General features: G+C 42.4%; 3 protein-coding genes and 4 pseudogenes across 3 annotated transcripts in view; 4 read left to right on the top strand and 3 right to left on the bottom strand.

Moving 5' to 3' along the window:
• Positions 1–36,219: 36,219 nt before the first annotated feature.
• LOC129541785 (neurotrophin-4-like) lies at positions 36,220–36,827 on the bottom strand (annotated as a pseudogene).
• Positions 36,828–49,863: 13,036 nt separating this feature from the next.
• LOC129540457 (heterogeneous nuclear ribonucleoprotein D-like pseudogene) lies at positions 49,864–58,609 on the top strand (annotated as a pseudogene).
• Positions 58,610–72,689: 14,080 nt separating this feature from the next.
• Positions 72,690–79,971, top strand: ITLN2 (intelectin 2). The gene is given in 9 exon segments (XM_088834969.1): positions 72,690–72,701; positions 72,976–73,039; positions 73,657–73,767; positions 74,701–74,857; positions 74,859–74,940; positions 75,266–75,424; positions 75,828–75,948; positions 76,876–76,979; positions 79,819–79,971. Coding segments are annotated over 9 exon segments (963 nt in total).
• A 1,249-nt stretch (positions 79,972–81,220) lies between these two features.
• On the bottom strand, positions 81,221–81,628 carry LOC129540456 (large ribosomal subunit protein uL13 pseudogene; annotated as a pseudogene).
• A 12,772-nt stretch (positions 81,629–94,400) lies between these two features.
• On the top strand, positions 94,401–129,105 carry LOC129541421 (intelectin-2-like). Its single transcript, XM_088834968.1, has 12 exons — positions 94,401–94,454; positions 95,119–95,173; positions 96,120–96,364; positions 96,697–98,001; positions 118,081–118,200; positions 118,752–118,815; positions 119,443–119,553; positions 120,465–120,712; positions 121,026–121,184; positions 121,587–121,707; positions 122,676–122,779; positions 128,852–129,105. The coding sequence occupies exons 5-12, from the start codon at positions 118,147–118,149 to the stop codon at positions 129,002–129,004; spliced, it is 1,014 nt and encodes a 337-aa protein (XP_088691094.1). The 5' UTR covers positions 94,401–94,454; positions 95,119–95,173; positions 96,120–96,364; positions 96,697–98,001; positions 118,081–118,146; the 3' UTR covers positions 129,005–129,105.
• A 3,267-nt stretch (positions 129,106–132,372) lies between these two features.
• On the bottom strand, positions 132,373–133,198 carry LOC129540455 (non-selective voltage-gated ion channel VDAC2 pseudogene; annotated as a pseudogene).
• Positions 133,199–143,724: 10,526 nt separating this feature from the next.
• Positions 143,725–144,179, top strand: part of LOC129540760 (intelectin-1-like) — a 6,228-nt gene continuing 5,773 nt past the window's right edge. Inside the window, exons 1-2 of the mRNA XM_055402145.2 lie at positions 143,725–143,826; positions 144,085–144,148. Of these exons, the coding sequence (XP_055258120.2) occupies positions 143,815–143,826; positions 144,085–144,148 (76 nt within the window). The 5' untranslated portion in view covers positions 143,725–143,814. The remainder of the gene's footprint in view (positions 143,827–144,084; positions 144,149–144,179) is intronic.

Below are 144,179 nucleotides of genomic sequence, written 5' to 3'. Positions count from 1 at the left end.
CTGTAGCTCGCCAAGCTCCTCTGTCCATGGAATTCTCCAGGCAAGGATGCGGTAGTGGGTTGCCATTTCCTTCTAAAGGGGATCTTCCTGACCCAGGGGTTGAACTCCTTGCATTGCAGCCAGATTCTTTACCATCTGAGCCACCAGAGAAGCCCTATTTTACCCATAAAAGTGAAAGAGTCGGACTCAGTTGTGTCCGACTCTTTGTGACCCCATGGACTACAGACCATGGAATTCTCCAGGCCAGAATACTGGAGTGGGTAGCTTATCTCTTCTCCAGTGGATCTTCCCAATCTAGGAATCTCTGCATTTCAGGTGGATTTGAGCTATCATAAAAGAAGCTAAAGCACCTAACCTCATTTGATTTTGAATATAGACTTTAACATTTCTTTGGTCCAGGTCTGTGACATCCCTGTGGAGAAAGAAACTCAGACAACAAAGTGGGAACATCTGGATTAGAATAAGGGCTAAATCCCTGGAGTCTGCAGAAAAGGAGTGAACGGAAAGCCAGGTTTTTTAAATGTTGAATTTTAAGACAGATTTTTCACCAACATTCTTTTTAAAAAATTTTTTTTATTGAAGGATAATTGTTTTACAGAATTTTGTTGATTTCTGTCAAACCTCAGCATGAATCAGCCATAGGTATACACACATCCTCTTTGACCAACGTTCTCACCTCTTGAGTTTTAAGTGCCAGCCAAATGAAAATAAGCAGAGAGATGGGGGACAGAGGATCCCAGGCCCTGAAGCGTGCATTTTGTTCTTGGCGTGTGGGCAGTAGAGGCAGTGGAGCAGGGTTCGGGACTGAGAAGACGATGAGCAGCCTCATTCACTTCCTCTGGTGTGTGGAGTCCTTCCCAGGGGGCTGGGCTCCTGGGTTTTCAGCGTTTTTCCTATCTCTGAGCCCAGCTCACAGTTTAAGCGTGGAGGTGGCTGGGAAGGAGCACATTGAAGCCTTCCTTGGGGAGGCATCATCCTATACAGGAAAGGCTGAATGCTGAGAATGAGGTCCATTTATCCTGGCCTGGAAGGAGCCTGGCAACAGCGGTGTGGCCAGAGGGATAAACAAGGGGCAGGGACAACTCCTAAGGCTCCAGGCATCTCTCACTTTTTTCCACCAATATTTTGACAACACTCCTAAGAGACTTGTGACCTAAGTCTGTTTACACACAGAACGCTTGAAGTCTACCTTGTAGTGGAAGAAAAATCATTTCCCCACTACCCTCCTAGGTTCTTCAGTTGGGGTCCTGTCATTAGATTGACAAAAGACAATTTGGGCATATACGGCATAACAAAAGAATGATAAAGTTTTAGTGAAATGACAAGACAAAAGGAAAAAGACTTTCCAGGATTGGCAAATTGTAGGGAAATAAGTATATGGGAGTGGAGAAGGCAATGGCAACCCACTCCAATACTCTTGCCTGGAAAATTCCATGGGCAAAGGAGCCTGGTAGGCTGCAGTCCATGGGGTCGCGAAGAGTTGGACACGACTGAATGACTTCACTTTTCACTTTCATACATTGGAGAAGGAAATGGCAACCCAGTCCAGTGTTCTTGCCTGGAGAATCCCAGGGATGGCCGAGCCTGGTGGGCTGCCGTCTATGGGGTCACACAGAGCCGGACACGACTGAAGCGACTTAGCAGCAACAAGTATATGGAAGAAACTAATGGGACGTGAATGTTAGGTTTGTTATATAGATTTTTTCTTGTGCTGTCTCTGGGCTAAAGGCTAGAGCTGTCTCTGGTGATTAACTTCTGTCCTTTCTGGTAAAGGTGGAGGGGCACCTTAATAAATTTATGTCCTGCTTTTAGGCAAATAGGGAAAGGGCAGAGGGCTTTTCCTGTATCCACTACTCATTCTCTTCAGTTTGAAATAAGCAATATGCCAAAGTGGCATGTTTTGGGGTGGCATATTCTGCTACCCATCAGTATTTTTGGAGGGGAGTCACTGATGTTCAGTTGCTCAGTCATGTCTCACTCTGCAACTTCGTCTACTGCAGCATATCAAGCCTCCCTGTCCTTCACTATCTCCTGGAGTTTGCTCAAACTCATGTCCATTAAATCCATAATGCCATCCAACCATCTCATCCTCTGCCCTTTTTCCTCCAGCCTTCCATCTTTCCCATCATCAGGGTCTTTTCCAATGAGTCAGCTCTTTGTATAGGTGGCCAAAGGATTGGCTTCAGCATCAATCCTTCCAACGAATATTCAAGGCTGATTTTCTTTAGGATTAGCTGGTTTGGTCTCTCTGCTGTCCAAGGGACTCTCAAGAGTCTTCTCAGCACCACAGTTCAAAAGCATCAATTCTTCAGGGCTCAGCTTTCTTTATGGTCCAACTCTCACATCCATACATGACTACTATGGAAAAACCATAGCTTTGACTATTAGAACCTTTGTCAGCAAAGTGATATCTCTGCTTTAAGTTCATGGTTGCAGTCACCATCTGGAGTGATTTTGAAGCCTGAGAAAATAAAGTCTGTCATTGTTTCCATTTTCCCCCATCTATTTGCCATGAAGTGATGGAACTGGATACCACGATCTTAGTTTTTTGAGTGTTGAGTTTTAAGCCAGCTTTTTTACTCTCTTCTTTCACCTTCATCAGGAGACTCTTCTGTTCCTCTTCACTTTCTGCCATTAGGGTGGTGTCATCTGCGTCTCCAAGAAACAGGCTGAAATTTTTAAAGATGTCCAGGCTGAAAAGGGATGTCACTGTTGGCAGAAACATCACAGATTTTTTACAAAAGTGTGAGAAAGAGGAGCATTCTTTAGAGTTTGAGATAAGCAGATTTAGGTGGAAAACAGCCTTACGTTTTCCCTCATGGAGCGTTTACACATTTAGGAATCGTAGGAGAGCTGATGCGGCTGAAGTTGTTCCCTGCTGCTGCTGCTAAGTCACGCCAGGCGTGTCCAACTCCGTGCGACCCCGTTGACGGCAGCCCACCAGGCTCTGCCATCCCTGGGGTTGCCCTTTCCTTCTCCAGAAGTTGTTCCCTAGGGAGCAGCAATCTGGTTGGAAGGCAGGAGCTAAAGCTGTAGCTGCCTAGTGCTTTACATAATAATAGTTGGCCTGGAATCCTCATTAGAGCCAGGCATTGTTCTAAAACAATTAAATGTACTACCTCATTTAATCCTCACCCCTAAAAGGAAGGTGCTCTGTCATTCATATTTGCAGATGAGGAATTGAGGCAGGAAGCAGTTAAGTGCCTCGCTCATATAGGGGTAAGGAGTGGAGCCAGAAGGCAGACCCAGATATCCAGAGCCCAAATTCTAAAGACTCACTATTCTGCCTCTACCAACGTTATAGAAATGTAATTATCTATATGAGAAAGAGCTATTGGAAAGTTTCCCTAAACCACACCAGCACTGTCACTCTACACAACTCCAGAGGCTTTTTGGAAAATTCAAGAATACGAGATGCCTTGTTGGGAGGCATGGCAGGCCAGAGGTGCCACTCTTGTGGAATTAAATGTAAGCAATGCCAGGAGGATACAACCTGGGGCTCTTGCCTGTAGCTCCCTGTGGTGCCTGCAGAATCCAGGCCTGGATCTGAGGTCAATTTCAACAAAACATTCTTATGTATGCAGGTCAAATTTCCCTATACACTGAAAACTTTTTTAGTCCTGAGACAGGGCCTTATGGTGTCACATTTAGGCCTTGATCATGTAGATGAGAGAAGGAAAAGGAGAAAAGAAGAAATAAAAAGAAAATAGAATGAGGGGAAAGAAGCTGGCTAGTGTGAGAAGCAGGGGATGACAACCTCTAGCCTTCAATGTTAGAACACAGCCTAAGGTCCAGGTAGTCTAAAGGTTGCCCTCTGCTACTGTCTGAACGTTTGAGTTCCACCCAAATTCATATGCTGAAATCCTAACCCTCAAAGGTATTAAGAGGTGAAGTCTTTAGCAGAAGCTTAAGTCATGAGGGTGGGGCCTTCACTAATGGGATTGGTGTGCTTATAAAAGAAGCTCCACAACACTCCCTGGCTCCTTCCACCATGGAGGATACCAGGAGAAGTGGCAATTTGGAAGAGAGCCCTCATCCAACCATACTGGCATCCTATTCTCAGACTTCCAGCTTCCAAAACTGAAGAAATAAATTAGCATTGTTCATAAGCTACCCAGTCAACAGTATTTTGTTATAGCGGCCTAAATGAACCAAGGGATCCTCTAATATTTTAAAGGGTCTCAGTGGGTGAAAAGACAAGATAGAAGGTATACTTGTGAAAAAAGCTGGGAAAAGGGTTAAGCCTATCAACTACAAATTGGCACTTGCCAAGGGCATTTGCCAGCAACTGAATACCAACAAGAAGGGTGGTTGCCATCTACCCATGCTATTACAGCTGCTGACCTTCAAAACTCCCTGAAGGGAATTCAGGGTGGAGAGTGAGTCTCTCTGTGTTCCAGGGAAACTGGTGGAACAGGTCTTTAGATAGGTATTTTCAGGAACTGATTTCATGATCCCAGCTCCTCCTGACTAGCAGAAAATCTAGTAAAGAAAGTACTTGACTGCTGAAATCTCCCTTCTCCAAAATCTTACATATTGACCTTCCCTCACTACTTCTTCAGTGCAGTCTCTCAGAGCTATTTGAGGTGCTGTCTCCAAGGCTGCCCCAAATAATACTTAACTTGCAACTCTCACTTTATGCATCTTTTAATTGGCTAGCCCCACGTCTGTTAAATTTTATCTGGGGCAAAATGAGGACTGCAGCCCAGGAGACAGCAACTCAGATATCTCTGAGAAGCTGTTCCAAAGAGGAAGGTGATATATGTGATTTTGGTGAAGGGGAAATACTTGCAATCAAGCACATATTTTTTTCCATAGTTTCTACTAGTCTTGTGTGAAGTGACTATATCGGAGAAGGCAATGGCAAGCCACTCCAGTACTCTTGCCTGGAAAACCCCATGGATGGAGGAGCTTGGTAGGCTGCAGTCCGTGGGGTTGCTAAGGGTCGGACACGACTGAGCGACTTCACTTTCACTTTTCACTTTCACACACTGGAGAAGGAAATGGCAACCCACTGCAGTGTTCTTGCCCGGAGAATCCCAGGGATGGGGGACCCTGGTGGGCTTCCGTCTATGGGGTCACACAGAGTCGGACACGACTGAAGTGACGCAGCAGCAGCAGCAGTCTTGTGAAGATTTTGCTAGTCATGAGGAACAATCATCACCCTGAAGGATTTTACTGTTCTTCTGGCTATGAAGAGATACAAGAATTGGGCTCATTAAATCAGCTCGTGAAATAGCTAACTATCTGAACACCTGTCCTGCCAGTTTTCTCCCAAACAAAGTGTCTCATTTCTGCTATCCACCCTGAACTCCTTTCAGGGGGTGTTGAAAGTCAGCAGTTGCAGCTGCTGTGCTGCTAATCACTTCAGTCGTGTCCGACTCTGTGCGACCCCATAAACGGCACTCCACCAGGCTCCCCCCGTCCCTGGGATTCTCCAGGCAAGAACACTGCAGTGGGTTGCCATTTCCTTCTCCAGTGCATGAAAGTGAAAAGTGAAAGTGAAGTCGCTTAGTCGTATCCGACTCTTGGCGACCCCATGGATTGGAGCCTACCAGGCTCCTCCATCCATGGGATTTTCCAGACAAGAGTACTGGAGTGGGGTGCCATTGCCTTCTCCAGCAGTTGCAGCAGTACATGATTTAATCCTTGTAGAGGTAAATGGCAAGCACCCATGGCAAGTGCCAATTTGTGGTTGACAGAAGTAGGCAAAAATACAAAGGCACAAATAGCCCTGAAGAAAAGTTACAGTACCTTTCCTGCAGCTAGACATGGTACCACCAGGTGGAGCTAGACCCTTCTGTCATGGCTATTTTTCCTAACATGATGCTATGTTAAAAGCATGATTTCCTGGATGTAGAGTTAAGTTTGAGGAATTAAAAATAGTTAACTTCCCTTATCAGATTGGCAAAATTTTAAAATCCTGTACAGGGGAGGAAAAAGAATCCACCCTTCTAAATTTTGCATCCACCCTTCTAAATTCTTGGTTAAGGAACTGTCCCTTTCTCCCCATCCGCCCCCCGCCCCCCTGTAATTTCTCTTTGAAAGGTTGACTTCTACTTGGTTTTCAGAGCATTTCCTATGTTTGTTGTTTTTATATATTTATCTATTTATCTTTGTTTGCTCCTTTTAAAAAGTAATCAACTCAGGATACTCCTTATGTCATCATAGGGGAGCAGAATTTGCCCCCCTAAAATATGTCTCTTTGGCATGCTGTGCTGTGCTTAGTCGCTCAGTCATGTCCGACCCTTTGCGACCCCATGGACTGTAGTCCACCAGGCTCCTCTGTCCATGGGGATTCTCCAGGCAAGAAGACTGGAGTGAATAGCCTGTCCCTTCTCTGGGGGATCTTCCAGTCTCAGGAATCGAACTGGGGTCTCCTGCATTACAGGCAGACTCTTTTACCAGCTGAGTTACCAGGGAAGCCCCTCTCCTTGGCATAGTCATTGTTTTAAGCTGGTTATTCTCTGAGAAACAGCAGACATGGTGAAGTGAAAGTGAAAATTGCTCAGTCGTGTCCAACTCTTTGTGACCCCATGGACTATACAGTCCATGGAATTCTCCCGGCTGGAACACTGGAGTGGGTAGCCTTTCCCTTCTCCAGCCGGGGCTCTGTAAACCAAGCAGGAATTGCCTTTTTGTAAGAAATGATTACATTTGTGAGGGAAATCTCCATTAGGTCCGTCTAGTCAAGGCTATGGTTTTTCCCGTGGTCATGTATGAATGTGAGAGTTGGACTGTGAAGAAAGCTGATCGCCGAAGAATTGATGCTTTTGAACTGTGGTGCTGGAGAAGACTCTTGAGAGTCCCTTGGACTGCAAGGAGATCCAACCAGTCCATTCTAAAGGAGATCAATCCTGGGTGTTCATTGGAAGGACTGATGCTAAAGCTGAAACTCCAATACTTTGGCCACCTCATGCGACAAGTTGACTCACTGGAAAAGACTCTGATGCTGGGAGGGATTGGGGGCAGGAGGAGAAGGGGACGACAGAGAATGAGATGGCTGGATGGCATCCCCGACTCGATGGAGGTGGGTTTGAGTGAACTCCGGGAGTTGGTGATGGACAGGGAGGCCTGGCGTGCTGTGATTCATGGGGTCGCGGAGAGTCGGATACGACTGAGTGACTGAACTGAACTGAACTGAACTGAACTGAACTTTCTCTGTACCTGTAAGAGGAAGATGACCAAATCTCTGGAAACTTACCAATAGAGAAGGCAATGACCTAAATCTGCATCACAATTAACCTTCTTTACTGCGCTTTTCCTGGTAACTTCCCATAATGCACTGCCCCCATTCTCAACATTCTCTTTTGTCTTTAGCTGAGAATGATATTTAAGGTGAAGAGTCTGGCCATTTTGTTGAGTTTCCTGAGTCAGTTACCCAGTTTTCTGGGTCTCTCCCCTGGATACATGTTATTAATTAAATTTTGCTTTTCTCGTGTTAATCTGGTTCATGTCAATTTATTTCTTAAACTAGCCAATAAAAGCTAAAAGGGGAGAGGAAAATTTCTTCCTCCTCATTACCAAAAGGGCATATGCTGGGGTGGCATATTCTGCCCCCCTTCACTTGACAATGCACTTGATCATTGAGGCTGAGGGAAACAAACACCTATTTTGCTGATGTGAATATAAAAGAGGGGCAGTTTGTTGTCGACTACAAACTGGCACTTGCCAGCAACTGAATAACAGCAACAGCAAGGCGGGCGCCTGCCACCTGCTTCTGTGGACAGAATCCTGTGCTGCTGCAGCTGTTGGCCTTCAACACTCCCTGAGGGGGTTCAGGGTGGAGAATAAGAGGCACCTTGCACTCCAGCGAAACTGGTGGAACAGGTCTGTAGGTAGATATTTTCAGGAAATGATTTCATGATCTCAGTCCTTGCATCTCATTTCTAGAAAAGCACTAAATCCCTTCATGATGACATCAGCTCCTTGTGACTAGTAGAAAACCTTTTGTAAGATAAGTGCTTGATTGCTTTGAACTCTCCCTTCCCCCAAATCATATATATTGACTTTCCTTCACTATCTCTTTGGAACCGTTTCTCAGCGATCTGAGGTGCTGTCTCCTGAGTTGCAGTCCTTATTTTGCCCCGAATCAAAATCAACTTGTAACTCCCACATTGTGCATGTTTTTTTGGTTGACATTGTCAATATCCTAATAAAACTACATACACATTTAAAATATGACCTGGCCAACACGTTATCAAACAAAACTTGTCTGCTCACCTGCCACGCAGCAAAGCCAGTCTACTGATCACACAGTGTGGCGGAGGAAAGAACAGCATTTATTGATGTTTCAGGAATCTTTTTTTTTGGGCCATATCAAGTGGCTTGCAGGATCCTAATTCCCCAACGAAGGAATCTAACCTGTGCCCTGTGCAGTGGAAGTGCAGAGTCCTAACCACTGAACCGCTAGAAAATGCCTGATGTTTCAGGAATCTTGATCATCAGCCTTCTCGTTCCAACCAGTCTGGGGTCTATGGACTTGTGGTCAGCATGAAGTCATAGCTGTCCACCTGGGTAGGGGTCTTAGTTTCTGCAAAACAACTCAAATACATTCGTTTATTTATTACTTGTGTTCCATGAGGAGAAACTAGAACTCTGTTTTATGGCTGAAATACTGTTAAGCCATCATTACTTTTCTTGCTTGACTGCTTTTCCTGTACGCTCTCACTTCCCTAATTAGTAACTGCTCCAGTCTGCTCTTTGGAACTCAGAGAAGGCTTCAGTTCAGTTCAGTTCAGTTCAGTCGCTCAGTCGTGTGCGACTCTTTGCGACCCCATGAATCACAGCACGCCAGGCTTCCCTGTCCATCACCAACTCCCGGAGTTCACTCAAACTCATGTCCATCGAGTCGGTGATGCCATCCAGCCATCTCATTCTCTGTCATCCCCATCTCCTCCCGCCCCCAATCACTCCCAGCATCAGAGTCTTTTCCAGTGAGTCAACTTAGGAGACTAAAACTTTTTTCTCCAGATAAGAAGCACGGGACATGGAGCAGCTTTTGTACCAGGGACGTCCTTGCAGGTTCCTGCTCATTTTTAATCCCCTTTTCTTTGATAGTTCTCAATTCTGACAGAACAAGGATGGGACAAGAAAGTGAAGGTGACGGGGTGACAGTTTGATCCCTGGTAGAGGAAGTAAGATCATGCATGCTGCTCATCACAATAAAAAAATCTGGAAAAAAAAAAAAAGGTTCAGTAAGCTATGGTGTATTCACACAATGAAATACCATGCAAATGTCAGCTGAAAAACACACAGTGTAGACGTTGTGAGTGGTACAGGGGATGGGAACCTGCCTGCCAATAGCAGGGGACACGGGTTGGATCCCTGGTCCAGGAAGGCTGCATGTGCTTTGGGGAAGCTAGGTCCCTGCGCCACAATTACTGGAGCCCACGTGCTCTAGACCCCTCAAACCTGAGTGCTGCAACTACACAAACCTGCATGTCTAGAGTCTGTGCTCTGCAACTAGAGAAACCACTGCAGTAAGAAGCCTGCACACCGCCACAAAGAGAAAGCGCACACGGAGCAGTGAAGACCTGGTGTAAAAAATAAATACATAGATAAATAATTAAAAAAAGAAATCGTGAGTTAAGTTTTGTTTGGGAACCTTATAGAGCACAAGAGAACATCTCAGATAGCTCTGAAGAACTTCTCTAAAGAGGTAATGGAAGAACTAGGATATATATGAACTTTTTCTTTCTCTAGGAAGAACATGTAGTCAAACATCAAAATATTACTGCTAATCACAAAGAACAGACATCTCAAGTTAAAGGTTTTAGTGCTTTCGTGTTGATGAGAAGATGCAAGAATCTGGAGTCTTTTGAAAATTTTCCTTAGATAGGGAACCTAGCTATCTCGTGCCAAAGCACAGAATGTTTCCTGTTTTTTTTTTCCCACCCTGAATATCTGAGCATCCTTTCAGTGGAAGATGGCAGTGGCTAATGGCTTGATCCTTGTAGAACTGGAATGGCAGGCAACATTTTTTTCTTTACACAATTACTAAAAACAGAGAAAGATTTCTATAAATTAATTTGAATATATAGTTTTATATATTTATGATATATCTAAGATATGTTTTAAGAAAATTCTTCAAAGACTGAATTTTTTAAAATTTGAAAATTATTATTTTTTTACTTTGGCTACACTAGGTCTTCGCCGTGGTGTGTGGGCTCTCCAGCTGGGGCTCACAGGCCCAGCTGCCCCTGACTTATGGGTTCATAGTTCCCTGACCAAGGATTGAATTCATGTCTCCTGCATTGGAAGGCGCATTCTTAACCCCTGAACCACCAGGGAAGTCCCCGGGATATGTTTTTTAAATGAATAAAAAGCAAGGTTTCTTTTTTGGTAAAAAGTGATGAGAAATAAGACAGCATATTATATTTATTTTTGCAGAAACAAACAGAAAGAAAAATAGTTAATGAAATTGTTTATCATTAAAACAATTGGTGGGAAAGACAAGGGTGAAAGAGAAGGATGATGGAGTGTGGCTCTGAGCATACCACTTTCTATTGTTTTGAATTTGGGGATCATAATTATGTTTTGCATATTTTAAAAAGTCAACAAGAAAAAAAATTGAATTTCAAGGGAGAACTTGCCAAAGAGACTGCCATAATAGTACATAGGAATTGGGAGTTGATCATGCTTGAGCTATGACAGTATTGAAATAGTGCTAAAAAGACACATAGAAAAGACAGCATGTCAGGGTTGCACATTTTAGGAGAAGATACTTACACGGCCTGTTGAATGTGCTAGGTGAGAAGCAAACTTAAAAACCACTAGGTGATTGATTCCATGATGTCTGGCTCTAGGTGAGTGATCACACCATTGTGGTTATCTGGGTCATGAAGATCTTTTTTGTACAGTTCTTCTGTGTATTCTTGCCACCTCTTCTTAGTATCTTCTGCTTCTGTTAGGTCCATACCATTTCTGTCCTTTATTGTGCCCATCTTTGCATGACTTGTTCCCTTGGTATCTCTAATTTTCTTGAAGAGATCTCCAGTCTTTCCCATTCTGTTGTTTTCCTCTATTTCTTTGCTTTGATCGCTGAGGAAAGCTTTCTTGTCTCTCCTTGCTATTGTTTGGAACTCTGCATTCAGATGGGTATATCTTTCCTTTTGTCCTTTGCCTTTCGCTTCTCTTCTTTTCTCAGGTTTTGTAAGGCCTCCTCAGTCAACCATTTTGCCTTCTTGCATTTCTTTTTCTTGGGGATGGTCTTGGTCAGTGCCTTCTGCACTACGTTACAAACTTCTGTCCATAGTTCTTCAGGCACTCTGTCTATCAGATCTAATCCCTTGAATCTGTTTGTCACTTCTACTGTATAATCATAAGGGATTGAATTTAGGTCACACCTGAATGGTGTAGTGGTTTCCTCTACTTTCTTCAATTTAAGTCTGAATTTTGCAATAAGAAGTTCATGATCTGAGCCACAGTCAGCTCCCAACCTTGTTTTTGCTGACTTTAAAGAGCTTCTCCATCCTTGGCTGCAAAGAATGTAATCAATCTGATTTCGGTGCTGACCCTCTGGTGATGTCCATGTGTGGAGTCTTCTCTTGTGTTGTTGGAAGAGGGTGTTTGCTGTGACCAGTGCGTTCTCCTGGCAAAACTCTGTTAGTCTTTGCCCTGCTTCATTCCGTACTCCAAGGCAAACTTGCCTGTTACTCCAGGCAACTCTTGACTTTCTACTTTTGCATTCCAGTCCCCTATGATGAAAAGGACATGTTTTTTGGGTGCTTGTTCTAGAAGGTCTCATAGGTCTTCATAGAACCATTCAACTTCGGCTTCTTCAGGTGGGCCTTAGAAAGCATCACTACAAACAAAGCTAGTGGAGGTGATGGAATTCCAGTTGAGCTATTTCAAATCCTAAAAGATGACTCTGTGAAAGTGCTGCACTCAATATGCCAGCAAGTTTGGAAAACTCAGCAGTGGCCACAGGACTGGAAAGAGCCAGTTTTCATCCCAATCCCAAAGAAGGGCAATGCCAAAGAATGTTCAAACTACCGCACAACTGCACTCATCTCACACGCTAGCAAAGTAATGCTCAAAATTCTCCAAGCCAGGCTTCAACAGTACGTGAACTGAGAAATTCCAGTTGTTCAAGCTGGATTTAAAGGAACCAGAGATCAAACTGTCAACATCCGTTGGATCATCAAAAAAGCAAGAGAGTTCCAGAAAAACATCTACTTCTGCTTTATCGACTATGCCAAAGCCTTTGACTGTGTGGATCAACAAACTGTGGAAAACTCTTTAAGAGATGGGAATACCAGACCACCTGACCTGCCTCCTGAGAAATCTGTATGCAGGTCAAGAGGCAGCAGTTAGAACTGGACATGAAACAACAGACTGGTTCCAAATTGGGAAAGGAGTATGTCAAGGTTGTACATTGTCACCTTGCTTATTTAACTTATATGCAGAGTACATCATGAGAAATACCGGGCTGGATGAAGCACAAGCTGAAATCAAGATTATTAGGAGAAATATCAATTATTTCAGATATGCAGATGACACCACCCTTATGACAGAAAGCACAGAAGAACTAAAAAGCCTCTTGATGAAAGCAAAAGAGGAGAGTGAAAAAGTTGACTTAAAACTCAACATTCAATGGCAACCCACTCCAGTATTGTTGCCTGGAAAAGTCTACGGACAGAGGAGCCTGGCAGTCTACAGCCCATGGGGTGGCAAAGAGTCAACACATCTGAGCAGCTGAGCACAAACAAAGGCCCACCTTAATCTGGATTGAGCTCATCTCAAAATCCACAACCACATGTACAAAGATTGTTTTTCCAAATCAGGTCCTTTTTGTGGGTTCTGGGGGTTACAACTTGGGCATGCCTTTGGGGCCTCTATTAAACCTGCTGCAGTCTGGTAAAAAACAAAACAAAGCAAAACAACTCAACATTCAGAAAACTAAGATCATGTAAGATCATGGCATCTGGTCCCATCACTTCATGGCAAATAAATGGGGAAACAAAGGAAACAGTGAGAGACTTTAATTTTTTTGGGCTCTAAATCACTGCAGATGATGACTGCAGCCATGAAATTAAAAGATGCTTGCTTCTTGGAAGAAAAGTTATCACCAACCTAGACAGCATATTAAAAAGCAGAGACATTACTTTGTCAACAAAGGTCCATCTAATCAAAGTTATGGTTTTTCCAGTGGTCATGTATGGATGTGAGAGTTGGACTATAAAGAAAGCTGAGTGCCAAAGAATTGATGCTTTTGAACTGTGGTGTTGGAGAAGACTCTTGAGAGTCCCTTGGCCTGCCAGGAGATCCAACCAGTTCATCCTAAAGGAGATCAGTTCTGAATTTTCACTGGAAGGACTGATGCTGAAGCTGAAACTCCTTTGGTCACCTGATGTGAAAAACTGACTCATTGAAAAAGACCCTGATGCTGGGAAAGATTGAGGGCAGGAGGAGAAGGGGACAACAGAGGATGAGATGGTTGGATGGCATCACTGACTTGATGGACATGAGTTTGAGTAAACTCTGAGGGTTGGTGATGGACAGGGAAGCCTAATGTGCTGCAGTCCATGGGGTCACAAAGAGTTGGACATGACTGACTGAACTGATTTGAGGTGGTTGACTAAAAGAAAAAGCCTTACCAAGACTGTGCCCCAGAATCATACCCCTGCCTCTCTTGCCAGTGGAAACCAATTATTCTTGTCTAAGTTTCAGGAGGAAGCTTCAAAGAGTAAAAAGCAAAGACCATTTAGAACCAACTAGGCCCAAATGTCTTAACTTTTCCATATGAGATATGTCTTTAGCCCATGTGTGTTTTCCCACATACGTAATTTATAGTATGTTGTGAGTTGATAATGACTTACTTATTCCTTCTTTTTTCCTTCATTCTTATATTCCTTTGGCCTCTTTAGATTTAAATTGTTTTCATGGGTCTCTTCGCATCTGTGTTCCATCTGTCCTGTATCCCCCTTTTTATTTTAAAATAAAACTTGTCCTTATGTTAAATTGGACTTTTCAAAACAAATACTTTTGTTGTTCTTATGATGGAATAATTCTTACTTTTATTCTAAGAATTGTGATGGGAAGATGAGCTAGAAATTCTTTCCAAGCCTTAGATTAAACCCTGAAGGTTAAAACTGTACAAATTCTTGGTTATGGAAAGAAATAAAAACTTAAGACTGATGATCGTTAAAGAACAACCTATTCACTAAACTAGATGCCAGGGAGTCTTTTGTGTGTGTGTGTGTGTGAAAAGACCTAGAAGTGGCCTTTATAAATAAAAATGCATTACTGTGTAGTAGCAGCAGACTTGAGGTTGTATAGACAGTGGAGTTCTCAATTGTTATGGCCCAAAATGTTTATTATACCTCAGTAGTATGGGTAGATAGATAATAATAGTCTATATTTATAAGGCATATTTTATAAAATGTTTTTGTATATACTTCTATTTAATCTTACCTAAACTCCATTTTCGGAGAAGGCGATGGCACCCCACTCCAGTACCCCAGCCTGGAAAATCCCATGGGCAGAGGAGCCTGGTAGGCTGCAGTCTATGGGGTCGCGAAGAGTCGGACACGACTGAGCAGCTTCACTTTCACTTTTCACTTTCATGCATTGGAGAAGGAAATGGCAACCCACTCCAGTGTTCTTGCCTGGAGAATCCCAGAGACGGGGGAGCCTGGTGGTCTGCCGTCTATGGGGTCGCACAGAGTCGGACACGACTGAAGCGGCTTAGCAGCAGCAACAGCAGCAGGCCCAAAATGGCAGAAGATTTGGCTTCTGTAGATCTTGAGCTTCATCATATATTCACTGTAATACATTAGTCTTTGCTAAAAGACACACCCACCAGTGCCGTGATAGTTGACAGTTTCCAATGACAACAACTGGACAAGACCATACAAGAACAAAAAGGAGAGCTGCATCAATTCCTGTTCCAAACCACACTCCTGTTCTTGGATGACTCATGAATATTTCTCTCATTGTTTCCAATTGCCTCCCTTTTAGCTAGACACTCCCTTAAATATAAGGTCTCTGCTCTAACAGTGTTGAGAAGTTGATTTGTGAACCAAGTTCCTGCTTTTCCATTCTTTGGCCATTTAATAAAGACTGTGCAGTTCCAGTCTCAGCATGGGTTTTTGTTCCCTTATTGGCTTTGAGAATCCAAGCAGGAGCAAGGACCTCTCTGGCTGAGGCAACGAGTCTTGGCAAGGGGTCTCAATTTGGTATTATCTGAACACAGAAAACTAGAAAGTAAGGAACATCAACTGAAAAAACAATACAATATCCTTATAAATCTGATGTGCTTTATTCAAGGGAAACTGCTTCATGGATAGGGGAATACAGTGCTTCACACTAGGGTCTGGTCAAGGAGAGAGTCTCTGTCACCTGGCACTTCTGGGCAGTGCTGTCTCAATCCTCTAGAACAAGTACGTGGTGGATGGACAGTGATAGTGACTAATGGTCCCAATTCATAACTTGCATCAGCAATCAGCCAAAATCAAACACTCTTCTAGATACCTTGGGGAAAATTGCCACAAACTGTCAGTCACCTAGGTGTAGGGTGACATGCTGAGGGGGAGGCTTGGGGAAGCAACACTCTTAGGAAGAGACAAACAGCATGTTTGTTACAAACAACACTGTAATGCTGCCTGAATCCCTGATGCTAATTAGGGAGAAATTGTGAAAGACTTTGAAGTGGACAAACACTGAGCCTCCCTTCAGTGGAGTACCAAGATTTGTCTAAACCAGAGGACCCTCCTTGGGATTTTCTGGTTCTATAGGGGTTTGCATTCTTTATCATCTTTGACTATTTTGCAACTGTGTAGGGAAAAGTTGGGCTTCCCTGGTGACTGAGATGGTAAAGAATATCTACCTGCAATGTGGGAGACCTAGGTTTGATCCCTGGGTTGGGAAGAACCCCTGGAGGAGGGCATGGCAACCCACTCCAGTAATCTTGCCTGGAGAATCCCCACGCAGAGGAGCCTGGCAGGCAATAGTCCATGGGGTCACAAAGAGTCAGACACAACTGAGTGACTAAGCACACAGGGAAAAGTTAATTCATAGAAGCCTGATGGTGATGCAAGCAATCCCTGTTCAGAGAAATGCAAATGAGTTTTGTTTGGTGGGGACTGATTTCTACTCTAGAAAGTAAGCAGTTGATTCCAGAAATTGCATTTTTTGCTCCACAAAATTAATTGAGCTAATTAATTGTTAACATTTGTTCATTTTGAATTTCCTATGGGAGTTATGACTTTACCTTAATAAAATTTCAAGTGCTTAATGGGAGCTGGCAGTTTGTGACAGTGGATATAAATTTGGTGTGACTGAAGTTTATGCAATCTGGAGGTCTCTTTAAGAAAATAATACATTGGGAGAGGACCTGAAGCTCAGATTTCTTCATTTCTTTAACATTACAGTGAATCTACCTCTAACCATTGTTAAAAGATAATTTTTGCAAGGAGGTAAAACCATGAATTTCATACAGATATAATAATAATGTTAGGTAAAAGATTTATTTACTCATATGGTAGAATTAGGCAAATATTATAACCAATTCAAATAAGAATAGAAAAAACACAAATGCTGAAATAAACGGCAAATGGTGACAAAGTTGATTTTTTGGGAAAGGAAGGAAAATTATGAAATTTACATAAATTACAGAATTCACACTTCTACTTGTTAGGTAGCTAGTCAGACATGAGTGGGTCCCACCTCATTCTAGAAGGGTCGTGTCTCCCTCCCCTATGTGGACCCTGGTAATCAGAGCACACCCAGAGATTCTTGCTCTAAGTTTCAAACAAGGCAAAACTCCAGCACAGGTTGGCATAGGAGAACCAAGACCTAAAAGGGGACTCAGTGACTTGGGTTCATTATGCCATATTTGTAGTAAATTAGGATTTTGGGCCCCCTCTCCCCCATCATGGGTTTCACTCGGGGGCTCATGGGTAAGTGCCTGTGCCTGAGGACAACAGTTATATAATCTAAAGCTGTCAATCAGCTTGTCAGGCAAATTGAATCAGGAGGGAGGGGGACAGGGCACAACCTTTGAAAGAATGCACAACCTGAGGACACAACATAAACTGATTAGAATCAGATGGGTCCAAGATGGCAGACACATCACCCTGACCTTGATGCTCAGTATATACTCATTATAACACATCAGCAAGCTAAATGACACGCTCAGAGGCACTGTGACAGTTCCAAGACCCACCATCAAAGACCAAAAAGTGGGTGGTGGCCCAGTTCCTGGAAATCTCCACCCCTTCCCCAAAACAGTTGAAATAATCCTCCCACTCATTAGCCTATACAATGACTGAGCTCATAAGAGCTAAGAGCGATAGTCACTCAGTTGTGTCCGACTCTTTGCGACCCCATGCACTATACAGTCCATGGAATTCTCCACGCCATAATACTGGAGTGGATAGCCTTTGCCTTCTCCAGGGGATCTTCCCAACCCAGGGATTGAACCCAGGTCTCCCACATTGCAGGTGGATTCTTTACCAGCTGAGCCAAGCCATAAAAGGTAACCACACCACATTTTGAGGCTGCACTCACCCTCTAGGACAGCCCACACACTTGTCTGTGGAGTGTATATCTCCCAAGGCCACTCCTGATTTCTGAGATGGCCCACATTCTGTCCGTGGAGTGTGTTTCTCCCTAAATAAATCCACTTCTTACCTATCACTTTGTCTCTCAGTAAATTCTTTCTGCGATGAGAAATCAAGAACTTGAGCTTCGTTAGGTCCTGAAACTAGGTGTGTGACCTCAGTTGAAAGACCATAGGTTTTGGCTGTGTTCAAATACCAATCTGGGTATTGGCTGAGTCCAGCACATGGGTTCAAGTCCCAATCTGAGGTGAATGGTTTCAGTTAGTGACTACAAAGGGACAGTGATAAGGCAACAAAATGTTTTAAGTTACATCTTGGTCCTTAAGAGGCATGTGGGATTCCTTCCACAAGCCCACAGGGAGGAAGCTCTGCTGATGTTATTGGTGGGGTCAAGTCTGTACGCTTATGTGCATCCAACAGTAGGTCCAGGGCAGAATTGTTAATCTCTATAGTCTTGACTGAGGTTTTTCTCCTACATTCTTGCATTCTTGTTCATTTCCTCTCTATTTCTTCCTTTCTTCTGTTAACCCGAGAAGACTTACGTAACCACCAAATTGTACTTTTTATTGCTTTTACTATACCTCTCTCTGACTTACAAGTGCTGACCCTTCATTCCCAGTTTATAACTAGACCAATTCCAGCTCATTAATACCATTGGGATATCTGCTGTGCTATTTCTTTGCAACAACTTTTTGGGCACTTACACCTGGTTGGGAGAGTATCTTGGAAAAGATAGCATCTAATATCATAAGTGCAAATCTTGACCAAATTGCACAGTGGATATTGACTTAACAGTGAAATTTTGGATAGAATGGGAGTTAGAGACATCATCTCAGGTTGGGGTCTGAAATGGGTCAAGTTGCATCAGTCTCAACCAATATCCCTCTGGGCCATATCCTCAGGGATTGGGAAAGATTGAGACTACAGGGATTTAATAAGAAAAAAAAACAACACACCACCACCTTATTAGGTTATGTAATCATGTTTGGCCATGATACAAATTAAGAAGCCAAGGAAAGTGGATACTAAAGGAAGAAGCCAAAAAAAAAAAAAAAAAAGTGGCCACTAAATGGTTCCCTTAGTTGTGATACTATATTGCAGTTAGATTTATATTGTAGAAAGATATTTGAATGGAGTGGGCTTCCACACTTCTAATTTTCATGGCCTTGTATTTAAATTTAAATGAGACCCCAAAAGGATTTAAGGTGTCTGTAGCTCAGAGGGATACCCACAGGCAGGAGCCCCTTCTCTGGCTGTTGCCTGAGGGGAAACACAGCTAGGGACGAAAAAATAAAGGGCCCCATCAATGTTCAGGAACCTCTTTGTACCCTGGGTTACCCAAGGGGCCCATCCTTAGCCCAGCTAGCACTCGCAGTTGGTGTAAGTTACCAACAAAGTGCCCTTACAGTTTTGCCCTGATGAAAATCAAAGGACAATAAGAGTCCATGTACCTTTTTCAATGCCTGATCTAATTATGGCGGAGGACAAGTTGGGAAGGTTTTCTGAGGATCCTGAAATTTTTTACAAAGGGATTTACCCAACTAGTGAGATCTTTTGATCTCACCTGAGGGGACTTATAGATCTTCTTGACTACTATCCCACTGCTGCACCCCTGAGGGAAAGCAGCGTATAATACTGGTGGCCAGAGCCCATGTGGACTAACTGGCAGCCCAAGCCCAACAGGACTATGCCAGGCTCTGAGTGGGGAATGATGTTGTCCTTGAGGGAAACCTGCAATGGAATGCCAGCTTAATTCAATTGATAGAGATAGATGAGACCCTATGATTAACTGTTTAATAGAGGGCATGAAGGAACTGACAGTAAAATCTGTTAATTATGATAAGGTGAAAGAGGTTGACCAGGGCCAGGATGAAAATCCTGTAGTGTTCTAAAAGAGATTCAGTTCAGTTCAGTTGCTCAGTCATGTCCGACTCTTTGTGACTCCATGAATCACAGCACCCCAGGCCTCCCTGTCCATCACCAACTCCCGGAGTTCACTCAAACTCATGTCCATTGAGTTGGTGATGCCATCCATCCATCTCATTCTCTGTCGTCCCCTTCTCCTCCCGCCCCCAGTCCCTCCCAGCATCAGAGTCTTTTCCAGTGAGTCAACTCGTCGCATGAGGTGGCCAAAGTATTGCAGTTTCAGCTTTAGCATCAGTCCTTCCAATGAACACCCAGGATTGATCTCCTTTAGAATGGACTGGTTGGATCTCCTTGCAGTCCAAGGGACTCTCAAGAGTCTTCTCCAGCACCACAGTTCAAAAGCATCAATTCTTCGGCGATCAGCTTTCTTCACAGACCAACTCTCACATCCATACATGACCTCAGGAAAAACCATAGCCTTGACTAGACGGACCTTGGTTGGCAAAGTAATGTCTCTGCTTTTTAATATGCTATCTAGGTTGGTCATAACTTTCCTTCCAAGGAGTAAGCGTCTTTTAATTTCATGGCTGCAATCAGCATCTGCAGTGATTTTTGGAGCCCAGAAAAATAAAGTCTGACACTGCTTCCACTGTTTCCCTATCTATTTCCCATGAAGTGATGGGACCAGATGCCATGATCTTCATTTTCTGAATGTTGAGCTTCAAGCCAACCTTTTCACTCTCCTCTTTCACTTTCATCAAGAGGCTTTTGAGTTCCTCTTCACTTTCTGCCATAAGGGTGGTGTCATCTGCATATCTGAGGTTATTAATATTTCTCCCTGCAGTCTTGATTCCAGCTTGTGCTTCTTCCAGCCCAGCGTTCCTCATGATGTACTCTGCATATAAGTTAAATAAGCAGGGTGACAATATACAACCTTGACATACTCCTTTTCCTATTTGGAACCAGTCTGTTGTTCCATGTCCAGTTCTAACTGTAGCTTCCTGACCTGCATACAGGTTTCTCAAGAGGCAGGTCAGATGGTCTGGGATTCCCATCTCTTTCAGAATTTTCCACAGTTTATTGTGATCCACACAGTCAAAAGCTTTGGCATAGTCACTGAAGCAGAAATAGATGCTCTTCTGGAACTCTCTTGCTTTCTCCATGATCCAGCGGATGTTGGCAATTTGATCTCTGGTGCCTCTGCCTTTTCTAAAACCTGCTTGAACATCTGGGAATTCACGGTTCACATATTGCTGAAGCCTGGCTTGGAGAATTTTGAGCATGACTTTCCTAGATGATAGAATAGTGTTAATTCAAATATTGAAGTCTCCAAAAACAGTAAAACAGTTTAGGACCTTTTTGAGGGTAACTGGAGATTGCTGGGTTGGATTCCTGGTTATGGACTAGATGCAAAACTGTTACATGAGGTCCTAAAACAAAATGCAGAAACTGGACCATTAAACTGGGGAGATACAGAACAGCTCTTCCAAATTCTAAAAAGAAAATTATTAGACCCCCTTGCTCTGAGGTTGTCTAATTTAGAAAAAACATTTTTTTTCTTTGGTACTGAAGGAGAAGGTATGGCCCTTGGTGTGTTAACTCAATGTTTAGGACCTACATACAAGCATGTTGCACATCTATTTAAGAATTTGGACCTCTAATGAGGAAAGCTATCTTACAAAATAGAATGGGCTTGGACATTATCAAGGCGGGGGTGGGGGGATGGGGAGTGGTGAGGGTAAACTGTGCTATCATTAAGACAGAATATTGTGTTTTTATTCCAGATAATTCTGTTAGTGTATCTCAATTACTGAGTCACATGCACAAACAGATAGAAGCTCTAAATGACCCTCTCCTAGATTTGGAAAGTATTTTGGGAAAATGGTTTGGGTCTGAGATGATGGCTGAAATTTTGGACAGGCTCCTGTGTTCATTTGTGTGGTCATGCGTGTCTATCAGTGTTATAGATGATGGTATCGCCAAAAATTAATTCATGAAAGAGCCATATTTAATTGACTGAAAAGAAATTAGGCACTTACATAATACTCAGAAATACAAAATAATCTGGCCAGAATGAATTTCAGGTTCATGTTAGCTGGAAAATATTTAGAACAAAAATAATATCTGGTATCGAAGGTGGCTTAAGCTTGTTGGTTTGATTAATATAGACATTCTAAAAATTATATAAAGTTTCTAAAATTGGGATATGTCCAGGTATAATGTTCTAGTTATCTTAAAATGTTGTATGTCACAACAGCAATCAGGATTCTTTATCGTAATCAGATGTTTAACTCCATGTTTAAAGTCTTTTGTCATTTATAGATATTTTTATACTCTGGTGCTTAGAAAAAGTGCTTGATTATCAAGGAGATTCATAAAGAAAGCTGTGAAGCATATACAACAGTTCCATATCAAGATGATGGTTATGGGGAGTGTTCCAGCTTATATTGACTTAAAACAACAAGCTGTCCTGTCCCTGAGGTTGTGAGATCAGGCATCCAGAGATATTTACTACCTGACAGGCAGGGTCAGTGCCCCTACTCAGCCTTGAAGCAGTTACAGAAGGTGGACCAGTGCCTTTTTCCTTCCCATAAGAATATGGGACTAAAATCTGAGCAAGAAATGACACAAGGAGGGAGGGGTGCAGGGTTCTACATTTGAAAGAATGGCTTAACCTGAAGACACAACATAAATGGATAAATCTTCCCGACCCAGGGATCAAACCCCTGTCTCCTACATCTCCTGCATTGGCAGACATATTCTTTACTACTGAACCACCTGGGAAGCCTTCGTTGTAACATATCAGCAAGCTAATGACACACCCAGAGGAACCATGACAGTTCCAAGGTCAGCTAACACAGACCAAAGAGTGGATGGTGACCCAATTCCTGGAGATTGCACCGTCCCCAAAATAGTTGAAATAATCCTCCCACTCATTAGCCTGTGAAATTTTTGTTGCTGTTCAGTCACTAAGTTGTGATTGACTCCTTGTTACCCCACGGACTGTAGCACACAGGTTCTTCTGTCCTCCGCCATCTCCCAGAGTTTGCTCAGATTCATGTCCAGTGAGATGGTGATGCTATCTAATCATCTCATCCTCTGCCTCCCCCTTCTCCTTTTGCCATCAATCTTTCCCAACGTTAAGGTCTTTTCCAATGGGTCGGCTCTTCACATTGAAACCATTCACCTCAGATTGAGACTTGCATTCATGTGTCAGGACTTGAACCCTGGAATAAACCTGTTTGGGACTTGAACCCATGTGGTTGGGCCTCAAACGTGGCCAAAATCCATGATCCTCCAACTGAGATCACACACCTGGTTTTAGGATCTAGTGAAACTCAAGTTCTTGATGTCTCATTGCAGAAAGAATTCAGAGAGAAACAAAGTGATAGGTAAGAAGTGTTGTTTTTTTTTTTTTTAAGAGAGAAACACACTCCACAGAGTGTGGGCCATCTCAGAAGGCAAGGGCAGCCTTGGGAGATACACACTCCACAGGCAAGAGTGTGAGCCCTCACAGAAGGGGAGTGCAGCCTCAAAGTGTGTGGTTAGCTTTTATAGGCTGGGTAATTTCATTCATTGAAAGAATTCTTGTTGAAGCTAAAGCTCCGATACTTTGGCCACATGATGCTGAAACAGGAGAGAAGCAGACAGGACACGGTCTTAGAAAGAGTGACATAGCCTGAGGACACAACATAAACTGCTGCTGCTGCTGCTGAGTCACTTCAGTCGTGTCCGACTCTGTGAGACGGAAGCCCACCAGGCTCCCCGTCCCTGGGATTCTCCAGGCAAGAACACTGGAGTAGGTTGCCATTTCCTTCTCCAATACAACATAAACTGGTTAGAGTCAAATGGGTCCAAGATGGCAGACAAGTCAGCTTCAACTAGACCTCGATCCTCAGTATATGCTCATTGTAACACATCAACAAGCTAAATGACCCATCCAGAGGCACCATGACAGTTCCAAGGCCCACCATCAAAGACCAAACAGTGGGCGGTGGCCCAATTCCTAGAAATCTCCACCCCTTTTCCAAAATGGTTGGAATAATCTTTCCACTCATTAGCCTATGAAATTACCCAGCCCATTAAAGTTAACCACTCCACATTTTGAGGCCACACTCACTCTTTGGGACAGCCCACATTCTTGTCTGTGGAGTGTGTTTCTTTCTAAGAAAATTAACTTCTTACCTATCACTTTGTCTCTCACTGAATTCTTCCTGCAATAAGACTTCAAGAATAAGAGCCTCTTTAGGTCCTGAAACCAGGTTTGTGGTCTCAGTTGGAAGAGAGTGGGTTTCAGCTGGGATCGAGTCCTGGCAATATGGGTTTGAGTCCAAGCCCAATTTTGGCCAGGTTTGAGTACTGGCCATGTTGGTTTGAGTCCCAACCTAGGTTTTAGCTGAGTCTTGGCACATGGGTTCAAGTCTCAATCAGGGGTGAATGGTTTCAAAATGATGCAGGACACAGGGAACAGTAACGACTCTAAAAAACCCAACACTACCTCCTTGCAGGGCTGCTTCTGGCTTCCTTATAGCCCACTCTCATCCTTTCTTGGGAGTGTATTTTTGCTGTGCTTGGTAAAACTCTTGCTACTTAAAACTTCTCTATGCTGCTCGACTGAATTCTTTCCCTTCAGAGGGCAAGAATCAAGGAAATCACCATATTAATAGGGTTTCCCTGGTGGTTCATCTGGTAAAGAATCCACCTGCAATGTGGGATACCTGGGTTTGATCTCTGGGTTGGGAAGATCCCCTGGAGAAAGGAAAGGCTACCCACTCCAGTATTCTGGCCTGGAGAATTCCATGAACTATACAGTGGCAAAGAGTCAGACACGATTGAACATATTAATTACCTCCAACTTAAAATTCCTCAGTGTACAGAGGGTACCATTACAGAACACAAGTTCATGTGCCTGATGCACAGTGAGATAAAACAAACCAGAAGGTTGGAGTTAGGGACAGAGGAAGATTCATTGTGGGGCCATGCAAGGAGAATGATGCCTCGTGCTCAAAAACCCCAAACTCCTTTAGGATTTCCAGGGAAACGTTTTTATAGGCAAAATTTGGGGTGAGAACTGCAGGGTGTGTGGCTTTCTTCTGATTGGTTTGTGGTGAGGTAACAGGGTGGTACTCCAGGAATCTTGCACTTCAGCATGAGGTTACCATCCTCCACTTGAGTGGCCCTTACTTTCTGCAGAAGAACTTAAAGACATTGCTGTGCTTGTCTCCTGAGGAGGAACTGGAACTTTGCCCCAGGGCTACATGTTTATTCCTTGACTGTTCCTGAAACCAGTCCTGTGGGGACCCCAGGATGGAGATTTTCTGTCCCCCATTTCTTGTAGGCAAGACTCCAGCCTCTGTGACCTTCCCTGAGTTCCAAATGGTGACTTGGAATGGTTGCTAATCAAGGGAGGATCAGCAAAGAAACCACTTGAGGCAGAGATGAAAGGAATCAGAGAAGCTCACCACCTGACCACCTGAGACAAGATTAAAGGAGGGCACACCCTGCACACACCCTAATCTTGTCAGACCTTACCTCCTCCCACCCCCCCCCCACCCCCCCGCACTGGTATAAAAACACTCATCAGGTTCTCTGGGGCTGAGACACATAGGTTTTCAAGGCAGAAGCCTGGTGTGTCTCCCTTTGCCTGGCAAAGCAAGAAGGCTATTCGTTTCTACTTCTGTCTCCAGGATATGATTCAGCACTGGAGTATAGGGAAGTCGAGTTTTTGGTAACATTCCCCTTTTGTTTCTGTATTCTCTCCCTTTCCTGATTACCAACCATTTGAATCAGCCCTTTGGGACTTAGGGAAGGTCTAGGAGGCTGGATGAAGCCTGTTTCCTACAAATATGAAATGGGGAGACACAGAAAGGATATGTACTCAGAAGAGCCCCCTAGGATTCTGTTCCCTTCACTAGAATCTGCTAACCTGGAGAGATGCAGACACACATTTGATGCCCACTCCTTGCTATGGGGACCTGTGAGTGATGCAGTCCTAAGTTGATCCCCCAAGGATAAGTGTCTGCATGTAAAGTCCCTGAGGGTGGATTCAGGGAATTCTTCAGACTCCTCCAGGGCCACCTCTTGTGGAGCCAACCTAGGGCTCAGGTAGAAGACTATGTCCCTTAACTTGTGTCAGCTTAAGAAAATGCACAACTTGAGTGCTGTGAGTTAAAATGAGGACTGCAGCCCAGGAGTCAGCACTTCACTTCAGATAGCTCTGAGAAACTGGTTCAAAGAAGCAGGGGGGAAGGTCATTATATGTATGTAATTTTGGTGAAGGGGGAATACATGCAATCAAGCACATACTTCTCTAGAAGGTTTCTGCTAGTCTCCTGAAGCTTTTGCTAGTCATGAGGAATAGTCATAGCCATAAAGAACTTTAGTGATTTTCTAGATATGAGGAGATACAAGAATTGGGCACATGAAACCAGCTCTTAAAAATATCTAAATATATGAAGACCTCTCCTGCCAGTTCCCCCACTCCACCCCTCCCCTCAGCAAAAAGGGCCTCATTTCTGCTCTCCACCTTAAACTCCTTTCAGTGGGTGTTGCAAGTTAGCAGCAGCTGCACATGATTTAATCCTTGTAGAGGGAGATGGCAAGTGCTGATTTGTAGTTTACACTTGCTTCCAAAGAGTAAGCCAGTCACCCAATCCCCAGTTGGAGATAAATGAATATCAAACTTTGGCAGGTAGTTGAGCCCTGCATTGCTGTGGATAAGGCAAAGGGGGCCATCTAGTGGCTGTCTCTCCCTTGGTTTTGTTATTCTTGGGGTGCCAATGATAATAATCTTGGAGGAAACTATTGAGCAGGTTATGTGGATCCTTGGAAAGTTCCTGACTTTGTGGGAATAGAGAAATCTGGCCCCAGGTGTTTTCAAATGAGGACAGGAACTGTGCACTGGCTGTAGGAAGGGACTGCAAAGGCAGTGGGCTGCACACTGGGGTGTTCAGCATCTCTTTGGGACTCCCAGAAAAGATGGAGCTAGGGGGCTGAGTGCAAGCGCATAACTGTTACTCCTCCAGTAACCTCCATGGAGTTGCAAAGAGTGGGACAGGACTTAGAGACTAAACAACAACAAAGCAGTCATCTAGCTTTCCAACAAGATGGAACTTGATTTCCTCCAGTGTTTGACCCTTGACCCCACCCTCAGCCCCACCTCCCATTTGTGGAGAGCAAATCCCAGCCAGACTGGTTTTGAACTTCTGTGATGGGGTTGAGCTGGAATGTCTGGGAGAGGCAAGGGTAAGACTTTAACAGCTGAGTTTACTAAATTTGCATTACAAAGAGTCAGGATGCACTATGGGTGCAAAGCAGTATTCTGTGGCTTGTGAGTGGGATGGGAGAAAGGGAATTGGAAAAGAGTTGTTGTTGTTCAGTTCCTCAGTCATGTCCAACTCTTTGCAACCCCATGGGCTGCTGCATGCCAGGCTTCCTTGTCCTTCACCGTCTCCCAGAGCTTGCTCAAACTCATGTCCATTGAGTTGATGATGCCATCTGTCTTGTCCTCTGTTGTCCCCTCCTCTTCTTGCTTTCTATCTTTCCCAGCATCAGGTCTTTTCCTTAGTTACTAAGTTACTAAGTGAGATCAAGGATTTATCCCTTTTCAGTGTCCTTTGGGGGGCCATGTAAATTATTTTATATTGAAGGGGAGCAGAATTTCTCACCCCAAAACATACCTCTTCAGCCTGAGGGTTATTTCAATGTAAAGGTAATCAAAACTAACAGATTCTGGGAAGCTCTTTATCTCTCCCTTAACTGCTTAAATTTACATTGGGAAGGGGGCCTGTACCAGGAAGAGAGCTATTACCCCAGATACCTAAAGAAATTTATTCACCTTTTGTTTTCCAAACATCTCTGCCTTCCTGTGAATAGTTTTCTTCTCCTTTGTCTGCTTAAAGAAAAACCACACATGTTGAAATTGTGAATTTAAATTTTGTTACTAAATGCAAATTTGTGAGCCCAATGCACAGTGAGGCTGATCTTGGGTGGCCTCAGCCTGCTATGGCTTGGAGCAGGGCTTGGGTTCCCAGCCAGAAACTGAGGCTGTGTTTCAGCAGTATGAGCACCAAATCCTCACCACTAGACCAGTGGTCAGTGACAAAGGCCTGGCTCTTTGGGTTTGCAGAAGATGATTCCCACAAAGATAGAAAATAGGGACACAAATAAAGTATTTATTAAGAGGAAAAAAGAGTACTGCGTGTGTGGGTAGACAAATGGGTTAACTCAGAGAGAGCGCGTCTGAATGCTGAGTTGCACCCTTGGGGCAGTTTGAATTACTTTTACGGGGCATTTCCTCTGAGTTTCCTTTGGCCAATCATTTTGATTTGTCTGGCTCACTATTCATATTTGGTTTATCTCAGGATCTCTCATGTGTATGTACACATCTCTTAGCCAAGATGAATAGGTGTATGGGTAGAGAATATCCTTTGACATAACTCCCTCTTTGACCTCAAAGGAGTCTTTTCTGCACATGTGTGGTTGGGGAGGTCTCCTGACTCCAAGAACGAGAAATATATGTCCTGGATAGGGCCCAGCCTCCTCCCTTAATTGTCCTGCTGCTTTTGTTTTGGAGCTTCAGCAAATAGGGAATGAATCTCCAATTGCTCTACCATATTGGGGGTGCATCTACCTCCTGCATCACACCCTCTGAGAAACATATGTTATGCCCTGAGTCCGGTCCCCCTTAACTGGTAGAATAAGACACTCGCAGCAATGCAAAAGCAAGAATGGGGTTTATTTCTAGCTCGAGCTAGGACTCATGCCTCCTCCAGCGCAGTGGAGTGGGACAAGAGCCCCGAGCCCAGGTCACAGCGGTTTTTATAGTCTCAGGTTACATAAGCACCTATTTCTGTTCAAAAGATCAAGCTGGCAGAAGCTCATTGGCCAGTTCATGCATGCGCGGAAGCTCACTGGCCAGTTTATATGTGCGCGGGGGTTTTTCTGGGGGATTTCCCTTTTTACTCTGATTGGCCCAACTTTTGGCGCCAGCGGGACTTTTCTAGGGAGGAGTTTCTTAATTTTGGCGCCGGCGGGATCTTCTTAGGGAGGAGTTTCTGTGGACTTAGCCTCCACCCTCTCTCCAGGAAATCAAAACTTAGGCCTAAGCAAGGTCTCAGGCCTATCCTGGCTACTCAGATGTTAGGGCTCCTAACACATAAACCCCCAAAAATCTTTAATGGGAAGATGACAGGCAAAGATCTATCTTCTGTAACTTCTACATCGCCTCATTGACCCTACCTAGCTGGAGGCATGGAGCTCTCACCCTGTCTCATTAAAGAGGTCCCAGGGTGACTTCAGCTACTTTTGCAGGATCTGCTGTGGGGAGTGGCTGGAGTCCCTGCATCACCATTGTCTTGTAGACCAGTGGTCAGTGACAAGGTCCTAGACTTTTGGCTTTGCAGAAGGGAATTCCCACAGAGGTGGTGTTTATTAGGAGGAAAAAGAGTACGGTGCCTGTGGATGGATGCATGGGCAGGCTCAGAGAGAGAGCTGCCCCCTGGTGGTAGTTTGAATCACTTTCATGGGGCATTTCTTTCCAGTTTACTTTGACCAATCATCTTGCTTTGTCTGGTAAAGATGCCGTATTTGGCATAGCTCAGGGTCATCCTGTGTGTGTGCACATCTTTTAGACCAGATGGATTCTAGTAAAGAGGCTTATGGGTAGTTGACATCACTTTCTTTGAGGTTATCCCCCTCCCTTTTCAACCTCCAAGGAGCCTTTCAGTGCACGTGTAGTCGTGGAGGTCTCCTTAGCTTTAGAATGAGGAATATGTGGTCTTCCATCTCTTATCTGTACAGGGCCCAGCCTCCTCCATCATCCTGTTTCTATAGAGTTTCTGGTATTATGGAATTTCTGTCCACAAGGGAGAAACTGTTGAGCCTGGGCCCATGTATCTCCTCCCTCTAGGACAAATGAACAAAAATGAGTTTAGAGCACAGATAGGTTTATTGGAGGTGTCAACTTGAGAAAAAGCACAATATGAGAGTCATGAGTCAAGTTTTATTCGGGGCAAAACGAGGACTGCAGCCTGGGAGATGGCATCTCAGATGCCTCTGAGAAACTACTCCCAGGCTGTAGGAGGCAAAAACAGTATATATGTAATTTTGGTAAAGGGGAAATCAATCAAGCACATGCTTCCCAGAAGGTTTCTACTAGTCTTGTGAAGCTTCTGCTAGTCATCAGGAAGAGTTGTCACCATGGATTCTAATACTTTTCCTGAGAGGAGACACAAAAATTAGGCTCAAAAAATGGACTCCTGGGGCTTCCCTGGTGGCTCAGTGGTAGAGTCCACCTGCCAATGCAGGAGACATGGGTTTGATCCCTCGTCTGGGAAGATCCCACATACCACGGAGCAACTAAGTCTGTGCACTGTAACCATTGAGCCTGTGCTCTAGAGTCTGGGAACTGCTACTACTGAGCCCATGTGTTGCAACTACCAAAGCCCAAGAGCCCTGGAGTCCGTGCTCTGCAACAGGAGAGGCTGCTACCAAGAGAAGCTATCACACCACAGCTAGAGAGTAGCTCACTTGCTGCCACTAGAGAAAAACCTGGGTATCAACCAGCACAACCAAAAAAAAAAAAAAAGCCTCCTGAAAATATCTAACTATCTGAAGCTCTGTCTTATCATTTTTTCCCGCCAAGCACAGAGTGCCTCATTTTGTTACTGAATCCAGGCTCACTCTGCTCGCCACATGACAGGCCAGTTAGCTGAGAGATAAGATGGTGAGGCAAGAAATATGACTTTCTTCAGAAAGCCAGCTAATTGGGACGACAGACTAATGTCTAGAAATAACCATCTTAACACGGTCTGGATGCCATTTTCTTTTATAGAACGAGAGAGAGATGGGATGAGGAAGTAAAATAAAAAGGGCCATCAGTCTTGCAAATCATCTCTGGGAATGGCCAGTATTGGGAAAGGGATGTGTTAATACCTTCTTTCTTGCAGCCATTAACAGGTGGGCAGAGCCCGGTTATATTTCTGTGTGCTGAGCAAAGGCATTTTAACAGTCCAGCACAGGGGTGGGGTCCTTTTAGGAAGGCCATTATGTATGATTATAATAACAAAAACAAAACAGAACAAAAAAGTAAAGGTTAAAGTCAAAGAAAGAGATCCAGCATGGAGTCAAGGCTCTTCCTGCAACAATTTCTGCTCTCTCTACCCTGAACTCCTTTCAGAGGGTGTTGAAAATCAACAGGTGTAGCAGCATATGATTTAATCCTTGTAGAGGTAGATGGCAAGCACCCAATCAACTGCCAATTTGTAGTTGACAGAGGGTTGAGCAAGAACAAGGGGCTTGTGTTCAAAAACTCCAAACTCCCTGAAGGGTTTTGGCAAAGCATTTTTAAAGGCAAGGGGAGGAAGAGGTGTCCCAGGGTATGTGATCAGCTCCTGCACAATTCTCTGATTGGTTGATGGTGATCAGTCCTTGGGCACTAGAAGCAAGCTACTGCTCATAATCATCAAGTATTAATAGTTAATTTCATCCATTCGGTGGCAGTTTTATCAGCTGAAAAACTTAGGAACTATGCATTAGATACCATTATCCAGATACTTCGGAGAGGAGAAAAAACAGAATTATTTGGGAACTGAAAAGGTCCCATATGGTCCGGCTAGGTTACATAACCAGGGGCTTACTTAGGACTTTTGAAATTGTACAACTCATATTAGAACTTGAACCCACTGTCTTTTAACTGAGATCACACACCTGGTCTCAGGATTCAGTGAGCTCAGGTCCTTTATGTCTTGTTTCAGAAAAAAGTCTAATGAGAGACAAAGTGATAGGTAAAGAGTGGATTTATTTAGAGAGATACATATTCCATAGACAGGATGGGTTATGTCTCAAAAAGCAAGAACAACTTTAGTAGAAACACACTTCACTGACATACTGTGGGCTATCTTAGAAGGTAAGAGGCCCCCAAATATGTAGAGGTTAGTTTTTATGGGTCGGGTAATTTCATAGACTAATGGGTGGGAGGATTATTTCAACTATTTTAGAGAAGGGGCGGAGATTTCCAGGAATTAGGCCACTGCTCACTGATTTTTGATGGTTGATCTTGAAACTGTCATGGTATTGGTGGGTGTATCACTTAGTATGCTGATGTGCATACTCTGAGGCTCAAGGTCTAGTGGAAGTTGATGTATCTTCCACCTTGACTTATTTTGTTCTAATCAGTTTATGTCTTATCCTTGGGCTATGCCATTCTTTTAAAGACTCCACCCTGACCCTTCCCTCCTGTTTCAGAAAGGTAATTTGGATAGAGGATTGGTAGACTGAGTATTGGTAAAGGAGGAGACAGGCAAGTAGTAGCTAAATCGTGGAACTCATATTGGGACTTGAACACACAGTCTTTTGTTGAGTTTGTACACCTCACTTCAGGACTTAATGAAGCTCAGAACTTAGAAGTGGTAGAGGAGGAACCAGTATACATACAACTTTTTTTTTGGTCTAGGGAATACATGCAGTCAAGCATACACACATCTTTCATCTGTTGGTGTTTTTATTTCCATAAAGAGCATAAAGATATTGTTATGTGTATCCCTTGAGGTGGAACCTGCCCCTGCCCCAAGGCTACACTGTTGATTGTTGGCTGTTCCTCCCTTGTTTCTACATCCTCTCCTTCCCAGATTAGCAAGTGTTTGAGTCTGTCCTTTGGAACTCAGGGAAGCTCATGGAGACTGGAGTCTGTTCCTTATGAAGAATCGGGGACACGGAAAGTCTTCCAAGACCAGGAACCTCGCAGGGTCTTGCTCAGTTTCATAAAGAGCTGTTAGGCCAAAGCACAGAGATCCTCACTCTGTTTTTCGCCTTGTTGGTGGCAACTGTAGAGGGTTAGGAAATGTAGAACTGGGTGGTGAACACTGCTGCTTCTGTCCTTCCTCGTTCACACTTTCGTTCTCTAGATCTCCACCCCTTTCTTTAGCTCAGGATATTATATAAGCTTCAGTTACCTGGCTGCCTTTGATTCTTCATATCTTCACTCCTGGAGGTAAAAAATTTTGTTTTTTTTTACTCTGTTACTCTGTTTTATACAGTTTAATTATTAGACCAGTCAAAGAACATAGAACTGAGACAGGAAGGGGGCAGGGCACAAGCTTTAAAAGAATGACATAGCCTGAGAACAGGACTTAAACTGATTAGAACCAACTGGGTATAAGATGGCAGATGAGTCATCTTCCAGTAGATCTTGAGCCTCAGTATGGGCTTACTGTAGCACAGCAACATGCTAAATGACACCTCCACATGTGCTGTGACCATGAAGGTCAAAAAGTGGGCGGTGGCTCACTTCCTGAAAATCCCCACCCCTACCCAAAAGATCTGGAATACTTTTCCCACTCATTAGCCTGTGAAATTACCCACCCTTATAAAAACTGACAGTCCCATATTTAGGACTATTCAGTTCAGTTCAGTCGCTCAGTCGTGTCCGACTCTTTGCGACCCCATGAATCACGGCACGCCAGGTGTCCATCACCTGTTTGAGTTCACTCAAACTCATGTCCATTGAGTCGGTGATGCCATCCAGCCATCTCATTTTCTGTCGTCCCCGTCTCCTCCCGCCCCAATCCCCCCCAGCATCAGACTCTTTCCCAGTGAGTCAACTCGTCGCATGAGGTGGCCAAAGTGTTGGTGTTTCAGCTTTAGCATCAGTCCTTCCGATGAACACCCATGATTGATCTCCTTTAGAATGGACTGGTTGGATCTCCTTGCAGTCCAAGGGACTCTCAATAGTCTTCTCCTGCACCACAGTTCAAAAGCATCAATTCTTCAGCGATCAGCTTTCTTCACAGTCCAACTCTCACATCCATACATGACCATGGGAAAAACCATAGCCTTAACTAGACGGACCTTGATTGGCAAAGTAATGTCTCTGCTTTTTAATATGCTATTGAATCCATACAACTCATATTAAGACTTGAACTCATTAGGATTAGATTAGCATACCCTGGTGCCCTTTTTGCCTCTCTTGCCTTCTGAGATGGCCCTCACTCTCTCAACGAAGTGTATTTCCTCCCTAAATAAACCTTTTTTACTTTACTATTTCTTGCTCTTGAATTCTTGGTTTCATGAAACCGAGAACACACCCTTGGTGGCTGTCACAGGAACTGGGATGTGACCATCCTCCTGTGCCCCATTCTCCTGCAATAGAAGGGGAGGCTGGGAAATTTTCTCTGCCTTTACATTGCTTATTTGAATTGTGATTTTTCTAAGCACCATCCTTCTAGGGGCTTTAATTTTACCAGCTTTGAAACTTTTATTTCTGCAAATTGTAACAAATATTGCTAACACTACCATTATAGGCAGAACTGTGTCTGCCTGCCCCTACCTGCCCATCCAGTTCATAAACCAAAGTTCGAACCCAGTTTAGAACTTGACATCTAAGTTGTCAATCAAACATAAACATGGTTTATGTTTATATTTGCGCATAAGGCCTTTAAAGAAGTGGTTATAAAACTGAGCAGGACCCTATCAGAACCTCCCCTGGTACAAATCTTTTCCATGTCCTTAGTTTCTATTATGTAGGAAAGAAGCTTCAGCCTCGAGACCTTCCCTGATTATCAAAGGGTAAATTCAAACAGTTGTTAATCAAAATAGTGAGGCAATGAGGAATGAAAAGAGGAACTGATCTTTGGTAGCCTCAACCTGAAGCAGCTTGAAGTGGGCCTTTGGTTTCCCGGCCAGAGACTGAGGTGGGTTACGGCAGTGAACACACCAAATCCTACCCACTAGACCAGTGTTCAGTGACAGGGCCCTTGCTCTTTGGCTGTGTGGAAAAGAATTCCCACAAAGGCAGAAATTAGTGAAGCAAGTAAAGTATTTACTAGGTGGAAAAAGAGTTCATATGTGTGGATAGACACAGGGGTGAGCTCAGAGAGAAAGTCCCCGAGTCTTGCCCTTGTGGTAGTTTAAATCACTTTTGTGGAGCATCACTCTGGTTTTTCTTAGGCCTATCATTTTGATTTGCCTGGCTCAGAGTCCACATTTGGTATATCTCAGGATACTCCCATATGTGTGCATGCATCTCTTCGCCAAGATGGATTCTACTGCCAGAGGCCTATGGGTAGCCTGGAGTCAGTTGGCATCACTCCCCTTTTGACCTCCAAGGACATGCATGGTCAGGGAGATCTCCTGACTTCGAAAATGAGAAGTATGTGGTCTGGGCAAGGCCTAGCCTCTTCTCTGAAATGCCCTGCTATTCTCATCTTGGAGTTTCAGCCCACAGAGAATGAATCTCCTATCACCTTACCCAGGGGTGGACCTATCTATCTCCTGCCTCAGATTGGTCAAGAAAGTATAGTGCAGTGATAAAAGACCCTGGTTTCTACTCAGGTGAGATATACAACAATATTTTTGAGTTCTTCTGTGGGAACTAAAGTCCCCACCCAGGTGGAGGATGATAACTTCAGACTGAATACAAGATTCCTGGAACACTGCCTTGCTACCTCCCTACCAACCAATCAGGAGAAAGTCTGCACACAGTGGAAGATAACAAAAACTCTGACCCCACTTTCCAAATGATTAACTGAGATAAGCTTCCCCTCTTTTCCTTTAAAAACTTTCCTGGTCGAACAGAATCTATGAGTTGGTTCTTGGACAGGAGTCCACCTTCTCCTTAGGTTGCTGACCTCCTGAATAAAGCACTTTCCTTTCTAACCAGCGCTTGTCTCTCAAATACTGGCTTTCAAGTGGTGAACGGTTGAACCTGAGTTCAGTAACAATTATGATTAGATGAAGTCACTAGTTCAGTTCAGTTCAGTTCAATTGCTCAGTCGTGTCTGACTCTTTGTGAAGCAGCACACCAAGCTTCCCTGTCCATCACCAATTTCCTGAGCTTGCTCAAACTCATGTCCATCAAGTTGGTGATGCCATCTAACCATCTCATCTTCTGTCATCCCCTTCTCCTCCTGCCTTCAATCTTTCCCAGCATCAAGGTCTTTCCCAATGATTCAACTCTGCATCAGAAAGTATTGGAGTATTGGTGGCGAAAGTATTGGAGCTTCAGCTTCAGCATCAGTCCTTCCAACGAATATTCAGGACTGATTTCCTTTAGAGTTGATTGACTGAATGTCCTTGCAGTCCATGGGACTCTCAAGTCTTCTTCAGCACCGCAGTTCAAAAGCATCAGTTCTTTGGCATTCAGCTTTCTTAATAGGCCAACTCTCACATCCATACATGACTACTGGAAAAAAAATAGCTTTAACTAGACAGACCTTTGTCAGCAAAGTAACATCTCTGCTTTTTAGTATGCTGTCTAGTTTGGTCATAGCTTTTCTTCCAAGAAGCAAGCAGCTTTTAATTTTATGGCTACAGTCACATCTGCAGTGATTTTGGAGCCCCAGAAAATAAAGTCTGCCACTGTTTCCATTGTTTCCCCATCTATTTGCCATGAAGTGATAGGACAGGATGCCATGGTTTTTGTTTTTTAATGTTGAGTTTTAAGCCAGCTTTTTCACTCTTCTCTTTCACTTTCATCAAAAGGCTCTTTCTGCCATAAGGGTGGTGTCATCTGCACATCTGAGGTTATTGAGATTTCTTCTGGAAATCTTTTTTTTTTTGGCTATCATCATCATTGTTTTTACCCTCAAGTTCATCCAGAATAACCCCTATTCATTCTTCAAAACCCCATGTGGTTTTACTATTTGTCTTGCCCAGAATGAACTCTCAATGATTTTTGTGACCATTTGACAAGTTCCTAGACTGAGGCCCAGAGCAGCCAGGTCACTGCTGAGGTTTTTCAGCATCCAGCTCCTTCTTCCTCTATCTGCCCAGTTCCAGGGCATGGATCTCAGGCCTGGCCAGTCTGGCTTAGGAACATGTAGACGCAGGCGGTATCAGTTCAAATCCATTGCCAGCCAGCCCTAGGCATCAATGGTCAACTCTCACATGTAGGACTGCTTGGCCTTACACTCAGACACCCAGTGCTTCTGTCCCACATCCAGGCAGCCTCTTCCACCCCTACCAGGGCCACCTTCCTCAGTGCTGGCAGCCTTGCAGCAGGTTTCAAAGAAGTATTGGCACAGTGTACTGCCGCCAGCCGCAGGCACCTTCTCCAGCACCTCCACCTCACAGCAGTCCGGGGGTCTGTCACCAGCCGCGGACTGCATCACACATGGCCAGCTCTCCACAGCGACCGGCTGGGGCTGTCTTGCTCACCCCTCACAGACTGCGGTCAGGTGGGCTCTGGGTGGGCACCCCAAAGGCCTCGGACTCCAGCAGAAAGAGCAGAGGAGGCCCCATGAGGGTACCCCTGGACAGGGCTACACTGGGGGGACAAGAAGTCCGACTCAGGTGCTGGAAATGGGGGCAGGGGTGAAAGTGGGGGTGGGGCTCCACTGGGACACTGGGGAGGAAAAATAGGAACATGGGAAGGGAGCCTGAGGGGTGAGGGAGCATCTCGCTGAGCACATGTGAGCACCTCCTCACCTCTTAGCTCCAGGGCTGAAATAGCTCAGCTAGAACTCCATCTGTCTATGGGGTCACACAGAGTTGGACACGACTGAAGTGACTTAGCAGCAGCAGCAGCAGAACTCCATCACATCCACTAACTTTGTTCATAGTGATGCTTCCCAAGGCCCACTTGACTTCTCACTCCAGGATATCTGGCTCTAGGTGAGTGATCACACCATAATGGTTATCTGGGTCATTAAGATTTTTTTGTACAGTTCTTCTGTGTATTCTTGCCACCTCTTCTTAATATCTTCTACTTCTGTTAGGTCCATACTGTTTCTGTCCTTTATTGTGTCCATCTTTGTATGAAATGTTCCCTTGGTAGCTCTAATTTTCATGAAGAGATCTCTAGTCTCTCCCATTCTATTGTTTTACTCTATTTCTTTGTATTGATCATTAAGATGGCTTTCTTATCTCTCCTTCCTATTCTTTGGAACTCTACATTCAAATGGGTATATCTTTCTTTTTTCTCCTTTGCCTTTAGCTTGTTCAACTCATAGAGAGATAATCTGATGGTGCCCACCTGTGAATGGATGCAAAAAAGAAGAGATTAACACACATTTCCAAAGACTGACCCTTCCCAGAGACATTTTGCAAGACTGAAGACCCTTTCTACTTCACTTCTTCATTGCCTCTCCCTCTCTATTTTACCTTTCAATTTTTCAATATTTTTTTACTTTGCTGTACCAGGTCTTAGTTGTGGCAAACACGCAAACTCTTAGTTGCAGCATGTGGGATCCAGTTCCCTGACCAGGGACCAAACCTAGGCCCCTGCCATTGGGAGCACAGAGTTCTAGCCACTAGACTACCAGGGAAGTCCCTATTCTGCCTTTTGACTTTAGTTCCTCATTGCTTCTCTCCCTCTGGCTCTATAAAAGAACCTGGCATCCAGACGCTGAGAAGATGGTTACTTTGAGACATCAGTCTGCCATCTTCTTGCAGTGAGCCAACTTTCTGAGTAAAGTTGTATTCCTTGCCTCAACATCTCATCTCTTGTATTCACTGGCCTGTCATGGGTCGAGCGGAGTCTGGTTACACTTGGTAACACTTTCAGTTGGCTCCACACAGCTGAGGGCTATGTCAGGTAGGTCCACTTTAAGAATCATTCTCAGGTTAAGTGTCCCCAGAATGCTGGTTTTTCTTTTGATCAAAAAAGAAAGAGAACAGGAAATTATGAGAAGCATTTAAATTGAGGACTTGTTTTGCATCTATCAATTCATAATAAAAACAAAATAAACAAACAAACCTCAAAATACATTCTTTCACCAAGACTGAGAACTTTTGGAAGACTAAAAGGTTAATGGACTGTTGATGGTGGTAGAAATGGTTATATATGTTCCTGGATGAATTACAGCAGCATTCTTCAAGGGCTATAAAATTGTTCACACCTGAAGTTCAGTAATCCATTTCATGGGAATCTGCCTTAAGGAAGCAATTAAGCAGAAGCAAAAGGCTGTATAAATATATATACATATATGTGAAAGATGTCCATTGTAAGCATGATTTATAAGAGTAAAAACCTGGAAAGAAACCAAATTCTCAACAATAAACAAATTGTTGAGTTAAAACACAAAGGCCAATGAAACAGTATGCAGCTATTAAAAATGATAATTACAAAGCACATGTATAAACACGAAAACGTTTATGATTTTTGCACATACACATACTGAAAATACAAAATAGCATCCGTCATAATTACATCAATGTGGAAAATGTCATATAGGCAATGTTGGTAGATGGTTTGGATGAATCAAAATAATCTTAAGTAGCAAGGCTTTAAAGTGTTTTTCCTTCTAGAAATTTTATTTGAATGATATAATAGATTATAGTTTTCTCTATTAAAGAAGTGATCTGATCATGTAGAACCTTGCCAGTGGGCTCTGCCAAAGTATAATTTTAAAAAAGCTCAAAATATGATTCATATGACTATAAAGTGAATATGTGTCAGATGTTTATTTAACTCCTTATGAGGAATCTAGTGGATAGTAAAGCTGATTCAAAGAGAATTTGTGGAATAGAGATTTATATAGTAGTCAGGAGGAGCCTTCTGGAATAAGTCAACCAAGAAACAAGCTAGACACCAAAACTTTGGGGTAGTCTTCAATCATTTATGCTTTTATCAGGCAAATACTGACAAATTAATGTGTAGCTTCAGTTTAAGCCCTAATTAACTTTAAATAGTAAATCAAAGATATATACCTTAGAGCAGCACTGTCCAATAGAAGCATAATGCAACTTGCATATGTAATTTAAAATTTTCTATTAACTCTGTAAAAAAAGTAAAAAAAGAGGTGAAGTTAATTTTAATGTGTGTAGCCAAAATATTATCATTTCAATATGTAGTCAATGTAAAAAATTTATTCTCTTGCTTAGTCTTCAAAATCTACTGTGTATCTAATACTCACATAAAGCTCTGCTCAATTTGTATGCTATATATTCATTAGAATTGTTGATGTTGCATTTAGGTTTCATAAAATTTACAGTCAAAAGAGTTGTTCCAAGTCTAGTTAAAAATATACTGGGAATTCCCTGGCGACCCAGTGGTTAGGACTTGACATTTTCACTGTTTGAGGAACTGAGACCCTGCAAGGCTAGGACTTGCCTAGTGGTCCAGTGGTTTAGACTCCTTGCTTCCAAAGCAGCGGGTGTGGATTCAGTCTCTAGTCAGGGAACTAAGTTTCCACATGCTGAACAGCAAGGCCAAATAATAAAGAGTAAATAAAAAATAAACGGAAACACAGATGTTGAGAATGGGCTTACGGATACAGTGGGGAAAGGAGAGAGTGGAAAGAATGGAGAAAGCAGCATTGATGTACACACACTGTTCTGTGTGAAGCAGACAGTTGGTGAGATGACGATGCTGATGTTCAGTTGCTCAGTTGTGTCTGACTCTTTGTGACCCCATGGACTGTAGCACCCCAGGCTTCTCTGTCCTTCATCATCTCCCAGAGCTTGCTCAAACTCATGTCCATTGAATCGGTGACGCCATCCAACCATCTCGTCCTCTGCTGTCCCCTTTTCTTCCTGCCCTCATTCTTTTAACCAGCATCAGGGTCTTTTCCTGGGAGTCGTCTTTCCATCAGGTGGCCAAAATAATGGAGCTTCAGCTTCAGCCCCAATCCTTCTAATGAATATTCACCGTTGATTTCCTTTAGGATTGACTAGATTGATTTCCTTGCTGTCCAAGGGACTCTCAACAGTCTTCTCCAACAACCTCAGTTCAAAACCATCAATTCTTCAGTGCTCAGCCTTCTTTATGGTCCAACTCTCACATCCATTCATGACTTCTGGAAAAACCATAGCTTTGACTATACAGACCTTTGTTGGCAAAGTGATGTCTCTGCTTTTTAATACACTGTCTAGGTTTGTCAAAGATTTTTTTCAAAGGACGAGCATCTTTTAATTTCACCATTTCACTGCAGTCACCATCTGCAGTGATTTTGGAGCCCCAAAAAGTAAAGTTTCTCACTGTTTCCATTGTTTCCCCATCTATTTGCATGAAGTGATGGGACCTGATGCCATGATCTTAATTTTTTGAATGTTGGGTTTTACGCCAGCTTTTTCACTCTCCTCTTTCACCTTCATCAAGAGGCTCTTTAATTTCTCTTCACTTTCTGCTACAGGGGTGGTGTCATTTGCTTATCTGAGGTTATTGATATTTCTCTGGCAATCTTGATTCCAGCTTATCATTCATCCAGCCTGGCATCTCTCATGACATATTCTGCATTCAGGGTGACAATATACAGTCTTGACATACTCCTTTCCCAATTTGGAACCAGTCCATTGTTCCTTGCCCGTTTCTAACTGTTGCTTCTTGACCTGCTTATGGGTTTCGCATAAGGCAGGTAAGGTGGTCTGGTATTTCCATCTCTTGAAGAATTTTCCACAGTTTGTTGTGTTTCTCGAAGTCAAAGTCTTTAGCATAGTCAATGAAGCAGAAGTAGATGTTTTTCTAGAATTCTCTTGCTTTTTCTATGATCCAAAGGATGTTGGCAATTTGATCTCTGGATCCTCTGCCTTTTCTAAATCTAGCTTGAACATTTGGGAGTTCTTGGTTCACATATTCTTCAAGCCTTGCTTGGAGAATTTTGAGCATTACTTTGCTAGCATGTGAAATGAGGGCAATTGTGTGGTAGATGGAGCATTCTTTGGCATATATAGCTGGTGAGAAGTTGCTATGTTAACACAAGGAACCCAGCTCTGTGATGACCTAGAGGGGTGTGATGGTGGGAGGGGAGGGAAGCTCAAGAAAGAGAGAATATATGTATAATTATAGTTGATTCACGTTGTTGTATGGCAGAAACCAACACATTATAAAGCAATTTTTCTCAAATTAAAAGATTAAAAAAATAACAATACGATCCCACAAGGTGTGTGCTTAGCCAAAAACAAACAACTTCCCCAAACCCTACCTATGATACAAATAAAGACAAAGACCTCTGTTATAAAAAAGTATATATATTTAAAAGATTCCCAATAACTGTAGCTTTAACACTTAAATTAATTAAAATTAAATAAAATTAAACATTTGGTTGTGCCTGCCACATTTTACGTGGTCAGCAGGCACCTGTGGCTGTGGTTAGGGTATTGGACAGCCTAGAAGGAAAGGGTGAGATAATCCTTGGGGAAGCCTCTTGGACCATGCTTGTGTATGACCTTGAAACCACAAGCAGTCATCCTTTCACCTTATTTGTGAGTTTTGGAAAATTTTTATCAAGAGTTCTGAGGGTATATAAATTATCTTGATTTTTAAAAACAGCTTTATTGAAATATAATCCACATACCATGAATGTATAGTTAAATAAATGTATAGTTTCAGTTCAGTTCACTCGCTCAGTCGGGTCCGACTCTTTGCGACCACATGAATCACAGCACGCCAGGCCTCCCTGTCCATCACCAACTCCCGGAGTTCACTCAAACTCATGTCCGTCGAGTCGGTGATGCCATCCAGCCATCTCATCCTCTGTCGTCCCCTTCTCCTCCTACCCTCAGTCCCTCCCAGCATCAGAGTCTTTTCCAGTGAGTCAACTCTTCCCATGAGGTGGCCAAAGTATTGGAGTTTCAGCTTTAGCTTCAGTCCTTCCAATGAACATCCAGGATTGATCTCCTTTAGAATGGACTGGTTGGATCTCCTTGCAGTCCGAATGTATAGTTTAACTATACATGAATGTATAGTTAAAATGTATAGTTGAATGGTTTTTTAGTATATTCACAGAGTTGTGTCACAATCATCACAATCAAGTTTAGGACATTTTTACCACCCCCAAAGAAACCCCATACCCGTTGCAGTCACACCCCATTTCCCCAATGCCCCTCAGCCCTATGTACCACTAATTTACTTTCTCTTTCTATAGACTTGACTATTCAATATTTCACATAAATGGTTCATTTACTTTGTAGCATGTATCAATACTAATTTTTTTTTATCACCAAAAATATTCTATTTTATGAATTTACTATATGTATTTATCCACTTGCCAGTTGATGGATTTTCAGGTTATTCCTCTGGTTTTGTGTGTTGACTGAACTATGGGTATTGTCAGCCGTTATGGGGCTGCATTCAGCTGGGAATTGGGCAGGGGCTCCTTAGTTCTCCTCTATGCCTCTCTCTGCACGTTGTGTCTCGCTCTCCACGACCCCTCTCTCTCCAACAGGAGAGCTTGGGCTTCCCTATCCATGGAGAACGAGGTCCAAGAGAGGGAAAACAGGAGGTGCCACTTCTTAAGGGCTAGGCTACACCTGCATGATTTCTGCCACATTCTACTGGTTCAAAGAGGTGACAATGTCATATTTAGACAGAAGAAAAATAGGCTACATCATTAGATGGGAGGGATGATATGTGTGTAACTGATGGGTAAGGAATGTATGCAGGTTACATCTCTGGGTTCTACCTACCACACCCGCATTTATCAGTCATTTTAAAATTGGGTGGGGCCATCTGACTTGTGGACAAGGGCTTTTGGCAAAAATGACATATTTCATTTCCAGGCTAAAGCACAGAAAAACCTGCAAGATACTCCAGACGTGTTATCTCTTCTGCAACTAAGAAGGCCTCATGGTGTAATTACTGTGATTGGCTCCACAGATAATTATTTTGCTATTCCCCAGACCTGAAACTGACTTTGCATTAGCAAGCAATAAACCTGTGTTGTGATAAGCCACTTAATTTGGAAGCTGTTTGCTAGGGGAACATAACAGCTCATTCTGATGAAAACGTATTGCTTATGTCCTTACCTCACCTCTAAACCCAATACTGCTGCTGCTGCTACAGCCTTGACTTCTTGTTGCCTGCCTCATCTATTGAGCCTGCCTTTGTGCCTTTGCTTGTGACTTCTCTGGATAAACTTGTTTAACATAACTTGACTCTGGGATCTCCCACCCTTAGTGGCTGGTGTACCTGGCTTATTGGTCTTGGATTTCCCCCTTGGACCTGTTGTAGGGTCATGGCGAGCAGAGGGATCTGCCTCAAAGTTAAAAATTGAAGGTCCTTGTGACCTCAGTTAGACTTAACTGCAAAAAACTGTAGGCAAAGGGGAGCTGTTTAGAAATTTTTAATTTAAGGAGTGATTTGGGGAAAAAGACTTGAAAAATGATTTGCTCATAAAAGTAGGGTATATGGCTCTGACTTTGTGACTGATAATGAAAAAATACATATATTTGGTCTTCATCTCCATTTCTGGCACAGAGCTCTAAGACCCTTGGAGTTTCTTAAGTGATGAGAAGGATACAGATATCTTCTGTTATGCAAATGAGGTGAAATTTGAACCCTATTTAGGGATGGGGCTGGTTGCCAGGAGAACCAACCCTGTGATTAGAGGATTGGAACTTTCACTCCCACCTCTCTTGACCCTTAGGGAGGGGAGCGGAGTTGGAGGTTGAATCAACCAGTGATCAATGATTTCGTCAATAAAGTCTGTGTAATGAAGCCTCCAAAAAACCCCCAAAGGACAGGGTTCAGAGCTTCAGGGTTGGTGAACATGTGGAGATTTGAGAGTAGCATTCTCAGAGAGTGTGTAGAAGTTCTGAGCCTTTCCCCCATAACTTGCTCTATCTGGCTCTTCTTGAGTTATATCCTTTCATAATAAACTGATCATCTAGTAAGTAAAATGTTTCTCTGAGTTCTGTAAGCTGTTCTAGCAAATTAATTGAACCCAAGGAAGGAGGCAGTGGAACCTGTCATCTATAGCCAGTAGGTCAGAAGCACAGATGACAATCTGGACTTGCAACTGATGTCTGAAGTGGGCAGAGGGAGAAGTCTTGTGAGATTGAGTCCTTAACCTGTCACTAGATAGCATCAGAATTGTGTTTAATTGTAGGACACCCAGCTAATGGTGCTTGGCAGTGTGGGGAAACCCTCCTCCCCCTGCTAGAATTGGGTCCAGAATTCTTTTTTTTTTTTGGTGCAGAATTCTTAATGGCAGAGGAGTGAGGCTGAAGAAAGGGAGATCAGTTAGGGAAACGGTAGTGTAACTGTTACTGCCAAAGTCGGTAATTAAATTTACATTATATAATGTTTTATAGCTGAACTTAGATCATTTATTATTAATCATCATAATTCTATAAGATAGTCATTGTTCTCTTTTTAGCTGGAATTCCAAGGTTTGGGCATGCTGATAATTTGCAGTTACTAATAGGCAAAGCCAGTACATTCATCAGTTCATTCATGCAATCTTATTTAATTCAAATCCCTTTTCAGAATCCTTCTAGGTAGGTCACTGCTCCCAAAACTTTACATCCTGGCACACACAAACAAGGATGATATTTGCATGGCATTACTGAGGGAGATGCTCCTTAGTATTTCCAGTAGAGGACATTCTAGTGGTGGGCATTATACCTAAAGTCTTTTGCTAAGATAATAACTGAAAATAGGGAAGCCATATAAATAATATTCAAATATAATTTTAATTGAAGTGAACATTTAAGTGGTTATGAAATATGGTTTTGGCTTTTGTATCACTATAAAAAATTAACAGCCATCAGGATTTCCTGGGACACCTGTAACCTGTTTACACTCTACAAAGGTGCTAAGTTACAGGAGCTGGGAAACTCTGGGAAATGCACTTCTCTGTAAGCTGAGAACACAGGGATGAAGGAGACAGAATGTTTACCCACAAGAATTATGTCGTATAGGCAGAACCCAACAAAATGATTATTATGTTGTAGTTTAATAAATCTGATGACAGAAGTATATCTAGGATGCAACCTAACTCAGGCTAAGGGAGTGGAGGTATACTAACCATTTTTCTTTCATTTTGTTTTTCTTTTTTTAAAGAAGGAAGTGTTGGGACTCAGGGCAGGCTGCCCTCAGATATGACAAAATGGCATATTTATTATTTTGAATGGAAGATACTTAAGGAAAGGCCAATGCAAGATGAATGCCCTGACCTTTCTCTCTGTCTCCTTGAAAGTAGAAAATAAATTTCCCATGTGAAAGGCACACTCCCTGAACCTGGAAGATATAAGGATACCCTTTTTAACTGGGTTAGTGATATTGGGGCCAAGAAGTGTGTATAAACAAACTTTGTTACTTGAGTAAACTCTGTAGATTCTTCACTAGTTAAGTACCCAAAGCCTATGTTTGTCTTATCAATTCCTCACAAATTTATTGTTTGTCTAAAAAACTGCTTCATAGGTACCATTACTGGGATCCCTGTGCACACAAATTTGTTTTTTTTCCCTCTTGTTAATTTGTCTTGTGTGAATTTAATTACTAGACCAGCCAAAATAACTTGAGAAGGGTGAGGGAAAATTTCTCCCTCTCCAACAGTAGCATTTATTTGAGGCTTAACATGAACTTTTACAAATAAAATTTATATAAGCACAAATCCACATTCAGTCATAAGACAGATAACAAATGACAAGTAAAAACAAAGAAAATCAACTGGTGACTATGAAACCATGTAACTCAAATTGGGACTTGAAACAACGAGGCTGGGACTCAAATCCAGACAAAACTCACAGTCTTCCTACTGAGATCATACACCTAGCTTCAGCATTTAATGAAGCCCAGTTTCTTGATATCTCATTACAGAAAGAATTCAGTGAGAAACAAAGTGACAGGTAAGAAGTGGTTTTATTTAGAGAGAAACATACTCTACAGAGTTGTGCTATCTCAGGTGAGAGGCCCTGAAAAATGGCATGGTTAGTTTTATGGGCTGAGTAGTTTCATAAGCTAATGAGTGGGAGAGTTATTTCAACTCTTTTGAGGAAGAGGTAGGGATTTCCAGGAACTGGGCCACCACCCACCTTTGGACCTTTGATGGTTGACCTCAGAATGGTCATGGCACTGGTCAGTCAGTCAGTTCAGTCGCTTAGTCATGTCCGACTCTTTGGAATCCCATGAACTGCAGCACATCAGGCTTCCCTGTCCATCACCAATTCATGTAGCTTGCTCAAACTCATATTGATTGAGTGGGTGATGCCATCCAACCATCTCATCCTCTGTCATCCCCTTCTCCTCCTGCCTTCAATCTTTCCCAGCATCAGGGTCTTTTCCAATGAGTCAATTTTTCACATCAGGTGGCCAAAGTATTGGAGCTTCAGCTTCAGTCCTTCAAATGAATATTCAGGACTGATTTCCTTCAGGATTGACTGGTTTGATCTCCTTGCACGGGACTCTCAAGTCTTCTCCAACACCACAGTTCAAAAGCATCAGTTCTTCGGTGCTCAGCTGTCTTTATAGGCAAACTCTCATATCCATACACAACTACTGGAAAAACTGTAGCTTTGACTAGACAGACCTTTGTCCGCAAAGTAATGTCTCTGCTTTTTAATATGCTGTCTAGGTTAGTCATAGCTTTTCTTCCAAGGAGCAAGCATCTTTTGATTTTATGGCTGCAGTCACTATCTGCATTGATTTTTGAGCCCCCCCAAATAAAATCTCTCACTGTTTCCTTTGTTTCCCCATCGATATACCATGAAGTGATGAGACTAGATGCCATGATCTTCATTTTTTGAATGTTGGTTTTAAGCCAACTTTTTCACTCTCCTCTTTCACTTTTATCAAGAGACTCTTTAGTTTCTCTTCACTTTCTGCCGTAAGAGTGGTGTCATCTGTATATCTGAGGTTATTGATAATTCTCCCAGCAATCTTGATTCCAGCTTGTGCTTCATTCAGCCTGGCATTTTGCATGATGTACTCTGCATATAAGTTAAATAAGCAGGGTGACAATATACAGCCTTGATGTGCTACTTATCCAGTTTGGAACTAGTTGTTGTTCCACGTCCAGTTCTAACTGTTGCTTCCTGACCTGCATACAGATTTCTCAAGAGGCAGATCAGGTGGTCTTGTACTCCCATCTCTTGAAGAATTTTCCACAGTTTGTTGTGATCCACACAAAGGCTTTGGTATAGTCAATAAAGCAGAAGTAGATGTTATTCTGGAACTCTCTTGCTTTTTCCATGATCCAGAAGATGTTGGCAATTTGACCTCTGGTTCCTCTGCCTTTTCTAAATCCAGCTTGTACATCTGGAAGTTCATGGTTCATGTACTGTTGAAGTCTGGCTTGGAGAATTTTGAGCATTACTTTACTAGTGTGTGAGATGAGTCCAATTGTGTGGTAGTTTGAACATATTTTGGCATTGCCTTTTTTTGGGATTGGAATGAAAACTGACCTTTTCCAGTCCTACTGAGGCCACTGCTGAATTTTCCAAATTTGCTGGCATATTGAATACAGCACTTTCACAGCATCATTTTTTAGTATTTGAAATAGCTCACCTAGAATTCCATCACCTCCACTAACTTTGTGATGCTTCCCAAGGTCCATTTGACTTCTCACTCCAGGAATATCTGGCTCTAGGTGAGTGATCAAACCATCATGGTTATCTGGGTCATTAAGATCTTTTTTGTATAGTTCTTCTGTGTATTCTTGCCACCTCTTCTTAATATCTTTTACTTCTGTTAGGTTCATACCGCTTCTGTCTTTTATTGTGCCCATCTTTGAAAGACATGTTCCTTTGGTATCTCTAATTTTCTTGAAGAGATCTCTAGTCTTTCCCATTCTATTGTTTTCCTCTATTTCTTTGCGTTGATCACTGAAGAAGGCTTTCTTATGTCTCCTTGCTATTCTTTGGAACTCTGCATTCAGTGGGTATATCTTTCCTTTTGTCCTTTGTCTTTTGCTTCTCTTCTTTTCTCAGCTATTTGTAAGGCCTCCTCAGACAACCATTTTGCCTTCTTGAATTCCTTTTTCTTGGGGATGGTTTTGATCACCGCCTCATGTACAATGCTATGAACCTCCGTCCATAGTTCTTCAGGCACTCTATCAAATCTATTCCCTTGAATATATTTGTCACTTCCACTGTATAATTGTAAGGGATTTGATTTAGGTCATACCTGAATGGTCTAGTGGTTTTCCTGGTAGGTATGTCATTTAGCTTGCTGATATGTTACAATGAAGATATACTGAAGGCTCAAGGCCTAGCAGAAGTCAACTTGTCTTCCATCTTGGACCTATTTCGTTCTAATCAGCTTATGTCATGTCCTCAGGCTATGTCACTCTTTTAAAGAATGTGCTTTGCCCCCTTCCCTTTAATTCTGTTTCAATTATATACAGTGTGACATAGTTTTGTCTTGTACAGTAGAAAATCTTTTACAAAATAATCATTTGAAATCAACAGAAGACCAATCACGAATACCTTAGCACCTACTCTTGTTTTCTCCAATGCCCTCCAGTAGTATGGCTGGAAATTGTTTTGGTGATTGTCTCCTGCTTGAGATGCATTGTCATAAGTGTTCCGTTTGCCAATATCTGCATATTCTAGTCCATATCCAGACTTTCCATAGTTCTACGCAGTATCTTCATGCCACCCATAGCCACTATAGTTTTTGATCACCACTATAGGCACGAAGTAAGGTTCTGAGACTCAGTTCCTGTGTGTGGTGTATAGGCTTCCCCATGCCAACAAGCAATATTTGGATGCCAGCAGAGTGTCTGAGCATTTGACTCAATTTTGACACTACCTGCCCAGAGATAGCATCAGATTTCACAGGTAAAGTGCTCAGTCCCACAAGCTGTAGTTGTTTGGTCACTAAGTCATGTCTGACTCTGACCCCGTGGGCTGAGCAAGCCAGGCTTCCCTGTCTTTCACTATTTCCCCGGAGTTTGCTAAGATTCATGTCCTTTGAGTAGGTGATGCTATCTAGCCATCTTATCTTCTGCTGCCCTCTTCTCCTTTTGCATTCAATCTTTCCCAGCATCAGGGTGGGGAGCCACAAAGGGCAGAAACCAGGGTCAATCAGGAGGCAGAGATAGTGAGGGGAAATCTTATGCAAGAGCCCTTATTGTGGTTTCCACAGAAAGAGGTAAAGCAGGATAAGCAGGTTTGGATTGGCTAGTTTGAATAATTTCAGTGGGCTCTGTGGCGCAGGGGCTGTCTCTAGTTGTCTGGTTCCTGATCCTTGGTGATTGGGGCAGGTTGATAGTGTCTTGGAATGTGAGACCCTAATAGACAGGAGGCTGAGGGTACCAGCTCTGTATTGGTTGGTTTGCACATGACAGGAAACTTCACAGGCAAGTTGTTTGCTACCCTTGCTGCTGCTGCTGCTAAGTCACTTCAGTCGTGTCCAACTCTGTGCGACCCCATAGACGGAAGCCCACCAAGCTCCCCCATCCCTGGGATTCTCCAGGCAAGAACACTGGAGTGGGTTGCCATTTCCTTCTCCAAAGTGTGAAAGTGAAAAGTGAAAGTGAAGTCGCTCAGTCTTGTCCGACCCTTAGCGACCCGACGGACTGCAGCCTACCAGGCTCCTCTATCCATGGGATTTTCTAGGCAAGAGTACTGGAGTAGATTGCCATTGCTACCTTTAGGAATTAGCTAACCCTGACAGGGATAGTTCCTCCAGGGCAAGTAAGGACCCAAGAAGTCAAAATATTAAAAAATTCAAGGAATGGGTCCTTCTGCCATCATTGTAAATTCAGCTCCATAAAATGCACCATCATCGCTGCTGCCTGGACTCAGGTTGAACACCAGCATCCCCACCATGCAGCATGTAAATAAGTATGATGACACAGAAGAATTTGCAGAGGACTGTGAAGAAAGCTGATTACCGAAGAATCGATGCTTTTGAACTGTGGTGTTGGAGAAGACTCTTGAGAGTTCCTTGGACTGCAAGGAGATCCAACCAGTCTATTCTAAAGGAGATCAATCCTGGGTGTTCATTGGAAGGACTGATGCTAAAGCTGAAACTCCAATACTTTGGCCACCTCATGTGAAGAGTTGACTAACTGGAAAAGACTCTGATGCTGGGAGGGATTGGGGGCGGGAGGAGAAGGGGAGGACAGAGAATGAGATGGCTGGATGGCATCACCGACTCGATGGACATGAGTTTGAGTGAACTCCGGGAGTTGGTGATGGACAGGGAGGCCTGGTGTGCTGTGATTCATGGGGTCACAAAGAGTCGGACACGACTGAGCGACCGAACTGAACTGAACAAGATCAACAGTAAGGATCAGTAGGATGATAGTAAAATATTTATTGGAGCCTTGAGTTGGTATACAAGCAAGAAAGACCTGACTGAATACTTATCTCACTTGGTAAGCTGTAGACTGCATATTCAAAACAAATTCAATTACTTGAAGATCAAGAGGACCTGGATTTGTGCTTTTCAGAGATGCTGCTAGTGTTAATAAGACTTTGGAAGTGAAAGAACACTAACTAGATGCAAACTGATAGACCGCCCCCCCCCGCCAAAGTCAATGCTTTAAGAGGCAAGGAATCTCCTAAAAAGATTTTTGTGGGTAGGTTGAGCCCAGATACATCTGAAGAACAAATTAAAGAATACTTTGGAAATTTTCGAGGGGTTGAAATATCGAACTCCCCATGGATACAAAAATAAATGAAAAAAAGGGATTTGTTTTATTACATATAGAGATGAAGAGCCAGTAAAGAAATTGTTAGAAAGCACATGTAATCAAATTGGTTCTGTGATGACTAAATTAAAAAAAAAAGCACAACCCAAAGAGATGTACAAGCAGCAATAGCAACAGGAGGAAGGGGAGCTGCAGCTGGTGGACCAGGTGGTACTAGGATCATGGTGGACATCAGGGCCAGATCAAAAACCAAATATTATGATGAAAGATATGGAAGTTACAAGACTGCCTACAATATTGTCATTTATAGAAAAATACACTTGATCATTCAGGTGATAATCAGAATATATGAGAAATATGTATTTGGTCTTCATCCATAGTTCCTGTCTTTCAGTTCCCTAAACCCTTTGAGTTCACTGAGTGATAAGAGCACTGAGATAACATTTGGTCTCTTGTCCTCAGTTCCTGAAAATGCTTCAGGGAAAGCCAAAACAATCTTGAGGAAGGAAAAACAGCTAGAGGAACCAAGTTCCCTGACTTCAGACTATACTACAAAGCTATAGTCATCAAAACAGTGTGGTACTGCACAAAAATAGAAATATAGTTCAGTGGAACAAGATCAAGAGCCCAGAAAAAAACCTACGCACCCATGGTCAATTAATCTATGATGAAGGAGGCATGACTACATAATTTTGAAAAGACAGTCTCTTCAACAAATGGTGGTGGGAAAACTGGACAGCAACATGGAAAAAAATCAAATTAGATCATTCTTTAATACCATACAAAAAGTAAGCTCAAAATGGATTAAAGACCTAACGGTGAGACTGAGCACTATAAAATTCCTAGAGGAAAACATATACAGAGCACTCCTAACATAGATGGCAGCAGTATCTTTTAAAATTTATTTTCTAGAATAATGGAAATAAAAAACAAAAATAAATAAGTGGGACTTAATTAAGCCTAAAAGTTTTGGCACAGCAAAGAAAACCATAAACAAAAGACAATCCACAGACTTGGAGTAAATATTTGCAAATGATGTAACTGATGAAGGATGTCTCCAAAATATACTAACAGCTCATGAAACTTAATATCATCCAAACAAACAATCCAATCAAAAAATGGGCAGAAGACCAAAATAGACATTTCTCCAAAGAATACATACAGACGGCAAAGAGACACATGTAAAATGTTCAGCATTGCTAGTTATTCAGTTCAGTTCAGTTCAGTTCAGTTCAGTCGCTCAGTCGTGTCCGACTCTCCGCCACACCATGAATCACAGCATGCCAGGCCTCCCTGTCCATCACCAACTCCCGGAGCTCACTCAAACTCATGTCCACAGAGTCGGTGATGCCATCCAGCCATCTCATTCTCAGTCGTCCCCTTCTCCTCCCGCCCCCAAACTTTCCCAGCATCAGAGTCTTTTCCAGTGAGTCAACTCGTCGCATGAGGTGGCCAAAGTATTGCAGTTTCAGATTTAACATCAGTCCTTCCAATGAACACCCAGGATTGATCTCCCTTAGAATGGACTGGTTGGATCTCCTTGCGGTACAAGGGACTCTCAAGAGTCTTCTCCAACACCACAGTTCAAAAGCATCAGTTCTTTGGCGATCAGCTTTCTTCACAGTCCAACTCTCACATTCATACATGACCATGGGAAAAATCATAGCCTTGACTAGACGGACCTTGGTTGGCAAAGTAATGTCTCTGCTTTTTAATATACTATCTGGGTTGGTCATAACTTTCCTTCCAAGGAGTAAGCATCTTTTAATTTCATGGCTCCAATCACCATCCGCAGTGATTCTGGAGCCCAAAATATCAAAGTCTGACACTGTTTCCACCGTTTTTCCATCTATTTCCCATGAAGTGATGGGACCAGATGCCATGATCTTCGTTTTCTGAATGTTGAGTTTCAAGCCAACCTTTTCACTCTCCTCTTTCACTTTCATCAAGAGGCTTTTGAGTTCCTCTTCACTTTCTGCCATAAGGGTAGTGTCATCTGCATATCTGAGGTTATTGATATTTCTCCCAGCAATCTTGATTCCAGCTTGTGCTTCTTCCAGCCCAGCGTTCCTCATGATGTACTCTGCATATAAGTTAAATAAGCAAGGTGACAATATACAGCCTTGATGCACTCCTTTTCCTATTTGGAACCAGTCTGTTGTTCCATGTCCAGTTCTAACTATTGTTTCCTGACCTGCATACAGGTTTCTCAAGACGCAGGTCAAGTGGTCTGGTATTCCCATCTCTTTCAGGATTTCCCACAGTTTATTGTGATCCACACAGTCAAAGGCTTTGGCATACTCAGTGAAGCAGAAATAGATGCTCTTCTGGAACTCTCTTGCTTTCTCCATGATCCAGCGGATGTTGGCAATTTGATCTCTGGTGTCTCTGCCTTTTCTAAAACCTGCTTGAACATCTGGGAGTTCACGGTTCACATATTGCTGAAGCCTGGCTTGGAGAATTTTGAGCATGACTTTACTAGCGTGTGAGATGAGTGCAATTGTGCGGTAGTTTGAGCATTCTTTGGCATTGTCTTTCTTTGGGATTGGAATGAAAACTGACCTTTTCCAGTCCTGTGGCCACTGCTGAGTTTTCCAAATTTGCTGGCCTATTGAGTGCAGCACTTTCACAGCATCATCTTTCAAGATTTGAAACAGCTCAACTGGAATTCCATCACCTCCACTAGCTTTGTTCGTAGTGATGCTTTCTAAGGCCCACTTGACTTCACATTCCAAGATGTCTGGTTCTAGGTGAGTGATCACGCCATCGTGATTATCTTCATCATGAAGATCTTTTTTGTACAGTTCTTCTGTGTATTCTTGCCACCTCTTCTTAATATCTTCTGCTTCTGTTAGGTTCGCACCATTTCTGTCCTTTATCGAGCCCATCTTTGCATGAAATGTTCCCTTGGAATCTCTAATTTTCTTGAAGAGATCTCTTGTTTTTCCTATTCTGTTGTTTTCCTCTATTTCTTTGCATTGATCGCTGAGGAAAGCTTTCTTATCTCTCCTTGCTATTCTTTGGAACTCTGCATTCAGATGCTTATATCTTTCCTTTTCTCCTTTGCTTTTCTCTTCTCTTCTTTTCACAGCTATTTGTAAGGCCTCCTCAGACAGCCATTTTGCTTTTTTGCATTTCTTTTCCATGGGGATGGTCTTGGTCCCTGTCTCCTGTACAATGTCACGAACCTCCGTCCAGAGTTCATCAGGCACTCTATCTATCAGATCTAGTCCCTTAAATCTATTCCTCACTTCCACTGTATAATCATAAGGGATTTGATTTAGGTCATATCTGAATGGTCTAGTGGTTTTCCCTACTTTCTTCAATTTAAGTCTAAATTTGACAATAAGGAGTTCATGATCTGAGCCACAGTCAGCTCCTGGTCTTGTTTTTGCTAACTGTATAGAGCTTCTCCATCTTTGGCTGCAAAGAATATAATCAATCTGATTTTGGTGTCGACCATCTGGTGATGTCCATGTGTCGAGTCTTCTCTTGTGTTGTTGGAAGAGGGTGTTTGCTATGACCAGTGCGTTCTCTTGGCAAAACTCTATTAGCCTTTGCCCTGTTTCATTCCGTGCTCCAAGGCCAAATTTGCCTGTTACTCCAGGTGTTTTTTGACTTCCTCCTTTTGCATTCCAGTCCCATAGAATGAAAAGGACATCTTTTTTGGGTGTTAGTTCTAAAAGGTCTTGTAGGTCTTCATAGAACCATTCAACTTCAGCTTCTTCAGCATTACTGGTTGGGGCATAGACTTGGATTACTGTAATATTGAATGGTTTGCCTTGGAAACGAACAGAAATCATTCTGCCATTTTTAAGATTGCATCCGAGTACTGCATTTCGGACTCTTTTGTTGACCATGATGGCTACCCCGTTTCTTCTAAGGTATTCCTGCCCACAGTGGTAGATATAATGGTCATCTGAGTTAAATTCACCCATTCCAGTCCATTTTAATTCACTGATTCCTAGAATGTCGATGTTCACTCTTGCCATCTCCTGTTTGACCACTTCCAATTTGCCTTGATTCATGGACCTAACATTCCAGGTTCCTATGCAATATTGCTCTTTACAGCACCGGACCTTGCTTCTATCATCAGTCACATCCACAAATGGGTATTGGTTTTGCTTTTGATCTATCCCTTTATTCCTTCTAGAGTTACTTCTCCACTGATCTCCAGTAGCATACTGGGCACCTACCAACCTAGGGAATTCCTCATTCAGTAGCCTATCATTTTGCCCTTTGATACTGTTCAAGAAATGTCTATTAAGGGTTTTTGCCCATTTTTGAATTATATTGCTTTTCTTGTTGTTGAGTCATAAGCTTATAAAAATTAAATGTATGTTTCAACTGAATTTTTATTGCTTGTTCAGTTTAAAACATTTTAATTTTGAGAAATAGTTTTAAAAATTTGGAACACATATTTGAGACAATTTCTGAAGTCCAGTTTAGAATTTTCTTTTCTGGGACTTACCTGGTTGTCTAGCGCCTATGACTTCATGCTCGCATTGCAGGGGGTCTGGGTTTAATCCCTGGTCAATGAAGTATATCCCACATGCTGCAACTAAAAATTCCAGCATCCTGCAAAGACCCTGTGTGCCTCAACTAAGACTGGACGTAGCCATATAAATAGTTTAAAAATAAATAAAATTTCTGTTCCAGAGAGACACTGAAATATTCTATTCCAATCCTAATCTTGGTGAGAGTCCAGCATGATTAGCAAACACAAGGATCAATATGTTATTCCTGGAAAGAAGGACAGGCCAGCTGAGCAGTGGGTGGGGCTCTCCAGGTTCATCTTCTAATCTGGGCTCCCTCCTCCCTCTTCTTTCTCTGGAACCTGCAGACCGTTTAACACAACAAGTTTCATTCAGGCATGTTTTTGTTGACTGAAGGTCCTTTTGATACTGTTTGGGAAGCTGACACTTAGGTTCAGTTCAGACCAGTAGCTCAGTTGTGTCCAACACTTTGTGACCCCATGGGCTGCAACACGCCAGGCTTCCTTGTCCATCACCAACTCCCGGAGCTTGCTCAAATTCATGTCCACTCAGTCAGTAATGCCATCCAACCATCTCATCCTCTGTCGTTCCCTTCTCCTCCAGCATTCAATCTTTCCCAGCATCAGGGTTTTTTCCATTGAGTCAGTTCTTCACATCAGGTGGCCAAAGTATTGGAGTTTCAGCTTCAGCATCAGACCTTTCAATGAATATTCAGGACTGATTTCCTTTAGGATGGACTGGTTGGATCTCCTTCCAGTCCAAGGGACTCTCAAGAGTCTTCTCCAACACCACAGTTCAAAAGCATCAATTCTTCCGTGCTCAGCTTTCTTTATAGTCTAACTCTCACATCCATACATGACTACTGGAAAAACCATATCTTTGACTAGACAGACCTTTGTTGGCAAAGTAATGTCTCTGCTTTTTAATAAGCTGTCTAGGCTTTTCTTCCAAGGAGCAAGTGTCTTTTGATTTCATGTTGGGGAAATTTTCAACTATAATCTCTTCAAAAATTTTCTCATACCCTTTCTTTTTCTCTTCTTCTTCTGGGACCCCTACTACTCAGATTTTTTTGTGTTTGATATTGTCCCAGAGGTTTCTGAGACTATTCTCAGTTCTTTTCATTCTTTTTAACTTTATTTTGTTCTTCAGAAGTTATTTCCACCATTTTATCTTCCAGGTCCCTTATTCATTCTTTTGCTTCAGATATTCTACTATTGATTCCTTCTAGGGTATTTTTAATTTCAATAATTGTGTTGTTTGTCTCTGTAGGTTTATTCTTTAATTCTTTTAGGTCTTTGTGAATTGATTCTTGCATTTTCTTCATTTTGTTTTCAAGGGTTTTGGTCATCTTTGCTATCATATTCTGAATTCTTTTTCATGTAGTTTGCCTATTTCCTCTTCATTTATTTGGACTTCTGTGTTTCCAGTTTGTTCCTTCATTTGTGTAGTATTTCTCTGCCTTTTCATTTTTTTTTTAAAATTACTGTATATGAGCTCTCTTTTCCCAGGCTTCAAGGTTGAATTTTTTCTTCCTTTTGGTTTTTGCCCTCAGTTTAGTCCAGTGGTTTGTGTAAGCTTCCTATAGGGTGAGATTTGTGCTGAGGTTTTATTTTTGTTGTTGTTGTTTGTTTGTTTGTTTATCCTCTGATGGGCAAGGCTGAGTGAGGTGGTCATCCTGTCTGCTGATGATTGGGTTTGTATTTTTGTTCTGTTTGTTGTTTAGATTGCTTAGATGCGGCATCTGCACAGGGTGCTACTGGTGGTGTTCGAGTGGCTTCCTTTGTGTGAGTTCTCACTGTCTGATACTCCCTAGGGTTACTTTTCTGATTGTCTAGGGTCTTAGAGTCCGTGCTCCCACTCCAAAGTCTCAGGGCTGGATCTTTGTCCAGGAGTGATGTTCCACAAGTGGTTTATTGTGGCATTAAGTGAGATTAAAACAGATATCCAAAAATAAGAAACCAAAGATGAACCCTAGACAAATGGCAGTTACAAAATCAGGCAAGTAATAATTAAAATAATGGACTATGCACATATACATATACACCCATGGGCAAAGTCAAAAGAGTCCAACAAAAATAAAGTACAGTAGATTGATCTGGCAAACAAAGGAAATAAAAAAATCATATTTACCAGTTAAGAAGAAAACTAACTGAAGCACAAACTGGAAAACAAAATTAAAGCAAGGTGTCACATGGGGAATAAAGCAATGAAGACAAAATTAACAAATATGTTGAGAGGAAAGGAAAGAAAGAAAAGAAAGAAAGACTAGATATGCAAAGTTAAATAGAGGTAGATGAAGAAGGTTTATATATATTAAAGATTAACTGCAAGGGGAAAAGAACAGTAGGAAAGGCAAACAAAGGAATAAATGTAGAAAAAGTTTAATAGGTTTAAAAAAATTAAAAATATAAAAAGCAGAAATAAAAAAACGAAGAAGAAAGAAAAAAAAAAAAAAAAAGGAAAACTTCACAGGACTGCAAAAGCCCAACATAGAGGCAGAGGTTTATAACAACAATAAAAAGTGTGACTGAATATACATATATACCTATACACCCATAAGCAAAATCAAAACAGTCCAACAAAAATAAAGTATAGTAGATTGACCTGGATAATAAAGGAAACCAAAAAGTATATCTATCAGAACAAAACTAACTAAAGCACAAACTGGAAAACTAAACTAAAGCCAGGTGCCAATTGGGGAATAAAGCAATGAAAAAAAAACAAAAACAAAAAACTAACAAATACGTTGAGAGGAAAGGAAAGAAAGAAAGAATGGAGATACAATGTCAAATAGATGTAAATAAAGAAGATTTACATACATTAAAGATCAATTGCAAGGGGGAAAGAATAGGAGGAAAAGAAAACAAAGGGATAAATGTAGAAAAAATAATAATAGGTTTGAAAACTTAAAAATTAAAATTAAAAAAAAAGAGAGAGAAAAAAAGAAAAGCTCCACAGAGCTGCCAAAACCCAATGTAGAGGCAGAGGTCTATAACAATGATAAAAAATGTGACTGAGGGAAAAAAAAAGCTCAAAAGCTTAATAAGATTTCATAGTGCCAATAAAACCAACAACTACAACAGAGGGGGAAAAAAAGGGGAAAAAAAAGAAAAAAAATTCCAAAAGAATCTACAGAACAAGTCAAAACATAAGAATAATAAATGCTTTTGTTGAGTCACTGCTGTCAGAGTCGTTTCCCTCTCTGGGAGTCACAGTCCATCTCACTTCCCTAGGATGCCCTCCAACACTGTGCTGATCTCTGGACCTGCTGTGAGGGCAGCTCATATTGTAATCTGGTCCTACTCCTGTGTCCACAGCTATCAGAACCTCCTTTGTGGGAGCTCTCAATGACCTTTTGTATATTCCACAGGCACAGAACCTTCCTAGTCGATTGTCTGGATTTAATCGGCAGCCCCAGTGAGTGTTGAGCATGAAGATGGTGCAGCTGCTTATATTGCAGGGACCCTGGCGGTGCCAAGTGTGTGGGGACATGGACTGCCTCTGCCGTAGGAGTTATGGTCCTGTCAGAGTCTTTTTTTGAGCCTTTTGTATGCAGAGTACATCATGAGGAACGCTGGGCTAGAAGAAGCACAAGCTGGAATCAAGATTGCCAGGAGAAATATCAATAACCTCAGATATGCAGATGACACCACCCTTATGGCAGAAAGTGAAGAGGAACTCAAAAGCCTCTTGATGAAAGTGAAAGAGGAGAGTGAAAAAGTTGGCTTGAAGCTCAACATTCAGAAAACAAAGATCATGGCATCTGGTCCCATCACTTCATGGGAAATAGATGGAAAAACAGTGGACACAGTGTCAGACTTTATTTTTTTGGGCTCCAAAATCACTGCAGATGCTGATTGCAGCCATGAAATTAAAAGACGCTTACTCCTTGGAAGGAAAGTTATGACCAACCTAGATAGCATATTAAAAAGCAGAGACATTACTTTGCCAACCAAGGTCCATCTAGTCAAGGCTATGGTTTTTCCCATGGTCATGTATGGATGTGAGAGTTGGACTGTGAAGAAAGCTGATCGCTGAAGAATTGATGCTTTTGAACTGTGGTGTTGGAGAAGACTCTTGAGAGTCCCTTGTACCGCAAGGAGATCCAACCAGTCCATTCTAAGGGAGATCGATCCTGGGTGTTCATTGGAGAGACTGATGCTGAAGCTGAAACTGCAATACTTTGGCCACCTCATGGGACGAGTTGACTCACTGGAAAAGACTCTGATGCTGGGAAAGGTTGGGGGCGGGAGAAGAAGGGGACGACAGAGAATGAGATGGCTGGATGGCATCACCGACTCTGTGGACATGAGTTTGAGTGAGCTCCGGGAGTTGGTGATGGACAGGGAGGACTGGCGTGCTGTGATTCATGGGGTTGCGGAGAGTTTGACACGACCGAGCGACTGAACTGAACTGAACTGAACTGAACTGTAGCTGGTGATCAGAAGGCCTCTTTGGCCAGTCTTTCTCCAAAGCTCTGCCTGTTTAGGCACTTAGAGGGTTCCCTTGCCTGGGGCCCTTCTCTGTTGTTTGGCGCGTCAGGCACATAGAGTGGTCCCCCTGGTCTGGGTCCTACACTGTAGATTGGCACATTCGTCACTTAAAAGAGTACCCTGGGTGGTGTCCTGCTCTGTAGTTCAGTGCGTCAGACATTTGATGGGCCAGCCTCTCTATTGTTCAGCTGCTGATGCTGGCGTGTGGTGAGGGAGAGGCTATGGTGGTGACTTCACCCCCTCCGTGTGACTCAGCAGTATCACCTTGCTTCCAGTTGCCCGGATTTTCTCCACAGGCATTTCCCACCACAGTCTCCTCCCTCACATCCCCTTGATCTGTCTCTCTGCAGTCAACAGCAGCCCTCGCCCTGGGATTGCTTCACAACCCATAAACTCCTGCTCCCAGCTGCTGTGTCTTCCCAGGGGACCTGTGTCCCTCCCTGGGGTATGTATGGCTGCCTCAAGAACTGTCTGATTCTCATTCCATTTAGGCTGCCACAGATCATCTGCTTCACTCTCAGCCTTAAATGCGTCTCCTCTGACTCAGATACCCCGATGTGGGGATCGGACCCCTGCTTCAGTTCCCCCACCCGCCGAGGGCAGGTCCACTCCTACTAACACTCCTGTTTTTCCCCCTAATTCCTTCATTCTACTGAGTTTTGCGTGGTTCTATATATTGTTTTCCACTAGTCAGGTACACGTGTCCGCTCTCAGCTGGTGTTCTGTATGCACTTCTGTGTCTGAAGGTGTATTCCTGATGTTTCCATGGAGAGAGATGTACTCCACGTCCACCTACTCCTCTGCCATCATCTCCTCCATCACTTTAGCTTTTAGAAATATTTAATATTGCCAAATAGCTCTTTAAAATTAGTTCTGCTAAAATTTTGTTATATTGCCAGAGAAAAGTCTTGCAATTTGAATGTATACCACCATGATAATTTATAGTGTGGGTAGGCATTGACTTTAAAAACTTAAAGACCAACTGTTGATCCCTGGAAGCCGGGACATTTTGGGCAGTAGTGGCATCCCCAGATCCTATTGTCATGAGCCCTCTTCTCTCCTCTCAAGCCCACAAGCCATTAGACACAAAGTCATAAGACTTCCAGCAGGAATGGCCCACCTCTGCAGGTGTGGGTGACTCCTGGGAATTTTGCAATTCTCATAATACATCACAGAAATATTACTAATGAAAAAGATTTAAGACAAAAGAACATAAAATTATTTTTGCAATTTTGAGGGCCCAAGTGAAATAAGTAACCTTGGGAGGTAGAGAATTAACTCACAAGCAGAGGTCAGATTCACTGATTTGATAATAATATATTGAGATTTTACCCAGACCAAGTTATGTGATAAATTCCAGAGGAAGGCAGGTAGATTTGAAAGCAGAGGGGAGTAACACTAATGCTTTATTCTTGTCAAGATCAGGGGTTGACAAACCATTGCCCATGACCTGCTTTTTATGGCCAGTGAGCTGAGCATGGGTTTACATATTTAAAGGCTGGGAATTCTCTGGTGGTCCAGTGGTTAGGTTTTCACTATCAAGGGCCCAGGTTGGGGAACTAAGATTCTGCAAGCCATGTGGCATGGCCGGGGAAACAGAAGTGATTACCATTATTTCTAAATTATTTTCTAGGTTTAGTACAACTAAGATCAAGATTCCACAAAGTCACCATTGTTCAACTTCATTAATAATCGAAGAAATGCAGATGACAAGTTTGCTTTAAAAAAATTTTTGAAATTGACAAAAACATGATAAATTGTAGTTTCTAGTAGTGAACTCAACGCATCATTCCAATCCCAGTTTTTCCCCTTTCTTCTAATGTCAGTACAAAATGTTAAAATTCTCAGACTCCTTAGTATCTAGAGTTGCCATGATACAAGTGCGAGTGAGTAGAAGTCTAAATGTTCTTTGTTTATCCTTTATTCTTCTTTATCTCTGGAAACAGATAGGATGATTGGAGAGAGAGTAGCCATTCTGTGATCAGGAGGCTGAAAAAAAATTATGTGCAATAGAAGGTGAAGTAGGAATATCAAAGAAGTCAAGTACCCTCTTAAAGTAGTTGAGTCTCACACTAGTCCTTCATTGCCTACCCCTGGAATTTTTATTTTGTGATAAATAAATCCACTGAATTATTTAAGCTGCTGTGATAGGTTTTTCTATTATTTGAAGCCAAATATAATCCTTGACAACAGGTTCACGAAATGGACTCTTAGGAATGCCCTGGTGGTCTAGTGGTTAGGACATCATGCTTCCACTGAAGGGGGCATAGGTTCTATCCCTGGTTAAGCAACTAAGATCCCTCAAGCCACACAGTGAGGTAAAAAAGAAAAAAAAACAAACAAAAAACATTGGACTCTTTTAGGACAGATTGGTAGTTGCCAGAGGAGGAGTGGGGTGGGGGAGTGAAACAGATGAAGAGGATTAAGATGTACAAATTTCCAGTTATAAAAAAAGTAAGTCATGGGGATATAATGTACTTAGTCATAGGGATATAGTGTAGGGAATTTGTTAACTTTGTAAGGCAACAGATGGTAACTAGACTTACTGTGGTGACCATATTGCAGTGTACATAAATGTTGAATTGCTATGTTGTATACATAAAACTAATATAATATGTCAATTATGCCTCTTAAAAAAAGAGAAATAAATGGATCCTATAATTCTTTACAGGTAGAAACAAAAATTGACAGAAAGTTCCAGGTGGTCAATACATTAAAAGATGTTCATATATGTTCAGTTCAGTTCAGTTCAGTTGCTCAGTCGTGTCCGACTATTTGTGACCCCATGAATAGCAGCATGCCAGACCTCCCTGTCCATCACCAACTCCCAGAGTTCACTCAAACTCATGTCTATCAAGTCAGTGATGCCATCCAGCCATCTCATCCTCTGTTGTCCCCTCTCCTCCTGCCCCCAATCCCTCCCAGCATCAGGGTCTTTTCCAGTGAGTCAACTCTTTGCATAAGGTGGCCAAAGTATTGGAGTTTCAGCCTCAGCATCAGTCCTTCCAATGAACACTCAGAATTGATCTCCTTTAGAATGGACTGGTTGGATCTCCTTGCAGTCCAAGGGACTCTCAAGGGTCTTCTCCAGCACCACAGTTCAAAAGCATCGATTCTTTGGCGATCAGCTTTCTTCACAGTCCAACTCTCACATCCATACATGGTCACTGGAAAAACCATAGCTTCGACTAGATGGACCTTTGTTGGCAAAGTGATGTCTCTGCTTTTTAATACGCTATCCAGGTTGGTCATAACTTTCCTTCCAAGGAGTAAGCGCTTTTAATTTCATGGCTGCAATCAGAATCTGCAGTGATTTTGGAGCCCCCCCAAAGTAAAGTCTGACACTGTTTCCACTGTTTGTCCATCTATTTCCCATGAAGATGCCATGATCTTAGTTTTCTGAATGTTGAGCTTTAAGCCAACTTTTTCACTCTCCTCTTTCACTTTCATCAAGAGACTCTTTAGTTCTTCTTCACTTTCTGCCATAAGGGTGGTGTCATATGCATATCTGAAGTTATTGATATTTCTCCCAGCAATCTTGATTCCAGCTTGTGCTTCTTCCAACCCAGGGTTTCTCATGATGTACTCTGCATATAAGCTAAATAAGCAGGGTGACAAGATACAACCTTGATGCACTCCTTTTCCAATTTGGAACCAATCTGTTGTTCCATGTCCAGTTCTAACTGTTGCTTCCTGACCTGCATACAGGTTTCTCAAGAGGCAGGTCAGGTGGTCTGGTATTCCCATCTCTTTCAGAATGTTCCACAGTTTATTGTGATCCACACAGTCAAAGGCTTTGGCATAGTCAATGAAGCAGAAATAGATGTTTTTCTGGAACTCTCTTGCTTTCTCCATGATCCAGCAGATGTTGGCAATTTGATCTCTGGTTCCTCTATCTTTTCTAAAACCAGCTTGAACATCTGGAAGTTCATGTATTGCTGAAGCCTGGCTTGGAGAATTTTGAGCATGACTTTACTAGCATGTGAGATGAGTGCAATTGTGCGGTAGTTTGAGCATTCCTTGGCATTGCCTTTCTTTGGGATTGCAATGAAAACTGACCTTCTCCAATCCTGTGGCCACTGCTGAGTTTTCCAAATTTGCTGACATATTGAGTGCAGCACTTTCACAGTATCATCTTTCAGGATTTGAAATAGCTCAACTGGAATTCCATCACCTCCACTAGCTTTGTTCGTAGTGATGCTTTCTAAGGCCCACTTGACTTCACATTTCAGGATGTCTGGCTCTACGTGAGTGATCACACCATCATGACTATCTGGGTCGTGAAGATCCTTTTTGTACAGTTCTTCTGTGTTTCTTGCCACCCCTTCTTAATATCTTCTGCTTCTGTTAGGTCCATACCATTTCTGTCCTTTATCGAGCCCATCTTTGCATGAAATGTTCCCTTGGTATCTCTAATTTTCTTGAAGAGATCTCTGTCTTTTCCATTCTGTTTTTTTCCTCTATTTCTTTGCATTGATCGCTGAGGAAGGCTTTCTTATCTCTCCTTGCTATTCTTTGGAACTCTGCATTCAGATGCTTATATCTTTCCTTTTCTCCTTTGCTTTTCACTTCTCTTCTTTTCACAGCTATTTGAAAGGCCTTCTCAGACAGCCATTTTGCTTTTTTGCATTTATTTTTCTTGGGGATGGTCTTGATCCCTGTCTCCTGTACAGTGTCATGAACCTCCATCCATGGTTCATCAGTCACTCTATCTATCAGATCTAGTCCCTTAAATCTATTCCTCATTTCCACTGTGTAATCATAAGGGATTTGATTTAGGTCATATCTGAATGTTCTAGTGGTTTTCCCTACTTTCTTCAATTTAAGTCTGAATTTCAATAAGGAGTTCATGATTTGAGCCACAGTCAGCTCCTGGTCTTGCTTTTGCTGACTGTATAGAACTTCTCCATCTTTGGCTGCAAAGAATATAATCAATCTGACTTTGGTGTTGACCATCTGGTGATGTCCATGTATAGAGTCTTCTCTTGTGTTGTTGGAAGAGGGTGTTTGCTATGACCAGTGCGTTCTCTTGGCAAAACTCTGTTAACCTTTGCCGTGCTTCATTCTTTATTCCAAGGCCAAATTTGCCTGTTACTCCAAGTGTTTCTTGACTTCCTACTTTTGCATTCCAGTCCCCTATAATGAAAAGGACATCTTTTTTGGGTGTTTGTTCTAAAAGATCTTGTAGGTCTTCATAGAACCATTCAACTTCAGCTTCTTCAGCGTTACTGCTTGGGGCATAGGCTTGGATTACTGTGATATTGAATGGTTTGCCTTGGAAATGAACGGAGATCATTCTGTCGTTTTTGAGATTGCATCCAAGTACTGCATTTCGGACTCTTTTGTTGACCATGATGGCTACTCCATTTCTTCTAAGGGATTGCTGCCCAAAGTAGTAGATATAATGGTCATCTGAGTTAAATTCACCATTCCAGTCCATTTTAGTTCACTGATTCCTACAATGTCGCCCTTCACTCTTGCCATCTCCTGTTTGACCACTTCCAATTTGCCTTGATTCATGGACCTAACATTCCAGGTTCCTATGCAATATTGCTCGTTACAGCATCGAACCTTGCTTCTATCACCAGTCACATCCACAACTGGTTATTGTTTTTGCTTTGGCTCCATCCCTTCATTCTTTCTGGAATTATTTCTCCACTGTTCTCCAGTAGCATATAGGGCACCTACTCACCTGGGAAGTTCCTCTTTCAGTATCCTATCATTTTGCCTTTCCATACTGTTCATGGGGTTCTCAAGGCAAGAATAATGAAGTGGCTTGCCATTCCCTTCTCCAGTGGACCACATTCTGTCAGACCTCGCCACCATGACCCGTCCATCTTGGGTGGCACCACACGGCATGGCTCATTGAGTTAGACAAGGCTGTGGTCCATGTGATCAGATTGGCTAGTTTTCTGTGATTATATATTTAGTCCAAATCATGGTTCCTGAAATTCAACTGGCCCTTAGAAATTTATTCATATATCAGAGTTTTAATTTCTTTTAACTGAATACGAGTCATACAGACATTAATAAAGTACAGATAATAATAGTAAAGTCCTCACTTGTTGTTTTTATAAATATTAAATGAAATAGCATTACAGCCCTTAAAAGAGTGCCTGGATTGTGATAACTGCTTGATACGTGTTAACTATTATTGTATTCTTAAGAGTTTTGAAAAGTCTCCTTCAAGTCAGTTTTACTCAATTATTAAGAAGAGATTTTGGGACAATTTCGCTGAATAATCACTATACTGTGAATTGTGGTAAACTCTGAAACAGATGAAGACAATACACTCATTGAGCTGTGAGTACAGTGGGGGTGGAGAGTGAAGTCAAGGGGACGCAGGGAGAGACACACAAGTAAGCGCATTATTCAGACTCTACGAGTACACGGTTTTCCTACACAGTCTGAGAGATGAATGCATAAAAACATTATTAATTTAAGTTTTAGGACACACATGTATGAAGATGTAATTTTGTGACATCAGCAACAGAAAGGGGTGGGGGCAGAAGTATAAAGAAACAGTTGTATAATATTGAAGTTAAGCTGTTAAAATTCAAATATGGCATTATAACTTTAGCAGGTTACATGTAATCTTCATGTTGAGTGCAAATTAAATAGTATAAATATGCACAAAAGAAAATGAGAAAAAAATTGAAATGTTTCACTACAAAAAATTTAGTGACTGAACACAAAAGAAGACAGTAATGCAGGTGATGAGAAAGGAAAATCTTCTTTTTTTTCTTTTTAGTTGGAGGAGATTTGCTTTACAATGTTGTGTTGGTTTCGGCTGTACAACAACGGAGAAATGAAAACCTGTAAGGTATATAGAAAACAAAACAAAATGAAAGAAGTAAATCCCCACTTGTCAGTGATTACTTTAAATATAAAAGAATTAAATTTTCCAATAAAAAGACAGAGGTGGCAGAATGGATGTAAAAATCATGATCAGGACTTCCCTGGTGGTCTAGTGGTTAAGAATCTGCCTGCCAATGTAGGGGACATGGGTTCGATCCCTGGTACAGGAAGATACCACATTCCATGGAGCAGCTAAGCCTGTGTGCCACACCCACCGAAGCCCACACACCTAGAGCCTGTGCTCCACAAGAGAAGCCACCACAATGAGAAGCCCATACACCACAAGTAGAACGTAGCCCTTGCTCCCTGTGACTAGAGAAAACCTGTGAACAGCAGCAAAGACCCAGCACAGCCAAAAGTTAAAAAAAGTCATGGTCCAACTCTATGATGTCTCCAAAAGACTCATTTTAGATATGAAGATGCAAAGAGATTGAAAATGAATACAAGTGAAAGGCAGGAAAAAGATATTCCATGCAAATATTAATACTGATATCAGACAAAATGGATTAAAAAAAAAGTAGCAAGAGACAAAGGGCACTATACATTTATAAAGTTCAGTACAGCAAAATGATACTGCAATTATAAACATTTATGCAACTAATAACATACCATTATAATATATAAAGCAAAGATGGACATAACTGAGAGATAGATCTACAACAGGCATGAGGCCCAAAGGGAAAGAGGTCTGAAAGTTAATAACCAAACCAAAACAGCCCCTGAATTCTCCTTCCAAAGAGCAGAGGAACTTTCCTTTAACTCTCCCTCCTTTCATGAGCTTCTTGGAATGAAGAATTCCCTGTTAAGTTGGGATCCTTTCCTTGTTTTATAAAGTCCCTGGGGATTGCTGCTGGGTCTTTTAGGAGGAAAACCCAGTGGTGCCTCTGACCATATATTTTGCCCCATGGAGATGAAGACAGGTTTTCTCAGGACTAGACCAGGCTCAACACAGAATCATAACTTAGGACTTGTCACAAACTTTATTTACTTCTATGGAAAACAAGAAAAAGTTGTTACAAAATTAAAATAATATTTCCTATTAAAAATTAAAAATCAAAAATACAGCATATGTTTTCAGTATTATTTTACATGAAAGGTATTTTAACAAAACCAAAATAGAAAGGCCATAATCACAGAGTAAATGTAATTTTTTAGCTTGAATATATCTAGTTCCATAGAAAACCTATATTTTTGTTCTTATATTTTTTTATGTTGTATGCCTAACACTGTCATGACCTGCTCCAATCTTTAGATGACAATTTGTGAATCTTTGGTTTAGTACAAACCCCTCTCATGATCAAAAAGTGTGACATTATTCATACTCTGGAGACAGTGAGCTCTTCAAGAACAAATTTTTATCTCCCTTTTCCAGTGACAAACTCAATTACTTCCTTGCATATAATTTCATAATTTTAAGACAAGCTTTTATTATGTACCTGGTTTCATTGCATTTCAAATATTTATTTATCTTTTATGCAGTTCTTAAGAAAACGTTGGTTGTTTCACTTATTTGCTAAGCTAACATTTTCTATTTTGAAGACATGAAGGAAATGAATTACTGAATAAGTCCGGGTGAACTACCATAAAAAATTTCTCAGATGTATAGGAGTAAGAATTAAAAAAGTTGCAAGAATAGACCATAACTAGGCCTAAAACCTGTGTCTGCCACCAGTATGCAGTGACTAAAACACAAGCTTTCAGTACCCCAGTACACTGGATTCTGCAAGACTGAAATGCTAGTGTAGGGTAAAACCAAGATGGGGTTTTAAGTGAGCAATGGGTATGGTGACACTTTTTTAAAGGAGTGTAGTTTTAATTTGAAATTTTAATGCAAATTGTTCCTTTGGATATATAAATTAAGATGTAAAAAAAACAGATTTCATAGTCTTGAAAAACACTAAAATATGTTCAGTTCAGTTCAGTTCAGTCGCTCAGTCGTGTCCGACTCTTTGCGACCCCATGAATCACAGCACGCCAGGCCTCCCTGTCCATCACCAACTCCCGGAGTTCACTCAGACTCATGTCCATCGAGTTGGTGATGCCATCCAGCCATCTCATTCTCTGTCGTCCCCTTCTCCTCCCGCCCCCAATCCTTCTCAGCATCAGAGTTTTTTCCAGTGAGTCAACTCATCGCATGAGGTGCCCAAAGTATTGGAGTTTCAGCTTCAGCATCAGTCCTTCCAATGAACACCCAGGATTGATCTCCTTTAGAATGGACTGGTTGGATCTCCTTGCAGTCCAAGGGACTCTCAAGGGTCTTCTCCAGCACCACAATTCAAAAGCATCAATTCTTTGGCGATCAGCTTTCTTCACAGTCCAACTCTCACATCCATACATGACCACTGGAAAAACCATAGCTTTGACAAGACAGACATTTGTTGGCAAAGTATGTTATTATACCCCAAATATTGGTATTTTGGAACTTAAGAGCACAGTAATTCAGAATGTCAATACATGAATGAACATCTGGAAACATACTCAGTCTAAATGTAATTAAAAAGGTATTGCTTTATTCTCCCAAATTTTGCTGGTAAAATTTTAGAAGTTTGATATATAGTGTAGGAACAATATTTCTCAGCTCCCTCAGTTACTAGGTTGTGTTTTTGCCACTACTTACTATATTGCACATGAGATACTAAATAGTATATACTTGTTCTTGACTAAAGTGGACAGAGACAAAGATTTTGCGAGTGGTATGTATCTATATCTGTCTATCTGGAGGAGGAAATGGCAACCCACTCCAGTATTCTTACCTGGAAAATTCCATGACAGAGGAGCCCCCCAGGCTATCGTCTATGAGTCACAAAGGGTAGAACATGACTGAACGACTAACACACGCACACACACACGCGCGCACACACACACATAGTGCTTCTCTGTGTGTGTCCTGATAGAAGATGATTTATCAAGGAAATTTTTCCACACCATTTGCCTGTTGAAGACCCACAATTAGTTATTCCTTTCACTCCTGCTTGCAAAACGAACACTTTTTCTCCCAGAACCTCGCCTTTGTGATACAGAACCAAGACAGCTGACTCGCAGTGCTGACATTGCTTCCCTGAGGGCTTCCTTTAACGCCCCAGTGCAGTCTGTACATCTCACACCTCCTGAGACACCACAGGCAACACATTTAGCATTTCCCCTAAAACAGAACACAGAACGCCATCCTTCCAACCTCGAAGATTAGTTTCTTCATCAGACGTAAACATGCCACCAGGCCAGGGCCCCATATTTGCGTTATTTCCTGAGGCTGGAAAAAGGATGGTGTGGACTTGTGCCCTGCCTGGTGAAGGTTTCAGCGTGAAGGTGACCCTTTCTGCTCACATTTCTTGGCTAGAACAAGTCCCATGGTCACTTAACTTCACAGAGAAGTGGCATAGTCTTTCTTGTGCCTCCAGAAAGAAGGAACTAATCACAGTGAACAACCCAAATGGCTACCTGAGACATTCCCTGATTAAGCGGCATTAGTGGTCCTTTCCCACGGCTGCAGCAAGCAGCAGAGATGTACGGGAGGCAGGTCAGTCCACTCTCCATTTCTCCCTCCAGCCCTGCCCTCTCTGGAAACAAGTTCAGATGGTTGTGATGTCGTAGAGTGCACGGGCAAGTGTAAGTTAGTAACAATGTTCCAGGCCTTGGATTAGATAGTGGTTTGTATGGGTGTAAGGCATTTGTTTCCTCTGCACTGAACGTGCTGGATGGCTCCTTTATCTTGGACAGCAAAGAGATATGCTGCTGGAGGCCCAGGAGTGAGAGGAAGTAATGTCCTGAACACCAGCAACTGATCCCCCAGAGCAGCCCCAGCAGCAGAGGTGGCCGAAATGAGGTGTCATAGGGTCAGCGGTCAGCCAGAGTCTGGGCAGTGTACAGTGTTGAAAGAGGTTGGGCTGGCATGGGTGTGGAATGGAGATGTAGAACATTGTAAGCCGGTGTAGAACATACCCTGGGGATTATGGGCTTCAAATGTGGACAAGAAATCTCCTAATAATGGGAGGGAATGAAAGCCAGAGAGATTTCAGTTTACTATGGATGCTAGTTGAGCTGAGTGGAACTCCCAGGCTGGTGGACCATAGCAAGTTACACTGTTACACTGAAAAGAGTTAATGATAATTGCACTGTGGTTATATATGAGAATATCTCTATTAATAAAATACAAACATCTATGGGAAAGTGCCTTCCTGTATGCAACTTACCCTCAATTTGCTCAGAAAAAAAGTGTTGTGTGAGTTTGTGTATGCATATAGGGAGAGGGTATGTATGACAAAGTAAATGCAGTGAAACACAAACAGTAGGTGGATCTAGTTCAGTTCAGTCGCTCAGTTGTGTCCGACTCTTCACGACCCCATGAATCACAGCACGCCAGGCCTCCCTCTCTATCACCAACTCCCGGAGTTCACTCAAACTCATGTCCACAGAGTCGGTGATGCCATCCAGCCATCTCATTCTCTGCCGTCCCCTTCTCCTCCCACCTCCAATTCCTCCCAGCATCAGACTCTTTTCCAGTGAGTCAACTCGTTGCATGAGGTGGCCAAAGTATTGGAGTTTCAGCTTTAGCATCAGTCCTTCCAAAGAACACCCAGGATTGATCTCCTTTAGAATGGACTGGTTGGATCTCCTTGCAGTCCAAGGGACTCTCAAGAGTCTTCTCCAGCACCACGGTTCAAAAACATCAATTCTTTGGCGATCAGCTTTCTTCATAGTCCAACTCTCACATCCATACATGGCCATGGGAGAATTGATGCTTTTGAACTATGGTGTTGGAGAAGACTCTTGAGAGTCCCTTGTACCGCAAGGAGATCCAACCAGTCCATTCTAAGGGAGATCGATCCTGGGTGTTCATTGGAAGGACTGATGCTAAAGCTGAAACTGCAATACTTTGGCCACCTCATGTGACGAGTTGACTCACTGGAAAAGACTCTGATGCTGGGAAAGGTTGGGGGCGGGAGGAGAAGGGGATGACAGAGAATGAGATGGCTGGATGGCATCACCGACTCTGTGGACATGAGTTTGAGTGAACTCCGGGAGTTGGTGATGGACAGGGAGGCCTGGCATGCTGTGATTCATGGGGTCGCGGAGAGTCGGACACGACTGAGCAACTGAACTGAACTGAACTGAACTGACTAGACGGATCTTGGTTGGCAAAGTAATGTCTCTGCTTTTTAATATGCTATCTAGGTTGGTCATAACTTTCCTTCCAAGGAGTAAGCGTCTTTTAATTTCATGGCTGCAATCAGCATCTGCAGTGATTTTGGAGCCCTCAAAAATAAAGTCTGACATCGTTTCCACTGTTTCCCCATCTCTTTCCCATGAAGTGATGGGACCAGATGCCATGATCTTCGTTTTCTGAATGTTGAGTTTCAAGCCAACCTTTTCAGTCTCCTCTTTCACTTTCATCAAGAGGCCTTTGAGTTCCTCTTCACTTTCTGCCATCAGGGTGGTGTCATCTGCATATCTGAGGTTATTGATATTTCTCTCGGCAAGGTAGAAGCTATATTTTTGTTTATGAACTATTTTTGTTTTTACAATATTCTGTAAATTTTCAATTATTTCTAACCCCAAATAAGTAAAAGAATGACATGACAGTGTGACATCACATAATTAGGGGTTGGAAATAAGCCATAGTAGGACAGGAGAGTATCCATCAGCTTTTCCAGGGGATGGGAGCGTCAGGGATGGCTTCATGGAGAAGTTTCAGGGGAGACTGGAAGGATGACTACTTGACAGAGGTGTGTGAGGCCCTGGAGCATCTGACTGAGGTGGGAGCAGGACAGGCTGCAGGGAAGAACTGTGAGGTCCCGCCCATCCTGAGAGTCTGTTACGGAAGGGAACACTGTGTGAGTGTCACCTGTGTGACACAGAGTGCTGCCTCCCGCCCCTCCAGACAGTCACACATTCCTTCTCATTGCATGGGCCTGAGGCTCAGGAACCTTCAAAGGAAGAATGCTCCAGGGCGGGGCCTGCAGCCCATTAGGCTGGATGGGCAGGGCCCATCTGCTCAGCACTTTACCTACCTCAGACCTCCCTGCAGAGGCAGTAGCTCGGAGACTCCTCCTGGTAGGGTGCTCTCAGCTCCTGGCATCTGTGAGGAAGGAAGCAGAGAGCCAGTTCTCTGTGCTGAGTCTGAGACAGGATCCCAGTGTGTGGGGAGCCACGATGCCAGCTCAGGTCTGGTCTTGGTCTTAGGGATGGGGAATTTCAGAGAAAGGAGACTGTGACCCCTTAAGGATTTGTAGGGTTGGATGAGGTGGGGTCTATTCCAGGAGGTTCCAGAGTGCCCAGAATCCCATCACTTTCCATTTGAGTTTTCCTTCCTCAGAGAGTTCAAAGAGAAAGGGTGGAAGGGAGAGAAAGGGTGGAAGGGAGAGAAAGGGTGGAAGGGAGAGAAAGGGTGGAAGGGAGAGAAAGGATGAACCAGCCAATGCATCTCCTTTCTACTTAGGGGACGGGAGTCAGGTTTTACCTCCTGCTGTTCCTCTCTGTTGCCACCAGAGGGCTGAGTGAAGGTAAGTCACTCAGGAGCAGCAGTTTTCATCAGCTTGGGTGTGCAGTGGAGCAGAGAGAGTAGAACCATGTTGGATGCTGAAGTCCTAGCCTAGAAGGGGAGTCATGGAGATGCAGAGAAGCCACACTTTGCAGCCAAATAGATCTGTGGCCAGCGTATTGATTGCTGGTCTCTCTGGATGTTTGGTCTGAAACTAAGGCCTGTCCTGGGGCTCCATCTGTGCCTCTGTGTGGCTGAGGGGGCTCGGGGGAGTCATAGTGATGAAGACTGCTTTCCTCTAGCTGCTCCTGCTCCTATGGCCTTGGCCTTGGGGTTCCCCGAGGGTGCTTGGTGGTCAGGGCTGTGTCCCGGGAACATCCTTTCCTAGTCCTCATCCTCACAATTCCATTTATCACAGTAGGCATAATGAGAGTTTTCATGTTTAATTGGTTGTGGAGAAGAATGCAAGTGTTGAGTATGTACTAGATTGTGGTCAGCTAGTCTTGGCTAAGAGAATCCTGACCTCTGGGGCCTCACAGCCTAGTGATGAGCCTGTGAAGTGGGAAGGAGCTAGGAGCCAATGGCCAGGAAGGCTGGTGTGAGCGGCATGAGACTGAGAATTATCCTCACATCCTCTAGCAGGGACGCTTTCTGTTGAGAAGTTCTGGGAGGAGGAAACCTGTGGTCCTTACCTGTCTTTCCTCCCAAGAAGCTGCAAGGAAATCAAAGAAAGTTGCCATAAAGCAGGTGGTGAGTAATAACCCAACTCAGCATCCTTTCCTTTTAACCACTTTTTAGCTAAACAGATCTTGGTCATGGAGATCAGGAGGGGGTGTGGCTACCACTCCTGTCTGCTCTGACTCCAGCTTCCAGCCTAGGAGATTTCTATTGGGAATTTTGAGGCTTTTGGGTCCAACCTAGTTGTTGGAGACATGATCTGAACACAGGGAGAATGTGGTATTCCTGGTGGGTCTTAGCACGATGACTATAGCTCCAATGAGTATAACATTTTTCCTTTCTTGTAAGCTAAGAAGTTAGTTCTGCCCTAGTGTCATAAATTCTGGCAGAAAACAGCCTCCAGAGGCAGAGACAGAACTTTATTGCTCACAATTACAGAAGTAGCCAGAGCATCAGCTTTTTCCTGTGCTGGGGTTCTGGGTCACATCCCATCACAGTGATGTGAAAATGGGCAAGAGATATCTGCCCATGTAGTTTGTTTGCCAAGCGGCTCATAAATTGGGTTCATCAAGCAAATATAAGCCTTTTCGGATAAGACAGTTTATTTTCTCTGGGGCTGAGTACAAGGAAGAACTCTGCACTTAGGGAATCTGAATCTCATATAATGGGCAGCAACCATGCCTGCCCTTACCTCTGAGTTGCAGAGGCCACATCCTGATGTAGACTTGAGATGTGGTCGGGTGTGATTTCTGGCCTCTTCTGGCCAGAAGAAGTCTCTATCCCGAGGGAGATACCATCTCTGTCTCCTAGGATCGCTCTACAAAGCCTTTGGAAAGGTAGCATGGAACAAAGGCAGTCAGTGTCCACAGAGAATTGTCCTCAACAAGCAGATATGTGTGGGAGCCTTCAGGATACATTTCTGACTTCTCAGAGTCTTTCTGGTTGTGGGTCTGAGATGGACCCTGTGCTCTCAGACAGGGGGTCTCTGACTGGTTCCTTCTGCAGATGGCCTGTATCACCTCCGCACTGAGAATGGGGTCATCTACCAGACCTTCTGTGACATGACCTCTGGGGGTGGTGGCTGGACCCTGGTGGCCAGCATCCATGAGAACAACATGCATGGGAAATGCACGGTGGGCGATCTCTGGTCCAGTCAGCAGGGCTGATTACCCAGAGGGGGACGGCAACTGGGCCAATTACAACACGTTTGGGTCTGCAGAGGCGGCCACCAATGATGACTACAAGGTGGGTAGCACCCAGGTGGGAAAGGGTGGGAGCGGGGTGTGGCTGGAGCAGAGCATGTGGAAGGGAGGGTGGAAGATGGGGATGTGGAGGTGGGGCTGGAGAAGAAGAAAGATGGAAGTCCATGTCTTGAATGACAAATTCCTCTCACCAAGGTTGTTTGTGTGGTGTGGTGTCATTGTCTGCTGGAGGGAGGTGGGGGTCTGGGCACTACTGGGCACCTGTTCCCTGGAGCCCTGAGCTCTCAGCTCCACTGAGGACTGTGTGTGTCTGAATTGGCTGGTGGCACCTCCTGGGCTGGTGAAGCTGACTGTGTGTCCCTCTGCAGAACCCTGGCTACTACGACATCCAGGCCCAGGACCTGGGCATCTGGCACGTGCCCAACAAGTCCCCCCTGCAGCACTGGAGGAACAGCTCCCTGCTGAGGTACCACACCAACACTGGCTTCTTCCGCAGACTGGGGCATAATCTGTTCGGACTCTACCAGGTACATGGGGCTGCTGGCTGGGGGTGGAGGCCCTTCTTTTAGTGAACAGAAAGCCAAGTATTTGTAAAGAGGAGTTAAGTCTGCTCTGTCCATATCACTAAGTGGTGCTTCTGCTTGGCTTTCTTCTGCCTCTGGGTCACTGCAAACTAGGGTGCTGCCTCTCTGAAGAACTCTGAGCCAGGAAGTGGGAGAAGCCTGGCGGAGAAAATTATGGGTGGGTAAAGAGGGAGATAAACAAGGGTCTTGAGGCTGGTTAGGGTCCTAGCTATGAGTGCAGGTGGAAGGAATCACTGTTATTCAGTCTGATTTCTGACTATGACATCCGAGGGCATTAAATCTCCTACTTCCCCATATGGCAGCTCGCCTACCGTCCTCACACAGCCCTGTATTTTGGTCCCTGTAGAAATACCCAGTGAAGTACGGAGCAGGGAAGTGCTGGACTGACAATGGCCCAGCCATTCCTGTGGTCTACGACTTTGGCGATGCTGAGAAAACTGCGTCTTATTATTCGCCAAATGGTCAGCGTGAGTATCTCCTTCCAAAACCCAGTCATCAATCCTTCCCTCCTCTCTTGGGGAAAGTGTAAATAAAAATTAATGATTACAAACATTTATGGAACACATATCAATACAGTATGCCAAACTATTTTCTAGAAACTTGAGATGGTTTTGTGTCATTTAATCATCATGATAAACCTATGAAGTTACAATTACTGTCCTCTCCATTGTAGAGGATATAAAGCCAGACTTCATCTATTTATCAAGAAATATTTGTTTTTGTTCTTTATCATCTAAAAAGAATCTCATGCAAAGAGGTAACTTTTTTTCACATGAGGCAGGTGTAAATGTGCAGATGTGAAATACTGAGAACCTGAGCCAGGGTGTTCTTGATCAAGTGAGAACAAAAACAAATTTTTCTTGTTAAATAGATGGATAGCTATTTTTGAAAGAAGACATTTTTTCAGTATGATAAAGCCATAGAACATAAGTCTTTGGTGGGAAAATACAAGCCATCAGTTTTTACCGTTACTGTTTCAACAAGAACAGGTAATGGTAGGTAGGGCAATAAAGTCATGGTAATTGGATGGCAGGTGTGGCTTTGTAAACAGATGGCCTACTTCGATCATTGCTTATTCCTGCTGGACCTCTGGAGATCTCGCTGATCTCCCAGTGGACTCTTATTTCTCCTATGAACTTTAGCATAAAAGTGACTCTTGTGAGCCTGAGCCTTGGTCCTCTTACTCCAGATGGAGGAAGGTCTCTTTCAGCCAAGTTCAGAGCCTGGAGGTAGCAGCCACTGTTCACAGAGGTGTTGGGCTTCATCCCCGCAGCTAGGAGTGTTGGGCTGTAACCCGACCTGTTGATTTAGGGAATCCCTGGTCTGATCAATGGAGAGCTGTGTCTAGTTCCTCCTTTGAACGCTTGGCCCTTTCTCTGCTTCTTCTTTTCCAGGAGAATTTGTTGCAGGATTTGTCCAGTTCAGGGTGTTTAATAATGAGAGAGCAGCTAATGCCCTGTGTGCTGGGATGAAAGTGACTGGCTGCAACACTGAGCTTGTAAGATTTGGGATGATCCATGACGTGTGTGTGTGTGTGTGTGTGTGTACACGTGAACATATGATTGGGGTGTTGATGTGTGTTCCTTTGGCTTGTGTTTTTATTCTTTTGCTGTTATTTTGTGGACAAACTTTTAAAATCGTTAATATTATTTTAAAATTGAGATTCAATGGACATATGACATTATACTAGTTTCAAGCACATAACATAATGATTCTATATTTTTATGTGTTGTGAAATGATCATCACAGTAACTCTAGTCAATATCTACCTCTACACATAGTTGCAAATATTTTGTCTTGTGGTAACAATTTTTAATATCTACTCTCTTGGTAACTTTTTGATGAACAAAATAGTATTATTAACTATAGTCACCAGTCTGTACATTACATTCCCAGGACTTATTTTATAACTGAATGTTTGTACCTTTGACCAATATAATTAATTTACTGTATGGAAGTCCAATTTATCTATATTCTCAATGTATGATTAGTACTTTTATGCTGTGCTTAAGAAGTATTTCCTAATGTTGAGGTCCTGATGATATTCTCACATATTCAACATATAAACTTTATGTTTTTATTGTTTTTCTAGTATTAAGAACATTATAGTTTGGTTAGTGGAGACTGTCTCTGAGGGACATTCTATGGCTGGGGGCAGGAGGAAGAGGGAGTCAAAGTTCTAAGAGCAAGAATGCTCACTCAGCACATTTTCCTTCCACAGCTGAGAAATGTGACCCTGAAGTGAAGAACATCTTCACTTTCCCCTGCAGTTATCAGTTTGTCCATTTCTCAGTCCAGGTGTAATAGCTGTGTCTTCATGGAAGGGCCCCTGCTTATGATTTGGAGGATGATGCAGGTGTGGGCCCTGGGAGTAGGGTGTGGTGTGTTCCCCATACACTGGCTCCCAAGGAGCCTTATCTTGCTCATTAATGCTCATTTGCATGAACCCTTCGAGCACTGATTCGTTAAAATACATGCTAGGGAACCTAGAGAGTGCAGCTATTAGAGATGCAAAGCTGAGAGAGTCATCTTAAGGAACTCAGACTGAGTGGGAGAGAGGTATAAATGCATGATTGCAATCTTATATGGTATCGTCTGAGATAGCAGCATGAACAAGGGGCCCTGGGGACACAATACAGAAGCTTCTACCTCTACTAATGGCACACAGTTGACTCTGCAGGAAGGTGACATCTTTGCTGAATCTCAAAGGATGTGTGTAGAGTTCAACAGGCAGCAAGGGGCAGAGTAGTGTCCTTGAGCATGGGTGACTAACATGTTCAAAATCACTGGGATTTGATACGCCATGGTGTGTTGAGGGGGCAGTGAGCTGTTGTTTAATTTTGGAGCATTGTACTCACATGGGGTAGAAGCAGGAAGCTATGCTGGAAATACCTACAGGAGGCAGGGCAATCAGGGTGTTTACATTATATCCAGGGCATAGGTTTTATGCTGTAGATGATGGGACATATCAGAAGAGTTCAAACAATAGTGACCTGATCCACTTTGGTTTTGCTATGATGATGCATAGCCAGGTGAGGGACCTGGATTCAAGAGTAAGGAATTTAGAGGCAAGAAGATCATGAGGCAGGTGTAAAGGTACAGATGTGAAGTATTGAGGACCTGAGCCAGGATAGCCTTGATAAATTTGAAAGAGCAAGCATGGATGAATAGACAGTGAAATCAATAGTTCTTGGTGATTAAATGACCATGGGGGACGGGAAATGAAGGAGACTACAGACTTGAGGGTTTTGTTTTGGGTGACTGAGTGTTATCAATTAAGATGGGTGACAAGAAAAGGAATAGATTCAAGGGCAACAAGAGAGCGAATTAGTTTTGTTTTGCTGAAGTGGAGTTTTAGATCTAGCGATATGTAGGTGGAGATCTTCATCCGGCAGTTGGATATGGGGTTTCAACCCCAGAAAATGCCTGGCTGGTCATTCAGATTTAGGATGATTATGCTGGTTCTAGCAAAAGTCATGGGAGAAGACAGGCCATCATTGGGAGAGTGAGGTGTGGACAGAATTGTGAGGAATAGCATTTGGGGGATCCAGGTGACTGCAGCCACAAAATTTAAAGATGCTTGCTCTTTGGGAGAAAAGCTATGACAAAACTAGACAGCATATTTAAAAGCAGAGAAATCACTTTGCCAACAAAGTCTGCATAGTCAAAGCTATGGTTTTTCCAGTAGTCATGTATGGATGTGAGTTGGACCATAAAGAAGGCTGAGCTCTGAGAATTGATGCTTTTGAACTGTGGTGCTGGTGAAGACTTTTGAGAGTCCCTTGGACAGGAAGGAGATCAAATCAGTTAATCCTAAAGGAAATCAGTTCTGAATATTCATTGGAAGGACTGATGCTGAAGTTGAAGCTCCAATACTTTGGCCACCTGACGTGAAGAGCCAACTTATTGGACAAGATCCTGATGTTGGGAAAGATTGAAGACAAGTGGATAAGGGGCAGACAGAGAATGAGATGATTGGATGGCATCACCAACTCAATGGACATGAGTTTGAGCAAATTCAGGGAGATAGTGAAGGACAGGGAAGCCTGGCGTGCTACAGCTCATGGGGTTGCAAAGAGTCGAACATGACTTAGTGAATGAACAACATAACAATTGAAGAAAAAGAGTGAGCAAGGGGTCTGAGAACAAACATTAAGGAAGATAGAAAGGAATTCAGGAAAACATGGTTTCAGAGTCCACTGGAGGGAAAGGGTTGTGAAGGGAAGAGGTCAAGGCAAATAGAAAGAGGGCTGCAATTACAGGGGATTCGACCATTAAGAGCTCACTGGTGTGTTTATAGCCAACCCCTCACTGTGTCTTCTCTCTGCCCCCCCCAGCACTGCATTGGTGGAGGAGGATTCTTCCCAGAGGGCAATCCAGTGCAGTGTGGGGATTTCTCCTCCTTTGACTGGAATGGATACGGAGCTCACTGGGGTTACAGTTCCAGCCGGGAGATCACTGAGGCAGCTGTGCTCCTGTTCTACCGCTGAGAGCTGTGTGGTGTGAGACACGGAACCCAGCTCCTAAACCCAAACCCCCAGAAATGGAAAAATGGAATTTTAACAAGGAGGAAGGGGAATAAACTAAGTCACTTTGTGCTGTCTGTGGTTCTAAATTTCATTGAGCTCCAGAGGGATGTTTTAAAATGAGGCCTCCGATTCTGGTGATTTCTACTTTAGGCATTCTGTTTGGAACTTCAGGTCTCAGGTATCCTAGACATGTTTCCGTCTCTTTCTAGGGAAACCCTGTGGGAGACTGAGGAGCAGGGGAAAATCATTCTCCTTAATTTTCCTACCATACTGTTATTGGTTAGTCAAATCAAGTCCTCAACATAAACATCTTGAAGAGGAAAAGATGACCATTATATAAATTCAGTAGAAAAAAAAAAGAAATTGTGGTCATAACTGCGCATTTCCTCCAGTATGACAGTTGAGACAGTGTCCCTAAAATGAGTTGGTACTATTTGCAACATCTCTGTATTGGGGAGGGTTCTCACAGTATCAAGAAGTTCACTGACACCTAGCAGGATGTCCTGCAACTCAACCCCATTTTGACCCAATCAGGGACCAGCACCATTTAAATCAGTTTTGCTCAAGGGTCAACTGTGTTTGCTTTTTTTCAGTATCTTCCTTTTTTTTTTCCTGCCTCCCTAATAAATCTTTTCCTTGTACTAGCTCACGCTAGATTTCTGTCCTTCTCCTTTATCCCTTCTTTCTTACTCCTTTTTGTTACCGCTTCCCTTATTTGTCTATCCTTATGTCAGAGTGTTACATTTCCAAACTTCCAATCTGCTGGTCTGTGTGTGTAAAGCCAATCTACTGACACAGGGTTGTGGTGAAGGAAAGTGCAGCATTTACTGCAGGCACTAAGCAAGGAGTTTGGGTAGCTAATGCTCAAATCCTGGCCCCCAAATGCCCCACTGTCTTTCAGGGAAAAGTTTTTAAAGACAGGATGGGGAAGAGAATTGTTCTATGCAAGATCAGAAAGTCAGCATTCTTCTTCTTTGTTGGTGAGGTTTGGGACTCAACATCATCAGCCTTCTTGTCCAACTCATCTGGAGTCTACCTGCTTGTGGTCAACACACAGTTGACTTCTTCTATCTGTTGTGGGTTTCATTATCTGCAAATCATCTTGAAGCATAAGGCTCAGAAGAGATTTGTCATCTGGAAGGAATATGTTTGGAGTCCTGGCAAACTTTTTTTCTCTTTTTTGAAAAATAAGCAGTCATTTTTATGGGTCTTAGATTAGTAATCCACGGGTCTTGAGGACCTCTGTGCATTTGTCAGTTTTCTTCTCTATGTTCTTTTCAGCCTGCTTCTGTAGCCTCATGAACTGCTTTTTAAAAGTTTTTTCCAGTAACAGATGTTGACCTTCTTCTTTCTCTTCTCCAGTGTGGCTGAGCCAGGTAGCCTAGGTAGGCAAACTTGCATGTGGGTGTTTGCACAATCTGGCACAATCTTGAGGATGGCAGGAATCACCATCCACTTTTCTCTTGTCATAGGGTGGTGGGATCACATAAACTACCTCAAGATAGTCCAGAGTGACCTGGCCTTGCTTGGTAGTATGGGGCACCATGTTTTACAATGTCCACCAGAAGATGCAGCTAGGGGGGATGTGGTAGGGGCTGTGTGAGGAACTGGTATTCATGTGCTTGCTGAGGAAGGCCAGGCACTTCAACTTGTTTCTGTAGAAACTGCCAGAATATAAAATGGAGAAAAGACAGTCTCTTTAACAAGTGGTGCTGGGAAAACTGGTCAGCCACTTGTAAAAGAATGAAACTAGAACACTTCCTAACACCATACACCAAAATAAACTCAAAATGGATTAAAGATCTAAATGTAAGACCAGAAACTATAAAACTCCTAGAGGAGAACGTAGGCAAAACACTCTCCGACATAAATCACAGCAGGATCCTCCATGACCCACCTCCCAGAATATTGGAAATAAAAACAAAAATAAACAAATGGGACCTAATTAAAATCAAAACCTTCTGCACAGCAAAGGAAACTCTAAGCAAGGTGAGAAGACAGCCTTCAGAATGGGAGAAAATAATAGCAAATGAAGCAACTGATAAAGGATTAATCTCCAAATTATACAAGCAGCTCCTGCAGCTTAATTCCAGAAAACTAAGTGACCCAATCAAAAAATGGGCCAAAGAACTAAACAGACATTTCTCCAAAGAAGACATAAAGATGGCTAATAAACACATGAAAAAATGCTCAACATCCCTCATCATCAGAGAAATGCAAATCAAAACCACAATGAGATACCATTTCACACCAGTCAGAATGGCTGCTATCCAAAAGTCTACATGCAATAAGTGCTGGAGAGGGTGTGGAGAGAAGGGAACCCTCTTACACTGTTGGTGGGAATGCAAACTAGTACAGCCACTATGGAGAACAGTGTGGAGATTCCTCAGAAAACTGGAAATAGAACTGCCATATGATCCAGCGATCGCACTCCTGGGCATACACACCGAGGAAACCAGAATTGAAAGAGACACATGTACTCCAATGTTCATTGCAGCACTGTTTATAATAGCCAGGACATGGAAGCAACCTAGATGTCCATCTGCAGATGAATGGATAAGAAAGCTTTGGTACATATACACAATGGGGTATTTTTCAGCCATCAAAAAGAATGCATTTGAATCAGTTTTAATGAGGTGGATGAAATTGGAGCCAATTATACAGAGTGAAGTAAGCCACAAAGAAGAACATCAATACCGTATATTAACGCATATATATGGAATTTAGAAAAATGGTAACCTGAACCCTGTATAAGAGACTGCAAAAGAGACATAGGCATTTAGAACAGTCTTTGGGACTCTGTGGGAGAGGGTGAAGGTGGAATGATTGGAGAGAATGGAATTGTAGCATGTATATTATCATAAGTGACCAGTCCAGGTTCGACGCATAAATTTTCCTCTGTTCATTTCTTTGCAAAAAAAAAAAAAAAAAGAAACTGCCAGAAATATTTGTTTCCTCATAGTGCAGGAATACTACCTTCTGGTCCAGAAGCACTTGCTTGCCCAGGACGGCTGCCTGACGTCCCAGGTGATGGTCTTGTCATCACGCCTCAGGACCTTCCCCTCCACCATCTTTGGCAGCCACCTGGGAAAGAAACTTTCATTACTTAAACAGGATGATGAGCCTATAGGCATTTACTTTTTATAATTCATTAAACTGTAGATTTATGTTTTATATCCATTTCTGTATGTTTGTCAACTTTTTACAATATTTTTTTAAAATTTTATTTATTTATTTTAAATGAAGCAAAGATGAATATTTTTAGAGATAAAAAGTACAATTCACAAAGAAGATAGACAACATAAACCATTAGACACCTCAACAACAAAAAAAGTAAGGCAAAAATCAGAAGAAATACAAGGGAAAATAGAAAATATATATAGTGAGACATATTAACATTTCTCTGAGAATATTTTATCAAATGCAGAAAAAAGAAGAATAGGAGCATGTTGAATGATGTCATGAATAAATATAATAGATTTATATTTTATTAGTTTGTATTAATCACATCCTACACAAATATATTTAAAATTTTGTATCTCATGCATTGTTATTAGATGTCTATAAGACATTTAGAAAAACTGGCAAAAAGATAAACGTTACTAAATTTCAGAAAGTAGAATTCTTTCTTGAGTGTGTATTTCAGTTATACATATACATATATATTATTTTTGAAGTTATTTTCCATTTAGGTTAATATATTGACTATAGTTTCCTATGCTATACAGTAAACTTATGTTGCTTGTTACATATCTATTTTTTAAATTAGAAATCTAGCTTTCGATTCATACTAAGTCAAACAAGTGGAATCAAAATATCATAAACCTTTTAGTTATGCAAAAATTCATGTTTTCTGAAATATATGTATTATGCATATTATTTACATATATGTGTACAAAAGCTTTCCTACTATTCTTGATAAAAGCTTGAAAAAGAACTTCAAAATAAAAAAAAAAAGAAGAGATGGAGGAATTGGAAAATAAGTTAAATGAAATGGGCCCTCTGAATATGAGATAGAAACAGTGAAACAAATCAGATAAAAGTAAAAGATCCTCATACAGTCCAGTTGTTTTTAAACATGGCTGCTTGTCAGAAACATTTGGAGCTATGGCAAAAAAACAAAACAAAACCAAAAACAAGTAACACCCGGGCATTTGTGTTTCTCAAAAAATTCTAAGATAATTCTGATATGCATATGGATTTTAAAAAGTGATTACAGGTTCTTCTAGTAAATGGGAACTTTGATGATATAGAATTCTATAGTGTTTCTGTTGACCAATCATGATACAATGATATTAGGGGAGTAGTAGTTACATAATCACAATATGTAGATGTTATGTAGAATATGTAGAAAAGATGGTTATCAGTTTTCACAATCAATACCCAGACAAAAATAGAAGATAATTAAAATTGCAAGCCATAATGAGAACATGATTAACCTAACAATATAAATAATTACATACAATTTTGGGGGGAGTCAAGCAGAGTGATGTGGTAAGTAGAAGTGCATACATGTACCTGTTTTCTTCTGCTCAGCTAGTCTATGTCTTTTGGTTGGTGCATTTAACCATTTACATTTAAGGTAATTATCGATATGATTCTTTGATCATAATAGGTATGATCCTATTACCATTTTCTTAATTGTTTTGGGTATATTTTCTGCAAGTAGGGTTTTTCCTTCTTTTGTTTTCTGCCTAGAGAAGTTCCTTTAGCATTTGTTGTAAAGCTGGTTTGGTGGTGCTGAATTCTCTTAACTTTTGCTTGTCTGGAAAGCTTTTGATTTTGAAAGGTTGTTGCGGAATGACACAAAGACACCGGGATCTTGGCCTCCGAAGGAGAACTCAATCCCGGGCCAGAGACGAGGCTTGATCGCTCAGAGCTTTTGTGTAATAAAGTTTTATTAAAGTATAAAGGAGATAGAGAAAGCTTCTGACATAGACATCAGAAGGGGGCAGAAAGAGTGCCCCCCCTGCTAGTATTCAGCTGGATGTTATATAGTCACTAGCTGTCTGTTAATGAAAGAAAGGAATGTCTTAAGGCTTAGAATGGCACCACGCCCCTCACCCATAAGATGCATTTTGGGATAATTTTGACACCAGATTCTTCATCCCGGGCCATAAAATGATTACCTTGAATCTTGTAGAAGGGCAGGTTACCATACAAATAGTTTCGTTTTACATAGATTAAGGGAACAATATCTGAGTATAACATAGAGGTTTATCAAGTAGGCCCTGAACGGACTTGAAGATAGAGTCTGGGGTAAATGCGTAGTACATTAACATATCTTAAGACCAACATTTCCATAAGAAAAATGCATTGGTTAACTCAAGATTTGAAAATAGTTCACATGGAAAAGAAATGCAAAAAAGCAAAATGGCTGTCTGAGGAGGCCTTACAAATAGCTGTGAAAAGAAGAGAAGTGAAAAGCAAAGGAGAAAAGGAAAGATATAAGCATCTGAATGCAGAGTTCCAAAGAATACCAAAGAGAGATAAGAAAGCCTTCCTCAGCGATCAATGCAAAGAAATAGAGGAAAACAACAGACTAGGAAAAACAAGAGATCTCTTCAAGAAAATTAGAGATTCCAAGGGAACATTTCATGCAAAGATGGGCTCGATAAAGGACAGAAATGGTATGGACCTAACAGAAGCAGAAGATATTAAGAAGAGGTGGCAAGAATACACAGAAGAACTGTACAAAAAAGATCTTCATGACCAAGATAGTCACGATAATGTGATCACTGACCTAGAGCCAGACATCTTGGAATGTGAAGTCAAGTGGGCCTTAGAAAGCATCACTACAAACAAACCTAGTGGAGGTGATGGAATTCCAGTTGAGCTGTTTCAAATCTTGAAAGATGATGCTGTGAAAGTGCTGCACTCAATATGCCAGCAAATTTGGAAAACTCAGCAGTGGCCACAGGACTGGAAAATGTCAGTCTTCATTCCAATCCCAAAGAAAGACAATGCCAAAGAATGTTCAAGCTACCGCACAATTGCACTCATCTCACATGCTAGTAAAGTCATGCTCAAAATTCTCCAAGCCAGGCTTCAGCAATATGTAAACCGAGAACTCCCAGATGTTCAAGCAGGTTTTGGAAAAGGCAGAGGCACCAGAGATCAAATTGCCAACATCTGCTGGATCATGGAAAAAGCAAGAGAGTTCCAGAAAAACATCTATTTCTGCCTCATTGACTATGCCAAAGCCTTTGACTGTGTGGATCACAATAAACTGGGGAACATTCTGAAAGAGATGGGAATCCCAGACCACCTGACCTGCCTCTTGAGAAACCTGTATGCAGGTCAGGAAGCAACAGTCAGAACTGTACATGGAACAACAGACTGGTTCCAAATAGGAAAAGGAGTACGTCAAGGCTGTATATTGTCACCTTGCTTATTTAACTTATGTGCAGAGTACATCATGAGGAACGCTGGGCTGGAAGAAGCACAGGCTGGAATCAAGATTGCTGAGAGAAATATCAATAACCTCAGATATGCAGATGACACCACCCTTATGGCAGAAAGTGAAGAGGAACTCAAAAGCCTCTTGATGAAAGTGAAAGAGGAGAGTGAAAAGGTTGGCTTGAAGCTCAGCATTCAAAAAACAAAGATCATGGCATCTGGTCCCATCACTTCACGGGAAATAGATGGACAAACAGTAGAAACAGTGTCAGACTTTATTTTTTTGGGCTCCAAAATCACTGCAGATGCTGATTGCAGCCATGAAATTAAAAGACGCTTACTCCTTGGAAGGAAAGTTATGACCAACCTTGATAGTATATTAAAAAGCAGAGACATTACTTTGCCAACCAAGGTCCGTTTAGTCAAGGCTATGGTTTTTCCCATGGTCATGTATGAATGTGAGAGTTGGACTGTGAAGAAAGCTGATCGCCAAAGAATTGATGCTTTTGAACTGTGGTGCTGGAGAAGACTCTTGAGAGTCCCTTGGATTGCAAGGAGATCCAACCAGTCCATTCTAAGGGAGATCAACCCTGGGTGTTCATTGGAAGGACTGATGCTAAAGCTGAAACTGCAGTACTTTGGCCACCTCATGCGACGAGTTGACTCACTGGAAAAGACTCTGATGCTGGGAAAGGTTGGGGGCAGGAGGAGATGGGGATGACAGAGAAGGAGATGGCTGGATGGCACCACCGACTCTGTGGACATGAGTTTGAGTGAACTCTGGGAGTTGGTGATGGACAGGGAGGCCTGGCGTGCTGTGATTCATGGGGTCGCAGACAGTTGGACATGACTGAGCGACCGAACTGAACTGAACTGAACTGAACTTCAGGTGAAACCAGGTGACATTACGGCAACACAGTATTTTAAGAGAAACTTCCTTTTAAATTTGTATAGAGAAGAAAAAAATATCGCTAGTTTGTTTCCTCCTGCCGCTTAAGAGAGATAAAAATGTCTGACACTTGCAGGCTATTTCCTCCATTTGGAGACCCCTGGCCTTCCTGCCTGTTACCCTCTCAATTTCTCCATCAAATCTGAGGGAGAATCTTTCTTGGTAGAGTCTTGTTGGCTGTAGGTTCTTTCCTTTCATCACTTTAAATATGTCATGCTGTTCTGGCTTGTACAGTTTCTGTTGAGAATCAGTTGATAGCCTGATGGGAGTTCCTTTGTACATTATTTGTCATTTCCCCTTTGTTGCTTTTAATATTTTATCTCTGTCTTTAATTTTTGTCAGTTTGATTACTATGTGTCTTGGTGTGTTCTTCCTTGGGTTTAACCTGCCTGGGACTCTCTGGACTTCCTGGACTTGGTTGATTATTTCCTGTCCCATGTTAGTAAAATTTTCAGCTATTATCTCTTCAAATATTTTCTCAGGTCTTTTCTCTCTCTTTTCTCCTTCTGGAGCCCCTATAATGCAACTGTTGGTGTGTTTAATGTTGTCCCAGAGGTCTCTTAGGCTGTCTTCATTTCTTTTCATTCTTTTTTATGTATTCTGTTCTGTGGCAGTGATTTCCACTGTTCTATCCTCCAGGTCAGTTATCTGGTTTTCTGCCTCAGTTATTCTGCTATGGGTTCCTTCCAGTGTATTATTCATCTCTGTTTATTTGTTCTTTAGTTCTTGTAGGTCTTTGGTAAGCATTCTTGCATCTTCTCAGTCTTTGCCTCCATTCTTTTTCTGAGATCCTGAATCATATTCACTATCATTATTCTGAATTCTTTTCCTGGAAGGTTGCCTATCTCCACTTCATATAGTTGTTTTTCTGGGGGTTTATCTTGTCCCTTCATCTGGGATGTAACTTTCTGCCTTTTCATGCTGATTAACTTTCTGTAATGGGGTTTTGTTTTAGCCACTGTGGGATTGTGGTTCTTCTTGCTTCTTCTGTCTGCCCTCTGATGGAGGAGGCTAAGAGGCTTGTGTAAGCTTCCTGATGGGAGGGACTGGTGGTGGGAAAAACTGGATCTTGCTTTGGTGGGCAAACTTTATTTTCTTGGGCTCCAAAATCATTGCAGATGGTGACTGCAGCCCTGAAATTAAAAGATGCTTGCTCCTTGGAAGAAAAGCTATGACAAACCTAGACAGCATATTAAAAAGCAAAGACATTACTTTACTGAGAAAGGTCCATCTAGTCAAAGCTATGCTTTTTCAAGTAGTCATGTATGGATGTGAGAGTTGGACCATAAAGAAAACTGAGCATCAAACAATTGATGCTTTTGAACTGTGGTGTTGTAGAAGACTCTTGAGAGTCCCTTGGACTGCAAGGAGATTAAACCAGTCCACCCTAAAGGAAATCAGTCCTGAATATTCACTGGAAGGACTGATACTGATGCTGAAACTCCAATACTTTGGCCACCTGATGGCCAAAGAGAGAAATGACTCATTTGAAAAGACACTGATGCTGGGAAAGATTGAAGGCAGGAGGAGAAGGGGATGACAGAGGATGAGATGGTTGGATGGGATCACTGACTTGATGGACATGAGTTTGAGCAAACTCTGGGAGTTGGTGATGGACAGGGAAGCCTGGCATTCTGCAGTCCATGGGGTCACAAAGAGTTGAACATGACTGAGCAACTGAACTGAACTGAACTGACTGAACTGGTGGGCAGGGCCTTGCTCAGTAACGCTTTACTCCAATTATCTGCTGATAGGTGGGGTTGAGTTCTTTCACTGATAGTTTCTTGGCCTGAGGTGACCCAGTCCTGGGGTTTATGGGCTCTATGGTAGGGTTAACAGGGACTTCCAAGAGGGTTTACACCAAGGAGAACCTTCCCAGACAGCTGTTGCCAGTCCCCTTGTCTCTGCAGTGAGCCCCTGCTGACTCTCCAGTGCTAGCAGGTAGTTTTGGTTCAGTTTCCCATGGAGCCACTGCTCTGTTCCTCTGAATCTTGGTGTGCACAAAGTTTTGTTTCCCCCAGTCCTGTGGAAGTCTTATGATCAAATCCCACTGGCCTTCGAGGTCAGGTTCCTTGGGGATTCCCAGTTGCTTTGTTGGGTCCCCAGGCTGGGAAGCCTGGCATGGGGTTCTGAACCTTCACCACAGTGGGAGAACTTCTTTGGTGTTATTGTTCTCCAGTTTGTGGGTCACCCACCTGGAAAGTATGGGGTTTTATCGTGACTGTGTCCCTCCTACCATCTTGGTGCAGCTTCTTCTTTGTTTTTGTAAGTCGGGTATCTTTTTTTTTGGTAGATTCCAGTGTCCTCCTGTTGATGGTTATTCAAAAGATAGTTGTGATTTTGGCGCTTTCACAGGAGGAAATGAGCACACATTCTTCTACTCCATCATCTTGAAACAGAAGCCTACAATATTCTTTTTAACAATAGAGCATAAACAACTCACTGGGAGAAGCTAGACTGGATGCAAGTTTGAAATGGGGATGGCTTTTGGTTAACTATTCTCTCTTTACACAGATAATTCTTTTCTTTTTTTTTGGTCTACAATGCATTTTGAATTATGTTGACATGGACTGGTGATTGACGATAAATCTGAATTCACAAAAAGCAATTCTCTCTCAGAATCAATTGTTTATTTCTTCTATTACATTTTTACCAACCTTCTCTACCTTACAAACATTTCTAGCATGTTACCACACACAATCCTGCTTCAACCTCTTTCTTTTCTCCCCAGTTTAGGCTGTCCTGTACTGGAAAGATCAGTTGGCTGTAATCCCCACCTCCTAACATTTCCCTACTTTCCCCAGCCCCTCTTCAAGTCCAGTGCTCTCACATTCCTTGCTGCTTCCAGAGTTTCCCTCTTAACTTTTCTCTCTAATTCCTAACTTCTAGTGCACAGGAATTTCAGAGATGAGAGAAATTTATCTACAAGGCACAAGGGCACAAAATGGGGAAGAGAAAGGTAGAGAGGGCAAGTGCCAGGCGTTTTCACAATCCCACCGGCCTGCAGCGATGTGTCACTCTTCCTTTCAGGTACATGAGCAATGTAAGTCTAAAGGCTATCCTGGAAACCTGTTTTCAGGAGCATTTCTGGTGTTATTTATCTTAGCCCATGTCTTCCACGATAGAAACCTGAAGCAAAGATGAAAGTTCTAACAGGTGAGTTTCTAGCTACTGATTCAGAAAATAAGGGTTAGGGGAAAATGGAAGAGATGAAGAAAACATTAGGAACTATGTGATTTGTGATCACTCTGCCTATCCTTTTATAGTGATTCTGGAAGAGAAACAAAAAGGCAGTGTCCTGACCAGAAATCATCCCAGGTCCTGTGGTGCATTGTCCAGGGCAGGAGACAGTTTGGCTGACATCTGCTATTTCCATATGAGGAACAGGATCAAGGAGGGGCAGAGAAAGAGGAACGGGGATCGAGTGAAGGGGTCAGGGGATAAAGAAAGACCAGAGAAAAAGAGGAAGGGAGATTAAGGAAAGACATAACCAAGTTGAGGTGCCGGGGGAAAGGTCATTGATGAAGGAGAAAAGGAGTGAGAAGGGCTTCAAACATCCCAGTGACACCACGTGTGGCTGAAACAAGCTGTCCCCACTGAGCTCTGCTCAAACTGTAGACTCAGGAGCAAGAGAAAGGGTCATCACTGTGTTAAGCCCCTGGGTTTGAAGTGGCTTGTGGCACAGTTGATAACTGATCCAACTTCACGGTGTGGAGATTGAGCCTGGTGCTCTAGCTGATGACATGAGTATTCTTAGTAGGACTGTGGAGGAGCTTATGGTTTACAAGGACCCTTGCTGGCAGCAAGGTGGGGAAAGGATTGGAGGGGGCCAACATTGGACACAGTGAGGATTAGGAATGGTGCCTTGCAGGAGGCCATTTCAGGAGTGCAGGCCTCAGCAAGAACTTGTTCTATGGTCACCAACAATATCCCATGTCCAGATGATTAGTTTGAGGCAATCAAAATGATTCCATGATGGATTTTTAAATGGGTAATGGATATGGCGACATTTTTTTTCAGAGAAGTGTAGTTTTATTCAATTTGTATTTTAATGCAAAGTGATCTTCACGGTTTATATTATGACATATAATTCAGGTATCATACTTTGAAAAACATGAAAGTATTTTATTTTATCCCAATATTCATATTTTGGAATTTAAGCACACTGTATTTCAGAATATAAGCACGTGAGAAACCTGTACTGCCATCATACCTCCTCTCAGCCAAGCCCAGGTTGTCGGGCTGCTTGAGGCCTCATCCAGCAATGATACGCCATTTTGGAAGAAGTCACTGAATACGTATTTAGTCACATCTTCTCAATAGTTCCATGTTAGAAACAGTGTTCAGCAGAGGATAAAGCCACGTACTGATGCCAAAATAATGAACATCTGGAAGATGACTCAAACCAAATGTAATTAAAAATGCATTGTTGTATTACCCTAAATTTTGCTAGTCAAATTTTAGGGGTTTGATGCACAATGTAGGAACAATATTTCTCTGCTCCTTTCCTTGGATAGGGAGGCTATTTGTCACTGGTTATTATAATGCCAGTGAGATACCAAATAACAAATACATGCTCTTGACTGAGGTAGTTGTAGACAAAGATTTGGTAGCAGTATTTTCGTATGTGTAAGTATATGATGGTTGCTTCTCTCTGTGTGTATGTGTCCTGATTGGAGAGAATTTATCAGTGAAGTTTTTCACACTGTTTGCCTGTTGAAGGCCCAGAGTCAGTTATTCTTTTCATTCCTGCTTGCTAAGCAGACCAACTTTTTCTCCCTGAGAACTTCTCCCTTGTAATACAGAACCAAGAAGGCTGACTCACAGTGCTGACGTTGTTCCCTGAGGTCTTCCTTGAACGCTCCAGCTCACCTCCTGAGACACCACAGGCAACACTCTTAACATTTTCTTACAACAAAACTTGGATATCATTGTTCTAAGCTGCAAGACGAGTTTCCTCATCAGCTGTAATCATATCACCAGGTCAGTGTCCCACGTGTGAATTATTTCCTGATGCTGGAGAAAGGACGATATGAACTTGTGCTCTGCCTGGTAAAGGCTTCAGCCTGAAAGTAACTCTTTCTACTTCTATTTCTAAGCTAGAATAAGTCCTGTGCCCTGCTTGTCTTCACAGAGAAGAGGCACAGTCTTACATGTGCCTCCAAAAAAGAAGAGAACTAATCACAGTGAACAGCCCTAGTGACTACCTGAGGAATTTCCTGATGAAATGATATTAGTGGTCAATTCCTTTTGGTTGCACAAAACAGCAGAGATGCATGGGAGACAGGTCAGTCCTCTCTCCATCTCTCCTTCTCTCTCTCCTTCTTCCCAGCGCTAATTCAGGCAAAAAAGATGAAGGGAAGCACATGGGTAAGTGTAAGTTACTAATATCATTACCGTTCTTGGGTTGGCTAGTGGTTTCTAAGTGTGTAAGGCATTTGCTTTCTTCAGTGATGAACATGGCGAATGACTCCTATACTCTGGACAACAAAGAGAGGTGATGTTCCAGGTCTGGGACTGAGAGGGAGAAAGCAGTGCTCTGAATGTCAGCAACTGGTTCCAGAGAACAGAGCCAGGCAATAGCAATGATTCATTATTGCTATTGCAATCATAGGGTCTGTGGTCAGCCAGGGCCTGGGCAGTGAACAGTGCTGATATGACTCAGACTGGCATGACTGTAGAATGGGGATATTTTGTTTGTTAGTCCACATAAAAGATCCTCTGAGGATTATGGGCTCCAATGCAGAAAGGAACTCTCATAATAATGGGAGGGAATGAAAACCAGAGACATTTCAGTACCATAAGTATCAGCTCACTGGGACTCCTGGGCTGGTGGATCCTAGGAAAGTTCCAGTTTCAGTTTCATGAAAAAAAGTTAATGATAAGAAGTTGATGAATGCATATGGCCACATATGAGAATATCACTATTAGGAAAATACACTCCTATCTATGGGAAAGGACCTTCATGTATGTAACTTACCCTTAATTTGTTTAGAAAAAAAGTTTGTGTGAGTTTGTGTATACCTATAGAGAGAGGGCATGCATGATAAACCAAATGGGGTAACATATGAACTCTAGGTGAATTTAGTTAAAAGCTGAATGTGTACTTTTGTACTGTTCTTATTTTTTCAATGTTCTGTAAATTTTCAATTATTTCTAACCCAAAAGTAAGTAAAAGAATGATGTGACAATGCAACACATGTCATAATTAAGGAGCTGGACACAGTAGTCCTGGAGAGGGACTACTCTGGGGAGAGAGGACAGGGGACCCCCAGCCTTGCCTGGGGATGGGGGTGTCAAGGAAGGCGTCATGGAGAAATTTCAGGAGAGACTGGAAGGACGATGACCTGACAGAGGTGTGTGAGGCCCTGGAGCATCTGACTGAGGTGGGAGCAGGACAGGCTGCAGGGAAGAACCGTGAGGTCTCATCCATCCTGAGAGTCTGTTACGGAAGGGAACACTGTGTGTGCTCTGAGCCAGCAGGGCTCGCCCTCCTCATGGCGACTGTCACCTGTGTGACCAAGAGTGATGCCTCCTGCCCCTAAAGACAGTCACACATTCTTTCTCATTGTCGGGGCCAAGGCCCAGGATCTTTCAAGGGAAGACAGCTTGAGGGCGGGGCCTTTGGCCTGAAGTGGGCTGGGATGGGCAGGGCCAGCATGGTTTGCTCTCCCATTAAAGTCTCAGCACTTCACCCACCTCAGGACTCGGCAGAGCCAGTAAGTAGCTCTGAGTCTCCACCTGAGTCTCGGCTCCTGGCACCTGTGAGGAAGGAAGGAGCTCTTCGTGTTGAGTCTGAGACAAGATCTGAGTGTGTGTGGAGCCACGATGCCAGTTAAGCTCTTGGTCTCAGAGATGGAAATTTTTAGAGAAAGGAGGGATGGATGAGGTGGGGGCTATTCCAGGATGCTCCAGAATGCCCAGAATCCCGTCACTTTCCATTCGAGGTTTCCTTCCTCAAAGTCCTAAGAGCAAGGATGGAAGGAGAGAAAAAATGGACCTGCCAATGACTGTGGCTCTCCTTTCTCTTTAGGAGCCAAGGGCCAGATTGTACCTCCGGCTGTTCTCTCTGTGGCCACCAGAGGGCTGAATGCAGGTAAGTCACTCAGGAGCACCTGTTTCATCAGCTCACCCAGGTGTGCAGAGGAGCAGAAATAGAGGAGAGCTGGGCTGGATGCTGGATTCCTGGTCCAGAGGGGGAGTCATGGAGATGCAGACAAGTCACACTTTGCAGCCAACTTGAGCTGCAGCCTGAGTGCTGATAGTTTGTCTCTCCAAGGTTCCTGGGGCCCCAGTCTGTGCCTCTGTGTGGATGAGGGGGCTCAGGGGAGCTGTGGTGAAGACTGTGCTTCCTTTTAGCTATTCTGGCTCATATGGCTTTGGCCTCTGGGTTCCCAGAGTGAGCTGGTGAGGGTTGTGCCAAGGAAAGTACTTGTGTAGTACCCATTCTCACAAGTCCATTGGTCAAGGTGGGTATAGTGATATTAAAAATTTTCATTTTTAATTAGTGGAGCAGAACAATGCAAATGTAAAGCCTTTACTAGATTGGGAGTCTGTTAGTCTTAGCAGAGAGGTCCCTGACCTCTGTAGCCTCATGTCCAGTGATGAACTGGTGAAGTGGGCAGGGGCTAAGCATTGATGCCCTGGAAGGCTGACGTTGAGCGGCTCCAGACTAATAATGAGAATTATCTTTGCATCCTCTGGCAGCATCCTGTTCTCCTGAGATGTTTTGGGAGAGTAAAACTTGTGTCCCTTTGCAGTATGTCCTGTCTCGAAGCTGCAAGGAAATCAAAGAAATTTGTAGTGAAGCAGGTGGTAAGTAATAAACCAACCTCGTAACCTCTCATTTTAGTCACTTTTAAGCTGAACAGATCCCCATCATGGAGATGAAGAAGAGTGTGCCTATCTCTTCTGTCTGCTCTGACTCCAACTTCCAGCCAAGGTTATTTCCAGTGGGAATATTGAGGGTTTTCTGTCCAACCCAAGGACAGCAAACATGATCTTGTGAACACATCTTTGTGTTGCTAGTGATTCTTAAAGTGGTGGCAGGAGCAACAATGGGTCTAAGACTTTCATTTTCCCCTTCTTGTAAGCGGAAGATTTTGACAGTCAGTTTCACAGATCCTGGTAGAAAATGTGAAATTCCTGATAGTGAGACAAGAAAATTTGTTATTCACATCATAGCAGAGGTCAGAGTATCAGCTTTTTCTTGTGCTGATTTCCTGAGCCTCAATCCCAACAGAGTGACAGGAAGAGGGCCAGGAGACAGCTGCACAGGTAGTTTGTTTGCCAAGCAGGCTGACAAATTGGGCTTGTCAAGAAACAACCGCCATTTTTTCCATCAGAGAATTTATTCTCTCAAGGGCTGGGTCCAGGAGAGGAACTCTGTACTTAGGAAATCTGAATCTCATGGCAGTGACCATGCCTGCCCTTTGCTGTGAGTTGCAAAGGCCACATCCTGATGTAGACTTGAGATGTGGTCAGGCGCTGATTTCTGGATTCTGCTGGTCAGAAGGAGGCTCTATCTAGAGGGAGACACCATCTCTGTCTTCTAAGGATTTAGCTTTTGGAAAGGTAGCATGGAACAAAGGCCATCAGTATCCCTGCTCTTAGTTGACCCACAGAGAATTGTCCTCAGCAAGTGGGTATGTGTGGGAGCCTTCAGGATACATTTCTGACTTTCCAGAGTCTTTCTGGTTGGGGGTTTGAGATGGACCCTGTGTGCTCAGACAGGGTGTCTCTGGGCTGGTTTCCTTTGCAGATGGCCTGTATCACCTCTGCACTGAGAATGGTGTCATCTAACAGACCTTCTGTGACATGACCTCTGGGAGTGGTGGCTGGACCCTGGTGGCCAGCATCCATAACAACATGCGTGGGAAATGCACGTTGGGCGATCTCTGGTCCAGTAAGCAGGGCAACAGTGCTGACTACCCAGAGGGGGATGGCAACTGGGCCAATTACAACATGTTTGGGTCTGCAGAGGCGGCCACCAGCGATGACTACAAGGTGGGTGGCACTGAGCACCCAGCTGAGAAAGGGTGGGAGCGGGGTGTGACTGGAGCAGAGCATGTAGAAGGGAGGGTGGGAGATGGGGATGTGGAGGTGGGACTGGAGAATAAGAAAGACAGAAATCTGTGCTTTGAATCACCATCTCTTGGAACCAAGGCTGTTTGGGTGGTGGGGCCTCATTGTCTATTGGAGATGGGGATATCTGAGCACTGCTGGGCACCTGCCCCCCTGGAGACCTGAGCTCTCAGCTCAAATGTGGGCTGTGTGTGTGGGTCTTTGGCTGGTGGCACCTCCTGGGTCAGTAAGGCTGAGTGTGTGTCCCTCTGCAGAACCCTGGCTACTACGACATCCAGGCCCAGGACCTGGGCATCTGGCATGTGCCCAACAAATCCCCCCTGCAGCCCTGGAGGAACAGCTCCCTGCTGAGGTATCACACCAACATTGGTTTCTTCTGAAATCAGAAGCACAATCTGTTTGGACCCTCCCAGGTACATGGGGCTGCTGGGGTTGGGGCACCACCTTTGGTGGACAGAGAGCCAAGTGTTTGGGGTGGGGAGTAAGTCTGCTCCGAGTCCCTGGCCACTAGCAGATACTCATGCTTGGCTGTGTCTTCCACCTGTGGGTCAGCTGAAACGATATGCTACCTCTGCTGAGCAAGAGAAGAAGCCTTATGGGAGGAGAAAAGGTGAGGGACAAGAGTTGAGGCTGGTTAGGTACCTAGCTGGGCGGAGGGCACAGAAAAGGAGTCAGTATAATTCAGGCTGATTTCTGCAGAGTAACACCTGAAGGCTCTAAATCCCTTACTCCCAACATGGCAGCTTTTTTCCCTCTCCTCACACAATCTGTATTTTGGGTCTTTGCAGAAATACCCAGTGAAGTACGGAGCAGGGAGTTGTCAGACTGACAATGGCCCAGCCATTCCTGTGGTCTACGACTTTGGTGATACTGAGAAAACTGCATCTTATTGTCAGGAAGTATCTTACAGGAGGCTTCCTGTGTGCTGTTTTGGATCTGTCAGGAATTCTCTGTTCCTTATTAATTCCTAAATATTCAGGAATTAAGAGGAGAGGCAAGCCTCTCCTGGGGGCTGAGGAATCCAGGCATTTCCTTTGTTAGTTTTTCTATACGGTGATAAGTACCCTCTTCCTTTTTATGAACCATATGGTAAAAGTGATTATTTACAACTCTCTCTCTTTAATATGGATTGCCTATGTTTTGTGAGTCTGGAATTTTAATCTTTATCTTTGCTGAGAATAACTACAGTATATATGCCCACACCATGTTGATTAAAACGCCTTTGCTCCATCAGAGCTTTGGTCCCCCTGTCTTGCTTTCTCTCTCTCTCTCTTTTTCAGGCTAATTCTTGGAGCGTAGAGGCTCTTTGGGTTCACTTTCCTGCTGAGGCTTCTGAGACCCTCTTGAGAAGGTGCTCTCTGCCTTCACCCCATCGAGAGGGCACCTGAAGCATTTGTGAACAGAGCAAGCCCCATGCAGGGGTTTTATTGACTTTCTGCGAAAACCAAGGAATATTGGCCTCTTTCTCTCTCCTTTACTTTCTCATCGGTCGATGCTGCATCATCAGGCTCTAGTCCATTAAAGGACCTCAACATCTTATTATTCACCATATGGTCAGCGTGAGTATCTCCTTACAAACCCCATTCATCAGTCCTTTCCTGCTCTGTTGGAGGAAATTATAAATCACAACAATGATCCATTTCTAGCATTTACTGAACACTTATCAACACGCTGTGCCACTCTCATTTCCAGGAACAGACTGGTTCCAAATAGGAAAAGGAGTACGTCAAGGCTGTATATTGTCACCCTGCTTATTTAACTTATATGCAGAGTACATCATGAGGAACGCTGGGCTGGAAGAAGCACAGGCTGGAATCAAGATTGCTGAGAGAAATATCAATAACCTCAGATATGCAGGTGACACCACCCTTATGGCAGAAAGTGAAGAGGAACTCAAAAGCCTCTTGATGAAAGTGAAAGAGGAGAGTGAAAAGGTTGGCTTGAAGCTCAACATTCAGAAAACAAAGATCATGGCATCTGGTCCCATCACTTCATGGGAAACAGATGGGGAAACAGTGCAGACTTTATTTTTTTGGGCTCCAAAATCACTGCAGATGCTGATTGCAGTCATGAAATTAAAAGACGCTTACTCCTTGGAAGGAAAGTTATGACCAACCTAGATAGCATATTAAAAAGCAGAGACATTACTTTGCCAACCAAGGTCCGTCTAGTCAAGGCTATGGTTTTTCCTGTGGTCATGTATGGATGTGAGAGTTGGACTGTGAAGAAAGTTGATTGCCAAAAAATTGATGCTTTTGAACTGTGGTGCTGGAGAAGACTCTTGAGAGTCCCTTGGACTGCAAGGAGATCCAACCAGTCCATTCTAAAGGAGATCAATCCTGGGTGTTCATTGGAGGGACTGATGCTAAAGCTGAAACTGCAATACTTTGGCCACCTCATGCGACGAGTTGACTCACTGGAAAAGACTCTGATGCTGGGAGTGATTGGGGGTGGGAGGAGAAGGGGACGACAGAGAATGAGATGGCTGGATGGCATCATCGACTTGATGGACATGAGTTTGAGTGAACTCCGGGAGTTGGTGATGGACAGGGAGGCCTGGCATGCTGTGATTCATGGGGTTGCAAAGAGTCGGACACGATGGAGCGACTGAACTGAACTGACCTTGTTCTGTGTCATTTAATCATCACGAGAAAAGTATGAAGTTAGAATTCTTATCCTCTCCATTCTACAGGATGTAAACCCAGGCTTCTTAACGAATACCCTGTATGATTCTTAGAATAGTAAAGACTAGGCTAATATTCCAGGTGAGACCAACTATCAAAGTGGTGAGGAAATTTTTTTTTTTTTTATGATGGATAGACATTAAAGAAGACTTTTTTTTCAGGTAATAAATCCACAGAACATAAGTCGTTGGTGGGAAAATAAGAGCCATCACTTTTTAAAAATTTATTTATTTTTTTAATTGAAGGATAATTTCTTTACAGAATTTTGTTGCTTTCTGTCAAACTTTAACATGAATTAGCCATAGGTATACATACAACTCCTCCCTCTTGAATGTCTCAAGAGGTTCTCCCTCCCATCTCCTGTCCCATCCCACCCCTCTAGGTTGATGCAGAGCCCATGTTTGAGTTTCCTGTACCATACAGCACATTCCCGTTGGCTGTCTATTTTACATATGGTAATGTAAGTTTCCATGTTACTCTCTCCATACATCTCACCCTCTCCTCCCCTCTCCCCATGTCCATAAGTCTATTATCTATGTCTGTTTCTCCATTGCTGCCCTGAAAATAAATTCTTCAGTACCATCTTTCTAAATTCTGTATATATGTGTTAGTATAATATATTTATCTTTCTCTTAATGAGTTACTTCACTCTGTACAATAGGCTCTAGGTTCATCCACCTCATCAGAACTGACTCAAATGTGTTCCTTTTTATGGCTGAGTAATATTCCACTGTGTATATGTACCACAACTTCCTTATCCATTCATCTGCTGATGGACATCTACGTTGCTTCCATGTTCTAGCTATTGTAAATAGTGCTGCAATGAACAATGGGATACATGTGTCTTTTTCAGTTTGGTTTCCTCAGGGTATATGCCTAGGAGTGGGATTGTTGGGTCATATGGTGGTTTTATTCCTAGTTTTTTTTAAAAAAGAATCTCCATCCTGTCTTCCATAGTGGCTGTATCAATTTACATTCCCATCAACAGTGTAAGAGCATTCCTTTTTCTCCACACCCTCTCCAGCATCTACTGTTTGTAGACTTTTTGTTGATGGCCATTCTGACTGGTGTGAGGTGATATCTCATTGTGGTTTTGATTTGTATTTCTCTAATAATGAGTGATGTTGAGCATCTTTTCATGTGTTTGTTAGCCAACTGTATGTCTTCTTTGGAGAAATGTCTGTCTTTTTCCCACTTTTTGATTGGGTTGTTTGTTTTTCTCATATTGAGTTGTATGAGCTGCTTGTATATTTTGGAAATTAACCCTTTGTCAGTTGTTTCATGTGCTATTATTTTCTCCCATTCTGAGGGTTGTCTTTCACCTTGCTTATAGTTTCCTTTGCTGTGCAAAAGCTTTTAAGTTTAATCAGGTCCCACTTGTTTCCTTTTGTTTTTATTTCCATTACTCTAGGAGGTGGATCGTAGAGAATCTTGCTTTGATTTATATCATCGAGTGTTCTGCCTATGTTTTCCTCCAAGAGTTTTATAGTTTCTCCTCTTACATTTAGGTCTGTAATCCATTTTGAGTTTTTATTTGTGTATGGTGTTAGGAGGTGTTATAATTTCATTCTTTTACATGTAGCTGTCCAGTTTTCACAGCACCATTTATTGAAGAGGCTGTCTTTGCCCCATTGTATATTCTTGCCTCTTTTGTCAAAAATAAGGTACCCATAGTTGCATGGGTTTATTTCTGAGCTTTCTATCTTGTTCAATTAGTTTATATTTCTGTTTTTGTGCCAGTTACCATACTGTCTTGATGACTGTGGCTTTGTAGTATAATCTGAAGTCAGGTTGATGCCACCAGCTCCATTCATCTTTCTAAGACTGCTTTGGTTATTTGGGGTCTTTTGTGTTTCCATATAAATTGTAAAATTTTTTGTCCTAGTTCTTTTTTTTCTATTTTATTTTTTAATATAAATTTATTTATCTTAATTGGAGGCTAATTACTTTACAATATTGTAGTGGTTTTGCCATACATTGACATGAATCTGCTACGGGTATAAATGTGTTCCCCATCCTGAACGCCACTCCCATCTCCCTCCCCATCCCATCCCTCTGGGTCATCCCGTGCACCAGCCCCGAGTACTCTGTATCATGCATTGAACCTGAACTGGCGATTTCATATAATATACATGTTATATCACATGATATAACGTGTTATATTACGTGATATAATATGCATGATAATATATGTGTTTCAATGCCATTCTCTAAAATCATCCCACCCTCGCCCTCTCCCACAGAGTCGAAAAGACTGTTCTATACATCTGTGTCTCTTTTGCTGTCTTGCATACTGGGTTATCGTTACCACCTTTCTAAATTCAATATATATGCATTAGTATACTCTATTGGTGTTTTTCTTTCTGGCTTACTTCACTCTGTATAATAGGCTCCAGTTTCATCCACCTCATTAGAACTGATTCAAATGTATTCTTTTTAATTCCTGAGTAGTAATCCATTGTGTAAATGTACCACAGCTTTCTTATCCATTCATCTGCAGATGGACATCTAGGTTGCTTCTATGTCCTGGCTATAATAAACAGTGCTGCAATGAACATTGGAGTACATGTGTCTCTTTCAATTCTGGTTTCCTTGGTGTGTATGCCCAGCAGTGGGATTGCTGGGTCGTATGGCAGTTCTATTTCCAGTTTTTTGAGGAATCTCCACACTGTTCTCCATAGTGGCTGTACTAGTTTGCATTCCCACCAACAGTGTAAGAGGGTTCCCTTCTCTCCACACCCTCTCCAGCATTTATTGCTTGTAGACTTTTGGATAGCAGCCATTCTGACTGGTGTGAAATAGTACCTCATTGTGGTTTTGATTTGCTTTTCTCTGATTATGAGCAATGTTGAGCATCGTTTCATGTTTGTTAGTCATCTGTATGTCTTCTTTGGAGAAATGTCTGTTTAGTTCTTTAGTCCATTTTTTGACTGGGTCGTTTATTTTTCTGGAATTGAGCTGCAGGAGTTGCTTGTATATTTTTGAGATTAATCCTTTATCGGTTGCTTCACTTACTATTATTTTCTCCCATTCTGAAGGCTGTCTTTTCACCTTGCTTATAGTTTCCTTTGCTGTGCAGAAGCTTTTGATTTTAATTAGGTCCCATTTGTTTATTTTTGCTTTTATTTCCAATATTCTGGGAGGTGGGTCTTGGAGGATCCTGCTGTGATTTATGTCAGAGAGTGTTTTGCCTACGTTCTCCTCTAGGAGTTTTATAGTATCTGGTCTTACATTTAGATCTTTAATCCATTTTGAGTTTATTTTTGTGTATGGTGTTAGGGAGTGTTATAGTTTCATTCTTTTACAAGTGGTTGACCAGTTTTCCCAGCACCACTTGTTAAAGAGATTGTCTTTTCTCCATTGAACATTCTTGCCTCCCTTGTCAAAGATAAGGTGTCCACAGGTGCATGGATTTATCTCTGGGCTTTCTATTTTGTTCCATTGATCTATACTTCTGTCTTTGTGTCATTTCCATACTGTCTTGATGACTGTGGCTTTGTAGTAGAGCCTGAAGTCTGGCAGGTTAATTCCCCCAGTTCCATTCTTCTTTCTCAAGATTGCTTTGGCTATTCGAGGTTTTTTGTATTTCCATACAAATTGTGAAATTATTTGTTCTAGCTCTGTGAAAAACACTGTTGGTAGCTTGATAAGGATTGCTTTGAACTTATAAATTACTTTGGGTAATATATTCATTTTCACAATATTTATTCTTCCAGTCCATGAACACAGTATATTTCTCCATCTATTAGTGTCCTCTCTGATTTCTTTCACCAATGTTTTATAGTTTTCTATATATAGGTCTTTTATTTCTTTAGGTAAATATATTCCTAAGTATTTTATTCTTTTCGTTGCAATGGTGAATGGAATTGTTTCCTTAATTTCTCTTTCTGTTTTCTCATTATTAGCGTATAGGAATGCAAGGGATTTCTGAGTGTTGATTTTATATCCTGCAACTTTACTATATTCACTGATTAGCTCTAGTAATTTTCTGGTAGAGTCTTTAGGGTTTTCTGTGTAGAGGATCATGTCATCTGCAAACAGTGAGAGTTTTCCTTCTTCTTTTCCAATTTGGATTCCTTTTATGTCTTTTTCTGCTCTGATTGCTGTGACCAAAACTTCCAAAAGTATGTTGAATAGTAGTGGTGAGAGTGGGCACCCTTGTCTTGTTCCTGACTTTAAGGGAAACGCTTTCAATTTTTCACCATTGAGGATAATTTTTGCTGTGGGTTTGTCATATATACTTTTATTATGTTGAGGAATGTTCCTTCTATTCCCACTTTCTGGAGGGTTTTGATCATAAATGGATGTTGAATTTTGTCAAAGGCTTTCTCTGCATCTATTGAGATAATCATATGGTTTTTATTTTTCAATTTGTTAATGTGGTGTATTACATTGATTGATTTGTGGATATTGAAGAATCCTTGCATTCCTGGGATAAAGCCCACTTGGTCATGATGTATGATCTTTTTAATATGTTGTTGGATTCTGATTGCTAGAATTTTGTTAAGGGTTTTTGCGTCTATGTTCATCAGTGATATTGGCCTGAAGTTCTCTTTTTTTTGGCATCTTTGTCAGGTTTTGGTATTAGGGTGATGGTGGCCTCATAGAATGAGTTAGGAAGTTTACCTTTCTCTGCAATTTTCTGGAAGAGTTTGAGTAGGATAGGTGTTAGCTCTTCTCTAAATTTTTGGTAGAATTCAGCTGTGAAGCCATCTGGACCTGGGCTTTTGTTTGCTGGAAGATTTCTAATTACAGTTTCAATTTCCGTGCTGTGATGGGTCTGTTAAGATTTTCTATTTCTTCCTAGTTCAGTTTTGGAAAGTTGTACTTTTTTAAGAATTTGTCCATTTTTCCAAGTTGTCCATTTTATTGCCATATAGTTGCTGATAGTAGTCTCTTATGATCCTTTGTATTTCTGTGTTGTCTGTTGTGACCTCTCTCTTTTCATTTCTAATTTTATTGATTTGGTTTTTCTCCCTTTGTTTCTTGATGAGTCTGGCTAGTGGTTTGTCAATTTTATTTACCTTCTCAAAGAACCAGCTTTTGGCTTTGTTGATTTTTGCTATGGTCTCTTTTGTTTCTTTTCTCCATCTGTTTATGTCATCTTTGATTTCTTTCATCAGTTTCTTATAATTTTCTGTGTACAGATCTTTTGTCTCCTCAGGTAAGTTTATTCCTAGATAGCTAGTTCTTTTTGTCACAATGGTGAATGGGACTGATTCCTTAATTTCTCTTTGTTAGTATGTAGAAATGCAAGTGATTTCTGTGTATTGATTTTGTATCCTGTAACTTTGCTAATATCATTGATTAGCCCTAGTAATTTTCTGATACCATCTTTAGGGTTTTTATGTACAGTATCATATCATCTGCAAACAGTGTGAGCTTTACTTCTTCATTTCCAATCTGGATTCCTTTTATTTCTTTTTCTTCTCTGATTGCTGTAGCTACGACTTCCAAAACTATGTTGAATAATAGTGATGAAAGTGGACACCCTTGTCTTGTTCCTGATCTTAGTGGGAATGCTTTCAGTTTTTCACCACCGAGAATAATGTTTGCTGTAGGCTTATCATATGTGACCTTTACTGTGTTGAGGTAGGTTCCTTCTATGCCCATTTTTTGAGGAGTTTTAATCATAAATGGGTGCTGACTTTTGTCAAAGGCTTCTTCTGCATTCTTTGAGATGATTATATGGTTTTTATCTTTCAATTTGTTAATATAGTGTATCGCATTGATTAATTTGTGTATATTGAAGAAGCCTTACATTCCTGGAATAAACCCAACTTGACCATGGTGTATGAGCTTTTGGATGTGTTGCTGAATTCTGTTTGCTAAAATTTGTTGAGGATTTTTGCATCCATGTTCATCAGTGATGTTGGCCTGTAGTTTTCTTTCTTGTGTTGTCTTTGTCTGGTTTTGGTATCAGGGTGATGGTGGCCTCGTAGAATGAGTTTAGAAGGGTTCCTTCCTCTTCAACTTTTGGAAAGAGTTTTAGAAGGATAGGCATTGTCTCTTCTCTAAATGTTTGATAGAATTCTCCTTTGAAGCCATCTGGTGCTGGGCTTTTGTTTTTTGGGAAATTTTTGACCACGGCTTCAATTTCAGTGCTTGTAATTAGGTTGTTCATAATTTCTACTTCCTGGTTCAGTCTTAGAAGATTGAACTTTCCTAATAATACATCAATTTCTTCCAGGTTATCCATTTTATTGCCATATAGTTGTTCATAATAGTCTGTTATAGTCCTTTGTATTTCTGCATTATCTGTTGTAACCTCTCCTTTTTCATTTCGAATTTGTTGATTTGATTCTTCTCTCTTTTTTTTCTTAATGAGTCTGGATAAAGGTTTGTCAATTTTGTTTATCTTCTCAAAGAACCAGCTTTTAGTTTTATTAGTCTTAAAGTGAAAGAGGAGAGTGAAAAAGTTGGCTTAAAGCTCAACATTCAGAAAACTAAGATCATGGCATCTGGTCCCATCATTTCATGGGAAATAGATGGGGAAACAGTGTCAGACTTTATTTTTTGGGGGCTCCAAAATCACTGCGGATGCTGATTGAAGCCATGAAATTAAAAGACGCTTGCTCCTTGAAAGGAAAGTTATGACCAATTTAGATAGCATATTAAAAAGCAGAGACATTACTTTGCCAACCAAGGTCTGTCTAGTCAAGGCTATGGTTTTCCAGTGGTCATGTATGGATGTGAGAGTTGGACTGTGAAGAAAGCTGATCACCGAAGAATTGATGCTTTTGAACTGTGGTGTTGGAGAAGACTCTTGAGAGTCCCTTGTACCGCAAGGAGACCCAACCAGTCCATTCTAAAGGAGATCAGTCCTGGATGTTCATTGGAAGGACTGATGCTAAAGCTGAAACTCCAATAATTTGGCCACCTCATGCGATGAGTTGACTCACTGGAAAAGACTCTGATGCTGGGAGGGATTGGGGGCAGGAAGAGACGGGGACGACAGAGAATGAGATGGCTGGATGGCATCACCGACTCTGTGGACATGAGTTTGAGTGTACTGCGGGAGTTGGTGATGGACAGGGAGGCCTGGTGTGCTGTGATTCATGAGTTCGCAAAGAGTTGGACACGACTGAGCAACCGAACTGAACTGAACTGATTGTTTCTTTCATTTCTTTTTCATTTACATCTGCTAGGATCTTTATGCGGAGAAGGCAATGGCAAGCCACTCCAGTACTATTGCCTAGAAAATCCCATGGATGGAGGAGCCTGGTAGGCTGCAGTCCGTGGGGTCGCTGAGGGTCGGACATGACTGAGCGACTTCACTTTCACACATTGGAGAAGGAAACGGCAATCCACTCCAGTGTTCTTGCCTGGAGAATCCCAGGGACGGGGGAGCCTGGTGGGCTTCCGTCTATGGGGTCACACAGAGTCAGACACGACTGAAGTGACTCAGCAGCAGCAGCAGCAGGATCTTTATGATTTCTTTCCTTCTCCTAATTTAGGAGTAATTTTGTTCTTTTCCCAGTTGTTTTAGGTGTAAAGTTAGGTTGTCTATTCGATGTTTTTCTTGTTTCTTGAAGTAGGATTGTATTGCTGTAAACTTTCCTCTTAGAACTGCTTTTGCTTCATCCCATAGGTTTTGAGTTGTTGTGTTTTCATTGTCATTTGTTTCTAGAAAATTTTTGATTTCCCTTTTCATTTCTTCAGTAACTGTTGGTTATTTTGAAATGTGTTGTTTAATCTCCATGTGTTTATGTTTCTTACTGGTTTTCTTCTTGTAATTGATACCTAGTCTCATAGCATTGCTGTCAGAGAAGATGCTTAATAGAATTTCAATTTTCTTAAATTTACTGAGGTTTGATTTGTGGTCTATCCTGGAGAATGTTCCATGCACACTTGAGAAGAAGATGTATTCTTGTGCATTTGGATGGAATGTCCTGAAGATATCAATGAGATCCATCTCATCTAATGTATCATTTAAAACTCGTGTTTCCTTATTAATTTTCTGTTTTGATGATCTGTCCATTGGTGTGCATGGGGTGTTAAAGTCTCCTATTATTGTGTTTCTGTCAATTTCTCCGTTTATGTCTGTTAGTATTTGTCTTATGTGTTGAGGTGGTCCTATGTTGGATACATAGATATTTACAATTGTTATGTCTTCCTCTTGGATTGTTGTCTTGATCATTATGGGGTGTCCTCCCTTATCTCTTGTAATCTTCTTTATTTTAAGGTCTATTTTGTCTGGTATGAGGATTGGTACTCCAGCTTTCTTTTGCTTCCCATTTGCATGGGATATATTTTTCCATCCTCTCATTTTCAGTCTATATGTGTCTTGAGGTCTGAAGTAGGTTTCTTGTAGACAGCATATATATGGGTCTTGTTTTTGTATCCATTCAGCCCGTCTCAGTCTTTTTTTGGAGCATTTAATCCATTTACATTTAAACTACTTATTGATATATATGTTCCTATTGCCATTTTCTTAGTTGTTTGGGGTTGATTTTGTAGATCTTTTTTCTTCTGTTGTATTTCTTGACTATGTAAGTCCCTTTAACATTTGTTGTAAAGCTGGTTTGGTGGTACTGAATTTTCTTAACTCTGCTCGTCTGAAAAGTTTTTTTATTTCTCTATCAATTTTTGAATGAGATCCTTGCCAGGTACTGTAATCTTGGTTGTAGATTTTCCCTTTCAATACTTTAAATATATCCTGCCATTCCCTCTGGCCTGCAGAAATTCTGCAGAAAGATTAGCTGTTAAGCCTATGGGGTTTCCCTTGTATGTTACTTTTTGCTTCTCCCTCACTGCTTTTAATATTCTTTCTTTGTGTTTAGCCTTTTTTAGTTTGATTATTACTATGTGTCTTAGTGTGTTTGTCCTTAGGTTTACCCTGTATGGGACTCTTTGTGGTTCTTGGATTTGATTGACTATTTCTTTTTCCATGTTGGGGAAAATTTCAACTATAATCTCTTCAAAAATTTTCTCATACCCTTTCTTTTTCTCTTCTTGTGGGATCCCTATAATTTGAATATTGGTGCATTTGATATTGTCCCAGAGGTGTCTGAGACTGTCCTCAGTTCTTTTCATTCTTTTTACTTTATTCTGCTCTTCAGAAGTTATTTCCACCATTTTATCTTCCAGTTCACTGATTCATTCTGCTTCAAATATTCTGTTGTTGATTCTTTCTAGAGTATTTTTAATTTCAGCAATTGTGCTGTTTGTCTCTGTAGGCTTATTCTTCAATTCTTCTAGGTCTTTGTGAATTGATTCTTGCATTTTCTCCATTTTGTTTTCAAGGTTTTTGGTCATCTTTACTATCATTATTTTGAATTCTTTTTCAGGTAATTTGTCTATTTCCTTTTTATTTATTCAGACTTCTGTGTTTCTAGTTTGTTCCTTCATTTGTGTAGCATTTCTGTGCCTTTTTAAAAAAAATCGTTTTTTAACTTATTGTGTTTGAGATCTCCTTTTCCCAGTCTTCAAGGTTGAATTATTTCTTCCTTTTGGTTTATGCCTTCCCAAGGTTGGTCCAGTGGTTTGTGTAAGCTTCCTATAGGGTGAGATTTGTGCTTTTTGTTGTTGTTGTTGTTTGTTTGTTTTTCCTCTGATGGCAAGGCTGAGTGAGGTGGTAAACCTGTCTGCAGATGGTTGGGTTTGTATTTTTTTTTGTTTGTTGTTAAGACTAGGCATCTTGCACAGGGTGCTACTGGTGGTTGGGTGATGCCAGGTCTTGTATTCAAATGGTTTCCTTTGTGTGCGTTCTTACTATTTGATACTCCCTAGGGTTAGTTCTCTGGTTGTCTATGTCTTGGAGTCAATACTACCACTCCAAAGGCTCAGGACTTGATCCCTCTCCAAACACCAGCCCAGGTCCAATCTACCAAGAGGAATTTTACCCTAAATGAAAGGGCTTTTACTTGAGTTCCAAAATTCAGTGCACAAGAACACAATGGAGATCTCTGACTCAGCAGACCTTGTGGACAGGCCTCCTTAGATTCTAAATAGCTTCTTGATGAAGGTAAAGAGGATTGTGAAAAAGCTAGCTTAATACTCAACATTCAAAAAACAGATTATAGCATACGGTCCTATCACTTCATGGCAAATAGACAGGGAAGAAATGTAAACAGTGGCAGATTTTATTTTCATGGTCTCCAAAATCACTGCTGATAGTGATTGCAGTCATAAAATTAAATAATGCTTTCTCCTTGGAAGAAAAACTATGACAAACCTAGACAGTGTATTAGAATGCAGAGAGATCACTTAGATGTCAAAAGTCTGTATAGTCAAAGCTATGTTTTTTTCCAGTAGTCATGTACAGATATGAGAATTGGACCATAAAGAACGCTGAAAAAAGTGAACCTGTTAGTTGCTCAGTCATGTCCGACTCTTTGCGACACCAGCCTGCCAGGCTCCTCTGTCCATGGAATTCTCCAGGCAACAATACTGGACTGGGTTGCCATTCCCTTCTCCAGAGGATCTTCTCAACCTAGGGATCAAATTCGAGTCTCTTGCATTGCAGGCAGATTCTTTACTGTCTGAGCCACCAGGGAAGCCCCCCAATGGCTGAGCCCCGAAGAACTGATGCTTTCAAACTTTGGTGCTGGAGAAGATTCTTGAGAGTCCCTAGGACTGCAAAGAGGTCAAACCAGTCAATCTTAAAGGAAATCAATCCTGAATATTCATTGAAAGGACTGATGCTGAAGCTGAAGCTCCAATACTTTGGCCACCTGATGCGAAGTGCCAACTCAGTGGAAATGATGTTGATGGTGGGAAAGATTGAAGGCAGGAGATGAAGAGGGCAACAGAAAAGGAGATGGTTGGCTGGTATCATCGATTCAATGAAGGATAGGGAAGCCTGGGTTCAGACTTAGCGACTGAACAACAACATCGCATTTCAGAGAGTTTTGAAAAATCTACATCAATTCAGTTTTACTTACTTATTAAAAAGGCATTTTGGGGACAATTTTGCTGAAGAATTCCTGTGCTATGAACTGTGACAAACTCTGAAATGGATTAAAAGAGAACAAAGATATGTTCATTGAGTTGAGAATACAGTGGAATGGAAGGTGAAGTCAAGGGGACGGCAGGGATAGACCGGCAAGTAAGCACATTATTCAGACTCTATGAGTACACATTTTCCCTACAATCTAAGAGGTTAATGCATTAAAAACACTTAGTTTATATGTCTGGATACACAGTATATAAAGATGTAATTTTTTGACCTCAGCAACAGAAATAGGTGGGACTAGAGCTATAAAGAAACAGAGTTTTTGTGTGATATTGCAGTTAAACTGTTAAAATTCAAATAGGATGTTATAATTTTAGTAGGTTACATGTAAACTCCATGTTAAGCACAAATAAACTACAATAGAATCTACACAAAAGAAAATGAGAAAAGCATTTAAAAGTTTCGCTACAAAAAATTATCAGCTAAACACAAAATAATCCAGTCAGGCAGATTATGAGAAAGGAAATTTTTTACATATTTTTAACTGTAGGATAATTCCTTTACTATGTCGTATTGGTTTTTGCCATACAACAATGGAGAAAGGAAAATCTATAAGGCAAAGAGAAAACAAAGCAAAATGACAGAAGTAAATCCCTCTTTTTCAGTATCTACTTTAAACTAAAATGAATTAAATTCTCCAATATAAAGACAGAGATGGCAGAAAGGATTAAAAAATCTTGATCAGGACTTCCCTGGTTGTCTAGTAGTTAATATGCCTACCAATGCAGGTGGCATGGTGTGATTTGTGGTGAAGATCCCACGTGCCATGGAGCAAGTAAGGCTGTTCGCCACAACTACTAAAGTCCCTGTGCCTAGAGCCCATGCTGCACAATAAGAGGAGCCGCTGCAGTGAGAGCTCCTGCACTGCAACTACTGAGTAGCCCTCTCTCACTGCAACTAGAGAAAGCCCGTGCACAGCAGCAAAGACCCAGCACAGCCAAAAGTTAAAAAAAAGTCACGTTCCAACTCTATCATGTCTCCAAGAAACTCGTTTTAGATCTGAAGACGCAAATAGACTGAAAGTGAATAAAATTGAAAGAAAAAGATATTCCATGCAAATATTAACAAAAGAGACCAGAGTTTGTCTGATACAAGTATCAGACAAAATAGACTTCAAATTAAAAAAAAAAATGTAGTTGCAAGAGACAAAGGACATTATATCTTTATAAGTGTTCAGGACAGCAAAAAGATACAGCAATTATAAACATTTATGCAACTAATAAAATACCTTTAAAATATATAAAGTAAAGATGGACATAATTGAAAGGAGACATAGTTTTACAATAGGCATGCAACCCAAAAGGGTGGGAGATTTAATCACCAAACCAGAACAGCTCCTGAATTCTCTTTCCAAAGGGTGGAGGAGCTTTCCCTTATTTCTGCCTCATTTCATGAGCTTCTTGGGATGAAGAATTCCCTGCTAAGTTGGGATCCTTTGCTTGTTTTATAAAGTCCCTGGGGATTGCTGCTGAGTCCTTTAGGAGGAAAGCCCAGTGCTACATCTGATCATGTATTTTGCCCCATGGAGTTGAGGACTTAGGTTTTCTCAGGCCTAGACTAGGCTAAACACAGAATCATTGACTTGGAGCTTGTCACGAAGTTCATATACTTCTATGGGGAATGCAAAAAAGTTACAAAATTAAAAAAAAAATGTTATTAAAAATTAAAAAGCAAATATAGAACATCTGTTATCAATACCATTTTATTTTATTTTATTTTTTTTTCATCTTAAGGCCGCATTTATTGGTGTGACGATCCCCAAAGTCTTGCAGTACCTGCCACATTTAATAAATGATAATAAAAAATAAATGTATTTCTTCTGTCTGCATACTATTTGTATTTCCTCATGTAAATTAATGTCTAGATTTTTTTTTTAAATTTACTAGAAAATCATTTGAAGAAAATGAAATTGAATGAAGAAAGCCTATGTCTTAAAACAGTGGTTCTGCTTTCCCTTAGAAGGGGTTTCCCAGAATGCAAGTTCATCCCTCCTGGAATCTGAGCTCTTCATTACCTCCTAGGGAGAGGCTGTCAGGCCTGGAAGAATGCAGATCCATCCAAGCTCCACAGGAAGTCTAGGCTCAGGAACAAGCGGCTGTAACAGTTAAAACAGAAATCTCCAGCGTATACATTTACTATTTTTAATCTCAGTTATATAATTCTTAATTATTTAAAGGATTAAAAAATTTTAAATATACTTCAGTTGGGCCAATTGAACTAGAACAACCTTAATTTGGACTTGCTGAGTACTGGCTTATCTGAAGTACTGTGAAAGCCCAATCTCTGTATTTCCAGCTGGAAGGAGGAAGAATTTTTACAGTGTTTCATCCTGTGCTGTAAAATGTAAATCTGGTCATTTCACTTTCCAGCTTGAAGTCCTATGACTGCCTATCACCTAAGAAAGAAATCTAAATTCCGAAGCATTTTAGATTTAATTATAAGGGACCAAAAGCCTCAAAATGAAAAAAAAAAAAAAGTGTTCTTTTTTGTTCTCCAGAAGTCTCAGTTCAGTTCAATTCAGTTCAGTCGCTCAGTTGTGTCCGACTCTTTGCAACCCCATGAGTCACAGCACGCCTGGATCAGCACTATTTAAACGGAAGCCAGCAGCAATCAGCCGCAAGTGGCTACCAAATATTTGAACTGTAGCTGATACAAACTGAGATGTACTGTAAGTCTAAATCAATACCATTTTAAATGAAAGGTACTTTTACAACACCAAAATAGAAAGGCCATAATCACAGAGTTCAGTTCAGTTCAGTTCAGTTCAGTCGCTCAGTCGTGTCCGACTCTCCGCGACCCCATGAATCACAGCACGCCAGGCCTCCCTGTCCATCACCAACTCCCGCAGTACACTCAAACTCATGTCCACAGAGTCGGTGATGCCATCCAGCCATCTAATTCTCGGTCGTCCCCTTCTCCTCCCGCCCCCAACCTTTCCCAGCATCAGAGTCTTTTCCAGTGAGTCAACTCGTCGCATGAGGTGGCCAAAGTATTGCAGCTTCAGCTTTAGCATCAGTCCCTCCAATGAACATCCAGGATTGATCTCCCTTAGAATGGACTGGTTGGATCTCCTTGCAATATAAGGGACTCTCAAGAGTCTTCTCCAACACCACAGTTCAAAGCATCGATTCTTCGGCGATCAGCCTTCTTCACAGTCCAACTCTCACATCCATACATGACCACGGGAAAACCCATTGCCTTGACTAAACGGACCTTGGTTGGCAAAGTAATGTCTCTGCTTTTTAATATACTATCAAGGTTGGTCATAACTTTCCTTCCAAGGAGCAAGCGTCTTTTAATTTCATGGCTGCAATCAGCATCCGCAGTGATTTTGGAGCCCAAAAAATAAAGTCTGACACTGTTTCCACTGTTTTTCCATCTATTTCCCATGAAGTGATGGGACCAGATGCCATGATCTTCATTTTCTGAATGTTGAGCTTCAAGCCAACCTTTTCACTCTCCTCTTTCACTTTCATCAAGAGGCTTTTGAGTTCCTCTTCACTTTCTGCCATAGGGGTAGTGTCATCTGCATATCTGAGGTTATTGATATTTCTCTCAGCAATCTTGATTCCAGCTTGTGCTTCTTCCAGCCCAGTGTTCCTCATGATGTACTCTGCATATAAGTTAAACAAGCAAGGTGACAATATACAACCTTGACGTACACCTTTTCCTATTTGGAACCAGTCTGTTGTTCCATGTCCAGTTATAACTGTTGCTTCCTGACCTGCATACAGGTTTCTCAAGAGGCAGGTCAGGTGGTCTGGGATTCCCATCTCTTTCAGAATGTTCCACAGTTTATTGTGATCTACACAGTCAAAGGCCTTGGCATAGTCAATGAAGCAGAAATAGATGTTTTTCTGGAACTCTCTTGCTTTCTCCATGATCCAGCGGATGTTGGCAATTTGATCTCTGGTGCCTCTGCCTTTTCTAAAACCTGCTTGAACATCTGGGAGTTCATGGTTTACATACTGCTGAAGCCTGGCTTGGAGAATTTTGGGCATGACTTTACTAGCATGTGAGATGAGTGCAATTGTGCGGTAGTTTGAGCATTCTTTGGCAAGTATACTTCAGTATACTTGCCTTGAGAACCCCATGAACAGTAACAAAGGGCAAAATGATAGGATACTGAATGAGGAATTCCCCAGGTCGGTAGGCGCCCAGTATGCTACTGGAGATCAGTGGAGAACTAACTCTAGAAGGAATAAAGGGATGGAGCAAAAGCAAAACCAATACCCAGTTGTGGATGTGACCAGTGATAGAAGCAAGGTCCGGTGCTGTAAAGAGCAATATTGCATAGGAACCTGGAATGTTAGGTCCATGAATCAAGGCAAATTGGAAGTGGTCAAACAGGAGATGGCAAGAGTGAACGTCGACATTCTAGGAATCAGTGAATTAAAATGGACTGGAATGGGTGAATTTAACTCAGATGACCATTATATCTACTACTGTGGGCAGGAATCCCTTAGAAGAAATGGAGTAGCCATCATGGTCAACAAAAGAGTCTGAAATGCAGTACTTGGATGCAATCTTAAAAATGACAGAATGATTTCTGTTCGTTTCCAAGGCAAACCATTCAATATTACAGTAATCCAGGCCTATGCCCCAACCAGTAATGCTGAAGAAGCCAAAGTTAATCGGTTCTATGAAGACCTACAAGACCTTTTAGAACTAACACCCAAAAAAGATGTCCTTTTCATTCTAGGGGACTGGAATGCAAAAGTAGGAAGTCAAGAAACATCTGGAGTAACAGGCAAATTTGGCCTTGGAGCACGGAATGAAGCAGGGCAAAGGCTAATAGAGTTTTGTCAAGAGAATGCACTGGTCATAGCAAATACCCTCTTCCAACAACACAAGAGAAGACTCTACACATGGACATCACCAGATGGTCAACACCGAAATCAGATTGATTATATTCTTTGCAACCAAAGATGGAGAAGCTGTATACAGTTAGCGAAAACAAGACCAGGAGCTGACTGTGGCTCAGATCATGAACTCCTTATTGCGAAATTCAGACTTAAATTGAAGAAAGTAGGGAAAACCACTAGACCATTCATATATGACCTCAATCAAATCCCTTATGATTATACAGTGGAAGTGAGAAATAGATTTAAGGGACTAGATCTGATTGATAGAGTGCCTGATGAACTCTGGACAGAGGTTCGTGACATTGTACAGGAGACAGGGACCAAGACCATCCCCATGGAAAAGAAATGCAGAAGAGCGAAATGGCTGTCTGAGGAGGCCTTACAAATAGCTGTGAAAAGAAGAGAGGCGAAAAGCAAAGGAGAAAAAGAAAGATATAAGCATCTGAATGCAGAGTTCCAAAGAAGAGCAAGGAGAGATAAGAAAGACTTCCTCAGTGATCAATGCAAAGAAATAGAAAAAAACAACAGAATAGGAAAAACAAGAGACTTCTTCAAGAAAATTAGAGATTCCAAGGGAACATTTCATGCAAAGATGGGCTCGATAAAGGACAGAAATGGTATGGACCTAACAGAAGCAGAAGATATTAAGAAGAGGTGGCAGGAATACACAGAAGAACTGTACAAAAAAGATCTTCACGACCAAGATAGTCACGATAACATGATCACTGACCTAGAGCCAGACATCTTGGAATGTGAAGTCAAGTGGGCCTTAGAAAGCATCACTACGAACAAAGCTAGTGGAGGTGATGGAATTCCAGTTGAGCTATTTTAAGTCTTGAAAGATGATGCTGTGAAAGTGCGTCACTCAATATGCCAGCAGATTTGGAAAACTCAGCAGTGGCCACAGGACTGGAAGAGGTCAGTCTTCATTCCAATCCCAAAGAAAGGCAATGCCAAAGAATAATCACAGAGTAGATGTAGTTTTTTAGCTTAAATATATATTGTTCCATAGAAAATCTATATTTCTGTTCTTATAATTTTCATGTTTTATGTCAACAACTAGAAATTGTATTGATCTGCCCCAATTTTCAGAAGGCAAGTTGTGAAACTTTGATTTAGTACACATCCCTCTCATGATCAAAAATGTGCATTATTCATACTCTAGACTCAGTGAACTCTGTGAGAACAAATATTTATTTCCCTTTTCAGTGACAAACCCAACTACTTCCTCATATGTACTTTTATAATTTTGAGACAAGCTTGTACTATTTAACTGCATTGCACTTCAAATATTTATTTGTCTTTTATGTCAATTCTTAAGAAAATGTTGATTGTTTCCTTTGTTTGCTAACATTTTCCATATTGAGGATGTCAAGGAAATGAATTTCTCAATAAATCTGGTAACATTAAAGTCTGCTGCTGCTAAGTCACTTTAGTCGTGTCCGACTCTGTGCGACCCCATAGACGGAAGCCCACCAGGCTCCCCCGTCCCTGGGATTCTCCAGACAAGAACACTGGAGTGGGTTGCCATTTCCTTCTCCAATGTGTGAAAGTGAAAAGTGAAAGTGAAGTCGCTCAGTCGTGTCCGACCCTTAGCGACCCCACGGACTACAGCCAATCAGGCTCCTCCATCCATGGGATTTTCTAGGCAAGAGTACTGGAGTGGCTTGCCATTGCCTTCTCCGACATTAAAGTCTGAAGTAACATTAAAAAAGAGTTCTCAGATGTATAGGAGTAAGAGTCTTAAAATGTTGCAAGAATAGACCATCAGTCAGTTCAGCTCAATTCAGTCGCTCAGTCGTGTCCGACTCTCTGCGACCCCATGAATCACAGCACGCCAGGCCTCCCTGTCCATCACCAACTCCCGGAGTTCACTCAAACTCACCTCCATAGAGTCAGTGATGCCATCCAGCCATCTCATTCTCTGTCGTCCACTTCTCCTCCTGCCCCCAATCCCTCCCAGCATCAGAGTCTTTTCCAGTGAGTCAAGTCTTTGCATGAGGTGGCCAAAGTATTGGATCATCAGCTTTAGCTATAACTAGGCCTAAAATCTGGGTCTCCCACAAGGATGTTGTGACTATAAAACAATGTCTCAGTACTCTAGTCTGCTGTGATATTCTATAGGATTGAAATGTTAGTGTATTTACTAGGGTAAACCAATATGGGGTGTGAAGTGAGCAAGGAGTGTGGTGACATTTTTTAAAAAAGAGCATAGTTTTATTCAATTGGAAATTTTAATGCAAATTGTTCCTCTGGTTATATATTAAGACAAACAAATTCAGATTTCATATTTTTGAAAAACACTGAAATATGTCTATTACACTTCAAATATTGGGATTTTGGGATTTAAAAGCTCTGTATTTCAGAATGTCAGCACACAAATAAGCATCTGGAAACATACTCAGTCTAAATGTAATTAAAAAGGTATTGCTTTACTCCTTCAAATTTTACTAGTCAAATTTTAGGAGTTTGATATACAGTGTAGAAAGAATATTTCTCAACTTCCTCAGCTGCTAGGTTGTATCCTTATCATTAGCTACTATATCGCACATGAGATACCAGATAGTAAATACTTGCTCTTGACTGAGGTGGATGGAGAAAAAGATGTTAGGAGTGATACACACACACACACATATGTATTAATGTATATATAGTGCTTGTGTGTGCGTGTGTCCCGATAGAAGATGATTTAACAAGGACAATTTTCCCACACCATTTGCCTGTTGAAGACCCAGCAGCAGTTATTCCTCTCATTCCTACTGGCAAAACAGACCACTTTTTCTCCCAGACCCTCCGCTAGGTAATACAGAACAAGGCAGCTGACTCTCGCAGTGCTGACATTGTTTCCCTGAGGGCTTCCTTTAACGCCCCAGTGCAGTCTGTACATCTCACACCTCCTGAAATACCACAGGCAACACATTTAACATTTCCCCTAAAACAGAACACAGAAGGCCATCCTTCTAACCTCCAAGAAAAACCTCCTCATCAGCTATAAACATACCACCAAACCAGTGCCCCATATTTGAGCTATTTTCTAAGGCTGGAAAAAGAATGATGTAGAGTCGTGCCCTGTCTGGTAAGGTCTTCAGCCTGAAAGTGATGCTTTCTGCTTATATTTTTTGACTCAAACAGGTCTCATGGCCTGTTTACCTACACACGGAAGAGGAAGAACTGTAACATCCATCCTAAGAGTCTGTTATGGAATGGAACGCTGTGTGTGCTCTGACTCAGCAGGACTCGCCCTCCTCACTGGTGAGTGTCACCTGTATGACCAATAGCACTGCCTCCTGCCCCTCCAGCCAGTCACTCACTCCTTCCCGTTGCCGGGGGCCAAAGCCCTACAGCGGAAGCTCACCCGAGGGAGGGGCCGGCAGTCCGAAGTGGGCAGGGCTGGGTAGGGCCCACATGGTTCTTTTCCTCCATAAAGTCTTCAGGACCCTGTAGATGCAATAGTTCTGAGTCTTCAGCTGGCTGGGAACTCTCAGCTCCTGGCATCTGTGGGGAAGGAAGGAGGGAGTTCTCCATGCTGTCAGGAAGTTGTTTCTGAGTCTGAGACAAGATCCGAGTGTGTGGGGAGCCATGATGCCTGCTCAGGTCTTGGTCTCAGGAATGGGGAGATTTAGAGAACAGAGCCCACGATCTCTGTTTGTAGTGTTGGATGGGTGGGGGCTATTCCAGGAGGTTCCAGAATTCCCAGAATCCCATCACATTCTTTTTGAGGTTTCCTAACTCAGAAATTTCAAAGAGCCAGGATACAAGGGCAAGAAGGATGGACCTGCATCTTTGTGCATCTCTTTTCTTAGGGTACAGGGGCCAGATTCTGCCTCCTGCTGTTCCTCTCTGTGGTCACTAGAGGGCTGAGTGCAGGTAAGTCACTCAGAAGCAGCAGTTTCATCAGCTCATCCAGGTGTGCAGTGGAGCAGAGGGAGTAGAGTTGGGTTGGATGCTGAAGTCCTGGCCTAGAGGGGGAGTCATGGAGATGCAGACAAGCTACACTTTGCAGCCTACAAGAGCTGTGACTTTGGTGTTGATTTTTGGCCCCTCTTGAGGTCTGATCTGAAGCGAAGATCTGTCTTGGGGCCCCGATCTATGCCTCTGTGTGGTTGAGGGGGCTCAGAGGAGCCGTGGTGAAGACTGTGCTGCCTTCTGTCTGCTTCTGGTCCTATGGCCTTGGCTCTGGGGTTCCCGGAGGGAGCTAGGTGGTGAGGGCTGTGTCCAGGGAGCATCCTTCCCTAGTCCTCATCCTCACAATTCCCTTCCTCCTAGTAGGCATTATGACAGTTTTCATTTTTAATTAGTTGAACAGAAGAATGCAAGTGTCAAGCCTGTACTAGATGGTGGTCAGCTGTTTTTAGCAGAGAGGATCTTTACCTCTGAGGCTTCACAGCCCAGTGAAGAACCTGTGAAGTGGGCCGGGACTGGAAGGCTGATGATCAGGATGGCTGGTGTGAGTGGCACCAGACTGTTAATGAGAATTACCCACACATTGTTTAGCAGCCACCCCTTCTGTTGAGAAGTTCTGGGAGGATGAAACCTGCATCACTTACCTGTCTTTCCTGCCTAGAAGCTGCAAGGAAATCAAAACAAGTTGCCGCGGAGCAGGTGGTAAGTAATCAACCGACCCAGTGTCTTCTCCTTTCAGTCACTTTTTAGTTAAATAGATCCCAGTCATGGAGAGCAAGAGGAGTGTGTCCACTAGTCTCTGCTGCTCTGACTCCCAGCTTCCAGCTAAGGAGATTTCCAGTGGGAATTTTGAGGCTTTTCATTCCTATCTAGTTGTAGGAGACATCATCTTCAGAATACAAGGAGAATGTGGCTCTTACGGTGGTGGCCAGAGCTGCAATGAAGATTTTCTGCTCCTTATAAGTTGATGTGTTAGCCTGCTAGAACTTTATGGATGGAGGCAGAAAACCTGAGCCTCCTGAGACTGACACAGAAGTTTGTTACTCACAACCCTAGCAGTAGGCAAAGCATCTGATTTTTATTATGCTTTTTATTGATTCCCATCTGAACAGGTTAATGTTAGGGCCAGGAGACATCTGCACATGTATTTTGTTTGCCAAGCAGGTGACAAATTGGGCTGGTAAAGAAACTACAAGCCTTTTGTAGATTAGTTTATTCCTCTCTTCTTTGACAGGAACTCTGTACTTATGGAATCTGAATCTCATTAAATGAGTAGTGCCATGCCCGCCCTTTGCTCTGAGTTGCAGAGGCCACATCCTGATGTGGACTTGAAATGTGGTTGGGTGCTGATTTCTGGCCTCAAGTGGTCAGAAGGAGGGAGATACTATCTCTGTCTCCTAGGATGTTTGCTCTACAATGTGTTTGGAAAGGTAGCATGGAACAAAGGTAGTCAGTGTCCCTGCTCTTAGATGACCCACAGAGAATTGTCTTCCAACAAGTGGGTATGTGTGGGAGCCTTCAGGATCCATTTCTGACTTCCCAAGTTCTTTCTGGTTGTGGGTCTGAGATGGACTCTGTGCTCTTAAGGGGTCTCTGACTGGTTCCCTCTGCAGATGGCCTGTATCACCTCCGCACTGAGAATGGGGTCATCTACCAGACCTTCTGTGACATGACCTCTGGGGGTGGTGGCTGGACCCTGGTGGCCAGCGTCCATGAGAACAACATGGGTGGGAGATGCACGTTGGGCGATCGCTGGTCCAGTCAGCAGGGCAACAGTGCTGACTACCCAGAGGGGGACGGCAACTGGGCCAATTACAACACGTTTGGGTCTGCAGAGGCGGCCACCAGCGATGACTACAAGGTGGGTGGCACTGAGCACCCAGTTGGGAAAGGATGGGAGCTGAGTGTGGCTGGAGCAGAGCGTGTGGAAGGGAGGGTGGGAGATGGGGATGTGGAGGTGGGGCTGGAGAAGAAGAAAGACGGAAGTCCATGTCTTGAATCACAGCTACCTCCCACCAAGGCTGTTTGGGTGGTGGGGCTTCATCGTCTACTGGAGGGGGAGGGGTCAGAGCGCTATTGCCACCTGGCCCCTTGGAACCCTGAGCTCTCAGTTCAACTTAAAGCTGCTCCTGTGGGTCTTTGGCTAGTGAGGCTGAGTGTGTGTCCCTCTGCAGAACCCTGGCTACTACGACATCCAGGCCCAGGACCTGGGCATCTGGCATGTTCCCAACAAGTCCCCCCTGCAGCACTGGAGGAACAGCTCCCTGCTGAGGTACCACACCAACACTGGCTTCTTCCGGAGACTGGGGCATAATCTGTTTGGACTCTACCAGGTACATGGGGCTGCTGGGGGTTGGGGACACTACCTGTGGTGAGCAGAGAGTCAAGTGTTTGGTATGGGGAGTAAGTCTGCTCTGTCCATATCACCGAGTGCCTCTACTTGGCTTTCTACTACCTCTGGGTCACTGTGAACTAGTGTGCTGCCTCTTTCAGAGGAACTGTGAGCCAGGCAGGAGAAGAAGCCTAGGGGAGAGGATTGGGGGTGGGTAGAGAGTGAAAACGATAGGGATCTTGAGGCTGATTAGGGTCCTAGCTATGGGTGGTAGGGGGGAAAATATATCAGTATTATTCATACTGATTCCTGAGTAATGTCACATGAGGGTATTAAATCCTCTACTGCCCAGAATGGCGGTATCTCTATTGTCTTCCACAATCTGTATTTTGGGTTTCTGTAGAAATACCCAGTGAAATATGGAGCGGGGAATTGCTGGATTGACAACGGCCCAGCCATTCCTGTCAACTATGACTTTGGTGATGCTGAGAAAACTGCATCTTATTATTCACCATATGGTCAGCGTGAGTATCTGCTTCCAAAGCCCAGTCGTCAACCCGTCTCTGCACTCTCAGAGGAAGTGTGAATAAGAAAAGTTAATGATTCTTAGCATTTATTAAACATGTAAAATATGCCAAGCTGTTTTCTAGGAATGTGACATGGATTTTTGTGATGCAACCATCATGAAAAAACTATAAGCTCAGGCCTCTTAACTAATAACCATGTTTGATTCTTTTTTCCCCTTAGTTTATTTATTTTTAATTTAATTTCCCCTTAGTTTATTTATTTATTTTAAACCAATACCATCTTGTGTTGGTTTCTGCCATACAGCAACATGAATCAACCATAGGTATACATATGTCCCCTCCCTCTTGAACCTCCTCCCCCATTCTACCCCTCTAGGATGCCACAGAGCCCTGGTTTGAGTTTCCTGAGTCACTGTCCGACTTTTACAGTAGTTAAAAACTAATTAATATGCACAGGTGAGAACAACTTGCACAGTAGTGAGAAAAATTTGTTTTTGTTATGATGGATAGCTATTATTGTAAGAAGACCTTTTTTAGCATGATAAAGCCACAGAACTTGTCTTTGGTGGGAAAATAAGAGTCATTTTACTTTAAAGTCATGGTAATTGGATGAGCAGTGTGCCAGCAGAAACCGATGGCTATTTCTGATCATTGCTTATTCCTGCTGAACCTCTGGAGGTCTTCTTGCTGATCTGTCAGTGGACTGTCATTTCTCCTATGAGTCTTAGAGAGACAAGTGACTTTAGTGAGCCTGAGCCTTGGTCTTCTTGCCCCAGATGGAGGGAGGGTCTCGTCTTGCCTTTTTCAAGGCCAGGATGCAGCAGCCACTGTCTGCTGGGCTCTATGCCCACAGATTGGCTGTAACCTGACCTGTTGATTGAGGGAATTCCTGGGCTGGTCAAAGGGAAGATATTTCCACTTCGTCGTTTGAATCCTTGGCCCTTTCTCTGCCTCTTCTTTTTCAGAAGAATTTGTTGCAGGGTTTGTCCAGTTCAGGGTGTTTAATAATGAGAGAGCAGCCCATGCCCTGTGTGCTGGGATGAAAGTGACTGGCTGTAACACTGAACACGTGAGTTTGGGGACGATCCCTGGCTTATCTGGGCGAGTGTATGTGTGTGTATGTTTGTGTGTGTGTGTGTACCTGTTTGGGGTGTTTGATGTGGCTTGCATTTTTACTCTTTTCTGGCATTTTGTGGACATAATTTTTAAATTGTAGCTATTATTTTTTAATTCAGATTCAATTGATCTATAACATTATATTAGTTTCTGGTATATAGCATAGTGATTCTATATTTTTATATATTATGAAATGATCACTGTAACAAGTCTAGCCAACACCCAGCACTACTCACAGTTGCAAATTTTTTTTTCTTGTGATGAGAAGTTTTAACATCTACTTTCTTAGTAACTTTTCAATGTATAAGATAGTATTATGACTAGTGTCACTATACTGTACATTACATCCTTGCTGCTGCTGCTAAGTCACTTCAGTCATGTCCGACTCTGTGCGACCCCATAGACAGCAGCCCATCAGGCTCCCCCATTCCAGGGATTCTCCAGGCAAGAACACTGGAGTGGGTTGCCATTTCCTTCTCCAATGCATGAAAGTGAAAAGTGAAAGTGAAGTTGCTCAGTCATGTCCAACTCTCAGCGACCCCATGGACTGCAGCCTACCAGGCTCCTCCGTCCATGGGATTTTCCGACATTATACCTCCAGGACTTATTTTATGCATGAAAGTTTGGAACATCACTGATGGTCCAGTGATTAGGACTCTGGAATTCCACTGTTGTTGTTGTTCAGTTGCTAAGTCGTGTCCCTCTCTTTGTGACCCCATGAACTGCAGCATGCCAGGCTTCCCTGTCCTTCACTATCTCTTGGAGTTTGCTCAAGCTCATGTCTGTCCATTGAGTCAGTGATGCCATCCAACTATCTCATCCTTTGTTAACCCCTTCTCCTCCTGCCCTCAATCTTTACCAGCATCAGGGTCTTTCCCAATGAGTCAGCTCTTTGCATTAGGTGGCCGAAGTATTGGAGCTTTAGCTTTACCATCAATCCTTTCAATGAAAATTCAGGGTTGATTTCCTTTAGGATTGAGTGCTTTGATCTCCTTACTGTCCAAGGGACTCTCAAAGGTCTTCTCCAGCATCACAGTTCCAAAAGCATCAATTCTTTGCTTCTCAGCCTTCTTTATAGTACAACTCTCACATCCATAAATGACTACTTGAAAAACCACAGCTTTGACTACAGGGACATTTGTCGGCAAAGTGGTCCTCTGCTTCTTAACACACTTGTCTAGGTTTGTCATAGGTTTTCTTCCAAGGAGCAAGCGTCTTTTAATTTCATGGCTTCAGTCACTGTCTGTAGCGATTTTGGAGTCCAAGAAAATGAAATCTGACAGTGTTTCCACATTCTCCCCATCTATTTGCTATCAAGTGGTAGAATCAGATGCCATGATCTTTGTTTTCTGAATGTTGAGTTTTAAGCCAGTTTTTTCACTCTCCTCTTTCACCTTTGTCAAGAGGCTCTTTAGTTCCTCTTCACTTTCTGTCATTAAAGTCGTATCATCTGTATATCTGAGGTTGTTGACATTTCCTTCAGCCATCTTGATTACAGATTGTGCTTTATCCAGCCTTGCATTTTGCATGATGTACTCTGCATATAACTTAAATAAGCAGGGTGACAATATGCAGCCTTGACATACTCCTTTCCCAATTTTGAACCAGTCCATTGTTCCAGGTCCAGTTCTAACTGTGGCTTTTTGTCCTGCATACAGGTTTCTCAGGAGGCAGGTAAGGTGGTCTGGTATTACCATTTCATTAAGAATATTTCACAGTTTGTTGTGATCCACACAGTCAAAGGCTTTAGCATAGTCAATGAAGCAGCATAGATGTTTTTTTTTTTTGGAATTGCCTTGCTTTCTATGATCCAGCATATGTTGGCAATTTGATCTCTGGTTCCTCTGTCTTCTCTAAATCCAGCTTGTACATCTCTGGAACTTCTTAGTTCACGTACTGCTGCTGCTGCTGCTGCTAAGTCACTTCAGTCGTGTCCGACTCTGTGTGACCCCATAGACGGAAGCCCACCAGGCTCCCCTGTCCCTGGGATTCTCCAGGCAAGAACACTGGAGTGGGTTGCCATTTCCTTCTCCAATGTGTGGAAGTGGAAAGTGAAAAGTGAAAGTGAAGTCGCTCAGTCGTGTCCGACCCTTAGCGACCCCACGGACTGCAGCCTACCAGGCTCCTCCATCCATGGGATTTTCTAGGCAATAGTACTGGAGTGGCTTGCCATTGCCTTCTCCGTAGTTCACGTACTACTGAAGCCTAACTTGAAGGATTTTGAGCATAATCTTGCTGGCATGTGAAATGAATGTAATTGTATGGTAATTTGAACATTCTTTGGCACTTCCTTTCTTTGGGATTAGAATGAACACTGACCTTTTCAGTCCTGTGGCCATTTCTGAGTTTTCTGAATTTGCTGGCATAATGAGCGCAGCATTTTAACAACATCATCTTTTAGGATATGAAATAGGTCAGCAGGAACTCCATCACCTCCAACTTTGCAGTAATGTTTCCTAAGGCCCCTAAGGCTTTCTTATCTCTCCTTGCTATTCTTTGGAACTCTGCATTCAAATGGGTATATCTTTCCTTTTCTCCTTTGCCTTTTGCTTCTCTTCTTTTCTCAGCTATTTGTAAGGTCTCCTCAAACAACCATTTTGTCTTTGCATTTCTTTTTCTGTGGGATGGCTTTGGTCACCACTTCTGGTACATGTTACAAACCTCCATCCATAGTTCTTCAGGCACTCTATCAGATCTAATTCCTTGCATTTATTTGTCACTTCCGCTGTGTAATCATAAAGGATTTGATTTAGGTCATATCTGAATGGCCTAGTGATTTTCCCTACTTCTTCAATTTGAGCCTGAATTTTACAATAAAGAGCTCATGATCTAATCATGATCAGCTCCAGGTCTTATTTTTGCTGATTTGTATAGAGCTTCTCCACCTTTGGCTGCAAAGAATATAATCAATCTGATTTTGGTGTTGACCATGTGGTGATGTCCACATGCAGAGTTGTCTCTTATGTTGTTGGAAGAGAGTGTTTGCTATGATGAGTGCGCTCACTTGACAAAGCTCTGTTAGCCTCTGTCCTGCTTCATTTTGTACTCCAAAGCTAAACTTGCCTGTTATTGCAGATATCTCTTGACTTCCTACTTTTGCATTCCAGTCCCCATGGTGAAAAAGACATCATTTTTTGGTGTTAGTTCTAGGAAGTCTTGTAGGTCTTCATAGAATCATTCAACTTCAGCTTCTTTGGCATTAGTGGTTGGCAGATAGACTTGGACTGCCATGATGCTGAATGATTTACCTTGGAAACGAAATGAGATCATTCTGTCATTTTTGAGATTGCACCTAAGTACTGCATTTCAGACTTTTTTGTTTACTCTGAGGTCTACTCCATTTCTTCTAAGGGATTCTTACACACAGTAGTAGATGTAATGGTCATCTAAATTAAATTCTATTCCTGTCCATTTTAGTTCACTGATTTCTAAAATGTCCCTGTTCACTCTTGTCATCTCCTGTTTGACCACATGGACCTAACATTTCAGCTTCCCATGCAATATTGTTCTTTACAGCATTGAACTTTGCTTTCACCACCAGATACAACCACAACTGGGCATCATTTCTGCTTTGGCTCAGCTTCTTCATTCTTTCTGTAGCTATTTCTCCACCTTCTCAATAGTATATTGGCCAGCTACTGACCTGGGGGGTTCATCTTTCAGTGTTATGTCTTTTTGCCTTTTCATACTGCTCATGGTGTTCTCAAGGCAAGAATACTGAAGTGGTTTGCCATTCCCTCCTCCAGTGGACTACATTTTTCAGGCCCTAATTAGCAGGGACATGCCCCTTAGCCGCTCAGTGTAGCTGGATGACATGCTCAGTGCCCTGGCTGTCCTACTGCTAGTCCACATTGAACGTTTAAACCTTCACGGGCCATCAGGTGTCAGTCAGTAATGTGGCTGGGGGTTGAGGCAAAGGCCCTGCTGAAGTGGTTGGGAAGTGGGCCCGGAGAAGGCTGGAGCTGATGCTGGAGGACTCCCAGGAGCAGAGGGCTCTCACCTTCATCACTGCCGTTGGCCACCTTGGAGCCAAGAGTCCACCATGGAGCTGATCCGCTGCCCGCATCTTCATATTTATATTCCTGACGTTTTGATGATCAATTTCTCACTGTAGGAGCCCAACTGTATCCCTAGTTGGGGAACTGAGATCTGTAATACGCGTGGCATGGATAAGAGAAAGGAACTGAAAGTTTACACCTTTTGATCTTTGGACATAATTTACTGTATTGAAGTTCAGTTTATGTACATTCTCATATATGATTAGTTTGCTGTAAGACAGGTAACTTCTCCGTGCATCTTTTGAATCAATGCTTTTAAAAAAAAGAAAACAAAACCACAAACACCTGGGAAGTTCCTAACTATTTCAAATGTAACTCCTAATCAATTGCATTTTTATGTTGTGTTTAAGAAGTAATTTCTGCTTGTTGAGGTCACAGAGACATTCTCAAATATCCTTAGTAAATCCCAGAAGCTTTAGGTGTTTGTTGTTTTTCCGGTCTTGTAGAAGAGATCACCATCAGTGTGTCGGCTGGAGATGGCCTTTGATGGGCATTTTGTGACTGGAGGGGCAAGAAGAAGAGGGTGTCAGAGTATAGGGGGGAGAGCGTTCACTTAAGCCCTTTTCCTTTCACTCCTGTCAGTCTAAGAAACGTGACCCTGAAGGACGTCTTCATTTCCCCCCTCAAATATGTTTGCCCATTTGTCGGTCAAAGTGAGGCAACTGTGTCCTCATGAAAGAGCCCTTAGGTTACAATTCTGAGGATAATGCAGGCGTGGGCCTTGGGATTGGGGTGGGATGTGTCGCCCCCTACATTGGCTTCCATGGAGCCTTATAGTGTTCATTAGCGCTCATTTGCATGTACCCTTGCAAGCAGTGTTTCCATAAAAATACATGTTAGAGCACCCACAAAGTGCTCGGTATTAGACATGCAAAGCTGACAGTCATTTTAAGGAAATCAGACTGAATGGGATGGAGACATACGTGCACGATTGCAATGTGGTATCACCTGTGATAGCAACATAAACAAGGGGCCTGGGGAACAAAATATAGGAGCTTCTGCCTCTAATGATGGCACCCAGCTGGTTCTCCAAGTTGGTGACATTTTTGTTAAATCTCAAAAGCTGTGTGTAGAGTTCAACAAGTAACAAGGGCAGAAAGATCCCTGTCAAGAAGAGTGACTAGCATTTTCAGAATCATTGGTGTTTGAGAGACTATGGGGCTGTTGAAGGGCCCTTAAGCTGTTGTTTGCTTTTGGAGTATCTTGTGCATTTAGGTAGAAGCAGGAGCTGAAGCTGGAAATACCTATAGGAAGCAGGGTAAGCAGGGACTTTTCCGTTCTGTCCAGGATGTAGATTTCATGTTGTAGAAGATGTGACTCATCAGAGGATTTCAAACAGAGGAGTGACCTAATCAGCTTTGATATTTCTGTAATGATGTATAGCCAGGTGGAGGACATGGATCCAAGAGCAGGGAAATTAGGGGCAGGGAGGTAATGAGACAGGGGGAAAGATGCAGATGTGAAGTGCTGAGGACCCGAACCAGGCTGTTCAAGGACAATAAGAGAGACAATTACTTTTGTTTTGTTCAACTCGAGTGTTAGATCTAGAGATATGTAGATGGAGATATGCGGTGGCAGGTGCATATGGGGTTTCAAGCCCAGAAAATACGGACCTGACTTCCGAGATTTAAGAGTTTCTTGACAATGTATGATTATGCTGATACTAGCAAAAGTCATGGGAGAAGATGAGCCATCATCAGGAGACTGTGGTGTGGACAGAACCGTGGGGAATAGCATTTGGGGGAATCAGTTGAGGGAAAAGGGTGAGCTAAAAGGCCTGAGAATAAATGTGAAGGAAGGTAGAAAGGAATTCAGGAAAGAACATGATTTCAGAGTCCACTGGAGAGAGGATTTTTGGCAGGGGAGTGTTCAAGGCCAAGTAGGAGGAGGATTCCAGGGGATTTAAAGATTAAGATCTCTGTGTGTCCACAGCCAGGCCCTCACTGTGTCTTCTCTCTGCCCCCCAGCACTGCATTGGCGGAGGAGGATTCTTCCCAGAGGGCAATCCCGTGCAGTGTGGGGATTTCTCTTCCTTTGACTGGAATGGATACGGAACTCACCGTCGTTACAGCTCCAGCCAGGAGATCACTGAGGCAACTGTGCTCCTCTTCTACCGCTGAGAGCTGAGTGTATGAGACGTGGAACCCAGCTCCTAAGTCCAGAAACTCAGAGATGGAAAAGTGTTTCCATTTTCTCCAACAAGGAAAGGAGAATAAATTGCATCATTTGTGACTCTTGTTTTTTTTTTTAATTCTTTTTACAAATTGACTGACACCTGGAGGATGTGTTAAAATAATGCCTCTTATTCTGGTGATTTTTGATTTAGACTTTCTGAGTTGTGATTCTGAGTTTGGGCTTCCCTGGTGGCTCAGAGGTTAAAGCGTCTGCCTCCAATGCGGGAGACCCAGGTTCGATCCCTGGGTCGGGAAGATCCCCTGGAGAAGGAAACGGTAACCCACTCCAGTATTCTTGCCTGGAGCATCCCATGGACGGAGAACCCTGGTAGGCTACAGTCCACGGGGTCGCAAAGAGTCGGACACGACTGAGCGACGGAACGGAACGGAGTCTCCAGTCCCAGAACACAAGTTTGCCCCTCTTTCTAGGCAAATCCTGAGTAAGACTGAGAAGCAAGGGAGAGTTTTTCTCATTAATTTTTCCTACCATATTGTTATTGGCTGGCCAAATCAAGCTCTCAAAGGAAACATAATGAAGAAAAGATGAATATTGTTTAGATTCTGTAGGAAAAAAGTGAGTTGGGTAGTTGAGACTACCCATTTCCTGTATTTCTCTAGCTTTGACAGTCAAGACATTGTCCCTAAAATGATTCTAGTATGAATCGCAATGTATGTGTGTTGGGGAGGGTTGTCTCAGCTCCAAGAAATGCACTGACAACTAGGTGGAGGTCCTACAATTCAACTCAATGTTGACCCAATCTACTATGAGAAATCCTCAGATCCCACATGTGAATGGCTCAGTCCTATACATCTGCCCCTTGGATCCCCCACTTCAGACACCAGTTGCAAGTCCGGAAGGACTGGCTATATATTTGAGGGTCCAATGAATCCTTTCTTTGGTTCAACTAATTTGTTAGAGTGGCTCGCAGAACTCAGAAACAACTGGTGATTGGTGTATTATAAAAAGATAAAAATTGGGAACTTCCCTATGTAAGAGATGCTTAGGGCACAGTACAGGGACAGTGTAAGGAGACTCCATGCCCTCTCAGCCTATCACGCCCTCCCCTCCATATCATTCTCCATCTTTTCTCCAATCCAGAAACCCTCTGAACCCACTTCTTTGGGTTTCTTTTCTTTCTTTCTTTTTTTTTTAAGAAAGGCTTCATTACATAGGCATGATTGATTTAATGATTTACCAGGGCAATTGTTTCCATCTCCAGCCCCTCTTCCCTCCAGGAGGCTCAAGGTTTGTGGTACTGATAGTTCTAACCCTTTAATCATGTGGTTACCTGGCAACCAGCCTATCTCCTTAAGTGTGATCCAAAAGTTACTTCATTCACATAACACAAGAAATTTCTTTTTTTGTTTTTTGCTCTGATCACTTAAGAAATCCAAGAGGTTTAGGAACTCAGTGCCAGAAACATGATGAAAACAAAATTGATACTCAGTGTAAATCAGTGTCACACTCCCCAAGGATGTGAATGGCAGGATCTGGGCTCCCGTCCTCAGTTGCTTATTCAAAAGCAGAGCCATGCATTGAGTAAGGTCTCAGTGCATCATCTGGACAATGCAAATTCGATGACAACAGTTCTGGCTATGAGCTGAGTGCAGATATTTTATTCTATTTTGTTCAAAACGCAAATCTGATCATAACTTTCCTCACCTCCCATCACTGTACTCCTTCTCCATTGCTCCTTGTGGATTAGAGCAGTGGTTCTCAAATAGGGTGGGAGATGGAGGAGATGAAGGTGCTGTTGCCTCTTAGGAGGACTGCCAGATTTAGCAAATGAAAATATAGGAGACTCAGCTACACTTTATTTCAGATAAATAATGAATAATGGCTTTAGTATAAATGTGTCTCCCACAATATTTACCTGGAGACTCTACCCCCAGAGAACACCTGGGAACATTTGGAGACATTTTCATGACTGGGAGGTGATGTTGTGGGGCTCGAGTGCCACTGGATAGAGGCCATGGTTGCTGTGGAACACCATCCATTGCGCAGGACCCCTCCCTCAAATGGAGAGTGATGTGATCTGAAATGTCAGTAGTGTGTTTGAGAAACCCTTAACACAAGACTTGTTTTATTTGTAGAGTATTGACATTCTGAGTTTCTGAACATCTGTAGCTGAGGGCAAAAATAAAAATTAAAGAAAATGTGTTTAATTTAAAAATTTCACAAAAATCTGTTTCATTATCAGCCCCAAGTTTTTAATAATTTTATGCATTTAAATTGACAAGATGGAAATTCATGTTCTAAGACAAGTCAAGAAAATTTAAGCATAAAAATTTCTCCACCCTTTGGCCTCCTTGGTCTCCTCTACTGTGCATTGTGTATCTGACTTATGCATCCACCAAACCTCTGTATTGGCAGAAATACTTGCTCAGTCATAAAGAGCACCATTCTCCTAGCACGAAAGCAACTCCTTAATAGGCAACATTCCTTCTTGAACTCGTAAAGGGTCACCATGACCCATCACTTTGCACTTAGAGATCAGGATTTTGCAAACTCTCTACATCATTGAACGTACAGCCATCTATCTCGTAAACCTATATAGGACTTCCCTGGTGGGCCAGTGGTAAAGAATCTGCCTGCCAATACAGAGGATATGGGTTTGATCCCTGCTCCAGGAAGATTTCACTTGCTATGGGGCAGTTAGGCCATGTGCCACAACTACTGAGCCCAAGCTCTGGAGCCTGGGAGCTGTACCTTCTGAGCCTGAGTGCTACAACTATCGAAGTCCGCATGCTCTAGAGCCCATGCTCCGCGACAGAAGAGGCCACCACAATGAGAAGCCTGTGCACTAGAGAGTAGCCCCCACTGGCCGCTGCAGCTAGAGAAAGCCTGTGAGCAGCAACCAAGGCCCAGCACAGCCAAAATAAACAAATGAAAAGAGAAAACCTATATAACCAGGCATGAACCTCTAATTGGTAGAACAGTTCTTGGAGCTTTTTGAGAGGCTGTTCCTGGGTTACCATCCTCAGTTTAATTTGAATAAAACTCCATTTCTTTCACAGATCATCTGGTTAATTTCTTCATTGACTAAATAATGCATAGGTGACTGGAGGTCTGCAGCCTTGGTAACTAGATAGATAATTTCTATTTATCTAGATAGCCAGTTTACTTAAAATTGTCCACACTTTAAAAATACTGTTCTTTTGTAGATTATCCTTTGTTTTGACGACTGGGGATCAGGAGAGGGAGAACAAAGCCTCCTGGTCACAGGGGAATTGTATCAAGACCCATCTTCTGATATCTCTTCCTAGAGGTTTCTACATTTAGATAAACCTGCCATCCCAGAGAAACTCCAAGTTTATGGCCTCCAACAGTAATACTCTTCTTGTTTACCAGAGGACACCTCAGCTTCACACCAGACACACTGTCTAAATGTAGCCCATTCCATTTGAACCAGATTGCTGACTTTTGCAGAAACAGAAGTAATGGGATCCAACTGACATTTAGCTGGAATACCCAAATGAGTGCAGTTGATACCTAATATCCAAGCAACATTCACTTGACTGTCAAGATCTTTGCATTGTTTTTGTTAAACTGATCCTCCAAATTCTGTCCCCTGAATCACTCATAGCATGCAGCTGGAAGTCCCCAGTCCTGTAATGCACTGCAAAGTTATTCCTTGTCAAGTTGGATTTGGCACTGTACCAGGTCATGGGCTGGAACCCAGCAAGCCAGCCCTCACAGTCAAAACAATCCTCACAGTCAAAGACAGCTGAACCATGGACTGCAGGTCCAGCAAAATCCAAGTTAATATCACAACCAAGATTTATTTATTCTCTCTTGTAAGAAGACTTGATTTTACCATTTTTCTTTACCGTGTTAGTGAGAGAAGGTAGTACCAAACTCAGATTCAAGCCTTGACAAATCTGGTCTTCATTTTAATTCAAGTCTGCTCTCAGAGTGTCATCAGTGTTGCATTGTTCTGTGATAGATCATACAGTATAGGTATTTGGTTCTAAGGTGCTGGACACTTGACCTGTGTCTGTGTTAGATGATCCAGATGTTGAGAATGTTGTGTCAGTGCATGATTTTGTTTTCACATCCAGACAACCCCAAACCCATCTTCCCTTGAAAATGTCTCTGACAGATTTTCCAATGTCACCTCATGACAGAGGAGTACACATTGTTTACACACAGCTCAGTGTGTAGGTCTCAATGGCAAGACTGTGAGAAGTCGTCTGGTGTCTACTGAGAGGGGAGCTGCAGCCACAGCTGAGGCCATGCGCTTGTTATGGGTTGGGTGGCAGCTCTCCTGGCTGGAGGGTGAAGTGAAAGCCTTGTGTTTGCTCTTGGCTAAACCTGATTTGCATAGAAATTGATCAGCCACTATTCATGTACAGTTGACCCTTGAACTATGTGTGGGTTGTGGGCCAACTCTCCCCACAGTCTAAAATCTACATATAAATTATAGGTGATCACCTGTACCCATAGTACCTCCATATCTGAGGTTCCTCTGTGTTTGTGGCCAACATCTGCAGATTCAATGAATCAATCACAAATTGTATAGTCTATATTATTTAATATTGGAAAAAAACTCCATGTGTAAGTGGACCAGTTTAGTTCAAACCTGCTTTGTTCCAGGGTCAATTGCATCCACCACCCCCACCTCCCTGTCCAGTATCTTCTCTTTTATTCACCTCTTTATTAAATCTTTTTTCCTTATTAGCTCATTCCTGATTTTCCTTACTGCTCATTTATTTTTCCTTTCTCTACTTATTTTTGTTACTTCTTGCCTTATTTCTCTCTCCTCATGTCAAGGTGTTGCTGAACCAAGATTGAGTCTTATGCCTGTGTGCAGAAAAACCTGTCTACTGACACAGGGTTGTGGTGAAGGAAAGTGCAGCATTTACTGTAGGTGACAGCAACCATGAGTTCATTTTCTAAATCTGTCTCTTCCTATTTTGTAAATAAGTTCCTTTGTATAATTTCTTTTTAGATTCCACATATAAAGGATATGATATTTCTCTTTCTCTGTCTCACTTACTTCACTCAGTATGACACTCTCTAGGTCCATTCATGTTGTTGAAAATGGCATTATTTCATTCTTTTTAATGGCCAAGTAATATTCCATTGTGTGTGTGTGTGTGTGTATACATACATATATGTATGACATCTTATATATATATCACATATATATATATGGGTCACATCTTCTTTATCCATCCCTCTGTGGATGGACGTTTATGTTTTTTCCATGTCTTCCAAACATTGTGTAGTCTTGGCTCCTTTATCGTAGATTAATTCAATCTGATTAATTAGATAGACTATAGATGCATGAGCTTATTTCTGGATTTTCTATCCTGTTCCATTCATCTATATTTCTATTTTTGTGCCAGTACCATACTGTTTTGATGACTGTAGCTTTGTAGTATAGTCTGAAGTCAGGGAGCTTGATTCCTACAGCTCCATTTTTCTTTTTTCAAGATTGTTTTGGCTATTTGGGATCTTATGTATTTCCATATAAATTCTGAGACTTTTTTTGGTTCTAGTTCTGTGAAAACTGCCATTGGTAATTTGATAGGTGTTGCTTTGAATCTGTAGATTTCCTTGGATAGTATAGTCATTTTGACAATATTGATTCTTCCAATCCATGATCATGGTATATCTTTCCATCTGTTTATGTCTTCTTTGATTTTTTAAATCAGCATCTTATAGTTTTCGAAGCACAGGTTTTTGTCTCCTTAGTTAAGTTTATTCCTAGGTATTTTATTCTTTTTGATGCAATGGAATTGCTTCTTGAATTTCTCTTTTTGATCTTTCGCTGTTAGTGTATAGAAATACAATAGATTTCTGTGTATTAATTTTGTAGCCTGTAACTTTACCAGATTCATTGATGAGCTCCAGTAGTTTTCTGATACCATCTTTAGGATCTTCTATGTATAGTATCATGTCCTCTGCAAACACTGACAGTTCAACTTCTTTTCCAATTTGGATTCCCTTTACTTCTTTTTCTTCTGTGACTGCTATAGCTAGACTTCCAAAACTGTGCTGAATAAAAGTGGTGAGAATGGATATCCTTGTCTTGTCTTGTTCCTGATCTCACAGGGAATGCTTTCAGCTTTTCACCACTGAGTATGATGCTAGCTCTAATTCAAGAAAATTAGAGATACCAAGGGAATATTTCATGCAAAGATGGGCTCAATAAAGGACAGAAATGGTATGGACCTAACAGAAGCAGAAGATATTAAGAAGAGGTGGCAAGAATACACAGAAGAAGTGTACAGAAAAGATCTTCATGACCCAGATAACCATGATGGTGTGATCACTCACCTAGAGTCAGACATCCTGGAATGTGAAGTCAAATGGGCCTTAGGAAGCATCACTATGAACAAAGCTAGTGGAGGTGATGGAATTCCAGTTGAGCTATTTCAAATCCTAAAAGATGATGCTGAGGAACTGCTGCACTTAATATGTCAGCAAATTTGGAAAACTCAGCAGTGGCCACAGGACTGGAAAAGGTCAGTATTTCATTCCAATCCCAAAGAAAGGCAATGCCAAAGAATGCTCAGACTACCACACAATTGCACCCATCTGACAAGCTAGTAAAGTAATACTCAGAATTCTCCAAGCCAGGCTTCAACAATATGTGAACCGTGAACTTTCAGATGTTCAAGATGGATTTAGAAAAGGCAGAGGAACCAGAGATCAAATTGCCAATATCTGTTGGATCATTGAAAAAACAAGGGAGTTCCAGAAAAATATCTATTTCTGCTTTATTGACTATACCAAAACCTTTGACTGTGTGGATCATAATAAACTGTGGAAAATTCTGAAAGAGATGGGAATACCAGACCACCTGATCTGCCTCTTGAGAAATCTGTATGCAGATTTCTGTATGCAGGAAGCAAGAGTTAGAACTGGACATGGAAAGACAGACTGGTTCCAAATAGGGAAGGTAGTACATCAAGGGTGTATATTGTCACCCTGCTTATTTAACTTATATACAGAGTACATCATGAGAAGTGCTGAGCTGGATGAAGCACAAGCTAGAATCAAGATTGCTGGGAGAAATATCAATAACCTCAGATAACAGATGACATCACTCATGGCAGAAAGGGAAGAAGAACCAAAGAGCCTCTCGAAGAAAGTGAAAGAGGATAGTGAAAAAGTTGGCTTAAAGCTCAACATTCAGAAAACTAAGATCATGGCATCCAGTCCCATCACTTCATGGCAAGTAGATGGAGAAACAGTGGAAACAGTGTCAGACTTTATTTTTTGGGGCTCCAAAATCACTGCAGGTGGTGACTGCAGCCATGAAATTAAAAGACTCTTACTTCTTGGAAGGAAAGTTATGACCAACTTAGACAGCTTATTAAAAAGCCAACCAAGGTCCGTCTAGTCAAGGCTATGGTTTTTCCAGTGGTCATGTATGCATGTGAGACTTGGACTATGAAGAAACCTGGAAAGTTTTCAATCACGGTTTCAATTTAAGTGCTTGGTTTGTTCATATATTTTCTATTTCTTACAGGTTTGTTCATATATTTTCTATTTCTTGGGAGACTGTATCCTTCTAAGAACTTGTCCATTTCTTCCAGGTTGTCCATTTTATGGGCGTACAGTTGTTCACAGTAGTCTCTTATTCTTGGTATTTCTTGGAGTCAGTTGTAACTAAACCATTTTCATTTCTAATTTTACTGATCTGAGTCCTTTCCCTTTTTTTCTTGATGAGTCTGGCTTTAAAGGTTTATCAACCTAGATAGCATATTAAAAAGCAGAGACATTACTTTGCCAACCAAGGTCCGTCTAGTCAAGGCTATGGTTTTTCCTGAGGTCATGTATGGATGTGAGAGTTGGTCTGTGAAGAAAGCTGATCGCTGAAGAATTGATGCTTTTGAACTGTGGTGCTGGAGAAGACTCTTGAGAGTCCCTTGGACTGCAAGGAGATCCAACCAGTCCATTCTAAAGGAGATCAATCCTGGGTGTTCCTTGGAAGGACTGATGCTGAAGTTGAAACTCCAGTACTTTGGCCACCATGTGAAGAGCTGACTCATTGGAAAAGACTCTGATGCTGGGAGGGATTGGGGGTGGGAGGAGAAGGGGACGACAGAGAATGAGATGGCTGGATGGCATCACCGACTCGACGGACATGAGTTTGAGTGAACTCCAGAAGTTGGTGATGGACAGGGCGGCCTGGCGTGCTGTGATTCATGGGGTCTCAAAGAGTCGGACAAGACTGAGCGACTGAACTGAACTGAACTGAAAGGTTTATCAGTCTTGTTTATCTTTTCAGAGAACCAGCTTTTAGTTTCATTGATCTTTGCAATTGTTTTCTGTCTCTATTTCATTTATTTCTACTCTGATATTTATGATTTCCTTCCTTCTACTAATTTTAGGTTTTGTTTGTTCTTCTTTCTCTAGTTGTTTTAGGTGTAAGGTTAAGTTGTTTATTTCAGATTTTTCTTGAGGTAAGATTGTATTGCTACAAACTTCCTTCTTTGAACTGCTTTTGCTGCATCCCGTACGTTTTGGACCATTTAGCTTTTGCTTTACTTTGTCTCTAGGCATTTTTTAATTCCTTCAGTGATTCAGTGGTTGTTTAGCAACATGTTGTTTAGCCACCACCAGTTTGTATTTCTCAGAGTTTTTTCTTGTGGTTTATTTCTAATCTCATAGTGTTGTCATCAGGAAAGATGCTTGATATGATTTCGATTTTCTTAAATTTCCCAAGGCTCATCTTGTGGCCCAGCATGTGGTCAATCCTGGAGAATGTCCCACGTGCACTTGAGAAAAACGTGTAGTCTGTTGCTTTTGGGTGGAATGCTCTATAAATATCAGTTAAGTTCAACTCAGGAAGCAGAGATTAAATAGCTAACATCCGTTGGATCATAGAAAAAGCAAGAGAATTACAGAAAAAAATGTACTTCTGCTTTATTGACTATGCTAAAGCCTTTGCTGTGTGGATGAAAACAAACTGTGGAAAATTCTTAAAGAGATGGGAATACCAGACCACCTTACTGGCCTCCTGAGAAATCTGTTTGCAGGTTAAGATTTAACTGTTAGAACCGGACATGGAACAATGGACTTGTTCAAAATTGGGAAAGGTGTACATCATGGCTGTATATTGCTACCCTGATTATTTAACTTATATGCAGAGTACATCATGCGAAATGCCGGGCTCGATAAAGTGCAAGCTGGTATCAAGACTGCTGGAAGAAATATCAATAACCTGAGATATGCAGATGACATCACTCTTATGGCAGAAAAAAAGAGAAACTAAAGAGCCTCTTGATGAAAGTAAAAGAGGAGAGTGAAAAAGCTGGCTTTAAACCAACATTCTAAAAACAAAGATCATGGCATCCATTCCATCACTTCTTGGCAAGTAGATGGGGAAACAAAGGAAATAGTGAGAGACTTTATTTTCTTGGGCTCCAAATTCACTGCAGATGGTGACTGCAGCCATGAAATTAAAAGATGCTTGTGCCTTAGAAAAAAAGCTATGACCAACCTAGACAGCATATTAAAAAGCAGAGACATTACTTTGCAGACAAAGGTCCATCTAGTCAAAGCTTTGGTTTTTCCAGTAGTCATGTATGGATGTGAGAGTTGGACCATAAAGAAAGCTGAGCAAAACTGATTCTTTTGAACTGTAGTGTTGGAGAAGACTCTTGGAAATCCCTTGGACTGCAAGGAGATCAAACCAGTCAATCCTAAAGGAAATCAATCCTGAATATTCATTGAAAGGACTGATGCTGAAGCTGAAGTTCCCATACTTTGGCTACCTGATGCGAAGAGCTGACTCATTGGAAAAGACCCTGATGCTGGGAAACATTGAAGGCAGGGGAGAAGGGGATGACAGAGGGCAAGATGTTTGCATGGCATCACTGACTCAATGGACATGAGTTTGAGCAATCTCTGGGAGATGGTGAAGGACAGGGAAGCCTGGCGTGCTGCAGTCCATGGGGTCTCAAAGAGTTGGGCAGGACAGAGTGACTGAGCAACAACAATGAAAATGACAATAAAAAGAGAGCAGGGATGGTATAGTATTATCAGATAAATTAGACTAAATAATCTGTAAGAGGCAAAGTACATTATATATTAACAATGGTTCAATATGGCAAGAAGATACAGCAATTATAAACATTTATTCAGCTAACAATAGACCTTTAGAATATATAAAGCAAAGATGGACATCATTGAAAGAAGAGGTAGCTGTGTAATAAGCATGTAACCGCAAAGGGAAAGGGGTGGGAGACTTTTCGCAAAACTGTAACAGACCCTGCATTCTCCTTCTCAGAGGTGAAGGAGCTTTCCCTTATCTTTCTCTCCTTCCATGAGCTTCTTGGAATGAAGAGTTCCCGGTCACGTTGAGAACTTTTGCTTGTTTTGTAAATTCTCTAGGGTTGCTTCTGTGTCTTTTAGGAGGAAAGCTTAGTTGTGCCTCTGCCCAAATACTTGCTCAATAGATAGGAGGACGTTGGTTTTCTCAGCGCTAGATTAGGCTCAGCACAGAATCATAAACTTACCACTTGCATAAAATTCATTTCCTTCCATGGGAAACAATATAAAGTTACTGAATTTGTCAGTTAAAGACCAAGAAGCTAAAACTGAACATCTGTAACCCATATCATTTTACATGAAAGACATTAAAACATTTTATTGGAGTATAGTTGATCTGCATTGTCGTGTTAATTTAGGTGTATAGCAAAGTGGGAAGAATTTTAACACCAACAAAATAGAAACGCCATAACCACAGAATAAATGAACTTCTTTAGCTTGAATATATCTAGTTCTTGGGAACAGAATTTTATATGTACTATGTCAACCGATTGAAGTATCATTACCTGCCACAATCTTTAGATGACGTTTTGTGAATATTTGATTCAGTTTATTGTTCATACACTGGAGTTAATGATTTCTTTGAGAAAAAATATTTACCTCCTTTTCCCCATGACAGAATCAACCACTTCCTCCAATACATTTTCATAATTTTGAGGCAAGCCTTTACTATATAACTGACAACATTGCATTTGACTATTTATTTTTCTTTTATAGCAATTCCCAGGAAAGAGTTGATGGCTTCCCGTACCTGTAAGCTAATATTTTCTATTTTGAGGATGTCAAATAAATGAATTACTCAATAGATCCGGATTAATTACAAAAGAAAAAGACTGAGGCATCTGGGAGTAAGAATATTTAGCAATTGCAAGAACAGACTACAAGTAGGTCTAAAACCTGGGTCTGCCACCATGATGTTGTGACTACAAAACAAGCTTTCAGTACCCCACTGTTGCTGTTGTTCAGTCACCAAGTTGTGTCTGACTCTGCAACCCCATGGATAGCAGCAAGCCAGGCTTCCCTGTCCCTCACTATCTCCCAGAGTTTGCTCAAACTCATGTCCATTGGGCTGGTGATGCTCTCCAACCACCTCATCCTCTGCTGCCCTCTTCTTCTGCCTTTAATCTTTCCCAGCATCAGGGTCTTTTCCAATGAGTCCACTGTTCCCATCAAGTGGCCAAAGTATTGGACCTGCACCTTCAGCATCAGTCCTTCCAATGAACATTCAGGGTTGATTTCCTTCAGGATTGACTGGTGATCTCCTTGCTGTCCAAGGGACTCTTAAGAGTCTTCTCTAGCACCACAATTCAAAAGCACCAATTCTTTGGCTCTCAGCCTTCTTTACAAAACAAGCTTTCAGTTTCCCAGTACACTGTGATATTCTGTAAGGGTGAAATGCTAGTGTACTTACTGGGATAAAATCAGGATGGGCTTAAGTGAGAATAGATATGGTGACATTTTGTAAAGGAGTGTAGAATTATTCAGTTTGAAAATTTAATGCAAAGTGATCCTCAAGATATATACTGTTACATAAATTCAGATTTCATAGCTTTTAAAAAGACAGAATCAAGATTGCTGGGAGAAATATCAATAACCTCAGATATGCAGATGACACCACCCTTATGGCAGAAAGTGAAGAGGAACTAAAAATCCTCTTGATGAAAGTGAAAGAGGAGAGTGAAAAGGTTGGCTTGAAGCTCAACATTCAGAAAACGAAGATCATGGCATCTGGTCCCATCACTTCATGGGAAATAGATGGGGAAACAGTGGAAACAGTGTCAGACTTTATTTTTTTGGGCTCCAAAATCACTTTGGATGCTGATTGCAGCCATGAAATTAAAAGACGCTTACTCCTTGGAAGGAAAGTTATGACCAGCCTAGATAGCATATTAAAAAGCAGAGACATTACTTTGCCAGCCAAGGTCTGTCTAGTCAAGGCTATGGTTTTTCCCGTGGTCATGTATGGATGTGAGAGTTGGACTGTGAAGAAAGCTGATTGCCGGAGAATTGATGCTTTTGAACTGTGGTGCTGGAGAAGACTCTTGAGAGTCCCTTGGACTGCAAGGAGATCCAACCAGTCCATTCTAAAGGAGATCAATCCTGGGTGTTCATTGGAAGGACTGATGCTAAAGCTGACACTCCAATACTTTTGCCACCTCATGCGATGAGTTGACTCACTGGAAAAGAGTCTGATGCTGGGAGGGATTGGGGGTAGGAGGAGACAGGGATGGCAGAGAATGAGATGGCTGGATGGCATCACCGACTCGATGGACACGAGTTTGAGTGAACTCCGGGAGTTGGTGATGGACAGGGAGGCCTGGTGTGCTGTGGTTCATGGGGTCGCAAAGAGTCAGACACGACTAAGCGACTGAACTGAACTGAACTGAGTGGTCCTTTCCCACGTCTGCAGCAAGCAGCAGAGATGTACGGGAGGCAGGTCAGTCCTCCCTCCATCTCTCCCTCCAGCCCTGCCCTCTCTGGAAACAAATACAGAGGTTTTGATGTAGTAGAGTGCACGGGCACGTGTAAGTTATTAACAATGTTCCAGGCCTTGGATAGATAGCGTTTTGTACAGGTGTAAGGCATTTGCCTTCCTCTGCACTGAATAAGCTAGATGGCTCCTGCACCTTGGACAGCAAAGAGATGTGGGGCTGGAGGCCCAGGAGTAAGAGGAAGAAGTTTCCTGAACATAAGTATGTGACCTGGAGAGCAGCCCCAGCAGCAGAGGTGATGGAAATGAGGTGTCAGTGGTCAGCCAGAGCCTGGACAGAGCTGAAAGGAGTCATGCTGACATGGGTGTGGAATGGTGAAATCTAGTTGTAAGCTATGATAAACCTAGACAGTGTATTAAAAAGCAGAGACATCACTTTTCTGACCCTGTAGTCCATATAGTCAAATATGGTCAAATGTCCATATAGTCAAAGCTATGGTTTTTCCAGTAGTCATGTACAGATGTGAGAGTTGGACCATAAAGAAGGCTGAGCACTGAAGAACTGGTGCTTTTGAACTGTGGTGCTGGAGAAGGCTCTTGAGAGTCCCTTGGACTGCAAGGAGATCAAACCAGTCAATCTGAAAGGAAATCAACCCTGACTATTCATTGTAAAGACCGATGCTGAAGCTGAAGCTCCAATAATTTGGCCACCTGATGCAAACAGCTGGCTCATTGCAAAAGACCCTGATGCTGGGAAAGGTTGAAGGCAAGAGGAAAAGGGGATGATGGAGGATGAGATGGTTTGATGGCATCTCTGATTCAATAGAGATGAGTTTAAGCAAATTCTGGGAGTTACTGAGGGACAGGGAAGCCTGGCTTGCTGCAGTACATGGGATCGCAAAGAGTCGGACATCACTGAGTGACTGAACAACAACAAGAGCATCCCCTGGGGATTTGGGGCTTCAGTGTGGACAGGAAATCTCCTAATAATGGGAGGCAATGAAAGCTAGAGAAAATTCAGTCTGATGACTGCTGGCTGAGCTGAGTAGAACTCCGAGGCCAGCGGACCCTAGCAAAGTACCTGTTACATTAAAGAGGGTTAACGATAGAAGTTGATAATTGCACTGTGGCTAATATGAGATTATCTGTATTGGGAAAGGACATGCTTATCTAGGGAAGAGGCCTTCGCATATGCAACTGATTCTCAACATGCTAAAGAAAGAAAGGCTGTGTGAGTTTGTGTATGGGCAGAGAGAGAAGGCACAGGTGCTAAAGCAAATTGGGTAAAAAAACTATCGGTGAATCCAGGTAGAAGCTATGTGTGTCTTTTCACTATTCTTATTTTTGCAATATTCTGTAAATTTTCAAACATTTTAGCCTCCAAATTAAAACAGAATGACATGACAGTGTGGCACATGTCATAATTAGGGTGACAAAGTCCATAGTAGGCCAGGGGAGTATCCATCAGCTATGACTGCGGTGTCAAGGCAGGCTTCATGGAGAAGTTTCAGGAGAGACTGGAAGGATGATGACCTGACAGAGGTGTGTGAGGCCCTGGAGCATCTGATTGAAGTGGGAGCAGGACAGGCTGCAGGGAAGAACCGTGAGGTCTCGTCCATCCTGAGAGTCTGTTACGGAAGGGAACACTGTGTGTGCTCTGAGCCAGCAGGGCTTGCCCTCCTCATGGTGAGTGTCACCTGTGTGACCACGAATGCTGCCTCCTGCCCCTCCAGACAGTTACACAATTCTTCTCTATGCCGGGGCTGAGGCTCAGGGACCTTCAAGGGAAGAAAGCCTGAGGGAGGGGCTTGCAGACCAACGTGGGCTGGGATGGGCAGGGCCCACATGCTTTGCTCTCCCCATAAAGGCTCAGCACTTCACTCATGTCACGACTCTCTGCAGAGGCTGTTGCTCTGAGTCTCCACCTGGCAGGGAACTCTCAGCTCCTGGCATCTGCGAGAAAGGAAGGGGATAGCCCTCCGTGCTGTGAGGAAGCTGAGTCTGAGACAAGATCCTAGTGTGTGGGGAGCCACGATGCCAGCTCAGGTCTGATCTTGGTCTCAGGAATGGGGAGTTTCAGAGAAAAGAACGTGCGGTCCCTTAAGGATTTGAGGGTTGGATGAGGTGGGTTCTATTCCAGGAGGTTCGAGAATGCTCAGAATCCCATCACTTTCCATTTGAGGTTTCCATATGCAGAAAGTTCAGAGATCATAATGGGAAGATGAAAATCGATGGATCAGTAAGGGTGGAACAGAGAGAAAGAATGAACCCGCCAATGATGTTCTGCACCTCCTTTCTTCTTAGGGGCCAGGTGCCAGATTCTCCCTCCTGCTGTTCCTCTCTCTGGCTGCCAGAGGCCGGGGTGCAGGTAAGTCACTCAGGGGCAGCAGTTTCATCAG

The sequence above is a fragment of the Moschus berezovskii genome, chromosome 4, assembly GCF_049115385.1.
Source record: "Moschus berezovskii isolate FMDL1 chromosome 4, NW_MosBer_1.0, whole genome shotgun sequence".
Lineage (NCBI taxonomy): Eukaryota > Metazoa > Chordata > Mammalia > Artiodactyla > Moschidae > Moschus > Moschus berezovskii.
Note: the sequence above shows the minus strand (reverse complement) of the source record. Positions and strands in the feature narration are given on the sequence as shown.

Excerpts from the sequence above, each read along its gene's own strand:
- LOC129541421 (XM_088834968.1), top strand. The coding sequence starts at position 118,147 with ATGGAATGGAACGCTGTGTGTGCTCTGACTCAGCAGGACTCGCCCTCC. Across the intron at positions 118,816-119,442 it reads CACTAGAGGGCTGAGTGCAG|CAGCCACCCCTTCTGTTGAG; the intron begins GTAAGTCACTCA and ends CACATTGTTTAG. Across the intron at positions 120,713-121,025 it reads CCACCAGCGATGACTACAAG|AACCCTGGCTACTACGACAT; the intron begins GTGGGTGGCACT and ends GTCCCTCTGCAG.